General features: G+C 40.9%; 4 protein-coding genes across 9 annotated transcripts; 1 reads left to right on the top strand and 3 right to left on the bottom strand.

Moving 5' to 3' along the window:
• Positions 1–17,067: 17,067 nt before the first annotated feature.
• hspb9 (heat shock protein, alpha-crystallin-related, 9) lies at positions 17,068–18,831 on the bottom strand. Its single transcript, XM_049561264.1, has 2 exons — positions 18,409–18,831; positions 17,068–17,747 (listed from the first exon to the last, which is right to left on the bottom strand). The coding sequence occupies exons 1-2, from the start codon at positions 18,627–18,629 to the stop codon at positions 17,285–17,287; spliced, it is 684 nt and encodes a 227-aa protein (XP_049417221.1). The 5' UTR covers positions 18,630–18,831; the 3' UTR covers positions 17,068–17,284.
• A 6,349-nt stretch (positions 18,832–25,180) lies between these two features.
• On the bottom strand, positions 25,181–108,562 carry LOC125879397 (scavenger receptor cysteine-rich type 1 protein M130-like). Of its 4 annotated transcripts, XM_049561251.1 has the most exons (14): positions 108,483–108,562; positions 107,467–107,502; positions 107,055–107,369; positions 106,340–106,648; positions 105,147–105,455; positions 101,162–101,464; positions 98,702–98,995; positions 90,608–90,901; positions 88,955–89,248; positions 32,194–32,487; positions 30,436–30,729; positions 27,811–28,134; positions 26,721–26,855; positions 25,181–26,553 (listed from the first exon to the last, which is right to left on the bottom strand). In XM_049561251.1, the coding sequence occupies exons 1-14, from the start codon at positions 108,523–108,525 to the stop codon at positions 26,162–26,164; spliced, it is 3,636 nt and encodes a 1,211-aa protein (XP_049417208.1). In that variant the 5' UTR covers positions 108,526–108,562; the 3' UTR covers positions 25,181–26,161. The 4 variants fall into 4 exon arrangements, with proteins under 4 accessions (XP_049417208.1, XP_049417209.1, XP_049417211.1 ...); XM_049561252.1 differs by lacking the exon at positions 106,340–106,648; XM_049561254.1 differs by lacking the exon at positions 105,147–105,455.
• Positions 63,392–64,913, top strand: LOC125879402 (uncharacterized). The gene is made up of 2 exons (XM_049561263.1): positions 63,392–63,572; positions 63,894–64,913. The coding sequence occupies exons 1-2, from the start codon at positions 63,494–63,496 to the stop codon at positions 64,700–64,702; spliced, it is 888 nt and encodes a 295-aa protein (XP_049417220.1). The 5' UTR covers positions 63,392–63,493; the 3' UTR covers positions 64,703–64,913.
• A 1,199-nt stretch (positions 108,563–109,761) lies between the features above and the next one.
• Positions 109,762–116,969, bottom strand: LOC125879401 (sterile alpha motif domain-containing protein 3-like). Of its 3 annotated transcripts, XM_049561259.1 has the most exons (7): positions 116,851–116,969; positions 116,662–116,733; positions 116,302–116,367; positions 112,319–113,320; positions 111,791–111,943; positions 111,033–111,125; positions 109,762–110,684 (listed from the first exon to the last, which is right to left on the bottom strand). In XM_049561259.1, exons 4-7 carry the CDS (start codon positions 113,318–113,320, stop codon positions 110,361–110,363), a joined length of 1,572 nt encoding a protein of 523 aa, XP_049417216.1. In that variant the 5' UTR covers positions 116,302–116,367; positions 116,662–116,733; positions 116,851–116,969; the 3' UTR covers positions 109,762–110,360. The 3 variants fall into 3 exon arrangements, with proteins under 3 accessions (XP_049417216.1, XP_049417218.1, XP_049417217.1); XM_049561261.1 differs by lacking the exons at positions 116,302–116,367; positions 116,662–116,733; positions 116,851–116,969 and adding an exon at positions 116,412–116,532; XM_049561260.1 differs by lacking the exons at positions 116,302–116,367; positions 116,662–116,733; positions 116,851–116,969 and having other exon boundaries at positions 112,319–113,381.
• Positions 116,970–144,179: the final 27,210 nt, after the last annotated feature.

The raw sequence follows: 144,179 nt of genomic DNA on the forward strand, positions 1-144,179 counted from the left end.
TCTTAGGAATAGGGCTGTACCAAAATATTTGGATATTTGAATATTCGTTTCTATGGGTAGGTATTTGTTATGAAAATTTGGTATTCGATACTCGTTTTTTTATTTACTTATTATTTTTATTATTATTATTATTATTATTATTAATAATAACTTTTAAATTGCATTGTTAAAAATGTGAAAATATAGTATCGCCTACCAGCTGAGCTTGTGCGCACGGCAGGCTTAAGCGCATCCGTCTGAGGCTGTGGATCAGTGCCAAGTTCTACCACTTTATCACTATTCCCTCTGACTTGTAGCTGTTTTTTCATTATCGTTTGAATTTAATTAAGCAATATCACACGAGAGGGAGTGATGTTGTCGGTCTGCAGCCTCGTGCCTATGACCAAATCACAGCCATGACGATATCATAGTACAACATCAGGAGCTCGAGTGTGATATTGCTTTTATACAACAGTTCAACAATTAAATAAGCAAAGCTGATTAAGAAATGTTGAAAAATGAGAACAAAATAGATAATTTAAGCATTTTATTTGTCTTCCGCCAACAAAAGTAGTTCCCTCAGGACTCCGCTGTCACCGTTGCTATGTAACACAAACATGGTGCGCCAGGCACTTACTCTTTATACACATTTATCAGCACGTTTCCATTAATTGTGCAGCCAGTGAAATAAGTTTCTGGTGACTGCATGGTGGACTGTGGCTTCACAGGCACAGCCGACTCTGCCTTCTGATCTGACAGTATGTTGCTTTTCTCCAAGTCATTGAGCTCCGCTGATGAAACACTGACAAACCTGGATGTGTGCTCAGATGGATTCAGCTTCTCCTCTCCCTCATCTTCCTCTGATGACCATTCATAGTTCAATTCAAAACTTATTTTAGGAAATAAATCCATATTTTTGGCTGTTTGACAGTGGATGAATTAATTAGCCTACAACGCAACTGCTGACCTAACTGACACTAACCGTCAGTTTTGATTTGATTGTTGATTGCAATCAGCTGTGAGGCGGAGTGATACATACACATTGAAATAACCAATATCATCACGGTTTTACTGTCTCTCGACCAATCAGATTGCAGGGCCGGAACTAACTGTTGTATAATATGAATTATGGAACCGTTTTTTGTCAACGTTTCTTTCCCCCATTTTGTACAATAAATTATTGTTTAAAGTTTACGAGTTTCTTTTGGAGTGCGTGACACATGTGTGTTTTGAAAACAACCGCGGATTGTCACCTACTCAACGCATCAGTACCTTCAGATGCCGTGACAGTAATAGATTATAGATTAATAGATTATAATAATAATAATGTCAAAATATCATTTACAGACGGATTTAACAGACGATCACTGCTGCCCGACCCGCAGGTCCATTTGCGGGTCCCGCGGGTTACAGGTCGACCTGCGCATCACTACTCAGTTCAGTCTATACACTGTGTGCACAATTATTAGGCAAGTGAGTATTTTGACCATATCATCATTTTTGTGCATATTCTTCAACTCCTAGCTGTATAAACTTGAATGCTTATTGGATTTAAGCATATCAGGTGATGTGTATTTGTCTAACGAGGGAGGGTGTGACCCAAGGAGATCAACAGCCTATATCAAGGTGTGCATAATTATTAGGCAGCTTCTCTTCCTCAGGCAAAATGGGCCAAAAAAGAGATTTAACTGACTCTGAAAGGTCAAAAATTGTAAAAAGTCTTTCAGAGGGATGCAGTACTCTTGAAATTGCCAAGATATTGGGGCGTGATCACAGAACCATCAAACGTTTTGTTGCAAATAGTCAACAGTGTCGCAAGAAACGTGTTGAGAAAAAAAGACGCAAATTAACTGCAAAAGATTTGAGAAGAATCAAACATAAAGCTACCAGGAACCCATTATCCTCCAGCGCTGTGATATTCCAGAACTGCAACCTACATGGAGTGCCCAGAAGTACAAGGTGTTCAGTGCTCAGAGACATGGCCAAGGTAAGGAAGGCTGAAACCCGACCACCACTGAACAAGACACATAAGTTGAAACGTCAAGACTGGGCCAAGAAATACCTGAAGACAGATTTTTCAAAGGTTTTATGGACTGATGAGATGAGAGTGACTCTTGACGGACCAGATGGATGGGCCCGTGGCTGGATCAGTAATGGGCACAGAGCTCCACTTCGACTCAGACGCCAGCAAGGTGGAGGTGGGGTACTGGTATGGGCTGGTATTATTAAAGATGAGCTAGTTGGACCTTTTCGGGTTCAAGATGGACTCAAAATGAACTCCCAAACCTACTGCCAGTTTTTGGAAGACACTTTCTTCAAGCAGTGGTACAGGAAAAAGTCTGCATCTTTCAAGAGGACCATGATTTTTATGCAGGACAATGCTCCATCGCATGCGTCGAAGTACTCCACTGTGTGGCTCGCCAGTAAAGGCCTTAAAGATGAAAAAATAATGACATGGCCCCCTTCCTCACCTGACCTAAACCCTATTGAGAACTTGTGGGCCCTTCTTAAACGGGAGATTTACAGGGAAGGAAAACAGTACACCTCTCTGAACAGTGTCTGGGAGGCTGTGGTTGTTGCTGCACAAAAAGTTGATCGTCAACAGATCAAGAAACTGACAGACTCCATGAATGGAAGGCTTATGACCATTATTGAAAAGAAGGGTGGCTATATTGGTCACTGAATTTTTTTTTTGAAATGTCAGAAATGTATGTTTGTAGATTTTGAGTTGTTTCTTTATTATTCTCACTTTAATAGATGAAAATAAACAAGTGAGATGTGAAAATTTTCATTTTTCATTTAGTTGCATAATAATTCTGTACACTAATAGTTGTCCAATAATTGTGCACACATGGATTTTCTCCTAAGAAAGCCAAAACCTCACTTTTACTTATTTTCTTTTACTTACTTTTAAATATTCAAGTTTGAGGTTTATTAACATTTTGGATTGACCAAGAGCACTGTAGTTGCTCAATAATAAAATTAATCCTCATAAATACAGCTTGCCTAATAATTGTGCACACAGTGTAAAGGCTGTACACAACAGTAAGGCTATAGACATTATATTCTATTCAGGCTGGCAGAACCAGTGGCGCATCGGCTCTACAGCACACGGCACTGCTGATTAACCATTTTATTGCAGCATAGAGTGTCTGCCAGCAACCAATTACTCGCAGAGGCTTCCTACAACTTGTTTCAACGGTTTCAATTTAATCAGAAGACAAATTAAACAGGATGACTAGCCAATGTGAAATTCAAAAGAAAGCATAGAATAATGTACTGAAGGAGACTGTTGTGCCATCACATTTTTTTGTGGTTTGAGAGCAAAGATCTGGTCGCTGCTGTGCAAAACACAGCAATACAATTAGGTCTGAAAAAACCCCGGGGGCAGTGCTTCACAAGGAGTCTTCGAAAGGAGCCGAGCCAGGCGTAAAACTGGAGAGAGCAGGCAGCACGGCCGCAGCAAGGCCACAGTACCTCAGTACCGCAGTAAACTCTTCAAAATCGCATTCAAAGTTGTCCATTGCAGCTACTATAGTCCGGAGATATTGCTACGCTAAATAAACAGCTGAGTTTTGTTTACAGGCTACGTCTGTGCCTGTGCCTGCCCTCCGTGGATCACAGCACAGGACGTAAACACATGATAGTTCCGTGTATCAAACTTATTCTAAAATGACTAAAAAGGACTCACACATGACTAAAAAGGACTCACACATGTTTATTTTAAACGCACGTGCAGAAATGCCATCTTCAGGGTTTCTCTAATGTTTATTTATTTGTCTTTTACTGTAGGCTACTGAACTCCTATAGAATTCAATTGTATTCGCTAAGCTAAGCCGCAATGCTAACCACTGAGACCCAGCAACTGGACGTACAGACACAAAAAAGATATCAATCATGTTGTCTCAATATGAAAATGATAGAGAAGGAGCATAACTCCCAAATCGTCTGAGTATTCCTTTAATTATATATATTGGAGGAAAAGAGGAGTTTTTATGATTGGTGGCCTAAAGTTCAACAGTTAAGGACTTTTTTACAGAGAACATCCAGAGGAATTTGACATGGAAATGCTTAATTCTATTTAGGTGTAGTAGAAGATTTTGATTCGGTTGAGCAACCGAAACATACACCACAATTCCAAACAGTGCAGGGAAACTTAACACAACGTAAGAAATACAACAAAAATGAAATAAAACAAAACATAAAAACAAGGATTGCAACAGCAGAAACCATTTGATGGTTTGGACATGTTCCTGGGGCACAGGCTGTTCTTCTCAGGCAGAGCAGCAACTAAAGATAAGACAATGCATTTGTATGCTATACGCGCCAGCGATAGCTTTGACCAGAGGCATTATGTTTTCAGGTTGTCCATCCATCCATATGTACAATCCTCAAGAACACCTTAAGGGAATTTCTTCAAATTTCAAACATCTACTTGGACTTAACAATTACATTTGGTGATCAAAGGTCAAAGATGAAGGTCGCTGTGACCTGTTGTTTTTTGCCTTCTACTGTTTTTGGGACAGTAGAGGGCAAGTGGCTCTTGTTAAGCAGTTTAAAAGAACCCCAGCAGTAAAATGCAGCTTTACAGCCAGTAGAAACAGGTTTGCTTGTTTACATGTTTTTCTAGTGATGTGGCAAAAGCGTCAGTACATGTTAATGCCACATTTGCCACCTCTGATGAATTAGTTATGAGTTACCAGCATGTCATGACTCTAATGTCATTTGGATGGACATCTTGATCCAAAGTGACTCACAATAGCTGACAAAATCCCATCCATTTTTAACATGGGTTGCCCAGTGGGAATCACAAAGCTAACCTCTGCAGCGTTAGAGTGTCTTACTCTTCCCACACAGTGCTGTGCATAAAGCAACGTCTTACCAGGCCAGCACTGTGGAATTATCATTCATGAGAAATGAAATCTGTCAAAACCAAGATAAATCTTAGTTGTCTGTTTGACTGACTGATCAGGAAACAGAATTAGTCTGTAATAAGTTGTTTTGCATTGAGCATGCCATAAGGTCTTTCTACCAGGTTTGGTACACTGAGCTCATGTTTATTTAAGTCATCAATCACATTTTAGCAGTTTATAGCAGGGCAAGACACACTGATGTGAGAATTAAGAGTGATGGCCTGCTTTTCTTATTGTGATACCTGGAGAGAGGAAGAGATCACAAAATTAAGCCTGGAGGATGAATTGTTCACCACTGCATACACCAATGCTGTTGTGACTCAGTGCATTAGTCAGGTGGAACGCTGCTATAGGCATTGTTGCGGCATTAAAACGTAACACCTCAGAGCTACGCAAGTTATTGTGCCATGCCTCTTTCTCTGTGTGCTTGCACTTTGCTCTGTTTGATATAATTGTATTCTGATACTGATATTCTGTAGCTCCTCTTAAAAAGAAGTTAAAAAAGCAAAGAAAATTCGCTCCTTGGTATAACTCTCAAACCCGTAAGTTAAAACAAATATCGTGAAGGTTTGAAAGGAATTGGCGATTAACCAAACTGGAAGAATCTTGTTTAATCTGGACAGACAGTCTCAAAACTTATAAGAGGGGCCTCCGCAATGCCAGAGCAAACTATTACTCATCATTAATAGAAGACAATAAGAACAACCCCAGGTTTCTTTTCAGCACTGTAGCCAGGCTGACTGAGAGTCAAAGCTCTATTGAGCCTTGTATTCCTTTAGCCCTTAGCAGTAATGATTTTATGAGCTTTTTTAATGACAAAATTCTAACTATTAGAGGCAAAATTCATGACCTCCTGTCCTCAGATAGTACCTATCTAACCTCAAACACAGCTGTAAAATCTAATATATATTTAGATTGCTTCTCCCCAATTTCTCTTCAAGAATTGACTGTAGTGATTTCTTCATCCAAATCATCAACGTGTCTCTTAGACCCCATCCCAACTAGGCTACTTAAGGAGGTCTTTCCTTTAGTTAACACTCATATATTAGATATGATCAATATATCCTTATTAACAGGCTATGTACCACAATCTTTTAAGGTAGCTGTAATTAAACCTCTACTAAAAAAGCCCACCCTGGATCCAGAGGTGTTAGCCAACTATAGACCAATATCTAATCTTCCCTTTATGTCAAAGATCCTTGAGAAAGTAGTCGCAGACCAGCTGTGTGATTTTCTCCAGGATAATAATTTATTTGAGGAATTTCAGTCAGGATTTAGAGTGCATCATAGCACTGAGACAGCACTAGTTAAAATTACAAATGGCCTTCTGATTGCTTCGGACAAAGGACTTGTCTCTGTACTTGTTTTATTAGATCTTAGTGCGGCGTTTGACACTATTGACCATCAAATTCTGCTGCAGAGACTGGATCACTTAATTGGCTTAAAAGGTTCTGCACTGAGCTGGTTTAAATCTTATTTATCTGATCGTTTTCAGTTTGTTCACGTTCATAATGAATCGTCCTTACGTACCAAAGTTTGTTTTGGAGTTCCGGTTCTGTGCTCGGACCAATCCTATTTACTCTATATATGCTTCCTTTAGGTAACATCATTAGAAATCACTCTATAAATTTCCATTGTTATGCGGATGATACTCAGTTGTATTTATCGATGAAGCCAGAAGAAAGTAATCAATTAACTAAACTCCATAATTGCCTTAAGGACATAAAAACTTGGATGAGCACCAATTTCCTGATGTTAAATTCAGACAAAACTGAAGTTATTGTTCTTGGCCCCAAACAACTCAGAGACTCTTTATCTGATGACATAGTTTCTCTAGATGGCATTGCTCTGGCCTCTAGCACTACCGTAAGAAACCTCGGAGTAATATTTGATCAAGATTTGTCTTTTAATTCTCATTTAAAACAAACCTCACGGACTGCATTTTTTCATCTGCGTAATATTGCGAAAATTAGGCCTATCCTGACCCAAAAAGATGCAGAAAAATTGGTCCACGCTTTTGCTACCTCTAGGCTGGATTACTGTAACTCTCTGTTATCAGGTAGCTCTAGTAAGTCCTTAAAAACTCTCCAGCTAATTCAGAATGCAGCAGCACGTGTACTAACAGGAACTAAGAAACGAGATCATATTTCTCCTGTTTTAGCTTCTCTGCACTGGCTCCCTGTAAAATCCAGAATTGAATTTAAAATCCTACTGTTAACTTATAAAGCTCTAAATGGTCAAGCTCCGTCATATCTCAGAGAGCTCATAGTGCCTTATTATCCCACCAGAACACTGCGCTCTGAGAACGCAGGGTTACTCATGGTCCCTAAAGTCTCCAAAAGTAGATCAGGAGCCAGAGCCTTTAGCTATCAGGCTCCTCTCCTGTGGAATCATCTTCCTGTTACGGTCCGGGAGGCAGACACCGTCTCCACATTTAAGACTAGACTTAAGACTTTCCTCTTTGATAGAGCTTATAGTTAGGGCTGGCTCAGGCTTGCCCTGTACCATGGCTGCCGTGGTCCTGCCAGATGCCTCCTGCTGCTGTTGCTGCCATCATTAGTCATTAGTCATACTTCTACTGTTATTATACACGACTATTGTCACACATGTATACTGCCAGATATTAATACATACTTTCAACATATTGTACCGCAGTAACCAGAACTATAACTATAATATTATTACTTTCAATAATGTTGTTGTAAGCTACTGTCATTACCTGCATCTCTCTCTCTCTCTCTCTCTCTCTCTCTCTGTCTCATTGTGTCATACGGATTACTGTTAATTTGTTATGCTGATCTGTTCTGTACGACATCTATTGCACGTCTGTCCTTCCTGGAAGAGGGATCCCTCCTCAGTTGCTCTTCCTGAGGTTTCTACCGTTTTTTTTTCCCCGCTAAAGGGTTTATTTTGGGGAGTTTTTCCTTATCCGCTGCGAGGGTCATAAGGACAGAGGGATGTCGTATGCTGTAAAGCCCTGTGAGGCAAATTGTGATTTGTGATATTGGGCTGTATAAATAAAATTGATTGATTGATTGATTGATTGATTGATACAAAGTAAGCAGAAATACTTAGCCACACTTTGGAAATGGAACACTAAGTATTTTCAGAGTAGACTGTTTGCTATCCTCATCCCCATTAGCTACTATGCTGCTCAAGCTTTTCATTCTGGCACAGCACAGAACATATTAAATTTATAGTGATAGTGGCAGATTTACCACCTCAAATTCCTAGTTTATCTTTGTTTTAACAATGGGTCCTCAATGTCATGGTGAAGCAAATGAAAGGAGGCTCTTAACACTTCGTTTCCACTTACATATGTGACTGGTGTCTGAAGATCCGTAAATATATGGATGATGCCTCTAGTGTCCAACACAAGGAACTGCATTTCTTTATGGATGGATAGAAACCACCTGTAGCCATGGGGGGGACGCAAATTTTGTCCTTTTTTCACCATCCAGGAGTTTGGAATATGTGCTTGAAGCATTACTGGGACAGAAACAGGACCTGCCAGGTACGTAGCATGTTTTGTGAAATATTTCATTAAAAAGACGAATCATAACGACAATCTGACTGTATGTAACGTATAACCCAGGGTTGCCAACTCTCGTGCATCTGGTGTGACTGTCACTCTTTCACCATCAATGTCACTCTCTCACACCCGTTTAAGAAATCTCACTTGAACTTAGTTTCAGTTTCAGCAAAGCTGCCCGATTAGGTAAGCTTTCGCTGGTATTCAGTTTATGTTATGTTTTTTCTATTGACAGCATTCTGTGACCTAAGACAACAGAGCTATGGATTGAATAACGCTAGAGTATCGCTATAAGTTCACTCATTGCTTTCTACAACCATCTAGTGGACAAACATGGGAACAGCATATAATTTTACATTAATTGGTTAATGCTGAGTTATGGCATGACCTCATTATATAGAATTGCATACAATGCATACACTGGGTTGTTTTCAATCTCCAGGTAATTACCTGCTCATGTATGGTTACATGCCATGATCATTCCTGTAGGGCTGTAGTCAACCAAAGTCACACATAATCTTCAACTAATCGATTAGAAGCAGGATGCGGGTGAGAAAAAACTCTGCTGTCTCCTGTGTGTATGGGGAAAGGGGAGGGACAGAGGGAACAGGCAAGACAAACTATCCTACGTTTAAATAACATATCAAAAATATTTGCTTGACAACTTATTATGGAGCTGGGAACAAGCCCAAATAAGCAACTACACTTTAGAAACAAGCCCAAAAAAAAATACGCGACCCGCGACTACCAATATTTGTAAGCGACTTTACAGAAAAACAAGCCCAAAGTCGCTTATAATAAGCGGACTTGGCAACACTGGTTTCAGCTCACAGAAACAGACAGGAGGTCTGTGTCACCGTGACGCTGAGCGTGAGGGTGGGCGAGTTCAACTTTATTTCAATGATGGGGTGTTTTGAAAACACCCCCATTTTCACAGGTAACTCAGCCTGTCCCCCGCTGCAGGAAATAATGGATTAATCCTGGAAAGCTACTGTAGCACCTTTCTCCTTATGAAAGTAACACAGTGATTATTCAACCAATGAGAATTTGGTCGGACGAGAGCATATCGACCAAATAATTGACTAGTCGACCAGGAGACTACAGCCCTACATTCCTGGCCTTAAATTACATTCTTTAGCAGAAGCAATAAATGGCAGTTTACGTTGGTTTTCTTACTTAAATTTATCAATAGGCCTAAGGCCTACATTCTTCTCCTGGGGCTCACAAGCTATGTTTCCATCCAAAAGTGATCTGAATCATTGGGAAATGCGCATTAAAAGAAATCAGAAATCATGTGTGTTTCCATTAAATGTACGGACTTTGGTGAAAACTACACACTCGCGTGGGTTTTCTGCAGAACCGGAAACAAGAAAGTCTCGCATTCTTCTTCTTCTACGTTTTCTGGCAGTTGGCAACCAGCTTGTAAATACATTATCGCCTTCCCGACCCGGAGTGCGGATATCACCATGGAGAGAGGTGCGCTACGTCAGACTTAATTCAAACATAACTGTTTCCATCCCCCGTTTTGCGAATCATCATTTTTTCGAAACAACCAAAACCTGGCTAAAGCGAGCGTATTTTAGTTTGTGCCAATCAGGGGATTTTAATTCGAATTTTGGAGTTTCCATCATAATTTTCTGATGCGATACTTCAAATGTGCATCTAAACAGACTGATGGAAACATGGCTACTGATGCTTAACATTTACCATGTTTTATGACAGAGTCTCAAAAGGCCATGTAAAATATGATAAATCAACAGGGTTCCCAGGGGTCCTTGAAATTTGTCCTTGAATTTTTGTGAATTTGAAAAAAATCATTTCAAGGCCCTGCAAATATGCATAAATGTACACAGGTCATTGAAAGTCCTTGAATTTATCTATTTCTGTGGGTGCTGCTTGTATAGCGACCGGCAGGAGGGTGAAAGTGAGCGTGCTTACTGTTGTGAGTTCTAAGTCTTTTTTTCGTCTGTATTGTTCGTGTAAATGCCCCGATCTTAGTGGCATATGTTGTGTCACTAGTTGGCTGTCTGCCTTGGGCCACTGACTGAGAGAGAGTTGGAAATGGAGCTGTTCCTGGCACTTATCTGGTGGACCTCAGTCGCTATTTCACTAGGCGTCAATGATTTCTGTCATCGTCTGCACCCTCATCCCCCCACCAGACTACATTACACTAAGGACTCTCACTGGTTATGAAGGTCTTTGAAAAGATTATTAAAAGAGAGCTGGTGGACGCTGTCGAGGACATCTTAGAACCCCTACAATTTGCATATAGGAGTAAAAAAGGGGTGGATGATGCGGTTTTAACCCTTCTTAACTTTGTTTTTAAACACCTTGAAGGCCCGGCCACCCATGCACATTTACTGTTCTTAGATTTTACTTCTGCTTTTAATACAATTCAGCCCCATATTTTAGCCTCCAAATTATTAGCAAATTTTAATTTGTGCCCCAGTATTGTTGGATGGATTTTAGATTTCTTAACAGACAGATCACAACGTGTTAGAGTGAACAGTGCTCTGTCTGATGTCCTTCTCTCCTCCACTGGTTCTCTGCAGGGCTGTGTCCTCTCACCTATTTTATATATCCTGTACACTGACGACTGTAGAAGCTCACATCCAGATAGACATGCACTTAAGTTTGCTGATGACACAGTCATAGTGAGTCTGTTACAGGGGGAGGACACAGCTCCTGGACCAGTGGTGGATGATTTTATTCATTGGTGTGATGATTCTTTTTTAAACTTAAATATGACAAAGACCAAGGACATGTGCATAGATTTCAGAAGGAACACGAACCCACCACTCTTAACAGTAATTAAGGGGGAGACTGTGGAGCGAGTCACAACCTTTAAGTACCTTGGTGTGGTCATTGACAATAAGCTGTCCTTTAATAAAAACATGGACATTGTTTACAAAAAATCACAACAGTGACTGCACTTCCTCCGGATGCTGAACCGGTTTGGAGTGTGCAGCAAATTGATGTCAATGTTTTATTATTCAATAGTTGAATCTGTCCTGGCCTTTGCCATCATCTCCTGGTTTGGCAGCCTCTCACTAGGAGATAAAAAGAGGCTGGAACACATTGTTAAAGTTGCCAGCAAAATCATTGGTGTCGCATTACCTGATCTGCCTACAATATTTAGCAGGAGGGTAAAATCTAAGGCTCAGGACATCATACAGTGTCCTGATCATCCTCTCCATTGAACTCCTACCCTCTGGCAAGAGATTCAGATTGCCAAAGGCTAAATCAAACAGATTGAAAAATTCCTTCATAACACAAGCCATTATCCAACTTAATTTAAATTTTAAAAAATGAACAGTTATGATGCACTCCACACTCTACTCTCAGTTGCCCTCCAGGGTATTTGTGTACTTAGCCTTCAGTGTCGTGTCAAAACTTGTGTGAATGTGCTTTCTATGTTTTTTTATGTGTTTGTTTTTTACCTACCTGCAAAGCAAATTTCCCTTTGGGGACAATAAAGTTGAAAGTTGAAGTTGAAAGTTGAAGTTGAAGTTGATTTCTGTATGAAATTGCATGAAAATAGGATTTTGACATATTACTGGATTTTTTAAGTAGATGATCAATACTACCATCAGACTGATGAAACTGACCTTGATCTGCGCCGTAAAACAAATATTGAGCGTCTATGGACGTATATGGGGCTTAGGCCTATAGATATGAATATGTAAATGTGCACTCATTTATTCTGTTTACCACATGTGCATGTGAACTCTTTTAAGGTAAAAAAACAAACAAACAAAAAAACGTGCCGCCGTGTCATGTTCATGACCACGCACGCACAAGCAGATATTACGTCATAAGGTAAAATCTCACTCCAGCCCCTTGACCACAGTTGGCAACCCTGATAACCATATTTTAGCAGAAAAGTGTTACTCAGATTCACAGTGTGTTCAAACTAGATATACATTCAAAGCTAGCACACTGCCATACAGTCTCTCCAAAACCCACCGCAAAAGTTCAGTTTGTTCAATGTGCTCAAGGCAAATTCTGAATCGAAATATTATGGAGGGGAAGAGTTTTGCAGGCACATCGGATATCACAGAGATTCCAATACGTATGAATGGACGCCCAGCTGACCCATCTCCGTACACATACGTAAATGAAAACAAGGTGTTATTCATAGACAATCACTGCAGTTTTCGTCAGCTGAAATGATGCCAGGGGATCTCATCAGTAATGAGGTAAAAAAAGGTTTTTAATATGCACATAATGGCTACATACACAAGTATTAGAGAAGTGCAGTCAGTAGAGTGCAGATCTAGTAGTAAGTAAAAGCACAAATGTTAAAAGAAAATGAGCGAATCAACAAAATCTGCAAGTCTAGAAAATTAGGCAGGCAAAACGCTCTGCACTCCTGGAGAGGTATGACACCGTGAGGTGGATGGAACAAAACCCGTCGCAGCTGCACCTGGTGGAATTTTCTCTCCTGGTATCATAACATATTGGGTATGTAATTGATGTGCTGATTCTCTGGTTAAAAGTAAGTCCAAACTTTTCTATGGATGCCAGATTTTGAGCCATGACAAAGGCCAAAATGTAGCTTGCAACAGACAGTAAGGTGTGTTGTTTTAAGCCGAGCCAATTAACAGAAAACTGCTTATAAAGAGTGAGGAGTCATCAGTCAGTGACGGTATATAACAGTCAATACAACAGGTTTTTCAACAAAAGTGAATCACCACAACTACAAGAGGTCATTGAACATCCAGTCCAACTAAACTCATAGATCAGTTTGTATGATAATCTGTGAAATTCACACACAGCAATTCATATGATATCCCACATATTAGTATGAAGTTACATGCTTGACGTAACGTTGGGTACTTACGGAGGTTAGTTTTAAATAAGTAAAGTTACGTAAAGTTAAGTAAAGTTAGAGAATCCATCCATTTTCTAAATAAGCTTTTATTCTGAAACATTTGTCAAAACTTGTCCTGTCAAAACAGGACAAGAATAACCCGATGACATCACACACGCCGTGAAAGATGACTGGGGATAAGTGGTGAGTACCAGTGTGTAGCGTGTACCAGGCATAATGCAAGTCCTGAGTCTGAAATATGTCTGTCAGCAAGTCCTACTCCATCTATTTAGACTCCACCGTAGACAACAGCAGCATCTCTCCGACCACGTAGCGAGCCACAAGCACCGTGGCACCCAACTTGCCTCTTCACAAGACTGCTTGGGACTGCTTTCTTGTTTACCCCTGTCAGCACATTCATCATGTGATCACAGCCTTCCAAAATGCGAGGGTTATGCCAGAATTACTAGCTCTTGATCACGTGAGATATGTGCAAAGAGACATTACTTTTCATAGAAAAAATGTACAAACGGTTTATGAGAACAGCCTGAAATGTGCACACATAATATTAGGCTTATTAGTCCAGTAGTTTGTGAGATTAGCTTCAGACAGATAATTCTCTCCAGGTTCATGGCTGGAGGAGAGAGATAAAATAAATTTCTCTCAAAAACAAGTAGCCCTGACCTGTTAGCATTACAGGTAATGTACAAATAGTCCGCTCCTTTAATTCTGTCATGGTACAGCTCTGTGGTGACACTGTTGATAACTGTAGTGATTTAATTTTCCAGCCTAACATCACTACTGACAATAATCTTTTGTCAATTTGCCAACAGCAAGATCTCAAACTCTATAGCATTCTTCCTTCCTCCCTCAAATTATACATCAATTTTGGGGCATGGCTTATGCTATCCCTTGAACATTACACCTACTCATGATTGGGTGGCATTTATTAAGCTGTCATTAGGAATTTACAACATTTTCATCAGTCAAGAGAGTTTAACATTCATAGCAACTATTCTCAAAAAATAAAAAGATTTCAGATAGGAATACTAACGCAAAGCCAAATGACTTTGTCCTACTATTGCTGCCCACTATAGATGTCACTTAGATGATAATGATAGTAATAAAATGAGCAAATCTTGTGATATCTTCCATCATTTGTAGTGAAAACTGCACAGCTTACAAGCCTCTTTTTTTCCTACACATTTGACACATTTTGCTGCTTACAGCACTGTAAGCACAGGGTTTTTCATTTGGTGGGAATTAAACCAAAGGAACACTCAGACTGGAGTACACATGGGCTCAAATCTGGTTATTGAGATGAGAGTTCTTTATGTTTAGATTAAAGTGGCTGCCAGTGCAAACAGCGTCCTCCTCTGAGGAACTCTGTCTCCAGGAGAAACAAAGTTTACCCCCTCGCAGGGCTCAAAAATCCATCATCATTATGACCTCATAACTGTCGCCATGGAAAATACGCAGTCGTTTCCTCCAAAGTGTGTGTGTATTTGTGCTAAAGGGTGTGTGGAACCTGAATCATCACGGGGATAGCGAGGGATTGTCATCTGCAAGTCTCACCCGCTTTTCTCCACACCTGCACACACGCACACACACACAAACATACACACATAGCCTACACATTTTCATATGTAGTCATTTGCCAGCAAAGGACAGTGACTCTGAGGACGTCACTGCACATTTGGTCCTTACGACTGTAGCGATGCAAGAACTTACGCACATGCAAACACTCATACACATAACACAGATACATGCACAGTCAAAATCACAAACACCTACACTTGACAAACCCCTGTAGAGCCTGTGAAGACATTTCAGTCTGGGTGGACAATTAACAAAATATCTGAGGTCAGACAGAGACAGTGAGAGGAATACAGACAGATTATTAAAACTAAAGAAAGAAGGGGTTTAAAAATTCTGAATCAAATCAAAATATTTAGGGTGCTTTCAAACCTGTAGCTCTGTTCATTTGGGCCGGAGTGGAGGGAAAAAGATGATGCATTGTTGCATTTATTGCTGCATTTTACTTCTGGTTTGGTTCCTGTTCACTCTGACCTTTAAATGGAACATAGTGGGGGGAAACATGAAGTTCTTCTGACTGACAGACTGGTGATTTGGTGTTTGCATTCTGCATCATCAGGACCCATGTGGGGAAAATAAATTCTGCTGCCTAACAGACATTTATGTAGCACGTTAATGTTTATATTTATGTTCTTTGGTGTAACAAAGAACATAAATATAGAGAAAAAAGGTGATTGTAAGCATTATTAGTAAGCTACTATTAGACTGTAAACCTACCTACCGACCTAATGGACAGGCAAAGTACATGGAGTCTGATACAATGATGGCAGCTCAGTCAGGACCAGTTTAGTCAAAGAAAACCTTATTTCCATTTGTAGTATTATATTGGTGGTATAGCTGTGTTCTGGGGCCTCTTTGCTTTTCTTAGGCCTACGTGGAAAGCCTAAGGTCGAGAGAGCACACCTCTCTGCCAGAGCAAGCATCCACGACAAACAGATATGACACTGATAAGTCAGTCACAACATGCCCTCCTCCACCCCATTCACCTCCGGTCACCTTATCCAGAGCACAGTACGAGTTCATCAAAAGCCCACTGTTTTCTCTCAGAACAAGTCTCTCCTGATTGAAATGATTGAAATGAAATAATGAGGCTTTTAGATAACTGTAGCAGTGAAAATTAACACTTACAAACATAATGTTGACTTTTACCTTCCCTTATCCATGCCGTCCATGAGTGAGAATCACGTCCTCCTTTATAATCAGATAAAAAATACATTTATTTTGGGGTGTCGGTGGCTTAGTGGTAGAGCAGGTGCCCCATGTACAAGGCTGTTGCCGCAGCGGCCCGGGTTCGAGTGACGTGGGATCCTAAAATGGTATAGTGGGTGGTACTGGACATTCGGGGCAGGGCTGGGCGTTTAGCCCCACTTTCCTGTGGGCCACAGCCAGGACCCTCTCTGTACAGCCAGCAACATCAGTGTGTGCACCCATTCTCCCTGAGGTCACAGCAGTGGCTATGGCTAAAGCTGATGCTTAGTTGGCCTTCCTGGTCCAGTGACTAGTATTTTTTGATATGTAGTGTAAAATGTCCTGGGCCTTATATTAGCATTAGGTTATGGAGTTGTGATAAACATTGAATTTCTGTAGATGGCACTGTTTCCTTGTCTGTCGAGTCATGTTGGCCATCAGTGCTTGTGATTACTTCCATCTTCCCAAGTTTTGTCATTACTGCAACAGCAAGAGGCAGTGACAAAAAATACAATAAATAATAAGACATAAAAAACCCAATATATTCTACCATACAAAATCACAAAAATAACAAACATATATTCTAACTTAGGAAAAGTGGTACCTTGAAATGCAGATAGCTTTGTTTTTATATACCCAGGTTTTAAGATATCTGCCTCTGAGATTTCTGCAATGCAATGGAGGTCATTGGAATTCATGTTGCTCTGAGCAAAAAATGTTTTCGTGAATATTTGAATGAAAGGCAGGTTGTTTTTCAAAAATCAGTGTTGCTGTTACAGTGGATAATTCCCAGAGAATACTGTTATCAGTTTTCAACAGGACTATTTCTTATTGAAGCAAAATGTCTCTCCTAAAACTGTTAACAACATGTTCTGTAAACTGTCCACTGTCTTGAAAGAAATGCTGCTGTTCAAAAACAAAAAACTAAACTTCACCTACACATGGGATGTCTTATTTTTGTATAAATTGTTTGCTGGCACCATCTGGTGGTCACAAAAGTCCATAATAGTAATGATCTATAATAGAAACCCTGAAATAATAGAAGATTTTTTTTTTTTGAAAATGTGGCACTTTATTTTATTTCAACAGTTTATACAAATTGCAAATAATTATAAAATAAATATTCTCTTCATTTTGTAATGGTAAACTTTACTCATTAAAGACAGTCAAGTGGAAGTTTGTATGTGTGTGGGCATAAAAACATTTTAAACATATGTTTTCATTCAGCGTGTGTGTTTGTGTGGAGTGTGAGTCTGCTGCGCATTAGTCTTTGTGTTCCTCTTCTGTCTTGTCCTTTGTAATGGGAAATTCCAGCGATGTCTTGAACCGAATGGGCACCTCTTGCTCCTCACTGGCTGGCTGCTTGGCGACAGGGGCGTGGATACGCAGCTGTCCATCATCCATCAGGGAACAGGAGAGACCAGACAGATCCAGGTGAGCTGGCAGGTCAATCTTCTGACAGAATCCCATCTGAGACGAGGCCGAGGAGCAGAAGGCGGCGCGGGAGGAGGAGGAGGCGCACGACTGGCTTTCTTCTGCTCCGGCCTGCTTCATGGCCACCACTGCCAGGCTCCGCCCCTCCAGTTTGACTGTGATGTCATTGGGAGCGTAACCCCGAGCATCTAGGGTTACCAGGAGGTCACCGTTGTTTTCTGAGACCTGCTGAGCCGCCTTGTGCAGCTCTGTGCTAGTAGTCTCTCTCTGCTGCTCTTTACCATCACTCACCCTGAAAGAGAATCAGAATCTGGATCAGAATCAAGTGGCAACCTCCGGAGTTAAAAGAATTGTCAAAAGCGGCAGCTCCTCAAATGGCCACTTGAGACTGGCTATTATTTTACACAGTCTATGATCAGAATCAGTTCTGTGACTCCACAGAGGGGCATTGTCTAACCTTTGTTTTTTAACTTAGTTGAATCAGACTGGTTCCTCTCCCCCCCCTTGTATGATAAGTTTAAGCAGATCTAAGCACAGCAATTGTACTCACATGTGGAGCAAAACGACCATACCAAGACCTTAAACAGTAGTGAGTAGTCTGGGTCTGCTCACAAATGTATTATAGCTGAAGAATGAATTGAGGTCAGATCTGGACCAGCAGCAAAGTACATTGCCTTCTTTGGGCAGACCTTCAGGACATTCTTTCTGAGTTTACTTTTTTGCTTCCCCCACAGATACATTCACCCTTCCAACAACTAAAGAGCTGAGTGTCTGTTCTCACAAGCCTTGTAGTGTTACAGTTTGACTTGCTCGAAGACACAGAACCATGGGGAAAACTTTACAATTTATCCACTGATTCTGACCATTGCAATTCAACTATAGGTTTGAAAATGCTGCTACAACAAAGCCAATCAGATGTAACCACCACTGAGTTACACATTTACTGTACATACCTTGCGAAAGTGGAGGGTATGAGGGGCAGCTGGCTAAGTTGGAGCAGTTGAGGCCCAATGTGGAGCTCCCTCAGAAGACTGTCAGCCAGTTTAGCTCTCTGGTTGAAGAAATCTTGCTGCAGTGAAGAGAGAGCCTCGTGACGCAGCGGCCACAGCAGCCGCGCCTGGCTGAAGAAAGGGTCATCGCCGAACAGGCTGGCCAAGGCGTGGTGGGACATCATGTCAGTGTCGGAGGACAGTTCTTGACAAAAATTGACTTTGTTTATAAGACACCTGCGAGTGCTGCGTATTGTAGCCTCTTCGTTTCTTGGTAGAAGATTTTCTCTCTCAGACTTGATTTCTTGAGGCTCTGGTGAAGAGTAAGAACTGACAGCTTCCAGAGGTTAATCTACTTGTGAGTCTTTTGGAGTTTGGAACATTACACGGGACTTCTCTCCTTTATATACTTCAGCTGCTCTGCCCCGTCACTCCCACTGGGCTATTTACACTCCATGAGATCACTGCTGTTTGTTAGCGTGTGTCTGCAAGGTCAGGAATGCCCTGCAACTCATCAAAAGGCTAAAGACAGCTCATGGTCATATCCTGTTTGTGTTTTTGTGCATGTGGCCATGTTCATACTGCAATACTAAATCTGAGTTTAACTTATGATGCAGATACAGATTTCTCAAGCATGTGAAAAATAAACATTAGCTCATTACCTTCATGTAGCAATATGAGAATATGTTGGATGATGGTAAAAAGAAGAGATGGTGTGTAAAATGACTTTAAAAAATGTTAAATTATAATCTCACACAGAATCTTTGTTAAAAGTGACCATTTAATGTCAAGTTTTGACTTGATTAAAGAAAAAAGAAAAGGACAAATACATCCTAATGAACATCAGATCTTGAATAACACTGAATAGTGGCCAACAAAGTTAGGCCAATCATTTTAATCATAATACATATACATATATATACATATATGTGTGTGTGTGTGTGTGTGTGTGTGTGTGTGTGTGTGTGTGTGTGTGTGTGTGTATAGCACATGTATTGGCTGAAATGGATTGTAATATTCATACTTTTTCATTAGTATATAATTACCTCAAACAAAGAATCCTTGTGTTTTTGCTACCAGAATGGACAAATCAAAAACTGGCTCTAGACAGGGCCATTCATGTTTTTGTGTCAGCCACCATTGTTCTCCTACATATTTGGTAGTTGTATCAATCTGCAGCCTCATCATCTAAATCCTATATATATGCATGAATATTGAATGTATGATCAAATTATGAATGAAAAAATGTGCTGCAATTTTGACTCACACCTTCCATCAAAAGGTACAGACTAAACTGTGTTAAATTTGGGGGAAATGCACTCATTGTCTTTCATGCTGAGAGTTAGATAGAAAGATTGATACCACTTTCATGTCTGTAAGCTACATATGTAGCTACAACTAGCAGACGGTTAGCTTAGCTTAGCAAAAAGACTGGAAATGGGGAAACAGCAAGCCTAGCTATGTTCACAGTTAATAAGATATGCATTATGCTATATCTTATTTGTTAAATCTGTACAAAAACTTATGTGTTAAAACCAAAGACTGCATATTAAGATAGACAATGTGTCTCCACTGTATAAAAATAAAGCCAAAATATCCAGGATACTGCCATTATTTAGGGCCAGAATCTGAGCAGTAGCAGTCTCTATTGTATTGACCTATACTACAGCCAGCCACCAGAGGCAGGCCCCCAGGAAGTGTGCCGAGTTAAAGCTAGTTTTTGTAGCGGTCAGATAGTGTAATTACAACTCCATAGTCCCTCATTTGATGCTATTGGGCCCAAAAAGACTTTCTCTCATTGACTCACAATGGGAAAGAGATGTCTGTAAATCAGTGAATACATTTTTAGCTCTACAACCCCCATAAAATGACTCATTTCACAATTAAGATTTAAGCCATGCAATCTGATAACATTTGAAAAGTCTAGCAGAGCTGCAAGATTAAATTATTTTATGCTCATTCAAGTTAGCAAAGAGCTAAACCAGAAGTTGCAAGCTTGGCAGGCAAAAGTCGCTACTGCGCTTGCTTTATGGGCTCAATGATACAGAAGCAGTTTCGATCATCCGGGTAATCCCACAGAAATAGAACTTTTTAGGCTTTGTGTGCCACAGCACAACATTAATAGGAATAACAGGGTCTCCCTGCCAATGCTGTATCCAATCTCTTGATACATCAATAACCAGGGGGTAATCAAGCAATTGGCTTTGTTTTTGGGGAAATGTAATGTCGTCCATATTGGTCCATATATGGTCTATGGTTAAAATACCATGTGATTTCAAGTAATTTAATCATTATTCAGCTTTCAAGAGTCTCAATGTTCCTGGCAACCTCACAGTGATGACAAGACTTCAGGAAGTGACTGCACCTTGCCTAGAAGTAGTTGGCACATAACCCTGTAAAATGTCATCTCATCTCTGTATGTCCTTGCCTAAGTTTCTGTGAATTCGTGCCCACTCACATCTTTTCATTGACTATATGAATCAGACTTCAGCAGCTGTTCAGACCTGAGCGTGTCGACCAGCAGTGTGAACAAAACCTCCTTGTCTGAGGTTACAGGGCTTCATCACTGCTTCTTCCAGGGATGAGCTCAGAGCGTTAACATTTACCAGAGTCTGTCTACACATGTGTGTGTGTGTGTGTGTTTGTGTGTGAAGCAGGCATGCTGACATTACAAGGAGCCTGTGTCATATCTATTTGTGGCTGTCTTTTGGCGTTATACTGTAAAACTGCCTTCGTATTATTGGCTCAAACAGTGAACCCACTCGCATGTGATTGGCTGAAAACAGCTGCTACACTGTGGCATTTCTCACTACTGCTTCTCACTGTGTGCTGGGACAAAATAGTCAAAACAATATCTATTACTCTGATATGTTTTTGTAATCCTCTCCAACAGTATTAGTGTTGATGAATTAATGTAATTTTGTACAATCTCAAAACATTTAACACCACTGTTGCTGAGCGTGTTATATTTTGTTGACAGGGTCACAAATGTGTTGATTTAGCTGGGGTCATTTTTAGGCTCTTTAGTTGTATTTGATTACTGGCATTGGATAGATTAAGACATCATGAGACTGGAAAAGAAGAGAGATAGTAATATTTTAGTCATCTAGAGGGCTACAACAAAAATAGATAAGTGTGTCACTGAACCAGGGGATGCCAGGGACAGAAATAGAAAGGGAGATTCAAGATAGCTGCCGATTCCTCAGCTCTAAATTACTGAGTTATTATTGCACCACCAGGCCCAGTCCAGGCATTATTTATGGTTGTATGAGACCACCCATCTTAAAACTCGCCATGGTCATATCTGAGTTATACATGCATGTGCAAAAAGAAGACAAGAATACTTACAAAAAAAAAAAACAACTAAGAAATTTATTTGAATAAAATATACATATATTATAAGATACATTCAACATAAAATACTTGAATTTACATTTTACCTTTGAAACATTAATACTTTTTTTTTTTCAAAGGTATGTATACAAATGAAGCAAATAAAACTGAGGAGTAGTTTCACATATAAAGTGGAATGATGCCTATTTTCAAAATTCAAATGTTATTCCTATGGTCAAAGAAAGTCCAAAAATATAAGTTAACATGAACAATGCTCTCTCAAATCCAAAAACTAGAATGCTGAAACTCAAATTTGTAATGTTACAGTGTATAAAGTCTGAAGCTTCTCCATGGACAATGAATATGATAAAGATGTTCGAGATGACACTGGGAGCACCCAGGGGAATGTTCTTTTCTGTTTTACACTAAAATAGAATAAAACTCACTAGGGTATAAAAAAGAAAACAAACATCTTGTGGGTCCAAAAAATCAGGCTCCCATTCATTGTCTATGGGCAGCTCCAGACTATATACCCTATGACATCATGAGTGTGAGACTTCCTTCTCTGGTTGCTGGCTTTAAGAGAGAGTAGCTCATGTTCACAAATACTGATTGAACTTTCCCAGGGAATAACACATTGAAATTCTTAATTTGGGTTCCCCTTTAAAGGGAAATTTCGGTTTATTTCAACCTGTCTCCTATCGTCCTAAATTTGTTTCAAGTGATTAGTGACATAGAAATAATAGTTAGCATGTTAGCCGTTAGCCAAGATACAGCCGTAGCGTCAGACCTGTTAAAACGTAAGTGAACGGGCATACTTCAAGTGCAAAGTTAGTCCACTAAACAAGCTTTTTTTCCACAAAGACCGCCTCATATCATTAGGATTAATGTCAGAGAACATAGACAACGACATGTAAATGTGTTATCTTACTTTAACAGTGTGCTGCCATGTTTGTTTATCCCTCTAGCTCTGCTTTCCAAAGCGCAGCCGAAATATATCTCGCCAGCTCTAGATAAAGCCCAGCTGGACATCATGGATACTTACTCCAGGTGGAGGTGTCTCGTCCTCGGTTACATCCAGACCTTGAAAATAAGGCTGCAACCGGTCCCATTCCTTGCAACAGAGGCATTCCTCTTCTGTGGGCACTGGAGCACAGCATTCACAGGTACACCACCAATCTCCAGAGCTACGCAGCCTTGCAGCAGCCATTCCTCCTCTCTCGTCCTCTACCTGTTGTGCCTCTCTCTCTCCTCCTCCTCCTCCGTTCAGGCTACTGTCCGGTTCCGCCTTCCAGCTGTTGCTGCTTGTTCAGGCACGCTATGAGATCGCTGCTTGTTCTTGCAATATTTCGGCCGCGTTTTGGAAAGCAGAGCTACATTGTAAACAAACATGGCACCACACCGGTAAGGTAAGACAACACGTTTACATGTCGTTTTCTATATGTTCTCTGACATTTATCCTAATGATATGAGGCGGTCTTTGTGGAAAAAAAGCTTGTTTAGTGGACTAACTTTACACTTGAAGGGATGCCCGTTCACTTACGTTTTAACAGGTCTGACGCTACGGCTATATCTAGGCTAACGGCTAACATGCTAACTATTATTTCTATGTCACTAGTGACTTGAAACAAATTTAGGACGATAGGAGACAGGTTGAAATAAACTGAAATTTCCCTTTAAGAAACACACTTATCATCTTTCTTGCTGAAAGTTGGATAGGAAGACAACCTCAGAACCCATCTACTATCATCTGATGGTGATAAAACCTCTGGGGTTGAGGGCCAATATTTCAGGCTGACCAGGCATAGTCATATCCAGGCCAAGACTTCCTCTTCCATGCACTGGTCACTGGTCAAAACTGATATAAAGTTAAACTGTCAGATGACAGCCGATGGGTTCCAAGATTGCATTTTGACATGTGTTTCGCCTCTCCTCGTGGACTGTTTAATTGACATTCAAATGCGATTGGTTAGTACTAATCAGACTATAAACAGACTACAAAGAAAAAACAGAAACTAATTCGATACCAGGATCTTGTCTCATTGCCTACAGATTCTGCATACATATGCACAATCTGTTCATAGGGACTGATGAAAAGATAGATACCACTCTATCTTGAGTGGTATTAATTTTTTCATCTAACTCTCAATAAGAAAGTGGAAAGTTTATTCCTATTGCTTTGTTAACATAAGAAGCTAAATGAAGTTGTAGATTAGCCAGTAAGATAAAATAACATAAAGAGAATGATGTGATCAACCAGGGTGACCAGGACTTAATTGAAATACATTAAAACGCGGTTTCAAAGAACCATGATGAACTTGGGTGGTTCAATGAAAAACACAGCTTTACTTCTTCAAAAACATTCATTCATCATTCATTCATTTTCCATATTGTTTATCCTGTTGGGGGGTAGCAGGGGGGCTGGAGCCTATCCCAGCTGACACTGGGCAACAGGCGGGGTACACCCTGGACAAGTCGCCAGACTATCGCAGGGCTGACACGTATAGAGGCAGACAACCATTCACACTATCTACACCAGTTTAAAGTGACCAGTTAACCTAACTTGCATGTGGACTGTGGGAGGAAGCCGGAGTACCCTGATAGAGTCCACACGGGGAGAACATGCAAACTCAGTACAGAGGGGCTGCCCCACAGGAGTTAATATATTATGTGTATGATAAAACATCTAAATTATTTTTTTGCATACTTTTTAAAAACTTTATACACATTGCTGGATTAACACGTTAGGGGGGCACAGGTCTACTATTTACTGCCAGGCACCTGTTGACTACATATAATGAAGCTTCATCATATGTCCAGTAGGGATGCAACAGTCCTTGATAAAATATTGAACAGTTCGATCCGCCCTGCACGGATCAATACGCCCTTATGGACTGTGGGTTTTCGGTTTTGCAGTTAATTTTGCATTGATGCTTTACAGGCCACTGTGTGTGTGCCTATCCACAGGCCAAGTCTATGGATGTATAAAGAGAACGGCCGAGTCAGCCTGCTGCACAAAAGCCCTCCCGGCAACTTAATGTCCAATCACTGTTGTGGCTCCGCCCACTCACTCCCTCACACTGTTGTGAAAAAACAAACAAAGAGAGCCATGGCAAGCGCAAGCGGAGGAGTTGAGAGACAGAAGTTTGAAGATGCATTGGCTTCATACAAATCTCTGGTGTGGGATTTCACTGACTGCAAATGTTGCTTGAAACATGCACCCCTACCATTATATTAGGGGTGCTACTGCCACCCTACCATTATATTAGGGGTGCTACTGCCACCCTACCATTATATTAGGGGTGCTACTGCCACCCTACCATTATATTAGGTGTGCTACTGCCACCCTACCATTATATTAGGGGTGCTACTGCCACCCTACCATTATATTAGGTGTGCTACTGCCACCCTACCATTATATTAGGGGGACGCCCCACCCTGTACCTTGTCCTTTTATTAAACAAACTAAATAGCGATTTTGTGTATCCATATAAGTAATCCCAAACTTCAGTTCTTAAGTCAAAACAGCAAGTAAGGTGGACCCTGTGAACTGACATCACCAGCACTGGAAAATAGAACATGCTCAGTGCCGCTCCGCCCTAACAGTTCCTCTGATGGTGACATATTGTACATATGATTCTTAGATTCTAGGAGAGAATGATGTTGCTCATGATATAAGGTGGCTTGTGGGTGTAACCGCTGGGTTAGGCTAATGTTTGCTATGTTAGCTGCAACATCATAATGTGAATTTAATGCCATAAGCCTCACACACTGTTGTTGTGGACTGACTACTTGATGGAAACAGTTATAGAGTACATATTTGGTATTTTGTGTGGATTGTCAGCTGCTGCGACCTGACATTAAACATAACATTAGTTAAGTTCAGGCTGCTCTTCATTTTCAAGTTAGCTGCTGTTGTCCAACTCCATGGAAACAGGTCGTACCACTATGTTTGGTCTAGTTGGCTTAAAAAACATTACTGTCTGTGGTTCTTTGTGTCTCATCAAAACTCTCTAACTCCATTTTATCAACACTTAACTAGTCTGAAGTACAGTGTTGTACCCAGCACTCCTCGTAAACTACCATTCTGGTGATGTCACAAACTAGCTTGTTGAAAGATGGCTGCACCCTGATAATGAGAAATGATATGCAATCTACCTTTTTTTTTTTTTTTTTTTGTTAGCAAATCTAGATGCAAGTTTGATTACAGTGCTATATCTTGTCTAAGGTAAAAATCCAATGAACCTCAGACCTAGTTTTCAGTGTTTCATCTCCACTTTAAGATTTCAACATTCCATTTATTTGGTGAAATTGATCGCAGAGGGTCAAAAAATTAGTCCTTTTTCCATGGCAACCATTGTGACACTGATGACCACTGGACACCTCAAAAGTTTTGATAAATATCCTCTTCTTCTCCATAGCTGGACACAGTTTGTTCATCAAAGGGCTGGTTTACATTTTCATAGATGTTTTCATCATCACTGGTTTCTTCTTCATCTTCTTCGTCCTCTTCTTCTTCCTCTCCCGTGCTCTCCTCGACACTGAAACAGTCCTCCTTGGCTTTTATGAAATTTTCATGGGGGCATGCTTCCTCATAATTGTGATCGTCATCACTCTCTGGATCCTCATAATCATTAATCTCCTGTTCCTCCACTCTCGCCGCTCCATCTTTGAGTTTCCTCTTGGTTTCCATTGGATCAGCATTCTCATAGTCATCCTCCTCACCCTCATCCTCATCCTCATCACTTCCGTAAACGTTCCTGACTCTGAGAGGCACTGAAACACAAGCATCAGGACAAAAATGTGTCATGAGCATCAGAATAAAGTCTTTGTAAGCATTCAAACACAAATGTTGTGATGAAAGTGTATCAAGAAAAAAGGAAAACAATCAGAAACAATTAGTCTTTTCATGTAATGCACTGTGTGTCCTGGTGAACACAGACTTTGAGTTTGGACGAGAGTTCCAGGCCGCTTGGTTTGTTGTCTTCTCTTGTAGACCAGACAGACCACTATCAAGACCAGCAGGACCAACAGCAGACCCCCAGCAGCTACTGAGGAGACCAGTGGCAACAAAGGCACTGGGAAAGAAAAAAAAAGTTTATCCTGAAAACTGTGTCCATTTTTATCATAGGATTAACAATCTGTTCTATATACATTTAAACATCTCAAAGTAACAAGCCTTACGGCCTATTTCCACCAGATGCGTGTTGGTTGCGTCTCCGCTCCGGCACGGCAGCGGAGCCGATAACAAATGAAGGGATTCTGTCCACAGAACTACTGTCAGACAGCTTTTATTTTGACACTGACACAGGAAGTGTTGAGTTCAAAATAAATGTTAATATTCTTTTATGTCTGTGACTGACATGAACATTGAAACAGTGTTGAATGGTGGTACAATGTCAATATGATTATCAAAATTCCATTTTCACTGCCTCTTTTTGCTGAAAACAGCACATTAACAGTCTACCTCATTGCAAGTGACGGTGAAATGTCCAGGCTGATGTCACCTTTGTCAAAATACCCACTAGAGATCTCATCCCCCCTGATTCCTGTTCAATTTAAGGATGAGCTCTCTTAAACTCAGGAGTGATGCACTGGATATTTTAAAGTTTGCCTTCCACTCATCATTGACAAATATTCCACTCTGGAAAGTGTTCCTGGGCTGAGGTATCTTTCACTTTACCAGCAGCTGGAAAGCAACACACAAGAGCTCCAAAGTGGCAGCCTTTATTAACTGACAACAGGCCTTTTGAGTTGGGAAAAGGGGGGGCTGGCATCCCACATATTTATGAAATGACCAAAATGTGTCAACCCTTGGTACCTGCCAACCCTCTCCATCTCTCCTGAGGTGGAGTCTGGACCAAGGTGCTGTTGGTTTTGCTACTCTCAGCTTTACTGGGAGTCCCATTGTCTGTTAGTTAGCGGCTGTGCTGCTGATGCAGCCATATACAGTAAGTGCAGTAGTAGTCTATGTATCATTCAGCTATTGTTCATTAAACACAACGTTTAGTTTAAATTCTACATTCTACTTACTTTTAATGATGACACTAATGGGTGCTTTCTGTGTAGAACTGAATTTCCTTGAGGACAGTGTGACTTCATACACACAGCTGTAGTTTCCCTGGTGTTCATACTCAGCTACAGGAAAGGTAAAGGAGGCTGAGTGGTTGACTGCTGGCTTGGTGTCAGTGATGTTGGAGTTAGAGGAGATGAGAGACAATACTCCTCCAGGATAAAAGGAGGAAGTGGTGCAGGTGAAGATGAAGCTGTAACCCCTGGTGACCTCTGCTCCTTTAGGACTCCAGACCAGCCCTCTGTTAGGAGATGTCAGGGAGATGTTGGGCTGCTGCAGTGGCACTGAGGACAAAAGAGACAACAGTGTCAAGACAATATTAAATTTGTGCTCTTATGAATCAGTAAAGATTGCATAAAAAAATTATATCCAGAAAAAAAGTGAAAATTAGTGTTTATTAACCCTTTATTAAACAAAGATGTTTTTTTACTCTTATTACATATTACTTACGGTGAATATTACAGTGTAAATGCACCCTGTAGAATATTCTTGTAACAAACAAATGGTATGTTAACATTCAGTGATTCTCTCCAAAGCTCACTGTGTGTCTCCTTTGAGTCTGACAAACTTCAGTTGAGTGCATTTCCTCTATTAACAAAGCTCATTTTTGAAATATTTCCAATGCCAGAAATATATTTCTGGTTGAGTATTGAAATCCTGAACTAACTTTATTTGCATAGATACAGTCACATTTAAAGATATACTGGGCCCTGCATGCAACAACAATTCTAAAATTGTTGGTTTCGGGCATGGGCGTTGTTAGACCTGGGCATTCCCGGCTATAGCCCTGGATCTTTTGGGCTCTGCCCCGGATCTTTTAAGCCTCCGTTTTTTTGTGTTTTTTTTTTTTCCTAATAAAGCACTTCATTTCCAACTTAAAGTCCACAGCATGGGAGCACAACAGACAGCAGCACACACAGCACAGCAGCACACAACACTCTCACTGTCACACTAGCTTACATGGCATAGTCAGAATGATAACTTGTTACAATTTTTAAGTGCAACGTCAGCAGGCTACTCTGTATTACAATTGTATTTATTGTGCATACCGAGTCGCTGCGTTTTACTTTGTCTTGTACACATACAACTGTCCGTTTCGTTTTTTTCATGTATTTCCCACTGCAAACTGACTCACACACACACACCATCTAAATGTGAAGCAGATTTTCTCTTCTGTGCTTTGGAGGCTCGTATCTCCGCAACGGATTGGTCAATTTGAGTGACTGACACTTAGTTCGATTTGTTAGAGCCAATAGAATGACGCTATACTGACCAAAACGAGATTGACAGCACTGTAAGCCAATCAGAGTCAGCAGAACGCCGTTGTGGGGGAGGTGCCGGCTGCTGAATGCGGTCATTGTTATGCTCCCCCCCGGGTGCATGTCAGCCTACCGGGACATACCCTGTTTTACCAGCACAATAAACTTTTCACAGCCAAACAACAAAGGTAAGAGAAATTTTACAACTATCGTACGGCAAAACGATCTCTGTTGTTCTTCTTCTTTGGCCTCTATCTCTCTGATGCTTTGGTGTAGCGTGCTTTGGCGGATATGTGTGGAAACAGCGGAGTCTCTGCTTTCATTTGAGGTGTATGCTGTGTGTTTTGCATAACGTGGTGTCGAGTTAGAGCCCGAAATATACCAAGTGGGTCGGCATATTGGTGCTGTATGGAGTTTGATTTGTTGTTATTCATTTAGTTGTTGTTTGAACTGTGTTTGAGCATTTAAAAAGGGTTTATACAGCCTTATAGCCCAGTATCTACTGTTGAATTTGATGTGCAACATCACTGTATTCTTCGTGATTAGCGCATTGTTTCACACTGTGTTTGCAAAGTCGTTCTCAAAGTCCCCAATTGGGGGACTTTCGGGTTTAACTTTAACCAACAGTTAGGGCAACCCAATAATAGAAGACGAGTGTTCATTCTTTGTCAAAATTCTTTGTCAAAATGCGTTAAAATCACATGTTTAACAGGGAATTATTCAAAATTTACAAAAATTTTTTATTCAAAAATAATCCCCATGTGCAAAACCCCAGGTTTCTTAATGTTCTGAAACAGGCCTCCAGTAAGTGAGCCGGGCTTTGAAGCCAGGTTTCGTTGTGGCCAAACTGTGATACTGCAATATCTGGTGTCTGTCACGTGATGCCCCGTGGTCCAAAAAGACTTTTTCTCATTGGCTTACAAGGTGAAAGAGATGTCTGTGAATCAGTGGCCAAATTTATTTGAGCATCACAACCCCTGCAAAATGATTCCTTTCACTATCAGGATTTAATCCATTTGATCCCATTACATTTTGGAAGCCTAGAAGAGCAGCATGATTAAATCAATTTTATCTCCATTCAAGTTAGCGGAGCACTAAGCTTGAAGTTTTGCCGTTCAGCCATCGAAGTAAGACGCACTTGGGGCCTGCTCTACTGGCCGCACAGTGCAGAAATAGTGTCCATCATCCCTGGATTATCAGGTGATTTAATTAAATAGTTTTGCTATGTTAAAATACAACATTTACTTTTGATTGAATAATCTTGGTATTGCTATTCTGCCTTCTTAGTTGTGTTGTGTTATTTTATTCATTCACTAATTTCCTTACCAGCAACAGAGAGTCTGACAGAGTCGCTTGAGGGGGAGCTGAAGTCTCGACTTGAAACCGTCGTCTGATACTGACACTGGTACGATCCTTCATTGTCAAAGTCCACTTGGACGATGTTAAAAGTAGCCGAGTTGGTACTTGATGTTTGAGTCTTCCTGAATGAGCCTGAGGTCTGCTGCAGAATGAATGTCCCACCTAAATGCTGAGTTGAGATTGAACAAGTGATGCTGACATCCTGCCCCCAAGTAACCTCACCAACAGGATTCATAGAGACGCTGGGTTTTGGGAGAATCACTGAAAAAAATAACACAATGATAAATAGATTGAATATGAACTGTTTTCTTTAGTTTGCTGAATTTCCTTTTAAGTCAAAGTAATACATATTTTTGGGGGGTTTCCTACGAAGTGGACAACAGCCTGGTCACTAGAAGAAAATGTTGGCATTGAGCATTTCTGGAAACCACAAATAAATTACATTTGCATGTTTTACACGTATCATATTAACGTTTCTTCAGAGATATAATATATGAGCTGACTTAATCATCCAGATATGGAGAGGATAGTGGATGGTTTGTCACATGAGCAAGACACCTTCAGGGCTGATGAGTGAAGTCAATGCAGAAGTGCCAACAACTGCAGTGCATCATCTGGCCACTTGGCTGACAAACACAGCAAATCCCCATAGACTCCCATGTTAAAATGCCCAACTATACAGCTCAAATAAACGTGTTTCCAGCCTGGTGCAAAAACCGGTTTCGGTCCCTATGGCTTATTTCGTCGTTAATGACAACTGTAGGGGGGGTGAATATTTTTTTTTATAATGATCCCATTTAAATGTTATTACTTATTAAGGCATAAAGTTCTGCATAATTAAGCCGTGGCCATTTTGACTGACAGGCTGTCAGCCAGGCCTCACCGTAGGCCACTCAACTTGACCTCTTTGCTGTGCTTGACACGCTGGATCCAGCTGGACGTGGCCTTTCTGAGATTTTTTTTGTACACATATCAGACAACAGATATGACAAGCCTGAATGTGTTTTATCAATATGACGCTCAGTCTAACAGAGGACCTATCATGCTTTTCATATTTTATGTCTTAAAGGCCTCTAGAGAGTTACAATGAAGGATGTTCATATTAAACGTGGCCAAAGTTTCAAATAATGAGGTGAACATATGTAGAAATAATCCCCATGTGCAAAACCCCAGGTTTCTTAATGTTCTGAAACAGGCCTCCAGTAAGTGAGCCGGGCTTTGAAGCCAGGTTTCGTTGTGGCCAAACTGTGATACTGCAATATCTGGTGTCTGTCACGTGATGCCCCGTGGTCCAAAAAGACTTTTTCTCATTGGCTTACAAGGTGAAAGAGATGTCTGTGAATCAGTGGCCAAATTTATTTGAGCATCACAACCCCTGCAAAATGATTCCTTTCACTATCAGGATTTAATCCATTTGATCCCATTACATTTCGGAAGCCTAGAAGAGCAGCATGATTAAATCAATTTTATCTCCATTCAAGTTAGCGGAGCACTAAGCTTGAAGTTTTGCCGTTCAGCCATCGAAGTAAGACGCACTTGGGGCCTGCTCTACTGGCCGCACAGTGCGGAAATAGTGTCCATCATCCCTGGATTATCAGGGTGATTTAATTAAATAGTCTTGCTATGTTAAAATACAACATTTACTTTTGTTTGAATAATCTTGGTATTGCTATTCTGCCTTCTTAGTTGTGTTGTGTTATTTTATTCATTCACTAATTTCCTTACCAGCAACAGAGAGTCTGACAGAGTCGCTTGAGGGGGAGCTGAAGTCTCGACTTGGTCCCTTTGTCTGATACTGACACTGGTACGATCCTTCATTGTCAAAGTCCACTTGGACGATGTTAAAAGTAGCCGAGTTGGTACTTGATGTTTGAGTCTTCCTGAATGAGCCTGAGGTCTGCTGCAGAATGAATGTCCCACCTAAATGCTGAGTTGAGATTGAACAAGTGATGCTGACATCCTGACCCCAAGTAACCTCACCAACAGGATTCACAGAGACGCTGGGTTTTGGGAGAATCACTGAAAAAAATAACACAGTGTCAGAATGATAAATAGATTGAATATGAACTGTTTTCTTTAGTTTGCTAAATTTCCTTTTAAGCCAAAGTAATACATGTTTTTGGGGGGTTTCCTATGAAGTGGACAACAGCCTGGTCACTAGAAGAAAATGTTGGCATTGAACATTTCTGGAAACCACAAATAAATTACATTTGCATGTTTTACACGTATCATATTAACGTTTCTTCAGAGATATAATATATGAGCTGACTTAATCATCCAGATATGGAGAGGATAGTGGATGGTTTGTCACATGAGCAAGACACCTTCAGGGCTGATGAGTGAAGCCAATGCAGAAGTGCCAACAACTGCAGTGCATCATCTGGCCACTTGGCTGACAAACACAGCAAATCCCCATAGACTCCCATGTTAAAATGCCCAACTATACAGCTCAAATAAACATGTTTCCAGCCTGGTGCAAAAACCGGTTTCGGTCCCTATGGCTTATTTCGTCATTAATGACAACTGTACGAGGGCTGAATATTTTTTTATAATGATCCCGTTTAAATGTTATTAAGGCATAAAGTTCTGCATAATTAAGCCGTGGCCATTTTGACTGACAGGTTGTCACCCAGGCCTCACCGTAGGCCACTCAACTTGACCTCTTTGCTGTGTTTGACATGTCGGATCCAGCTGGCCGCAGCCTGTCGGAGATTTTTTTGTACACATATCAGACAAGTGATATGACGTGCTGTGCAGATAATTGTACCAACAGACAGATCAAGACACCAGTGCTCCAGTTTTTCAGTAAGTAACATTTTATTATCGTTTTATTTATGTGTTTGTGATAATTAGCATGTATCAGTGTTTTTTTGGCTCACTATCTAGCTGCTAACTGGCATGCACCAAAGTCAAAGCGCAATACAGTGTAATAAGTGTTGGAATTTATGTTGATAATACATTTGAACAAAGTGCATCTGTGTGAGGTTGGAAGATAATGCTCCACCACGTTAACGTTAGTTAGCTAAATCTATGCTATGTAAGCAATACACTTGCCATCAGGGCAATGTAACGTTCAGGTAACATTAATGCTAGTCTTGGGTAGGTAACAGTCATGCTATGTTAAAATGTTGCAGACTGTGTGTAGTTACGTGAGTGAATTAGTGTTTTTCAGTGTCAGAAAAAATTCACCACAAGCACAAACTGTTATATCTGTTGTTTTATCCTTCATTGTCAAACGTCAAGGCAGGCAACATTTGTTCTATCATTTATGTTGTTGATTAAAGCAAATATAGAAATAGTGTCATAATTAATTACAAATTCTAACAAAGCCATCAATACTATATATGTTGACTGTTGTTTAAATTTAGACCAGATATGTACCATAATAACCATCAGCAAACTATTGATCTTCATCAATACCTTTATTAAACATTTCAACAATGTTATTATCCATCAACAACACCAAGAAGATATATAAAACAATGCGATTAAATGGATGCATTAAATAATGTGACAGTACAGCTGTGGATTAAGGAAAAGGTGAACTTAACTGTTACAAGTCTGCAAAATGAAAAGAGGTAGTTGAATTTCCAGTGCAACATACTGCAAGTTTAATAACAAGGATGAATGACAGTAGAAATAGTTGACATTGGAAACAACAATATAAAAATAATACTTTACAGGGCTTGGTGCAGCAGTCTGTTCACTCAGGAAAGTCCAAATCCTGGTATGGGTAAAGTAATGAAAGCTCCCTTTACAATTAAAGTAAGGATAATGTCAGTCAGAACAGTCAGTGGAGAAGCCACAGTCCCAACTTAATAGAGGTAAGGTGCAAAATGTCCAGGACCCATTATTCATCATAAGTCGCCATGTGTGAGACAGTTTATATGTAGCAGGCTCACAGTTTGGTGGAAGACCCTGTTCTGATGCCTTTTCATGTTGACAGATTCTTGGTTTACTTTTGTCACTATGAACAGGGGCGGATCTAGAAAAATATTTATGGGGTGGCAAGAGGGGGGCAGGAATTTTTGAGGGGTGGCAACATATGGCAGACGTATTTATGGTGCATTCCAGGCAACCCGTAACTCGTGTTTTCACAACCTGTAACCCGTGAAAGTGCACTGGAACGGCAGCCAAACCCGTAACTTCCCACCCGTGAACTCGTACCAAATCGATGTACTCCCAGTTCCGACCTCTGACGTCACATAACCCACAAACAAATGTGGCAGTCCCTGTGGATGCGGTGATGTTGCGTCTGATACACGGGGAGAAATAGACTTTAGGACAATATAAAATAAATTCGCACGTTGCAATCATAATATGTTCACATAATATGTTCAACGTTAAACAGGAAGTAACTGGCAGTTTGCCGTAACTTTCCTGGAACGCTACAAAGTCGTAACTCGTGACTTGAAGTCGTGACTTACGAGTTCAGAAGCCTGCCTGGAACGCACCATTAATCACAGTTATCACAGTTTGATGAGAAATAGTATGTTCACACTACATAAGGGCACGGGCTGCCATTTACAAACTCATACAGACAAACTTAATCTCATGCAATCAATGTCTTGCGTTTGAGGTTTCATGTGATACAGTTCATATTAGGAATAAGTGTTGAAGGAGGTTCAACAAACTCTGAGTCTAACCCTGAACTCTGAGTTGATTTACCTGAGATGGGAAACTCTGAGTTAGCGGTTCCAGAACAGCTGATCTGAGTTAGTCAACTCTGAGTATGTTCACTCACAAATAAAAGACAGCGCCTCCATTTTAATCCAGTGGATGTAGAGATATTAATGCATGTGTAGCAGACGGTGCACGTTTATCTTTAAAAGAAGAGCCTGAGTCAGAGCGAGGAAAGTGTAAATAAGTTAACCATAAAGTGTTATTCAGTGTTGTCCGTTTATTCATCATTTATCAGACTTACATTTCCTTAATGAAGATAAAGTGGTGGAATCTGACTGTGTATCAGGCTGTAGATACATTACATTATATTAATAATATATAATAATATATTTGTTCAGATTGAATCTGATGGGGAAAAACACAGGAGGCAGAAGATTTAAAACATATAGGCTATAGATCAAAGACATAAAGACATGACTGTAAACTCACAGTCTGACCCAGTAATAATATGTTTGGTGATTTGCACTTGAAAAGACGTTGAGGTTAAAATACAGTAGATTTTAAAATGTTGCACATCTATTTGTATCTTGACTCAACAGCATTCAGTGATTTTATTTCAGCTACAAATGTAGTAAATTTAAAGACACTGAAATGCTGCACCATTGCTCACTCAGAAATATGAACATGTAATCCCCAATATTAGGCTATAGGAATTATGTTCCATCAGTGCGACCAATGACATCAGCGACAGAGATCATTAGTCATTGATACTACGTGTCTAAAGCTTCATACCGATTTTTAAAATTTAAATAATTAGGCCTACACATTATGTGCAATAAACATTTGGGAGCGGCTCTAACAGACTGACAGTCTGATCCTTGTGCACAGTGTTATAAAAAATAATGAATATAAAAAGGACAGAGGTTTGATTCTGAGCTGAGGGTGAATTCTCGCTGTGTAATATTTGAATGTAAAGACAAAAACTGATGTCCAAAGAAGTGATTGATGTGCATAAATTCAGTAACTTCAGACAGTCCTGAGTAACAAACTAATATCCAGCAGGATTTAGACTGTGACAGACGGTAAATCTCCGCTAATTAATGCGCTTTGACACGGACTGAATGAATGAGGAAATGAAACAGCGTGTAAGAGGGAGGAGACAGAGAAAAACCTAACCTGTTCACAGACTCAGTTGCCATGGTGATTGACTCAGAGTTTGATTTACCTCTCTTTCTGGAACTGAAGACCCAGAGTTTCCCTCATTTCAGGGTTAACATACTCAGAGTTTTCACTAAACCCGCTTTCTGGAATAGGCTGCGCCTCTGGCTGCACTCAGTTTCCCAAACAAAGCAGTCTCTTGCCGCTCTGGCGTTATCTCGTGCTGCATTCACTGCAGTCGGACATTGGAGATTCGCGCTCGTAAAAAGGCAAATTGGCCATAACTTTTCTTTGAATTCATTGCTGCCAACTGGGGTGGCAGCAGGGGTGGCATGGCTTTCTTTTAGGGTGGCAGTTGCCACCCTATGCCACCCCGGTAGATCCGCCCATGACTATGAAAGAGACAATAAGGCAACCTGACAGTGTTTGAATGTGAATTTGTCCCAGTAACATCCTCTCTCTATGAAGTGACGTTCTTGGAACAGCACACTGATATAATAATTCAAAACAATAAACTATATCAACTCTGAGCTAACTGTTGGACATGAACATTTCACTCTTGCTGAAGTTGGGCTTTAATGGATTCAGCTGAACTGTATAATTTACCGTTGTGGTGAAATAAACTGCATCTTTCACAGATAGCCCAGGGCCTAATTTCAGAAAGCAGGCTCAGCAAACTCTGAGCCTAATCTCGATCTCAGAGTTGATTGAGGCTGAGAGGCCGTTTACACGTTGCCGGCTGTTTTCATAAACGAACATTTCACCGTCTCCATTTTCAAAAAGATCTTCGTTTACACTTACCCGTGTATATATACACAAGAGCACGCCAAACCTGTAGGTGGCAGTGTAACGAGAAGCTCAAGCCTTCCATGTATCCATTGTCACCATAGCAACATAGGTCGCACTTTTGACACAGGCACAAGTTACGGCGCATACTGTGACGTCGGCTGCCTATAACTCCGTTTATCTCCGTTTATCTCAGTTTACATGCAAACGCACAACCGGAGTTTCCCAAAATCTCCACTCTGGCCGGAGTTTTTAGAAAGACTCGTTTTCAGAGGAGAAATCTCCGTTTGCGTGTAAACGAAGGGCACAAACGAAGGAAGATGTCTCCGTTTATCAAAATCACCGTGTACGTGTAAACGGCCTCTCAGCTGTTTTTGGTTCCAGAACAGCTGATCAGAATGAACTCAATCGACTCTTGAGTATGTTCAGCCTGAGGGAAGCATGTTCACGGATAGCACCAAAAGTTGTCATCAATGGATTGCAGATGACATGATTGGCAGAAAGCAGAGTTAAACGCTGAGCCACTTATTTCATCCCAACTGAATCGCAGATTTTAATGACCGGGTATGTGTCTTCTAAAAAAAAAAAAAAAAAAAATCTATTACATCAGCTGCAGCTAAATAGCATGAGGTGGCATGGGAACAGATTGCAAAGCATATTAATAGGTAATGTGAAGTGATATTATGTAATGTGATGCCTTAATGTTTGTCTAATATACAGAAAATATATTAACATTTTAACATGTTAATGATGTTCATATATTTTGATATAATGTGCTATATCCTCTTATTCAGCTGTAATTTGATGGGGCCCAAACGCACTTGGCAGCAACTCAATATAAAACACAAAAATATTGTACTGCTAAGAAACTTTGCTTATACTGACTTCATTCTTGCAATATTAGGCTGAGGTTAACTGAATTGTTGAATTACTGTGAAATGACTTCCTTTTCATGTAATCTCCTTTATTCTCAGATGGAGCTATGATGGGGATGTGAGTCCCATAAATGCAGCCAGTTACCATTTCCATAGTAAGTGATGTGTCATATTCTGGACTACTGAGAAAAATAAAAGAAACAACTCTCTTGTTAGATGAGCTCCACACAGTTATCTGAAAATACACTATTGGGCATGTATGCAATTAGTTAATGTCACTAGGATGACTTTAATACTTACCTCTAAAATTTACCTTGAATTCATTCATTCATTCATTCATCTTCTAACCGCTTCATCCTCTTGAGGGTCGCGGGGGGGCTGGAGCCTATCCCAGCTGACAACGGGCGAGAGGCAGGGTACACCCTGGACAGGTCGCCAGACTATCGCAGGGCTGACACATAGAGACAAACAACCATTCACACCTACGGACAATTTAGAGTCACCAATTAACCTAGTCCCCAATCTGCATGTCTTTGGACTGTGGGAGGAAGCCGGAGTGCCCGGAGAGAACCCACGCTGACACGGGGAGAACATGCAAACTCCACACAGAAGGGCTCCCACGCCCGGGATCGAACCGGCAACCCTCTTGCTGTGAGGCGAGAGTGCTAACCACCACACCACCACGCCGCACTTACCTTGAATTACGGAAGCTAAATTTGTTAGCGGCGATTTAGCACGGCAAAGCTGGGTGCAGTGTTCAGTCAGATTGCTGATATAGGTGAGCGTGTGTGTCCTCTGGCTCCCCCTCGCTTCTCCACAGCTCCACCCTCTCATCCAAAAAGTTGCATGTCTGGTTGTAGAAATCGAAGATGGTGACGGCCAAAATGCCAACCTCGAGGCCTCCAATGGGTGACATCACGGATGCTATGTCCATTATTTTTACAGTCTCTGGACTGTGCCCCCAAAATTGGTTGTTTTAAGCCAAAACAGGAACTTTGATAACCAAAATGAGGTGTTTTTTTTTTTTTAGCCTAAACCACACGTTAACCACAGTGTTGATGAAACGTAATGTAATGTTTCACAATATCCGCTACATAATAAGGTAGAAATGTATCGTAGTTGTGGTTTCAGAAATGTATGGTGCCAACATTTGTTCTGGCAGTTGAATTAATGAGAGGAGTGACACCACTCATTGGTAGAGTAGAATCACTCTACTCATTTAAAGGACAACTTCGGTATTTTTCAACCTGGGCCGTATTTCCCAATGTGTATGTGTGCATATGATTAATAGGTACAACTTGTTTTAAAATTGGTTCAGTATTGAGGGAGGCGGATGCAACCGGGAGCCGCGAAACAAGTTAAAACGGTAACGGGGGCAAATGCGTCCCGTATAAGTTTGAGCATTAAAAGTGCTTTTTATCGCCACTGACTGGTTCAGATCGCCAGTGCTATCTCTGTGAATAGCATACTAAGCGTTTCGAACATTGTTTATATAACATTACCTCCACTGTGTCTGTAGCTCTCTCTACTCGTGGGACAGCTGTTTTCTTGAGGAAGAGGTGTTTCGGGATTGGATGTCTTCTCTTCTTCGGCTGGCAGTAGTCATCTTGGGAGAAGTGAGCACTGCAGACCCGATGGTCTGCAAGGCGCAGTGTCTGGACAGGAGTGTTAGCATCCATTTGTAGCACAACTAGCCACAACTTCAGCATCTCGCCGTCCGACAAAGGCAGCCTGTGAAACCTGTACGGGGTGTTGCGCGACATCCTGTTCTTGCAATTCGGATAAGCACAAACACGAACCATTGTTTTCAATCGATGCAGTAAAACTCTCAGCTGTACTCCGGGACAACCAGCGCCACTCTGAGCGGCGCTCAGTATGGTTCCTTTGTTTTCTTCCGGCAACAAGCAAAGCACTCGCGAGATGACGTCACAGCCGGGAGGAGGTGAAGGATCAGGGAAATGCTTAGTATGCTATTTACAGAGATAGCACTGGCGATCTGAACCGGTCAGTGGCGAAAAAAGCACTTTTAATGCGCAAACTTATACAGGACGCATTTGCCCTAGTTACCATTTTAGCTCATTTCACGGCTGCCGGCTGCATCCACCTCCCCAAATACTGAACCAATTTTAGAACGAGTTGTACCTATGAATCATACGCACACATACACATGGGGAAATAGGGCCCAGGTTGAAAAATACTGAAGTTATCCTTTAACTCTCAACAAGAAAGTGAATAAGTTTATTTCCCAAGGTGTTGAAGTACTTCTTTCAAAAAGTGAATGAAATATCAAGTTCAGGGAATAGATTAATTTCCTTACCAGTAACAGAAAGTGTGATGGAGTCACTTAAGGGGGAGCTGAAGTCTTGACTTGAAACCGTCGTCCGATACTGACACTGGTACGATCCTTCGTCATTAAAGTTGACTTTAGGTATGTTAAACATAGCAGAGTTGGAACTCGAACTTTGGGTCTTTCTGAATGAACCTGAAGTCTTTGTCAAAGTGAATGTTGCACTCAAAAGCTGTTGAGTTTGAGTTGAGACCAAACAAGTGATGGCGACATTCTGACCCCAGGTAACCTCCCCAGCAGGATTCATTGAGATTCTGGGCTTTGGGAGGATTGCTGAAAAATAGCACAATGATATAACATTAAATGTTTTACAGCTTTGATCATGGCTGTATTTGTTTTTTTTTTTTCAATAAGCATGTGGTGTGTAAAGATGTGAACATTAACAATATCCTGTCTCTGTTACACTATAAACATTTGATCAGACAAACAGGTTCTATGACTGTAGCAGTCTTTCATTTTTAGAGAGTGGCAATGTTTGCAAGTGTCAAGCTGATTTACTGTAAGGAGGAAGTCAACAGTGTGTCAAAGTAGAAAACATATGTGTATTAAAAGAAGACTCTTTGGCTGCTGTATTTTTCATTAGCAGTGAAGAATGTGAACAACAAATATACAAGAGAAAAGTACCAAAACACACACACACACACACACACACACACACACACATAGCATTTGAGGACAGTCAGTATGTTTACATGACATTAGAGAAAATCAATTTATTGTGTTAGTTGGACTTAAAAATCATTATAAATCAAATTTCTTAAAGTCAGACTAACACATCCAGACAATGTCAGATCCAAACTAGACTCAAGGCGCTCTAAGCATGCTCTGCAGTTTCCTACCCAGGCTTTGACCCAGAAGTCCAACAGCATTAAATTTATAACAGAAGAAGAGCCCAGTAATCACATGGTGAAATCTTCAGCCAGAGCCGTGAATTTTTGGATGGACAAACTGTACAGAGCTGTTAAGTTTTCCACCATGTGCACACTGCTGTTGCAAGTGGCTGTTCACTGTGTTTACCCTCATTAAATCACCTGAAAACAACACCAGGCTGCTTCAGTATAACCATACAGACCTCTTCACACATCAAACTGGTCTGTTATATCTGGAAATTCGGCTTTTGTATAACAGAGTCATCTGGTTACTAAGCCAGCCTAGCCTCTTATGTTTTGTTCTTTGAACACATTGCAGTGCAATACTGTTGTTTATTACACGACTCTATTAAATGCTGTATTCTGATTGGTCAGTAGCGGCATTCTGCGGTCTGATATTACTGTGTAATGACCGCTGCTAGTAGCAACGGTCATTACACACAGTTGCTATGTAGCCCAGCGTTGCTAGGGATGCTGCCCTGCAACACTGCAGCTGTCATACAACTTCCGAGGGACAACTTCTGATTTTAATGGATGCCGCTGAAGAAAAAGAATACCTACGGACTTTCTCTGCCAAAAACAAAAGAAGACGGATTTGAATACACACTCGGCAGTCATGCTTAATGACATTTTACGCGAGTTTTATGCCTCGGCTCAGTCCACTAAGCCTGGGTGAGTACAAAACTTTCACCAAAAGTTGTCGAATCCGGTCGGTTTTAATGCACTTCGCAGAGGCAGACAACATTATTTATTTAACTGATAATTAGCCGTGTAATAAGTGGGATAATGTATAATGAGGAATGAGTAGACGCTGCGCGTCGGGGTTCTATTCCCCTGTCGGGAGTTATTTTCCCAGTATTCACCGGCTCATTATACATTATCCCTTACGTAACATTTATTAGTAAACTATTACTATGACCATGTACAAGGTGAGATATGTTAGAAATATTGGTAAAATGGCGTTGGTTTGCTGAGCTGTTGTCACATTTACCTGTAATTAGCACAGCTGTGTCAGAGCTATGAGACCAGTGATGTGACTGGCTGAGAGAGTTATTAGAAATTAACTACACCCACTGATCTAGGCTAAATTCCCCTTTGCCCAACCCTTCTGAATATTGCGCTGCTACATGAACCAAAATAAAATGTGTGCATGGACAAGCCCACACAGTCCGTGCGCTTATTATTTAAATCAACTGATGGTGCGAGAAAGTAAGCTGAGGGCGCAATGCATGCTTTTGCACCTCCGTCGAACCACGCCCGCGCAAAAGGGGGAACTTAGAGAGAGAAAACTGAAACAGGGGCGTAACTTTATTTGGTGATCATGTAATGTGATTCAGTGTTAATCCATCGTTTTATTAATGGAGTGTATAAAACTGCATGAACACTACAGAAAGTGACAACCACAGTTTAAACTGTGACAGTTGTCTCATGTCTCCCTTATACTGTATGTGCTTTGGTATTGTCTGTATATGCCTCTTGACTAGGGGTGTAACGGTACACAAAAATCACAGTTCGTTTTTTTTTTCGGTACAGTAATGAAAAAAATAGACAACTATTAAATATCTTTTACTTATTGGTAACCTTATTAAAACATACCACCACAGCAGTTAACTCTTTTTACACAATTTTTGAATGAAACAAATATATATAAAATCCTGCTGTTTTTTTAACACATTTTTTGAATGAAAAATATAAATATAAATTTCTGCTTAAACAGTTTTACTGAATTAAAATAAAAAGTATAGTGCAGCTGGTCAGCTTTAAAGCCTGCTCAGATTCAGTTTTACTAGGAACTTACTTAGCTCTCCCACTTTGTTAAAGTGCAGTAAACAAAACATGCTTTTCTCTAAAGTGCAGCTTAAACAATTTTACTCAACTCCAATAGCGTTGGTTATTTCTTTAGCACGATGGTCAAGGAACCGCTCTTTCTTTTTAAACAACGACGATATTGTAGTTTGCACCAGATTGCTTTTTCTAGTCGTGCCGGTTAACGTTCAAACTTGGGTGGTGTCGCTTTAGATGCGTTAGCATGTTAGACGTGTTTCCAAGTACATACCCGACCGCTGTTCTGCAGTGTCGGCACACTGCTTTTGTCTTGCCCACTTGTTTATTTCCATCTTCGTATTTTACCCTGAAACCAAAGTGCTCCCAAATGGAGGACTTAAGGTTTGCGGGTGGGTCTTCAGGTTCGTCAGGCTCACTTGCCATGTTGTCAAAATGCGAGAATGCGCTGCACAAAGTGAAAGCGGAGATTTATGGTCGGACTCGGTCCATCACTCAATTATGTCCATCGGGAAAGTAGATATTTTAAATGGGTTGGCTCGCAAAAACGGAATTAAAATAAAACAAAACAAAATAAAATAAAATAATATCCTGCGCCCAATAATTCGGTACAGGGTCGTGCCAAAAAGGAAGTTGCTTACCGAACGGTTCGACAGAAATACATGTACCGTTACGGCTCTACTCTCCACTAAAGTTTGTGTTTACACTTTTGTATGTGGTGTGTGTTTTGACAATGCATGGCTGTCAGTCCACTACTGTGGACTGAACTATTGGATGGATTGCCATGGAATTTGGTACATTCATTCTCAGGAAACTCCCCTGACTTCTCCTCCAGTTTCACCCTGAGGTTTGCATTTTAGGTCTTAATAAAATTTATTGACAACTATTGGATGGATTGCCATAAGAAATGTGCAGACATTCATGGTACTTTGGAGCTAGCCAGACTAGCTGACGTAAAATCATAACAAGTTTTCTCACCTGAACACACCACACCAGCGTCCTCACTGTGTCCACAGTTATGTTTCCCAAATCCATTGTGCTGACACTCAGTTATAGACCTTTCACTTCCTGAACAGCCCACATCATCAAGCCAGATCTGTCCGGTTCCTGCACCAAAGTGAGCTGAGTGAGGGGCATTCAGTGCCGTACCACAGCCCAGCTCTCTGCAAACCACCATAGCATCTTCTAAGTCCCAACCATCATCACAGACTGTTCCCCAGACATTGTTGTAATTGATTTCAATTCTTCCAGAGCACAAGGTAGACCCAGACAATCTGATTGGCACACCTAGGCACAGAATACAGATGTCAAATCATTGCTGTGGGGTAGCTGTCATTTAGTCATGACACAAACCACTTCTGTAAGACACATTTGGAAAAAGTTATTGTTAATTTATGTACTTTTCAACACTTACACAGACACAGAGATATAACACTTATCAAAGGTGATCAAACACTGGATAAACTTCTTCACTTACATTACAGTTTAAGTTACAGTGTATTTTGCAACATTTCACACTTGTTACTCTAAAAGCGTGCTGCTGTGTGTGGTGACCAGGGGCCGTATTCACAAAGCTTCCTCATCTAAGAGTCGCTCCTAGTGATGAAATTCTAAGAAAATTTTTAGAATTGTGACGTTTTCTTAGAATTTCCCCTTATAGTTAAGACTAGGTCCTTGTAAAGATAAAAGTTATTTACAAACCATCTTAGACCTTGAAAGAGCTCCTAAAGTGAAAAACTATTGGGAACAGAGAGGAGGACTTTTAAGAGTTTCTTAATCAAAGGAGAAAATGGTGCAAACACAAAGAGGTCAGAGAAATACTGACACTGAATGACAATGTAAAACATATACGAAGGGCCATAGATTAGATTGTGCAGGGATAATATTTGTGGTCAATCTAATTAGGGGTATGCACGCCTATCCCACCTAACAATATCATTAATACTAAGATACCTGAAAAACTGTAAAAATGCAACAGTGCAGCAGTGATGATCTGTCTAATCCTTCTGTCAGCAGTGATCACACTAACACTGACAACACTTTCACAGTCAGCAGTTCATCTCATTTCCTCTGGGTGTCCACACCTTGCAGGCTCAAAAAAGGCCGTGTCTCTGACAACCAATCACATCTGTTAAAAGAATGCATCACACCTAGCAACAGGGTCAACCACACCTCCTCACTCAGTGTGGTAAAGGTTTCTGTCCCTTCCTTGCTCAGAGTTGCTCTGAGAACTTTCACAAATCATTCCTAAGCTTGGAATCCTTACTAAAAAATTGAGGCTAAGTTGGGAGCTCTCTCAGAGTATTCTCAGAATGTTTGTGAATACGGCCCCTGATCTTTTCCAGTGCTGCATCTGAGCAGCTCATGACAAGCCACAAAGACTAAAGGACAGAGCTGTTCAAATATACAGAAAAGGATACATTTTATTGAAAACACTATCCAAAGGTTTTCTCACCTGAACACACCACACCAGCATCCTCACCATGTCCACAGTTGTGTGTCCCAAATCCATTGTGTTGACACTCAGTTATAGACCTTTCACTTCCTGAACAGCCCACATCATCAAGCCAGATTTTACCAGTTCCTTCACCAAAGTGAGCCGACTGAAAGGCACTCAGTGCCAAACCACAGTGCATCTGTCTGCACACCACGCCAGCATCAGTTAAGTCCCAATCGTCATCACAGACTGTTCCCCAGATGTTGTTGTAATAGATTTCAACTCTCCCAGCACAGCGAGTAGACCCAGACCCAGCCAGTCTGATTTGACCATCTATCATAAACATTACATACAATATTTGAATATTTTACACAGACTAAAAATTGAAAACTAAAAGGTATTTATGCATCACACAGGAGAATGGACTGACCTGCAGCAGGTGGAGTAGAGGTCAAACATAGAGAGACTATAGGAGAGAACAGAAAAGAATGATATGACTTATAACATTCAGTTAGCTGACAAGTGCATAAATATTATTATTATTATTATTATTATTATTAATTTGAGGGCGTTTTTTTTTTCATGTTGTAAAATGAGGGAACGAGTCCACCAGTGTAGGCTAATGTGTGTGAGAGGAGGAAAGTCCGAGAGTGTGTGATCAGTTAACTGAGAGGATCATGTCATACACTCATCAGTGGGCTCGTTCCAGATTAACTGCGCCGTTGCGCAGAGGCGGTGTCAAGCGCGGTCAAGTCAGTGGCTGAATCCAGATGTCCACCCTCCCCTCCGGACCTGCAGACTGAGCCCTCGCAAACTTCAGCTGTACGTTGTGTGACTTATTTACTGTCATCACATAGAGTAGAGACTTTCAAGGAGCTGACAGACAGCTCGAGATCGTTTTACTTGTTGCCGTGGAAACGTTAAACGATCGCTGCTGTCATATTCATATGTGATATACATCACTTTATAACAGGCTACAGCCTTTGTAAATAAGAACAGGACTATTACTCAATAAGTTGGGCATTACATACATTAGAAGACCACCTGTTTTTCGGCCAAATTTTTTGTCTATTTCCCTGCACAGGCTGCAATAATAAAATATATTTTCACTCCCTCTACAGCCTAAACTTCTACACATCTCTGTATCATGATGTAGTTGAATATTATTTCTGGAATACACAATTCAAGTAATATTCTAATAGACCTAACTATCAATAACCATTCATAACAGTTAGTATCAGTTTGCTGCTGCAGAGCAGACCTGTCGTCTCAACTACACAGGCTAAATAAACTGTGTCTGACTACAAGGTTAATATTTTCAGGGGGAAAAAAAACAAGACAGCAGCTTTCATTAAAGATCAGTCAGATATAGTCAGGGCTTCACATCTGTACAGATGTTATTTTAAGAATGCTCACATCCCACTGACCATCAGTCTTTGTGTTGTGAGATACTTCAATAACTAAAACAGTCCAATGTTAGTATACAGTCGACTACATATAGTTTATGATACAGTTAAAATGGCCAAAAATGTGAATAATTGCCTTGCAGGATGATTTAAGGTATGCCATAAATTTTCTACTTGTTTTCCTAAAATTTTCAGTTAGGGGCTACAATGCTCCTATCAAAAGAAGTTAGTCTGGAGCCCTGTACATACGGATTTTTGATGACAGTAATATGTGTATAATCCACATATTTGGGAAAGCTGCGATCATATGACCAATGTGCTGAAGGGAGGAAAGAATAAAGAAGGACATGGTCCTATATGGTCAGAGGCTGGGATGGTGGATGGGGCACAAAACACAGGACTATACCCAGGAAATGGGTGTTTGGAACCACATAAACATGGACTTATTTCATATATTAATAATTATGAAAGAGGTGCCCCCTTTTTTGTTTTGCTTGAGCACCTGCCACAAAAATGTCTGTGCACAGGACTGCTTTTCTTCGTCATTGAAACTGAACATGTGTGTCTTGTCTTAGAGATGTTTTGTAATCGATAGAAACAGACCACAAAGTTCTTTACCACAGATTCAACATCACAATAAAAAAAATAATAATTCAAAGTAAGGGCTGAGGATATCCACTGATGTTGCTGGAGGAATTATTTATGCTGTACTGTTATTTTTCTTATAATAAAAAAAGGAACTGTTCACACTCTGCTGGAGACAAGGCAGTTACATTTGTTTGTGGGAGATTAACGAGTATGTTGATGTTGTTGAATAAAGTGTGAGGGTTATGCTAGTTAGCAAATAAGGAGAAAGATCTTTACACTGAAAAATTAGTGTTAAACAAGTCATTTCTGTGCTATACAATAAAATATATATAAAATATAAAATAATATAACATATAAAATAATTTACAAAAATACATAAACAAACAAATACAAAAGCTGCTTTCCTAATAAAATGTTGAAATGTTTATCTTACCCAGGATAAAATAGTGAAGCTTTCTCTGTTGTATATTCCCCATCGCTGACACACAGGCTGCTGTGTATCATTTATCAGTGACAGAACAGACGACACAAAACCAAAAACTGCGTTGCACAGAAAAACTTGCCACCCTTGTCCTTCCTGGAAGACTTCCTCCTTCTAATTCTGGTACTTTTTTTCAGCTGAAGCTACAGAGGAAGCCAGTAAGCAGCACCAAACCACAACATGTATCATAAAGTCTGTCTAATACACTTTTTTATTAATCAACAGAGAGTTCAACAGCTCTGTCAGCTGTATGTCTTCCACATAGGTTTGCATATTTGTGCATAAAGGGAGTACAGAACATGCATGCACTGCATTTTTGAGCTCTTAACTTAGTTATGTACGATGTCATGCAATTATTTGTAGAATAAAATATTTAAGTTTAAGTTTATTTACTTTATTAATCCCCCTGAGGGAAAATTCAATGTTTTCACTCTTGCTTGTCAATTACACACAGGTCTGAAAGACACACACATGCACAAACAGGACCTATACATGCACAAAGTGGAGAGATCTCAGAGTGAGGGAGCTGCCCTTTGGTCAGGTACCCCGAGCGGTTGGGGGGTTCGGTGCCTTGCTCAAGGGCACCTCGGCAATGCCCAGGAGGTGAACTGGCACCTCTCCAGCCACCAGTCCACGCTCCATATTTTGGTCCGGATGGGGACTCGAACAGGCAACCCTCCGGTTCCCAACCCAAGTCCCTATGGACTAAGCTACTGCTGCAATAATACATTTTTGGCAAGTGAGAAGCAAAAATTCCACATAGACACAGCCATCACCATATTCCTAGTTTATAAAGGTTATTTATGTATTTATTGTCAACAACTAACAGTTTGTAAACCCCTCCCCTGTAATGACTATTGTCCAGTCATAGCCAGGCAACTGTAACTAGACACAACAGGACTATCAAGCTTTAACTGTATTTATTTATTTGATATTGACTTAAATGGCATTCTGTAGTTTTATGACACAAATTCAGGAAATACTGCTGGTCTACAAGCATCTGACATGTTCCACCAGCACGGTCATGTTGGTCTGCTATCACCTAACACCAGCTTTATCAACCTGGCTGCTCCCCTCTCAACAGGCTGCACAAAACTGGTCTACCAGCTGATCAGCAGCTTGAGCAAACTGGCCCACCATGTAAATCCAGCTAGAACCAGCAGCCAACACAGTCAATGGTCACCAGCCAGAAATAAGAAGCCTGCCTATGTCTACCTGTCTGAAATCAGCGAACCATTCCTTCAAAATGACCAATAATTTCAAATGTAAATCTGCCTCCATGACTGCTGTTAATGTATGTAATAATATATATGTAAGAATGGAAAGCTGGACAGGCTTAGTGACGGTAATTAAGAGGGTCAAGGCTTAGCTAATGTATCATTTCTTACATCACTGTTCTCATGAATATACTGTATTCTCCTCTTAGATTATACTGAAATATGTTTTGTTTCCTGACTATCTGAGCAGCAAGAATCTGAAATGCTGAACATGTATTAGTAAATAAAAACACAGTTGTGTCACAGTTTTAAGAAAATCTCTACAAACTGCACACAGAAGTTAACATTTTCTCCCCCTTTTCAAAACAAACAGACCTGGTAATGTAGGGCCAGATCTACTAAAGGTTTGCGTGTATAAAAACGTGTGCAAACTCACTGCACACGCAAAAAAAATGTACAAACTGATTTACTAACAGTGCGCACTAAAGGTTGCGTCTTTCAAAGGTGCAAAATAGCACGTCTGCATCCAGTTAGTACGTTTGCTGCAATGAATATGCAATATGGGGCGTTTACACGCAACTGTGTGTGTGCTGGGAGGAGAAAATGTAAATATATTAATTTAGCCTCGTAGGGTACCTGGCTAATTTCTTTTAAAATCATGAAGTAACGTTTTCTCTCTTTCTTCTTCTTAATGAACCAACGGTGTAACTTTGAGTTGAATATTGGGGGGGCCTGTGAAGCAGGTCTGAGGACATGCCCCGCATGAGAAAATGTGTGTGTACATATATATATATATATATATATATATATATATATATATATATATATATATATATATATATATATATATATATATATATATACATGTGAAACGCGTTGTTCTAACTTAATAAACCTTCTGTCAATCCCATGCTCTAGTGTGCACTGGAAGTTTTTTGAATACATACATATATACATATACATATATATATATATATATATATATATATATACAGTACAGGCCAAAAGTTTGGACACACCTTCTCATTCAATGCGTTTTCTTTATTTTCATGACTATTTACATTGTAGATTCTCACTGAAGGCATCAAAACTAATCAATAACTAACCAATCAGCTAACTAAAGAAAAACGAGTGGCCATCATTACTTTAAGAAATGAAGGTCAGTCAGTCCGGAAAATTGCAAAAACTTTAAATGTGTCCCCAAGTGGAGTCGCAAAAACCATCAAGCGCTACAACGAAACTGGCACACATGAGGACCGACCCAGGAAAGGAAGACCAAGAGTCACCTCTGCTTCTGAGGATAAGTTCATCCGAGTCAGCAGCCTCAGAAATCGCAAGTTAACAGCAGCTCAGATCAGAGACCAGATGAATGCCACACAGAGTTCTAGCAGCAGACCCATCTCTAGAACAACTGTTAAGAGGAGACTGCGCGAATCAGGCCTTCATGGTCAAATAGCTGCTAGGAAACCACTGCTAAGGAGAGGCAAGAAGCAGAAGAGATTTGTTTGGGCCAAGAAACACAAGGAATGGACATTAGACCAGTGGAAATCTGTGCTTTGGTCTGATGAGTCCAAATTTGAGATCTTTGGTTCCAACCGCCGTGTCTTTGTGAGACGCAGAAAAGGTGAACGGATGGATTCCACATGCCTGGTTCCCACTGTGAAGCATGGAGGAGGAGGTGTGATGGTGTGGGGGTGTTTTGCTGGTGACACTGTTGGGGATTTATTCAAAATTGAAGGCACACTGAACCAGCACGGCTACCACAGCATCCTGCAGCGACATGCCATCCCATCCGGTTTGCGTTTAGTTGGATGATCATTTATTTTTCAACAGGACAATGACCCCAAACACACCTCCAGGCTGTGTAAGGGCTATTTGACCAAGAAGGAGAGTGATGGAGTGCTGCGGCAGATGACCTGGCCTCCACAGTCACCGGACCTGAACCCAACCCAGATGGTTTGGGGTGAGCTGGACCGCAGAGTGAAGGCAAAGGGGCCAACAAGTGCTAAACACCTCTGGGAACTCCTTCAAGACTGTTGGAAAACCATTTCAGGTGACTACCTCTTGAAGCTCATGGAGAGAATGCCAAGAGTGTGCAAAGCAGTAATCAGAGGAAAGGGTGGCTATTTTGAAGAAACTAGAATATAAAACATGTTTTCAGTTATTTCACCTTTTTTTGTTAAGTACATAACTCCACATGTGTTCATTCATAGTTTTGATGCCTTCAGTGAGAATCTACAATGTAAATAGTCATGAAAATAAAGAAAACGCATTGAATGAGAAGGTGTGTCCAAACTTTTGGCCTGTACTGTATATATATATATATATATATATATATATATATATATATATATATATGGCGAAAAAGACGAACGATAGCAAACAAAGACAAACTATAGAGAAAACACGGCAAAAACTGCTCCAGAACTACTCCAAAACTGTCAGAAACAACACTAATACAATTATTTATGACACTAAGATGAAGATGTTATTTACAAAAAAAACCACCGCAAAAACATTGCTACGGCACTCACAGGCTGTACTCGCTTTGATCCGCTGACGCTCTCCTACTTGGCTGACTTCCGCCCTCTCCCCCACAGGCACTCCTACCACTACCATAATGTACCGTATATCACATTGTCGTGTTTATAATACTTAACATTCATTATCAATAATGATGATATGATATGGGGGGGTGGCTAGTTTGGATTATTGGGTTGGTTACAACCTACTGGTTACTACACTGTGCGATGCTCCAGAAACGCATCCAGTAGGCAGGGGTACACGCCGTCGGTCGCTCCAGATCCACGCCGCTGCTGATGCTGATTATTTACTAAAGAAAACATACTTATTATGTTATATTCCATTTCTGACAGTACATCCCCCTATCCTACACACGGGACCTTTAACTTCAAAACAGCTCACAGGTTTTATGGGAAATGTCAATTTAGTTGGATTTAAATGATGAATAAAGATTAAATATTGCTTACATGCTCTTGTTGCATTAATGTAAGGAGAGGTTTCTACCTGCCTGCCAGGTCCTATTCTGCTCTACAAGAACAGCAGCTCATCTGCTAGCTTGTTTTACTCACCAAAAAAACAATCTAGGTGTGAGTTTCACCATCCTGGTCACTGAAGGTGGTGACACAGAGAAGCTTCCAGGCTCAGGTGGGTTGATATAGGCGCAGAGAGGCAGTGATGCAGTGTGTTGGTGGGGGATTGAGGAGGGAGGAGGAGGAGACGATTGGTTGGCGGTTGGCAACACTGGACTGTGACTGGACAGGAGATGGCAGAGAGAAGTGACGGAACGGGAAGTGAGTCTGAAGGAATGGAAGTAGCTGGCGGGAGTTTTGGAGAGTGGAGTCTAGTCCGGAAAAATAAACGTAAAAAGAATCAAACTGATAGATCGGATGACAGTGATAATGACAGGAGAAGAGCTCTAGGGGAGAGAAGAAGGGAGGATTACAAGGTAATCGTTAAACTTGTACAGGAGGGCGCTTCTTTCAGTGATTGGAATCCAATACAGCTCACTAAAGTTATCGCAAAGGAAATTGGCGAGGTAAGGAGTGCGAAAATATTGAGAAATGGTTCGTTATTGATTGTGTGCAAGGATGGTGGACAGCAAGGAAAAGCCATCCGGATGAACAAAATTCAGGGCAAGAAAGTTCAGTGTTCCCTTGCTGGCGATAAGAAGTTGGTCAGGGGTGTAATCTCTGGAATCCCAGTAAATGTATCAGAGGATGGTATTAAAGAAAATGTGGAAAACGCAAACGTAAGTGAGGTCAAACGCTTGAAAGCTAACAGAAATGGAATGAAATGCGACAGTCTCTCGGTGCTCATCACGTTTGATGAAGAAAGAATGCCCGAAAAAATCTTTATTGGATTTATGAGTTATGATGTAAGACCATACGTCCCCCCTCCACTGAGGTGCTTCAAATGTCAGAGATTTGGACATGTGGCGGCTGTGTGCAAGGGAAAGCAAAGATGTGGTAGATGTGGTGGTGAACATGAGTACGGTAAATGTGCCGAAGGAGCAAAGCTTAAATGCTGCAACTGTGGAGAGGAGCACAGCTCAGCTTACCGCGGATGCGAGGTCAGTAAGAGAGCAGCGGAGGTGCAGCGGATTAAAATCACACAGGGAATCAGCTATGCTGAGGCAGTAAAACAGGTTTCAGGGGACACCCAAGAGATCAAACAGAACAGCTTAAACACCAAAAACGCTTGTTAACCGTTCACTACAGACAAAAAGCAGAATGAAAGGATCAAAATAATTTTAAGATCAGCTGAGAAATATCTGGATGTGAGGGATCTCCAATGGGAAACTGTTAGAGATATTCTTAATGTAGACACCCAATCCTCCCAGTCATGGGCTGGATCCCCCTAATGCTGCTACTTCTTCAATGGAATGCAAGAAGCTTAATTGCAAATGGTCAGGAGTTTAAAAAGTATATTGACAGTCTAGAAGAAAAAACAAATGTAATATGTGTGCAAGAGACATGGTTAAAACCACAGCTAGATTTTATTATTAAAGGATACACTGCAGTTAGAAGAGACAGGACTGCTGGTAAAGGTGGAGGTGTTGTGACTTTTTTGCAGAATGGAATGAACTATAAGGTTATAAGTATAGGTACAAGTAATGAATCAATTAATACAAAGGTGTGGACTGAAAGAGGTATGGTAGATATTATAAATTATTACAACCCATGTGGTAATTTGAACGTAGATATACTAAAAGATATAAGTGGATCAGTGCAGGATAATGTCATATTATGTGGGGATTTTAATTCTCATAATCCATTATGGGGCAGTAATAAAAATGATGGTAATGGATTAGTTATAGAAGAATTTATAAATGATCATGGTCTAGTGTGTCTTAATAATGGGGAAGGAACCAGGTATAATTGCACACAAAATATTGAAACAGCACTTGACTTGACATTTGTATCCAGTGCAATTGCCGGAATAAGTACATGGAGGGTTATCAAACAAACTACAATAGGAAGTGACCATTATCCTGTAATGACCAAAGTTGGCTCATTGATTAAATATAGTAGAAGAAAGAAGATCCCAAAATGGAAATTAGGAAATGCTGATTGGGATGCATTCAAAAGAATCAGTTCTGAAAGATTAAGGAAACTTTGTGAAGAGAATGAAACAGATGTTAACATATTGAATAGCAAGATAGTAAATGAAATAATTCAGGCTGCAGAGGAGACAATTCCCAAAAGCACGGGATCTACAAGAAATAAGAGTGTACCTTGGTGGAGTGACGATTGCAGCAAAGTCATAAAAGCCAGAAACAAGGCATTTAGAAAGCTTAAAAAACTTCACACACAAGAAAGTTTGGTACAATATAAAAGGGCCCAGGCGATGGTAAGGAAGGTAATAAAAACACAAAAACGCACATTTTGGAGGCAGTACTGCAGCACCATTGGGAACCAAGTGCAATTGACAGAGGTTTGGGGCATGATTAGGAAAATGGGGGGTGTAGGAGGATACAGTGAACTTCCAGTATTGAGCAATGGGGAAATAGTGGCTGTGTCCAATTCAGAAAAAGCTGAACTTCTTGTGAAAACACTGAGGAAAGTCCACAGCTCAGACAATCTTTCATTGGAGGCCAGACAGGTTAGGAATAAAATCTTATTAGAGAACCCGGGAATCTTACAGAAAAGGATGATAACAGATGAAGCGTTAGATTTACCTTTCAACCTATTTGAACTCAGGAAAGCAATAAGTAGTGCACGGAAAACCACACCTGGGAAAGATGGAGTCTGTTATTCAATGTTACTGCACATGGATGACAGCACACTAAATATAGTCTTGAAATTATTTAACAAAGTTTGGGAAAATGGCCAACTTCCTTTAGATTGGAAACAGGCAATAATAGTACCAATTTTAAAGCCAGGTAAGGACCCATCAGACCCATCAAGTTACAGACCCATTGCATTAACTTCACACTTATGTAAAATAATGGAAAGAATGATGATAGACAGACTGACATATTATTTAGAACAAAATTCTATTTTATCTCCATTTCAGAGGGTTTTGCAGAGGTAGGGGTACAATGGACTCAATTTTATGCCTAGAATCAGATATCAGGAAGGCACAAACAAACAATGAGGTAGTGGTAGCAGTCTTTTTCGATGTTGAAAAAGCATACGATATGCTCTGGAAGGAAGGACTTCTTATCAAACTAAAATCTTTGGGAATTGGTGGCAAAAGCTATAATTGGATTATGAATTTCTTGTTTGGTAGATCAATTCAGGTAAGGGTAGGTACAGAGTATTCTAGTGTATACACAGTTGAAAACGGAACCCCTCAAGGCAGCGCCTGTAGCCCGCTCTTATTCAATATTATGATCAATGACATCTTTGATCAAGTTGAGTGGAAAAGTGGAAAAATGGGCAAATGAGTGGGGATTCAAACTTTCAGTGTCAAAGACACAAGTAGTTTGCTTCTCAAAGCGTCGAAGAGTACCTGTCTCTTTAAAACTCTATGGACAACCTTTAGAGCAAGTAAAAGTAGTTCGATTTCTTGGATTGTGGTTTGATGAAAGACTTACATGGAGTGTTCATCTAGAAAAAATACAAAATAAATATAAAAAGGTGATTAATATGCTTCATTGTCTGGCAGGACAAGAATGGGGAGCAAGCAGGGCAGCCTTACAAAACATATACTGGGCGCTCATGAGATCTGTTCTGGATCATGGCTGTATAGCTTAAATGTCAGCAGCAGAGACAAATTTAAGGAAGCTTGATATCTTACAGGCTCAAGCCCTTAGAGTATGTAGTGGAGCTTTTAAAACATCGCCAGTCTCAGCTATGCAGGTGGAAATGGGAGAAATGCCTCTAAGAATAAGACGAATAAAGTTAATGCTGACATACTGGGCTAACCTTCAGGGACAGCTTGATTCCCACCCAACCAAAAATGTTTTGATAGAGTGCTGGGAACACAGCAAATCAAACTTTGTAAGTTTTGGATGAGTTGGTGATGCAAAGGCTAGAACCGCAGGATTGAGTCACTTAGAGTACAGTCCTTCTGTCCCAGTCTCTTCCATTCCTCCTTGGTTATTCCCTTTACCGAGTGTAGAATTGGCTATACAAAAGGAATTAAAGAATAAATTAATAAAACGTCCAGTGTGGAGCATAGTCCAACAATATTTAGATCAGCGCTATTCAAACTCAGTATTCATTTTCACAGATGGTTCCAAAGATCCCACTACAGGAAGTACAGGTGCAGCAGTATTTATTCCAGACCATAAAACATATATAAAGAAACGGTTATCAGATCATGTATCAGTCTACACCACAGAACTCATTGGAATATTAATAGCCCTGCAATGGATTTTGGACAACAAAACACCAAACACAGTTATAGCATCTGACAGCATCTCAGCACTGACAAGCATAGGGTCTAGAAGGTCAGTCAGAAGAGACATCATTAATGAAATATTTCATATCATGTACAGAATGGAAACACAGAACATTACAACACACTTCATAAGGGTTCCTGCACATGTTGGGGTCGAGGGTAATGAACAGGTAGACATTCTTGCCAAACAAGCTCTTAGAATAAAACAAACAGATTTCCATGTTCCATTATGTAAAACAGAAGCCAAAACAGTCATCAATATATATGCACAGTCAGTATGGCAAGAACACTGGGATAATGCAGATACTGGAAGGCATTTACACAACATACAAAAACAGGTCAGTGACAGGAGGACAGTCAGAATGAGACGTAGAGAGGAAAACATCATCACTCGTATGAGAATAGGTCATACAGGGCTCAATCACACACTCCACAGAATAAGCGAACACCCAACAGGGAAATGCTCACACTGTAACTTATTAGAGAAAGTTGAACATGTACTCCTCAAGTGTACAAAATATACTTGCATGAGAAAGGACTTATTTCAGCATTTAACAAGGTCAAAGCATAAACATTTCTCAATGCAAGGTCTATTAGGGAAGGCAGCTGGGAAAATATACAATGCCATTATCAAATTTCTGAATGACACTGAATTAGTTAGAAGAATTTCGTTTTTTTTTTTTTTCCTGCTCTAATCTCCTGTTCCACACTCCAGTCCAGTAGGTGGCGGTAATGCACCTTAAGCTGGTTTGCCAACCGCCATTAAACATCAAAGAAGAAGAAGAAGTGATGCAGTGTGGTTTAGACAACCTGCGACATCCAGGACAGGAAGCTCGTATCGGAGGCGCTGTGATTTTTAAACTTTTAACTAATTTCGTCCACGTATTACCCATATCCCGTCGGTACACGTTTGAATCATTGCTTTTTGATCCATACCCTGTAACTGGATGAAGGATCTTAGCCATCGGACGAAGATTGTAGTGCTAACACGGAAGCACGAGCACATAGGCCCGGGCCTTTTAAAACCTGTTTCGTGCAGTTTTATGACTTAGGCTATTTATATACAGAACTCAGTCTTAATGTTTGTGTGCATAGATTGCACAAGTCAGTACTCACAGATATGGGAGGACATCCAGAGGCTGAAAGAGTTTCGGAAAAAGAACAGGATGATCGAGGAATACATAGCCGTGGCTGCTGCCCAGTCAAAACAGATCTCCTTTCTCCGGTCATCCGGTCTTGCTGTGACGGCGGCCCGCTGACCCACCTCCTCGGTGTCAGTGATGGCCTCGGCTTTTGCAACCACCCTTCCCTGGCTGCCCTCGCTGTGTGCTGATGCTGCGTCGGATCGTCCAGTGGGTGCAGCAGCTGAGACTGGTGGGCTCCCCTCCGAAGGACTGCTGGATGTAGGAACACCGGGCATTTTCAACACTGCTGCTGCCGCGGACCAAGACATCACAACGCCGCCGTCAGCTGGGCCAGAGGTCGGCTCAGGAAATGGGCCCATGGTCCCGGTGTACAGCTCCACTCCAAAGCTGTCTGAGCTGCCCTGGACAACAGTGGCGTCCCGTGGTCGAAAGGGAGATCCGGATGGGAGGCAAGTCCCACCTGTGGCTCTCTCCAACCGCTTCGCCATCCTGATGGAGGAGGCTCTGGCGCATCCTGGCGATGCACCTGCTGTTCCGGCTCTCGCGGCCCGTCATGCTGCCGTTCCGTCTCCTCCACCGGCTGCCAGCAACACCGCTCCTCCTGCTGCTGCTGCTGCTGCTGCGTCTCCCTCACCTGTGTGTGGCCGGTGGCACCGCTCCATCTGCCGCTGTTGCGCCTCTCTCACCTGCCTCCTCTCCGCCTGTTGCTGTCGTTGCGACACCTGTTGTGGATGCTGACCGCGTGGCTACCCGGTCCGCTGGATCCACCGTGGGACGGCAAAACAAACAGCCGGGGAAGTCCTCCTCCCACCGCCGCAGGTTGCTGATTGAGGCAGTGAACAGATGCTCCAGCGGCCTGCGGTCCAGTGGCGTACAGCCCCCGGTGTCGGACCGCTCCACATCACCACAGCACCCGCCTGTCCAGCCTGCTTATCCTCAACGGGTGAATTCGCCCCGCTCTGCGACTGCTGAGAGGGCGCCGTCTCCTTCTGGTAGCACAAAGCCTTCATCTCCCTGTCCACTCTTTCCTCCCACCACACTGATAATTGGTGATTCAATAATTAGGAGTGTTCGGTTTTTTAATGCTACCACTCTCTGTTTTCCGGGTGCCACTGTCCCCGGCATCCTAAAAAAACTCCAGAATATTCTGCCATCACTCCCGACCTCCATAAAACGGCTCAACATCCATGTGGGCATTAATGACACTGCTCGCCAACAGTCTGAAGTGACCAAGGTCGATTTTATCCACCTTCTAAACTTTTTAAAACAATCTGGCAAATCCGTCTTCATCTCCGGCCCCACTGCACCGCTCTCTCGCAGCGACGTCCTTTTCAGTAGAGTCCTCTCCCTTCATTACTGGCTTCTGTCCGCCTGCAGGGCCCATGATGTGACTTTTATTAACAATTTTAATCTTTTCTGGAATCGAAGGCCTCTGCTCAGCCACGACAGAATCCACCCAAATAAACTGGGCCATCAAATGCTGACTGTCAACATTCAACACGCTGTGCGTTTCGCCACATGGAACTGACTGTTTACATTTGACGTCACACAATCACTGACTTCCCCCTCCTCCTCTTTGATTTCATCAGAGCAAACGGTTTCTATCGCTAGCGCCCCCTACTGTCCTATTGGCAGCTCCTCCATCACCCCAGGTCATCACCTCTGCTATTGTAGACTTGGATGTGGTTAATTACTCTCAGGTCTGCAACACCTTGACCTCTGTTACACTTAATAAGTTTAACCATTCTGCATCATTCAAGAAGGCTGTCTCTACAGAGGAAAATATTAATGACCAACAAACTCAGTCGATTAGTTGTTCTACCAATTTTAATGTTTTGAGCAATTCTTTACATGTCACTTCAGTTGGTAAATATACAAATGCAAATATTACAGTCATAAACAAGCCAAGGGCTCCCCTGTTTCGAAGTAATTTTAGACCAAATGGTTCTGTTTTGAATAACCTTGTAAAGATCAGTACTCAGCCTCCTGTGAATTCACATCATGTCACTTTGAACATGGCCTTAATCAATGCTAGGTCACTGGCAAACAAGACCTTTGTGTTAAAGGAATTTTTCTCCTCCCGTCAGCTAGATATGATGTTTATTACAGAAAGCTGGGGTGTCCGTGTCCCTCTCCGAGTTTCTTCCTCCTGACTGTAATGTTTTCAGTTCCCCTCGGATTACAGGCAAGGGGGGGGGGGGTATGGAGCAGCGTGTGTGTACAAGTCCAGCTTCTACTGTAGACAAATTCCATCTGCCACCTACTCCAGTTTTGAGTTGCAGCTGACTGAATTGAACTCTTCTCCTCCCATGTTATTTGCAGTGGTTTATCGTCCACCTAAATATAGTACACACTTTCTGCAGGACTTTGAAAACTTCCTATCTAGTATTTTGGTGACCTATGACAAATGATTCAACACATGAAAAGGGGCACACACTCGATCTGGTGTTATCCCATGGCCTGCCCGTTAGTATAAATGAGATTTGTGACAGTGCCTGTATTTCTGATCATCTGCCTGTTCTTTTCTCTGCTAGTGTCCCCTGCTCTGGTGTTAGTGCTCGTCCTCCTACACGTCAGTTCCGTGTTGTTAATTCAGATACCTCACTTCAATTTTGCACAGTCTTTGATGCATCTGTGAATACAACGATTAATGAGTTTTGTGTTTTTAGTCCTGAGGATCTTGTAGCTTTCTTTGAATCTAAGTGCACTAGCATTTTGGATGCTATTGCTCCCTTTCAGAGCAAATGCTCCAAGGCTCCCTCTGAACCATGGATCAATGACTCTATCTGTGCTCTCAGGCGCTCCTGTAGGCGTGCTGAGAGAAAATGGAAGATAGACAAGCTACAGGTGTCATTTGATATTTTGCAAGACTGCTTACTAGAGTATCAGAATGCGGTGAAAGCTGCTAAAGCCAACTACTTGTCTCCAATAACATCAATAGGCCCAAGGTTTTATTTAATGTTCTAGATTCTCTTGTTAACCCTGGCAATACTGACCCAATTATACCCACACCTACTCGTTGCAATGACTTCTTAAACTTTTTTGTGGAAAAAATTTCTACTTTGCGGTCAACTTCACCGGTTGCTGCTCTTGACCTCCCCCCAGCCCCCTCCGACCCACAAATTGTCCAGCAGACAGCATCCCCTCCAGCCTTTTCAAGAAGGTTTTTAACTCCACTGGTTCTTTTGTCTTAATATTGGTCCATGCTTGTTTTGTTTCAGGGTGTTTTCCAGCTCCGCTGAAGCGAGCTATAGTGCAGCCGCTTCTCAAAAAACCCAATCTTGACCCCTCTGTCCTCTCCAATTTTCGGCCTATTTCTAAATTGTCATTTCTATCAAAAGTGCTGGAGAAGGTAATGGCTAATCAGCTACTAGCTTATCTTGAGAAAAATGACATTTTTGAGAAGTTTCAGTCTGGCTTCAGGCCCCGCCATGGCACTGAAACAGCCCTTCTAAGGGTTTTTAATGATATCATTTTAACTGTAGATTCAGGATATGCTGCTGTCTTGGTGACCTTAGATCTGACTGCAGCACTTGATACTGTTGATCACAGGACCCTGTTGTCGCGTCTACATCAGTATGTGGGGATCAGGGGGTTGGCCCTCATGCTGCTTCAGTCCTATTTGACTGACAGGACTTTCTCTGTAATGTTGGGTAAATTCTCCTCTAGCATGGCTCCTCTAACTTGTGGGGTGCCTCAGGGGTCTATTTTGGGACCGTTGTTGTTTACTTTGTATATGCTTCTTCTTGGGTCCATTTTTCGTAAGCATAATATATCATTTCATTGTTATGAAGACGATGTACAGATCTATCTCCCTCTAAGAATGAACTGTGAGCACTCGCTGAATCCCTTATTAGCCTGTCTGACTGACATAAAGCTTTGGATGAGCAAAAGCCACTTTAATTTGAATGATACGAAAACTGAGGTTATTGTCTTTGGATATGCAGAATGTTCTACTCACTCTTTTCATAATTTGAACACCCTCACCACAAATATCAGCGGGTCGATCAGAAGCCTTGGTGTGACTCTGGACACTGATCTAAATCTTAAATCTTCCAAGGATTTGGAGAGGGTCATTCATGCTTTCATATCATCAAGACTTGATTACTGTAATTCTCTTTATGTTGGTTTAGATCAGTGCTCCCTTCGTCGCCTGCAGCTAGTCCAAAATGCAGCGGCTCACCTCCTGACTGGCACCAAGAAGTGGGACCATATTACACCTGTTCTGATGTCCTTACACTGGCTTTCTGTTCATTTTAGAATACATTTCAAAATTCTGTTGTTTGTTTTTAAAATCTTACATGGATTGGCCCCTCAGTATCTGGCGGAGCTGTTAAAAACTCACAATCCAGTCAGAGCCCTTAGGTCTTCAGGTGATCTGCTGCTTGAAGTGCCCAGATCAAGGCTTAAAACTAAAGGCGACCGAGCATTTTCAGTGGCTGCTCCCAAGCTCTGGAATAGCTTGCCATTGCATGTTAGACATGCAGAATCTCTGGGAAGATTTAAATCATCGTTAAAAACTCACCTTTTCTCATTAGCTTTTGAACCCGTTGTGAGCCAGGCTTGACTCTGTACAATATACATATGCTCTGTCTCAGGTTTTTTTTTTTTTTATGTGTAATAGACCTACACACTAATCGGAAATAGACGGCGGGTAACGTGACTTCCAGTCACTAGTAAATGAAGATGAATACCGGCAGAGTCTACTCGACAAACTTAGAAGTTCTACCTAAGTTTTCTTTTTCAGATGTCATAAAAAGCGTGGAGGCACATTCAAGCACAAAAGGCAACAAGTTTAACAAGGGTTACAAATTTTTCTACGAGGAATTTGTCCACAGTTATCAAGGTAAGTAGAGAGATATCGTTTGAACTGTTAGCTACAATGACAAATCATTAGCGCATCTACTGTAAGACATAGTTTATGTAAAGTATAAAGTATAAGAGGATATAGTCGACCATACTAAAGCATCATCCTCTGTTTTGAGTGAAGCAATATGGTATCAGATTGTTGTGTTGATGGTTGTCAAAGTGAACGTCTTCTACGTAGCGACAATATTAGCCGAATGCTAATGTAGCTAACATTTTTCCCTTACGTGTGTGTTTGTGTGTGATCATAGTATCAAATGTACTAGATGGGCAGGTTTTTGTGAGGGCTAGATGCTTCAAATCCATGAAGAAGAACAAGGAGCCTCACAAACTAGAGGTTTGGCCATAGAGAGTGCCAGTTGCCAGTTGGCATAAGCTCCAGGTTCTTATTGCTTCCTACTGTTCTTGCTGCCGTTGCAGTACTTCTGTGCACTTGCTGCAGTTGCAGCTCTTTCTATGGAGTTCTTACACAGCTAGAAGTGTGGAAAAGTTCACACACACTCTTGTTTGTTTGTGTGGCCTTGCTAGCCCCCAGGAGTGCTGCATTTTATGTTATTTGATTAGAGGGGGACAAAATATATTTTCCAGCAAAAGTCACAGCCTTGACTTAGCTCTTTTTCTCTCTTTATATAATTATTACTATTATATTATTATAATTTTTAATTATAATAATATTTTTATAATTATTATTCCACTGACAGTGGAAGTTTGATGGCTTATTCCTGCAGCCGTGTAGCTGGTAAAGGCTTCTGCAACCACGTAGTAGCCCTCCTTTACCAGACTGCACACTATTCGCAGCTCAGTTTGCCGACTGTCCCGCCACCCCTGGCCTGCACAAGTGATTTACAACGCTGGCATAGACCGAGAACACAGGTGGGTGTAAGTTAAGTGAAATCAAGAGTAGAATATTTTCATTTAGAGCGTTATTTTCACGATCATGTTGTGTATTTACTTTGTTTTCACATTATTTAAGGACAGGTGTTTAAGTACTGATCCACACACACACAGTCATAGCACATCCTGCAAAAGTGATCACATTTTATTCTAAATTTTAAGGGAATCCATCCTGAACCTATGAATGATGTGGTGGTGCAAAAACCAGCGACGGTGGGCAAGAGTGGTCTTAGCTCCACATTGTACCAGGCATATTCAGGTGATAATTTATATATATATTTTTATTTATTTCATTTTAATGTTGCTTTGAAACTATGATGCTGATTTCAATGGTTATGACTTACTATTTGTCAGCCCCCTAATGAAATGTTATATGGCAGTATTTCAGTGCCACAAAACTTTCATAGAACAATTATTATGTTAGAAATAGCTTCTATTACAAAGCCATTAAACAGGAGCAGAAAGAGAGTTGTTATTAGAGTACATATAAGTTTAAAGCAGCAGTTGATTAGACAGGCTGCAAATTTCAGTACTTGCCAACAGTAGCACTTGCCTAACTCTCCCTTTTTTTCTTCTTTAGGACCATTTCCTGACCCTGACATGATGGCATCTGGAGCCAAGCTACGCCACTTGGCTCCTGAATTCCCAGGTCTTCCTTTTATGCAACATACTTTTTCCAAGTTGCACTTTGTTCCAGCATTGCATCAGCTCATGCACCTCCAGTCACTCCAAGTGTCACCACAAATGGCCAGTGAAATTGAGAAGGGAACCAGGCAGCAGTCAAAATGTCCTGCATGGGCACAGTTACGTCAACCATGGTTAACTGCCAGTCGCTTTCAAGAGGCCTGCTCTTCCTGGGAGGGAAGTGTGGACCCAGAGTCTGCAGCCAAGGCCCTCGCTGTCCAAATGATAAGAGGCTCCAAAAAGCAAACTGCTGCAATGAAGCGGGGTCTCCTAATGGAGTCAGAGGTCCTGGCAAGTTATGCTGAAGTAATGCGAGTTAATGTGCTCCCTGCTGGATTTGTCATTCACCCAGAAGCACCACATCTCAGGGCAAGTCCAGATGGTAGGGTGTATGATCCTTCAGAGTCACCACCATTTGGACTTGTTGAAGTGAAGAGCACCACTAAACACGATGCTTCGCAGGTTGCTCACCTTAAGAGGGAAAATGGCTCTGTCAGCGTGAGGCGTTCACACCGTTACTACTGGCAGGTTCAGGGACAGTTAGCAGTAACCAGCCTAGAGTGGTGTGACTTTGTCACAGACACACAGATAAGTTTGTCTGTTGAAAGAATTTGGCGAGATGATTCATTCATAATCAAAATGAAGGACAAATTAGACCTTTTCTACTACAACACATACATGAATGTTTACTTGGAATCACACTGAACTGTTTAGGACTCTCAATAGATGTCTGATGTAATTTACTGTGAATAATTTTAATTAATCTTTTGTTTTTACTCATTTTATATTTTACATATTAACTAATTAATTAGTTGATTTTCATTTTTGCACAGTATAAAATCAAAATGTTTATGTTTATCGAATCAGTTCATGTTCATCTACCTGTCTACAGCATAACACCTTGCTCATGGCACACAAGGCCCAAAATGATGATGCTCCCACTTACCTACTGACTGTGAAATGTGGTGAATTGATTCAATAAATCAGTTGTTTAATCAGTTGTTGTTGGTTCATTTCGAGGAAAGTAAAGGATTCAAAGTAAGTTGACCATTATAATTTATTATGAGGTAACATTACTGACATGCATAACAGTACTGATCTGGACACCAATTAATTTATTGACAAAGCATCTTATCGGAAGGTAAAATTTCACACATTCTGATGAAATAATTACAGGTTACTTTGTGTTAGATTTCATTTCTGTTACGCTGAACCACAACATTTATATATAAAAATATACAACATGTACATCTTTGAAAAAAAAATGCTCAAAACTACTTAGTCAGTATGTTCACATTCAAATTTATCATTTGCTGTTGATCCTGTCAGCAACCTATTCACCAATTAATTTATTGACAAATCATCTCATCTGAAGGTTTATTTTCACACATTCTGATTAAATAATTACAGGTAAATACATTTATATTACATTAAGTGTTACTTTCTGTTGGATTATTGCTAATATCTGTTACACCGAACCACAACATTTATATATAAAAATATACAACATGTACATCTTTGAAAAAATGCTCATAACTATATTCAAATGTATAATTTTTGTTGGTTGCTGGGGCTGTTGATCCTCTCAGCAACTTATTCTTCATAGGACAAAGGTCCTTGAAAATTAACCATAACACAACAGTTGTTCCAGATCTGGTTGACAGTGCCCATCAGAGTGAGTGGTGCAGGTGAGTCCCAGATGTGGTTGGACTTAACTCTGCCTATTACCCTCTCAACTACTATCCTGAGACGGGCGATGGCTTGTGTTTTCTCGGTTTCCTCTCTTGTAAATTGAGCTGAATGCTTGAAGGGTGGAATGATGAGTTTTGCTCCAACATTAGAAAGTAGATCTTCAATGAGAAAGCCTTTGTCACTTCGTTACCTGGCTCAAGTAAGGGAAGGATTCCACTGATCTTTGTTATCTCCTTGTCAGAGATGCTTCCAGTGTACAGGGGCGAGACAAATGTTACCAAACCACTGGGAGCGACTCCGATCAGTCCCTTCAAGGTCATCCTGTTTTTGTAGTGGGAGAACATTTCTGATTGCAATGTTAGTGAAGAGGCAGTCGCCACAGCAATTTCAGTGCAGTCCAGTATCACATGGACATTGGAACAGTGCATCTTAAATTTTGCTGGCATGACAGACTTCACCTTGTCAATGCTCACCCAGAGAGGAAGTGACCCCAACATCAGGAAGAGATAGTTGGCCCAGGTGATGGTGACTCGACTCACGGTGGCTACACTGACCTCAAACATGTCAGCAATGAGCTGCTCTTTCATCCCAACCACTACTCGCATAGAGTACATTAGAAACTCATCGATTAATGGCATCCTACGAGAGGGGCTGGGTGTGATGTCTGACTGACCTATCCTCTTTGCCTTGCTCCAGTAGGCCAATCGAGAAGCAGATGGTCCAATGGACTCCCAGAAGATCTTAAACACATGTTCAGATGGAAATTTTGTGTAAAATCGTATCTGGTCGTCGGATGCACAATATCGGCTGAAGAGGGCAGGGGATGGTAAGGCTACCTCCTTCAGCTTGGCTTCCAAGTCCTGGATATAACCCACTGCCTCATCACGAACACCTATAGTGATTGAAAAGAAAGACAGAAACTAATTCAGCCCTTCATTCCTACAGTGAGATAATACCTAAGTATTCAGTAGCTGTAATGTCATCTAATATTCTGATGATTGTTATTAAATATGAACTTTTAGCTCTCATCATCTTTTATCACAGGTATTGTGTTGTCTGGTTTTGTACTATGTGTCTTGTATATGGGCCTTAGTCTGTAATCAAGTTTAACACAACACAACACCACACAACATCACACAGCACAGCATAACACATTCTGGCATACTCGAGGTAGAATCTTTCACCTGGTGGGGGCGGCGTTGCATAGTCGTGGTCGAGTTTCGCCACCTTCGTCGCTATTTCGTTGTTCTGGGCCTTCAAAGACAGCATAGACAGCCGCTTGTTGGTTCTCTCATAAACAGACTCTCTTTTCGGATGAGATGTAAAGTTGTTCCAAGGGAAAAGACTGGGAACAGCCCCGGCTAACACTGCAGCCCAAGATGTAATCCTCAGACGTGAAGTGTCTGCTACAGACATATACGTGCTCCCCTTCTTAATGACGAAATTCGGCCCTTCCTCCTGCCGGATCGCCTGACTCCATTTCCTTCATCGCTGTCAACCGGGACAGAATGAAAAGAAAGATACGGCTGTTTTTGGGCAGAGCAAGAACAGCCCGATACACTGCAGAAACTTTTGTTTCTTGCTTCCTTTCTAGAAGAAAGCGGAAGTAGCTTTACACGTCGTCTACGTATTTCCGGTCAAAAAATGTGGAAGTGTGTAAAAGGTCTATTGATGTTGTTTCTTACTGTTTGTCTGTTTTTATATTTGTTTCTGTTTTTTTGTATTTTGTATCTGTTTTTATATTTTGGTATTTATCATTCTATTTATGTGTTATTGTAATTTTCACAGTGTTCTTGTAAAGCACTTTGGTGACTTCTGTCTTTTTGAATGTGCTATAGAAATAAATGTGACCTTGACCTTGACCTTGACCTTGTGGTTTGCTACTCAATTACAAATCCACAGCCTACATATAATTGTGAGTTTTCTTTATGATAATAATAATAATAATAACAATAATAATACATTTTATTTATAGAGCGCTTTTCAAAAACTCAAAGACACTTTACAGGCAGACAAAAAAAGTGCAGGAAAATACAATCAAGAGTGCTAAACAGCAGACGAAAAGAGAAAAAAGAATACAGACAAGAGTACAAAGTTATAGACAAATAAAAGTGCTGAAATTACAAAGTTAGGTGCAGTATAAATGAAATATTAAATAACAGTAAGAGTGCAAGGGAAGAGCAAGGATAAAATAGGTGGGATCAAATTTAAAATTTGCTTAACTATGCTATCAGTACGTTTACATGGACAGTTTAATTCCACTTTTAATCAGAATGAACGGCCATTCCGATTAAAAGTGGTCATGTAAACGGTCATTCCGATTGAAAAAATGGTCATTCCGATTGAAAATTAAATCCGATTAAAGGGGGTGGTTTATTCCGTTTGTCATTCCGAATGAAAGAATTTTGTGTGTATGTATACACTCATTCCTCTTTAAGTTCATTCCGGTCTTTCTGCGCATGCTCGTTTCCTTGCCCTTCTGGTGCGATGACGTATGTAGCGCGCATAGCAACGGGCTGCATAGCAACGGGCTGAGCTAGAGCAGTCGGACTCGTTACACTCACCGGTTTCCATTCGCCACAGCATGGTCTTCTGCCTCCCTTCTCCTGCTCAACAGATGAAGCATTAGCAGAACAAGGTTGTTGTCGTACTGCTGCTTCAAGAATATAAGCAAAACACGCCCGAAAAAGGCACTAAGAACGGCGTCGTCAAGCATCTTGTTATCCGGAGCGAGGACTACAGTGTTTTCTTCCGGTAAACGTAAACACATAACATCCGCCCCGCCCCCTATCCAATCAGAAACCTTCCCTGCCCCAAACCTTGCGCAGACCTGAATAAAGGCGATTAAACTGATCTCCCGTGTAAACCCTCATTCGGAATGAATATTTCCCATGTAAACTACCTGGAAAGACTTTAATTCCGAATGATTTCATTCAGATTCATTTCATTCCGAATGAGAAGCCATCATGTAACCGTAGCCAGAAAGTTAAGAGGCTTTCATTTCACAGCCCAGCCTGTGTGTTTTACACACTGACATTTTGTTGAAACCACGGCTGCATTTGGCCTTCTCTCTTACAGCTGTAAACAGGCTGAAACTAACACTGGTTCCTTTTTATTAAACAACACAAACCTCAGCTCTTCAGAGACTGGGCCAGGAGGAGTGTCACTTCCTCAAAATCTCTTACATACGCTGCTGTGGTCTGTAAATGTTAACTTACCCGTGTGACAGAAACTCTGTGAAAACGATGAGGTTTCACAGTGCCCTGCTGGCTCCAGCAATTAAGGAAACAAGTCCACACAAAACCAAAAATGAAAGTAAAGTATTTTGTCACTATTTTTGTTTGTCTCACCCAACCCTAGGTCATATGTGCACTGCAGGTGTAGCAAGTAAAAAGAAACATTCTGCAGCACATCAGCTCTGCCAACAGTCCACATCCATTACATCTATAATGTAGCCAAAATATAAGATTAGTTGACCAGCTAGCTCACAATGATGTTATGTTGCGTAGTTCTAATTTGTATCGATGCATAACAACATTTTGTTTACCATCATGTCTCTTTTCGTCTTTACATTTTCTCCCCGTGTTCTGTCTGTCTCTCCCTCCATGTATGCCAGCTAACTGGAATTATTGTATTTTTAAATAGAGTTTAAATCTCATTTGTTAGAATAACGCTGGGAAAGACGGACAAGAAAGATACTGTTGTGTCAGTGTGATTTAGGGCTGTGAGTCCCAAAGTTTCCATACTGACGCCCTACTCCATTTAAAATTTGAATGATCAGGTCATAATGCGTCTTGATGGTTGTTCACACTTGAGTTTAGCACTGTCCACCCAAGATGCATGTTAATAGCAGGTATAAACAGGCTCAGTGGCAGAGCTGAGGGCAGACAACTAAACTAGAAACTGCACTTCACATAGCTGTTCCTTCCTGGCAGATGTCCTCCTGTGGTGGATTATTTACTCGACTGAAACTTCAGAGTTTCTCAGCTCAGTAGTTTCAAACCATAGAGTGCAAAAGAGTGGAACCTGCAGCACAAAAGCAACACATCTATGGAGTATTCTGACTTTTATAATTGTTTTTGATCAAAAGCAAATGCAAAAGCGTTGTCTCCACAATGCCTATAAAAATATTCAACCCCCTTGGTAGTTTTCATGTTTTATTGTTTTACAGTGTTGAATAAAAGTAGAATTTGTGACTCTGATCAACCAAAGAGGCTTGAGAGTCAAAGTGAAAACAGATTTTTTTCTAACATGTGTAGTCAAGGTGTTTCACTGATTGTAAAAGAATAAATAAATAAATAATAGATATACTCGTGTCTAGCAAGTCTAAACTCTAGTGTGTCAGAATTGTGATCAAACGTACAACTTAAAGACAAAAGAACACCCCGAGCAACTCTGTGAAGAAGGTGATAGAAAAGTACCAAGATCTATGACAAGCTTCTGTGCATACAGCTAATGTTCCCTCATACCGAAAAAATAAAATAGGTCAAATTCCACTGCCTTCCAAAATGGCATCATTATGGTTCTAACAGTTGCAGTTTCACTCCAAAACTACATGATAAGCTTTAGGCAACAAATCTGTGCTGTTAGGTTGAGAAGAAACATCATGGTTTGGCATCAAATATGTACTCTTGTCACACATGTAACCTAAAGTATGATATGACACATCACATACATCACTAATTTAGTATGCTACACATATAAGCTTGCTAGGCTAAGTTTTTATTAAAAGAAGCCAACATTGACTTTGGGACCTGAATATCCGTCTCCTCGGTTAAAGTCCTGTGTTTGTTTGACCCATTTTGTCACAGTGTGCACTTCCAACATGCTATACATGCCATTCTCTCAGTAAATTTCCACTCAACACACCTACCTCCCAGCCTATCACCTGTCCACACATCTCCTTCTCCTGCCGGTCCACAACACCCACATCATCAAGCCAACTCCACCCCTTTGCCTCATTAGGGTGATATCAGCTAAATTGGGCCACTTTTTGGTGAATCACTTGGGAAACTAAGAAAAAACAATGTATGACATTTGATTGTGTTCCTATGATTAATGACTGTTTTTAATATTTTTGTGTTGAATTTATGTAATAAAATATAATTGTTAAGACCCTACAGCTGTTGAAACATTAGCTGTCCCCCATTTTTGAGATGCGCAGTGTTTAGGTAAAATGGGCCACCTGATCAGCTAAAATGGGTCACTCAAATTGCAAAGTGAAACAGTCATTTTTCATAATATAATTAAATTATCTTTAATATCAACACACATAACACAATAGAACATTACATTTAAATACATTAAACATCCTTTCTTTTTCCTCTCTCTTCCTTTCTCCTCCTCTCCTTTCCTCTCTCTTCCTTTCTCCTCATCTTATCTCCTTTCCTCTCTCTTCCTTTCTCCTCCTCTCTGTTCCTCTCTGTTCCTTCTTGTTTGCCATACTGTAATTATAGTTTCATGTTACTTTACTTAACCATCTGCACTATCACTTCTAGGCTACAGTACATGCCTCTTTCACCTTTCCCTTTCTCGTGTGTGTGTGTGTGTGTGTGTGTGTGTGTGTGTGTGTGTGTGTTTGTGTGACACTGAGCGCTAGCTAGTAAGAGCTAGCTCACGATGTGCCCTGGACCAGAGCTAACACACACATACATAATTACAAAGGAAAATGTCCTGCCACGATTAATACTCCGGCTTCACAGACTCTTGTTGCTAGATTGTTCTTTGCTATTTCAATGCAAGACTTTCCAGCATGTGTTCCCAGACTGTTTCCTTGTTGTTGACCTTGCCTTGGTCTGACTTTCCTGCTTTGCCTGCTCCCTGGTAAACCACTCAGCCTTCTGTCCTAAACCATTGAGCTCTGCTTCCACATTCCTGATTTCTCTTCGTCTGTTCCATGTGGCCATGCGGAGGGACTGCCAGTCAGCTCTGTGTTTTGAGTTCACCTGTTCTGCTGCCTGTGATTTCCAGTGCTGTGGATTACCTTGCCATGTGGCTGCACACTCAGCCTTTGTGTGTGAGCCGCAGAATCCACTCATCACCACTGGTTCCTCAATTCCACGCCGGTTCTGACCTATCTACAGCCGACTCCTCACAGGAGTGTTGGCTTTCTTCGTGTGTTCACCTGGATCAGACCCTCTGCTCATGTGACATCACCTCCTGTCTCCTCCCTCATGGTACTGTTGCACACTTTTGAATTGTTTGCTCTTTGTGTGTATTCAGTGGATGCCAGTGACTCACCAGCATTCTGCTCCAGAGTACCACATTAAAAGTGCTGGACTAAACCTGTGTCTTGGAAGGTCCTGAACCAAGAAACTCACTTTAACTGTGGTGTACCTACTTGCTCATTGTGTGATTGACAAGCAGTATATTAAAATTTAATATAAACTGCCTGTCCTTGGGGCATCGGTGGCTTAGTGGTAGAGCAGGCGCCCCATGTACAAGGCTGTTGCTGCAGCGGCCTGGGTTCGAATTCAGCCTGTGGCCCTTTGCTGCATGTCATCCCCCTCTCTCTCTCTCCCTTTCACACTTACCTGTCCTGTCAATTAAAGGCAAAATGGCCAAAAAAATATCTTTAAAATTAAATAAATAAACTGCCTGTCCTCGGTACTGCCATTGGGTCCAAACCACACCCATTACACATCTAACTCTATAGTGGCTTCTTTGATAGGCTATTTGTACAACATTACGTGGACTTTGTCGCTTTTTATGCTATGTCACATCAAGTCTCTGCTTGTGTAATAATTATAATGGCCACTAGAGGGTACCGCCGTACAATGAATGTAAGTGTGGGTCATAGAGAGCAGCTTGCACAGTCAACCTATGTGGGGTTTTTTTTTCCAGTAAAGCGACTGCATACAACAGCTGCTTCACTAACTGGTGCGTTACCAGTTCAATCAGGAGACTTATTCTAGAGTGAACAGTTACTTTTTACGAAATGCACAATATGATTGGTAAAAAGTTCTTTGCCGATTAGACCCCATCGTCGACATGAATATTAAGGGGGGGAAGAGATGCCATGGTTAGTTTAAGAATTTTCCCACAGATGGAGTCGTGACACTGGTGGTGGAGGTGAAGACAGGGATTGTTGAAGGATGAGGATGATGGGATGAGGAGCAGGCAGTGATGAGCTGAAGACTGGGGGTGGATGGGGTGGAGGCGGGTCTCATCTGTTCATCCTACAAAGACAACTGACAGCAACAAAGATGAGAACAGCTTTAAAGCCTGACAGCAAAATATGATTTGCTTAGGGAGACCATAGCAAAATCTGGTTGGATTAATTTAGTATGAGGCCCACAGTCAGCTGATGGAGTAGAAGCTGGAGTGGAGCAGAGAGAAATGTGAATGAAATGAGAGTGTAAAGAGAGTCTTCCTAACTTCCATTTACAGCTTGATGGGAGAGTGGTAAAGAAATGTACATGCCATCTGAGCTGCAGTTTGCCTGAAGGCACGTGGGAGACACTGAAGTCAGATGAAAGAAGCGAACAGACCAGACTTTTGACAATTGGACAAAATGCCATGATTATACTGCACATCATCATCACACTATAGGCATGGTGGTGGCAGCATCACTCGGAGTTAATCATATGCTGGTAAAAGCAGACACTGACTAAAAGCTCTATGTGATTATGTCAAACACTGGCAAAAATGTTAAAGGGGAATTTAAAGGAAAAATTGGAGCTGATCAATGTTCACGTGTTGAAATATCTCTTACCACAGTATAAGGATCACAGTTGTACAATAAAATAGCTTTAAGACTACAGTGATTATATTTGTGCAGAAAAAGTAGATAGCAACTGTGTAACCTCTCACTTGGTGGCTGTCAGAATGAGCTAGTTAACCAGATACCTGCAGAGCATTACTGACACAGCATAGGTGTCATTAATGCTCAGACAGGTGAATCTGGATCTCTGGCAGGGCCTTTTGCTGTGCTCCACCTGTGTTTTAAAATATGTCTGATGCCTGTCAGCCTGAGCCCTCTTGTGGCACGTAAGCTGACAAATGACACTAGATCATTTAAATGCCTGAAGTTTATTCCTGTGTCTTATACACAGTAGTGTATGAATATTTTTTGTTTATTGCATTGTCTGTACAGTATTTTTTTTCTGTTGGTTATTCTGTATAAACATATTTTGCATGTCTGTCTGTCCAGGTACTGTAGTTTTTCCACCTGAATCTTGGGTTTAAGGACAGATTGTAAAGCCCCTTCAGGCAAATTTCAAATTTGTCATATTGTGCTATATAAAAAAACCTGACTTGACAAGACTAGTAGAAACAGTTTGACTGATGGTGAAGTACTAAAGTACTACATGTTTTCATCCTTTATCTCCTGAATTGATAAGTTCTTTACTGTAATCCTGTGAAAATAATTTGTTTAAAAACAATACTGATAAATATCATAATCACTGGTTGCCTTTGTGGATCAGCATCAAATATACAAAGAGTTTCATGATGACTGCATCACAACCTTCACAGGAGAGTTCATATTGACAGGCGCACTGTGAGCGCTGTTCATCAAAGCACTGAAGAGGCTGCAGCGATTCAGACCTGATCCTCACTGTTTTTGACACAGACTAACTTTTTAAAAGCCACAGGGCCACTTCAGTCTGTGGCTACAGCTCAATACTGGACCAGTTAAAAAAATGTTGTTCACATCAGTCTCTGACCAGTTTACATAGGGAACTAGGGTCCAGGTCAAAAAAACAAAGTTATCCTAAACAGTGTCACAAAGGTGTTGATTCAGCTGTGGTCATTTCTAGGCTTTGTGCTTTTATTTTATTGGATTACATCATGTGTCCATGTCAATTTGGAAACACACATTTGAGCTCAAAATGGATACATTAAGACATCACCAGACTGGAAGTAAAAAAGGATAGTAATCTTATAGTCATCAGGAGGTCGATTGCATAAATAAATAATTGGCTGCCAATTGCTCCGCTCTAAAATACTGGGTTATTATTACACCATTAAGTCCTGTCTGGTTCTGTCTGGCACCCATCTTAAAATTTCCAATGGTCATATCTGAGTCTGTGTGCATGTGCAAAAAGATAAGCAAGAACATTTTAAAATAGGAATTTTATTTTAATAAAATACATGTATATATGACACAGTGTGTGTGAAAAGACAGATAAATATTTGCCCCCCCAATTTAAATTTTGAACTGAGGGAAAGCTACGATCTGAAAACACAAGAAAACTACTGTGTCACTTGCCTGTATTATTTTTATTACAAGGTATTTTGAGTGAATGTGCTTTGCATGGTTGTTGTTATTCCTGTAAAACTCAGCTTCGTCAGTAGAGGGCACTCTAAGCTTTTCACTTGACTTGGTACCAGTGGAACAGACGGAGTGGTCAGTAGCCTACTTGATGAGTTGCAGTGTGTAAGCTACCAAGAGAGTTCTAAATCTGAACTGTGTGTCTACATTTCCTGCAGGTAAGTTGACTATAATGAACACCCAGGTAAAAGATAACAGTATGTTTTAGCAGAAGCTTAGTTTTTAACTGTGAGACTGAGAGACATTGACTTTGACCGTGGTTAAGAGAGTGTGTGCATGTTGCCGCTTGTGTGTGTGTAATAAAAGATGGCGGGTGCCGCTGGAAATAGCTTCGGTAGCTAAGTGCATCACTAATAATGGTCTGTGTGAGTTAAAGTGAGTGAAATGTGTGTTTAGAGATGCATATGGTTGAGACACAAGAGTGCGAGTAAACTGTGTGAAGTAGGACGAGTAGAGTGAATGTGTTAGGAGCGTAGATTAGCTGTGTTATGTCGAGCAGGCTAAGCTAATGGATATGGCTTCGACATGGTCATGCTAACTCCCGCTAATTTGTTAATGCCACAGCCTGACTTCATTCCTCTCCATCAGTAAGGTTAAAGGAGCATTTCGCTCCTTATTCTATATCCTTATTTTTTGCATTATTTGTACATACTTTATACACATTGCTGGATTAACACGTTAGGGGGGCACAGGTCTACAATTTACTGTCAGGCACCTGTTGACTACATATAATGAAGCTTCATCATATGTCCAGTAGGGATGCAACGGTCCTCGATAAAATATTGAACAGTTCGGTCCACCCTGCACGGATCAATACGCCCTTATAGACTGCGGGTTTTCGGTTTTGCAGTTAATTTTGCATTGATGCTTTACAGGCCACTGTGTGTGTGCCTATCCACAGGCCGAGTCTATGGATGTATAAAGAGAACGGCCGAGTCAGCCTGCTGCACAAAAGCCCTCCCGGCAACTTAATGTCCAATCACTGTTGTGGCTCCGCCCACTCACTCCCTCACACTGTTGTGAAAAAACAAACAAAGAGAGCCATGGCAAGCGCAAGCGGAGGAGTTGAGAAACAGAAGTTTGAAGATGCATTGGCTTCTTACAAATCTCTGGTGTGGGATTTCACTGACTGCAAATGTTGCTTGAAACATGTCTAGTGTTTCCCCTACCATTATATTAGGGGTGCTACTGCCACCCTACCATTATATTAGGTGTGCTACTGCCACCCTACCATTATATTAGGGGTGCTACTGCCACCCTACCATTATATTAGGGGTGCTACTGCCACCCTACCATTATATTAGGGGGACGCCCCACCCTGTACCTTGTCCTTTTATTAAACAAACTAAATAGCGATTTTGTGTATCCATATAAGTAATCCCAAACTTCAGTTCTTAAGTCAAAACAGCAAGTAAGGTGGACCCTGTGAACTGACATCACCAGCACTGGAAAATAGAACATGCTCAGTGCCGCTCCGCCCCAACAGTTCCTCTGATGGTGACATATTGTACATATGATTCTTAGATTCTAGGAGAGAATGTTGCTCATGATATAAGGTGGCTTGTGGGTGTAACCGCTGGGTTAGGCTAATGTTTGCTATGTTAGCTGCAACATCATAATGTGAATTTAATGCCATAAGCCTCACATACCGTTGTTGTGGACTGACTACTTGATGGAAACAGTTATAGAGCACATATTTGGTATTTTGTGTGGATTGTCAGCTGCCTCATCAAAACTCTCTAACTCCATTTTATCAACACTTAACTAGTCTGAAGTACAGTGTTGTACCCAGCGCTCCTCGTAAACTACCATTCTGGTGATGTCACAAACTAGCTTGTTGAAAGATGGCTGCACCCTACTGGTGAAAAATGAAATTCCATCTACTTTTTTAGCAAATCTACATGCATATCAAGTTTGATTACAGTGCTATATCTTGCCTAAGGAAAAAAATCCAATGAACCTCAGACGTAGTTTTCAGTGTTTCATCTCCACTTTAAGATTTCAACATTCCATTTATTTGGTAAAATTGATTGCAACGGGTCAAAAAATTAGTCCTTTGTCCATGGCAACCATTGTGACACTGATGACCACTGGACACCTCAAAAGTTTTGATAAATATCCTCAACTTCTCCATAGATGTCCACAGCTGGTTCAGCAAAGGGCTGGTTTACATTTGCATAGATGTTTCCATCATTGCCGGTTTCTTCTTCATGTTCTTCGTCCTCTTCTTCTTCTCCTTCCTCTTCTTCCCTGCTCTCCTTGACACTGAAACAGTCCTCCTTGGCTTTTATGAAATTTGCATAATTGTGATCATCATCACTCTCTTCCTCCACTCCTGCTCCCTCTTTGAGTTTCCTCTTGGTGTCCATTGGATCAACATTCTGACATTCACCCTCTTCATCCTCATCCTCATCACTTCCATAAACGTTCCTGACTGTGAGAGCCACTGAAACACAATCATTAGAACAAAAATGTGTCATGAGCATCAGAATAAATTCTTTGCAAGCATTCAAACACAAATGTTGTGATGAAAGTGTATCAAGAAAAAAGGAAAACAATCAGAAACAATTAGTCTTTTCATGTAATGCACTGTGTGTCCTGGTGAACACAGACTTTGAGTTTGGACGAGAGTTCCAGGCCGCTTGGTTTGTTGTCTTCTCTTGTAGACCAGACAGACCACTATCAAGACCAGCAGGACCAACAGCAGACCCCCAGCAGCTACTGAGGAGACCAGTGGTAACAAAGGCACTGGGAAAGAAAAAAAAAGTTTATCCTGAAAACTGTGTCCATTTTTATCATAGGATTAACAATCTGTTCTATATACACACTAGATTAAACATCTCAAAGTAACAAGCCTTACGGCCTATTTCCACCAGATGCGTGTTGGTTGCGTCTCCGCTCCGGCACGGCAGCAGAGCCAATAACAAATGAAGGGATTCTGTCCACAGAACTACTGTCAGACAGCTTTTATTTTGACACTGACACAGGAAGTGTTGAGTTCAAAATAAATGTTAATATTCTTTTATGTCTGTGACTGACATGAACATTGAAACAGTGTTGAATGGTGGTACAATGTCAATATGATTATCAAAATTCCATTTTCACTGCCTCTTTTTGCTGAAAACAGCACATTAACAGTCTACCTCATTGCAAGTGACGGTGAAATGTCCAGGCTGATGTCACCTTTGTCAAAATACCCACTAGAGATCTCATCCCCCCTGATTCCTGTTCAATTTAAGGATGAGCTCTCTTAAACTCAGGAGTGATGCACTGGATATTTTAAAGTTTGCCTTCCACTCATCATTGACAAATATCCCACTCTGGAAAGTGGTCCACCATCTGTTCATTCATCTGGGCCTGATTTGAAACTGTCGTTAACCGTTCCATCTTCAGCTCCCCAAATATGGTCAGAGAGCACTGGGTGGGAGATTTGTCCACCCCAGGGCTGAGGTATCTTTCACTTTACCAGCAGCTGGAAAGCAACACACAAGAGCTCCAAAGTGGCAGCCTTTATTAACTGACAACAGGCCTTTTGAGTTGGGAAAAGGGGGGGCTGGCATCCCACATATTTACACACTGACCAAAATGTGTTAACCCTTGGTACCTGCCAATCCTCTCCATCCCTCCTGAGCAGGGCTGGATTGGCCATAGGGCATACCGGGCAATGCTTGGTGGGCATATTTTGTGCCGGCACAATCGTAATTTACTTAATATAATTATGTACATATTTTTTAATGGCTGTGCCGGCCTTTTAAGCACGGAAAACTACCCATTGGTTATTTTTCTACATTGACATTGGGCCCCATTGAAATCTCTCAGCCCTTCCTCACGACCGGCCCCCTCCCCACTCATTTTCTGAGTTCTCCTGAGTTCCAGTAGCTGGCTGTGTGCCTTGTGCATAGTGGTGGAGTGTGTAGCCTACTAAAGTACACTGATGGATAAACCACCAGAGCCCAAGGGAGGTGCTGAGAAGCTATGGGAGAAAAGGAGCAAGAGTCTGCAGGCAGATGCAGCCAAATGCGTGAAAATATCTGCCATGTTTGCTGTAAGATCTGGTGCAGCAGGGCCGTCCACACCCAGTGCAGTACATCCCGTCGCACCAAACATAAATGTGGACCTGCAAGAGAGTAGTTCAGGAGAAGAGGTGGCTGCTGGAGGTGATGATTCAGAGGAGGAGGAGGAGGAGGGACAGAAAGATATGGCCCAGGCACAGATTGAGGAGAACAGGGTAGCCACTGCCGGCCCGGTAAGGAGTAACATCAGCAGAATGAACGAGAGACTCTTTCATGTCGGGAGGGAGATTGTTTGTATGCGTCCGTGTATGGGTGTCCACCTGTCCCACTTTTCATGCATTTGAGCGTTTGCCTGCATCCTCACGTAGGGTACTACTGAGATTTATTTTAATTTTGGTAACAGCGTAATGTGTGCTTATGGCATTTCACCAATCATATTGGGCCGCCATGGCCAAAAATGTCAGGGCCATTTTTTTGTCCCAGTCCAGCCCTGCTACTGAGGTGGAGTCTGGACCAAGGTGCTGTCGGTTTTGCTACTCTCAGCTTTACTGGGAATCCCATTGTCTGTTAATTAGCGGCTGTGCCGCTGATGCAGCCATATACACTAAGTACAGTAGTAGTCTATGTGTAATTCAGCTATTGTTCATTAAACTAGAGCTGTAGTCAACCAAAGAAAATCTTGGTCTACTAAAGTCGTACATATCAAATATCACATTTTCAACTCATGGATAAGTCGTTGGGGGGGGGGGGGGGGGGGATCTGCATGTTATTTTTACTTCTGCAGTGGTGTGTCTGTGTCACTCTGCAGTTACACCTCCAAAACACTAGCCAGCGGTGGAGGACTCTGTTAAGTGCTGTAAAGTTTAGTTGATTCAAAACACACATTAAATATGGCTTAATAGAGACAGTTTCAAACACAAATACACAAATTGGCTTCACTATAAATCGCAGAACCGACAAACAAACACTTGTCTTTATTGGGACACATTTCCCCCACCAATACTACATGCTAACATTATTAGCACAAGCCTATGGAATTTTACATTGTATAAATTAGCCTGGCATCTCGCGATCTTTTCCTCTTCTCATATAAAACCAGGGACAACAGCAACATTTAACAAAGGTAACAGCACTCAATTTGGCTTCATTACAACTCACAAGATTCACCGACAAAACAACTGTCTTATACTAAACACGTTTTCCAAGCAAATACAACATTATCAGCACAAGCCTATGGCATTTTACATTGTATAAATTAGCTTAGCGACGAGTGGAGATTTCCTCTGTTCATATGAAGCCAGTATAAATCCCTAAAGGATAAATCACACACAAGACTTAAAATGCTATTTTAGTGGAGGCTTTACTGTCTTAACAATGTATTATTTCTTATCTGTGAAATACAAGTAAAGACAAGCTTCATTTCCACTGAGGGAAATGGTTTCAGTATACTTTCTGTCAACAACGGGGGTGTTTTGAAAACACCCCCATTTTCACAGGTAACTTAGGCCCCGTTTATAGGTCAACGATTTCAACTGAAAACAGTAAACTTTTGTTGCGTTTTGGCCGATCATTTACACAACAACGGTGTTTTGGGTGCCTGAAAACGCAACATTTTGAAAATGGGTTCCAGAGTGCAATTTTTTGGAAATGGCATGTAAACTTGCAATATGCAGTTCCTCTGAAAATGCAGACTTTTCACACATGCGCATTACGGTTCCAGTCACTAAGCATGCCGACCGTCACAACAACAATGCCGAGCTCTGTTTGTGCTGCTCACCCTGTTGATTTGAAGTATAGTGTAGATCTGTTACTGTCGCAACTCCACCTCATCGTCCATCCAGACAAAGTTATCAGTGCATGCTTTCGCCATTGTGTCTTTTTTGTTTTGGTTTGTAATCACTGTGTTGTAGAGGAAGGCGCTTCAGCGCAGGCGCATGGCGTCATGCCGTAGTGTTGCTTTGCAAATTTACACTGCCACCCATTGGCCTGGCGTGCATACTACAGCGCATACTTGTCAAGTTTTGGATTTGAAAATAAGGGAAATTTTCCGGCGCCCGCCGCGAGCTGTCCCACCACCCCAACCAAGCTCCAGTATCCCTTACATTTTAAGACAGGTGTACAGGAAATCTAAAATAACCACTTGTCAACAACTTACTAACTACAATCAGGTGATCAGAATCTGATAGGCCTACCGTTGTTGACACTGAAATGCTGTCAACATTCCTACGTTATAATACAGCCTAATAGAAATCACTTTTCTATAATACATCAATGATATTTCAATGGAATAAATTACTGACTGACTTATTCATACTTCAAAAACAGCATCAATAAGTGATTAACATAGGGGGGGATCAAAATAAAATAAAAAAATAAAATAAAAATCAACCAGCCACCCTCCTCCCCTGGCAAGTAAAGAACAGTCCCTTCATAAGTTAAGAACAGTCCCTAAAGTGCGGTGAGGTCTGTGGGCTGTTACCTGCCACAAAGAGAGAAATGTGAACAGCTCGTTTCTCCTCTGACACACCACATACCTGTGTGCCGCCACGGCTCCATTGTCCAGGTACTACTGGGCAGTCATGACACCAAGAAGAGGAAATTACTAGACCTGGAGTCGGACTACTCTGTTGCCGGTAAGCCGTTATCTTGCGCCGCAGAGCACTATGAGCCTCCGCCGTATTCCTGTCTGTGTCTTTTCTGCTGCTGGTTGAAACGTGATAATAGGGGCGCCCCAGCGCCCACTCCACTAACTTGACATGGAAATGAGCGATAGTCTAGAAAACTGGCGAGTTTTTTTTTTTTTTTTTTTTTTGGAGGGCGCTCGTGTGCCCTCACATAGATTGCGTCCTGGGCGGTCGCCCACATTGCCCATAGCAAAAACCATCCCATTTTTCTTCTGTTGAAAGTAACACAGCGATTATTTGACCAATGAGAATTTGGTCAGACAAAAGCATATCGACCAAATAATCGACTAGTCGACCAGGAGACTACAGCACTACATTAAACACAACGTTTAGTTTAAATTCTACATTCTACTTACTTTTAATGATGACACTAATGGGTGCTTTCTGTGTAGAACTGAATTTCCTTGAGGACAGTGTGACTTCATACACACAGCTGTAGTTTCCCTGGTGTTCATACTCAGCTACAGGAAAGGTAAAGGAGGCTGAGTGGTTGACTGCTGGCTTGGTGTCGGTGATGTTGGAGTTAGAGGAGATGAGAGACAATACTCCTCCAGGATAAAAGGAGGAAGTGGTGCAGGTGAAGATGAAGCTGTAACCCCTGGTGACCTCTGCTCCTTTAGGACTCCAGACCAGCCCTCTGTTAGGAGATGTCAGGGAGATGTTGGGCTGCTGCAGTGGCACTGAGGACAAAAGAGACAACAGTGTCAAGACAATATTAAATTTGTGCTCTTATTAATCAGTAAAGACTGCATAAAAAAATCTATCAAGAAAAAAAGTTAAAGTAAATGTTAATTAATGTAAGATGTTTGTTTTGTTTCTTATTATATATTACTTATGGTGTATATTACAGTGTAAATGCACCCTGTAGAATATTCTTGTAAAAAACAAATGGTATGTTAAAGGGATAGTTAGACATTTTGGCAAATTCGCCCATTGCCGTAATCCCTATAGCCATATGAGTAGGTACATTACCTTTAATTGTCAGTGCGTGCTGTTCTGAGACCAGTGGGACAGAGCTGCCTGCTGAAATGGAGGTGAACGGTACAGCCCTTCTCTCCCTTAAAACTAATCAAATACACCATCAAATGACTCGAAAACGCTCTAGTGGAAAAAACATGGCTTGCGCATTCCCCACACTATGAAATCATAATGTATAATTAAGTAACATTACGACACATGAAGCAAATACTCGGAACTACTTTCTTGAGTAAACCACTGGGTGGAGTGACACAGTGCGCACCTGAGACAGTGCCGTTGTTGTTGCTTGCAGCCTTGCATTGCAGTATCGTCAGCTGGACGTGCCAGAAAGTTTGAGAAAAGTTTACAGAGTGTTGTTGTAAATCATGGTTTACACTTGTATTGTAAAAGGTTGCGGTAACAAGCCGAAGACATGGAGCAAAGTGAAGTTTCAGGATGACAGGATGAAACAATGGCTATTTGTGCTGGACATCGACCCCAACACACCTGTGGAAACGGTCCGGAAAATGTTTGTTTGCTCCAACCATTTTTTACCGGAGGACTACGCTGTAAGGATGGAGCGCAGAAGCTCAGGAATGGTTCAAACACTTTTCTTGAAAGATACTGCCATACCATCTGTCGGCATCACAAAACGAGCAGACGTGGTAAGTGATCGTTGTGTATTTTGCTCAGCAATCTCTCTGCTGTAACGTTACCTCCATATTGAGTAACATTAGCCTACAACCCAAGCATGGTAAATAAGGCCAAAATACAAATGTTGTTGTGGTTATGTTATGGATAAGTGCTTGCCCAGAGCATATAGTGAAGTGACTGGCTTTACTTTTCATTGTTGGGAATAAACAGACTGCTAGGGAACATTTTATGTTGTTGTTCCCTCAGGAGTTGTGGTGAGTTATGAGTGTGGAGTTAGCATGTTCTCCCCGTGTTCCAGTAGCCATGTTTCCATCAGCCTGTTTAGATGCGCATCTAGAAGTATTGCATCGGAAAATTATGATGGAAACTCCAAAATTTGATTTAAAATTACCTGATTCGCACAAACTGAAAATACGCTTGCTTTAGTCGGGTTTTGGTTGATTCGAAAAATGTTGATTCGCAAAACGGGGGATGGAAACAGTTATGTTCGAATTAAGTCTGACGTAGCGTGCCTCTCTCCATGGTGATATCCATACTCCGGGTCGGCAAGGCGGTAATGTATTTACAAGCTGGTTGCCAACTGCCAGAAAACGTAGAAGAAGAAGAAGAATGCGAGACTTGTTTTGTTTCCGGTTCTGCAGAAAACTCACGCGAGTTCGTAGTTTTCACCAAAGTCCGTACATTTAATGGAAACACACAGGATTCGTATTTCTTTTACGTCAGCACGTCAGCAAATGTAAGCAAGGTAACATTCAACCATTCACACACTGGTGTCTTCAAAACAACTCTGTCTCGTAGTATTACATTATTATTTCATAGCGTGGTGAATGTGTAAGCTACAAGTTGTCCACAAGAGTGTTTTGGAGTCATTTGATGGTGTATTTGATTAGTTTGGAGGGAGAGAGGGGGCTGTACTGTTCACCTCCATTTTGTGCGCCGAGCAGCAGGCAGCTCTGCCCCACCGATCTCAGAACAACAGGCTCTGATAATTAAAGGTAATGTACCTACTCATATGACAATAGGGATTATGGCAATATGTGAATTTGCCAGAATGTCGAAACTATCCCTTTAATGTTCAGTGATTCTCTCCAAAGCTCACAGTGTGTCTCCTTTGAGTCTGAAAAAAATCCCGAACTAACTTTTTTGCATAGATACAGTCACATTTAAAGATACACTGGGCTCTGCATGCAACAACAATTCTAAAATTGTTGGTTTGGGGAGCACAATCTGTGTGGGCGTGTCCATGCACACCTGCTATTTTGGTTCATTTCTCTTAATCAGCTTTGTCACTCATAGTGATGGATGACTGGAATCAAATCCACAGGATGTGAAAACAATGCAGCATAAATCTGTAGCCAGAGGCAAATGGATTTAAACTGTTTATCAGTACAACAACAATAGATATTAATAATAACAAAAAAGCGTTGAACCCTTTATGTGTTTTATCAATATGACGCTCATTCTTAAAGAGGACCTCTTATATCAGTGCAGGCAACATTTGTTCTATCATTTATGTTGTTGATTAAATCAAATATAGAAATAGTGTTACAATTAATTACAGATTCTAACAAAGCCATCAATGTCTTTCTGCATTATTACAATATTAAACATGTTGGCTACAGTCTAACAGAGGACCTGTCATGCTTTTCATATTTTATGTCTTAAATGCCTCTAGAGAGTTACAATGAAGGATGTTCATATTAAACGTGGCCAAAGTTTCAAATAATGAGGTGAACATATGTAGAAATAATCCCCATGTGCAAAACCCCAGGTTTCTTAATGTTCTGAAACAGGCCTCCAGTAAGTGAGCCGGGCTTTGAAGCCAGGTTTCGTTGTGGCCAAACTGTGATACTGCAATATCTGGTGTCTGTCACGTGATGCCCTGTGGTCCAAAAAGACTTTTTCTCATTGACTTACTGTGAAAGAGATGTCTGTGAATCAGTGGCCAAATTTATTTGAGCATCACAACCCCTGCAAAATGATTCCTTTCACTATCAGGATTTAATCCATTTGATCCCATTACATTTCGGAAGCCTAGAAGAGCAGCATGATTAAATCAATTTTATCCCCATTCAAGTTAGCGGAGCACTAAGCTTGAAGTTTTGTCGTTCAGCCATCGAAGTAAGACGCACTCGGGGCCTGCTCTACTGGCCGCACAGTGAGGTAATAGTGTCCATCATCCCTGGATTATCGGGGTGATTTTATTTGGGTAGCTGAACCATTTTGGCTTCAGGCGTCATCAAACAATTTTCAAACCAGATTAAATAGTCTTGCTATGTTAAAATACAACATTTACTTTTGTTTGAATAATCTTGGTATTGCTATTCTGCCTTCTTAGTTGTGTTGTGTTATTTTATTCATTCACTAATTTCCTTACCAGCAACAGAGAGTCTGACAGGGTCGCTTGAGGGGGAGCTGAAGTCTCGACTTGAAACCGTGTCTGATACTGACACTGGTACGATCCTTCATTGTCAAAGTCCACTTGGGACGATGTTAAAAGTAAGCCGAGTTGGTACTTGATGTTTGAGTCTTCCTGAATGAGCCTGAGGTCTGCTGCAGAATGAATGTCCCACCTAAATGCTGAGTTGAGATTGAACAAGTGATGCTGACATCCTGACCCCAAGTAACCTCACCAACAGGATTCATAGAGACGCTGGGTTTTGGGAGAATCACTGAAAAAAATAACACAATGTCAGAATGATAAATAGATTGAATATGAACTGTTTTCTCTAGTTTGCTAAATTTCCTTTTAAGTCAAAGTAATACATGTTTTTTTTTTTGGCTATCTAGCTGCTAACCGGCATGCACCAAAGTCAAAGCGTAATACAGAAGTGTTAGAATTTATGTTGATAATACTTTGAACAAAGTGCATCTGTGTGAGGTTGGAAGATAATGCTCCACCACGTTAACGTTAGTTAGCTAAATCTATGCTATGTAAGCAATACACTTGCCATCAGGGCAATGTAACCTTAAGGTAACATTAATGCTAGTCTTGGGTAGGTAACAGTCATGCTATGTTAAAATGTTGCAGACTGTGTGTAGTTACGTGAGTGAATTAGTGTTTTTCAGTGTCAGAAAAAATTCACCACAAGCACAAACTGTTATATCTGTTGTTTTATCCTTCATTGTCAAACGTCAAGGCAGGCAACATTTGTTCTATCATTTATGTTGTTGATTAAATCAAATATAGAAATAGTGTTATAATTAATTACAGATTCTAACAAAGCCATCAATGTGTTTCTGCATTATTACAATATTAAACATGTTGGCTACAGTCTAACAGAGGACCTATCATGCTTCTCATATTTTATGTCTTAAAGGCCTCTAGAGAGTTACAATGAAGGATGTTCATATTAAACGTGGCCAAAGTTTCAAATAATGAGGTGAACATATGTAGAAATAATCCCCATGTGCAAAACCCCAGGTTTCTTAATGTTCTGAAACAGGCCTCCAGTAAGTGAGCCGGGCTTTGAAGCCAGGTTTCGTTGTGGCCAAACTGTGAAACTGCAATATCTGGTGTCTGTCACGTGATGCCCTGTGGTCCAAAAAGACTTTTTCTCATTGACTTACTGTGAAAGAGATGTCTCTGAATAAGTGGACAAATTTATTTGAGCATCACAACCCCTGCAAAATGATTCCTTTCACTATCAGAATTTAATCCATTTGATCCCATTACATTTCGGAAGCCTAGAAGAGCAGCATGATTAAATCAATTTTATCCCCATTCAAGTTAGCGGAGCACTAAGCTTGAAGTTTTGCCGTTCAGCCATCGAAGTAAGACGCACTCGGGGCCTGCTCTACTGGCCGCACAGTGCAGAAATAGTGTCCATCATCCCTGGATTATCGGGGTGATTTTATTTGGGTAGCTGAACCATTTTGGCTTCAGGCGTCATCAAACAATTTTCAAACCAGATTAAATAGTCTTGCTATGTTAAAATACAACATTTACTTTTGTTTGAATAATCTTGGTATTGCTATTCTGCCTTCTTTGTTGTGTTGTGTTATTTTATTCATTCACTAATTTCCTTACCAGCAACAGAGAGTCTGACAGAGTCGCTTGAGGGGGAGCTGAAGTCTCGACTTGAAACCGTCGTCTGATACTGACACTGGTACGATCCTTCATTGTCAAAGTCCACTTGGACGATGTTAAAAGTAGCCGAGTTGGTACTTGATGTTTGAGTCTTCCTGAATGAGCCTGAGGTCTGCTGCAGAATGAATGTCCCACCTAAATGCTGAGTTGAGATTGAACAAGTGATGCTGACATCCTGACCCCAAGTAACCTCACCAACAGGATTCATAGAGACGCTGGGTTTTGGGAGAATCACTGAAAAAAATAACACAATGTCAGAATGATAAATAGATTGAATATGAGCTGTTTTCTTTAGTTTGCTAAATTTCCTTTTAAGTCAAAGTAATACATGTTTTTTTTTTGGCTATCTAGCTGCTAACCGGCATGCACCAAAGTCAAAGCGTAATACAGAAGTGTTAGAATTTATGTTGATAATACTTTGAACAAAGTGCATCTGTGTGAGGTTGGAAGATAATGCTCCACCACGTTATTGTTAGTTAGCTAAATCTATGCTATGTAAGCAATACACTTGCCATCAGGGCAATGTAACCTTAAGGTAACATTAATGCTAGTCTTGGGTAGGTAACAGTCATGCTATGTTAAAATGTTGCAGACTGTGTGTAGTTACGTGAGTGAATTAGTGTTTTTCAGTGTCAGAAAAAATTCACCACAAGCACAAACTGTTATATCTGTTGTTTTATCCTTCATTGTCAAACGTCAAGGCAGGCAACATTTGTTCTATCATTTATGTTGTTGATTAAATCAAATATAGAAATAGTGTTATAATTAATTACAGATTCTAACAAAGCCATCAATGTCTTTCTGCATTATTACAATATTAAACATGTTGGCTACAGTCTAACAGAGGACCTATCATGCTTTTCATATTTTATGTCTTAAAGGCCTCTAGAGAGTTACAATGAAGGATGTTCATATTAAACGTGGCCAAAGTTTCAAATAATGAGGTGAACATATGTAGAAATAATCCCCATGTGCAAAACCCCAGGTTTCTTAATGTTCTGAAACAGGCCTCCAGTAAGTGAGCCGGGCTTTGAAGCCAGATTTCGTTGTGGCCACACTGTGAAACTGCAATATCTGGTGTCTGTCACGTGATGTCCTGTGGTCCAAAAAGACTTTTTCTCATTGACTTACAAGGTGAAAGAGATGTCTGTGAATCAGTGGCCAAATTTAGTTGAGCATCACAACCCCTGCAAAATGATTCCTTTCACTATCAGGATTTAATCCATTTGATCCCATTACATTTCGGAAGCCTAGAAGAGCAGCATGATTAAATCAATTTTATCCCCATTCAAGTTAGCGGAGCACTAAGCTTGAAGTTTTGCCATTCAGCCATCGAAGTAAGACGCACTCGGGGCCTGCTCTACTGGCCGCACAGTGCAGAAATAGTGTCCATCATCCCTGGATTATCGGGGTGATTTTATTTGGGTAGTTGAACCATTTTGGCTTCAGGCGTCATCAAACAATTTTCAAACCAGATTAAATAGTCTTGCTATGTTAAAATACAACATTTACTTTTGTTTGAATAATCTTGGTATTGCTATTCTGCCTTCTTAGTTGTGTTGTGTTATTTTATTCATTCACTAATTTCCTTACCAGCAACAGAGAGTCTGACAGAGTCGCTTGAGGGGGAGCTGAAGTCTCGACTTGAAACTGTCGTCTGATACTGACACTGGTACAATCCTTCATTGTCAAAGTCCACTTGGACGATGTTAAAAGTAGCCGAGTTGGTACTTGATGTTTGAGTCTTCCTGAATGAGCCTGAGGTCTGCTGCAGAATGAATGTCCCACCTAAATGCTGAGTTGAGATTGAACAAGTGATGCTGACATCCTGACCCCAAGTAACCTCACCAACAGGATTCATAGAGACGCTGGGTTTTGGGAGAATCACTGAAAAAAATAATACAATGTCAGAATGATAAATAGATTGAATATGAACTGTTTTCTCTAGTTTGCTAAATTTCCTTTTAAGTCAAAGTAATACATGTTTTTTTTTTTGGCTATCTAGCTGCTAACCGGCATGCACTGAAGTCAAAGCATAATACAGAAGTGTTAGAATTTATGTTGATAATACTTTGAACAAAGTGCATCTGTGTGAGGTTGGAAGATAATGCTCCACCACGTTAATGTTAGTTAGCTAAATCTATGCTATGTAAGCAATACACTTGCCATCAGGGCAATGTAACGTTAAGGTAACATTAATGCTAGTCTTGGGTAGGTAACAGTCATGCTATGTTAAAATGTTGCAGACTGTGTGTAGTTACGTGAGTGAATTAGTGTTTTTCAGTGTCAGAAAAAATTCACCACAAGCACAAACTATTCTATCTGTTGTTTTATCCTTCATTGTCAAACGTCAAGGCAGGCAACATTTGTTCTATCATTTATGTTGTTGATTAAATCAAATATAGAAATAGTGTTATAATTAATTACAGATTCTAACAAAGCCATCAATGTCTTTCTGCATTATTACAATATTAAACATGTTGGCTACAGTCTAACAGAGGACCTATCATGCTTTTCATATTTTATGTCTTAAAGGCCTCTAGAGAGTTACAATGAAGGATGTTCATATTAAACGTGGCCAAAGTTTCAAATAATGAGGTGAACATATGTAGAAATAATCCCCATGTGCAAAACCCCAGGTTTCTTAATGTTCTGAAACAGGCCTCCAGTAAGTGAGCCGGGCTTTGAAGCCAGGTTTCGTTGTGGCCAAACTGTGAAACTGCAATATCTGGTGTCTGTCACGTGATGCCCTGTGGTCCAAAAAGACTTTTTGTCATTGACTTACAAGGTGAAAGAGATGTCTGTGAATCAGTGGACAAATTTATTTGAGCATCACAACCCCTGCAAAATGATTCCTTTCACTATCAGGATTTAACCCATTTGATCCCATTACATTTCGGAAGCCTAGAAGAGCAGCATGATTAAATCAATTTTATCCCCATTCAAGTTAGCGGAGCACTAAGCTTGAAGTTTTGCCGTTCAGCCATCGAAGTAAGACGCACTCGGGGCCTGCTCTACTGGCCGCACAGTGCAGAAATAGTGTCCATCATCCCTGGATTATCAGGTGATTTTATTTGGGCAGTTGAACCATTTTGGCTTCAGACGCCATCGAAAAATTTTCGAACCAGATTAAATAGTCTTGCTATGTTAAAATACAACATTTACTTTTGATTGAATAATCTTGGTATTGCTATTCTGCCTTCTTAGTTGTGTTGTGTTATTTTATTCATTCACTAATTTCCTTACCAGCAACAGAGAGTCTGACAGAGTCGCTTGAGGGGGAGCTGAAGTCTCGACTTGAAACCGTCGCCTGATACTGACACTGGTACGATCCTTCATTGTCAAAGTCCACTTGGACGATGTTAAAAGTAGCCGAGTTGGTACTTGATGTTTGAGTCTTCCTGAATGAGCCTGAGGTCTGCTGCAGAATGAATGTCCCACCTAAATGCTGAGTTGAGATTGAACAAGTGATGCTGACATCCTGACCCCAAGTAACCTCACCAACAGGATTCATAGAGACGCTGGGTTTTGGGAGAATCACTGAAAAAATAACACAGTGTCAGAATGATAAATAGATTGAATATGAGCTGTTTTCTTTAGTTTGCTAAATTTCCTTTTAAGCCAAAGTAATACATATTTTTGGGGGGTTTCCTACGAAGTGGACAACAGCCTGGTCACTAGAAGAAAATGTTGGCATTGAACATTTCTGGAAACCACAAATAAATTACATTTGCATGTTTTACACGTATCATATTAACGTTTCTTCAGAGATATAATATATGAGCTGACTTAATCATCCAGATATGGAGAGGATAGTGGATGGTTTGTCACATGAGCAAGACACCTTCAGGGCTGATGAGTGAAGTCAATGCAGAAGTGCCAACAACTGCAGTGCATCATCTGGCCACTTGGCTGACAAACACAGCAAATCCCCATAGACTCCCATGTTAAAATGCCCAACTATACAGCTCAAATAAACATGTTTCCAGCCTGGTGCAAAAACCGGTTTTGGTCTCTATGGCTTATTTCGTCATCAATGACAACTGTATGGGGGGTGAATATTTTTTTATAATGATCCCGTTTAAATGTTATTAAGGCATAAAGTTCTGCATAATTAAGCCGTGGCCATTTTGACTGACAGGTTGTCACCCAGGCCTCACCGTAGGCCACACAACTTGACCTCTCTGCCGTGTTTTACATGTCGGATCCAGCTGGCCGCAGCCTGTCGGAGATTTTTTTGTACAAATATCAGACAAGTGATATGACGATAATTGTACCGACAGACGGATCAAGACACCAGTGCTTCAGTTTTTCAGTAAATGACATTTTATTATCATTTTATTTATATGTTAGTTAGGGGTGACCCCGAATAGTCGATGATTCAGTGATTAGATTCGGATAAGTCTGATTGGCCTGCCAGTCTCACCGTCGAATCATCGCAAAATGTGGTTATGAAACGAGACCGTACCATTCTGACTATATGGGGTGCTCACTGCTGCTGAACATCTTGATTTGACATAGAATGTATTTGTTTCTAGTAATTCCTGATATATAGCCTATTTTGATACAACAATCAGCCTAATTTCTGTTAATAAAAAACTGACAATGACACGTGCATTTAATCAGTAGGCATAATCATTACTAAGCATGAATAAATCACCCAGTTGCTCAATCCAAATAAGCTGAGGTCAGTGAGTGCGCTGCAGGACCTTCAGAGCAGCATCGAGGCCTACAGTGATTTAAAATTAAAGTTAAAGGGCCAGTGTGTAAAATGGGTTGAAAACAGTGACATCAGTGGTCAAATTCTAGATTGCAGGGCTCACTCGCTCACCCCTCCCGTCGGGTAAATGACGCTGGCCTCGTAGGGACAAAAAGCCTTGCGCACAAGTTTTTCAGGAGTAGGTCTGTCTAGCGACGAGGTGAATGTTTATTTAGAAATCTAAACCATGTTATGATATTGTAATGAATCCCTCACGAGCAGGAGACCAGAGGTGCGTTTGGGGAAAAGGCCAGTTTATTTGAGCACTCCAAAAACTCCGGTAACACTCCAGGGGGTAAAAGACTCCATCCCAAACTCTGACTCTTCTAGCATAACACACACACACTTCATACACACATACTCGTTTACCATACTTAGTGGGGACCCCCCTCCCCTCTCTGCTCCACCAATCTCCAGCCCGCACACTGACTGACAGCGTAGCCTGTAAACAGAGCTCAGCTGTTTATTTAGCCTAGCAATATCTCCGGACTATAGTAGCTGCAATGGACGACTTTGAACACGATTTTGAAGAGTTTCTTGTAGAGGACACAGATCCAGAGCCACACCTGTTTGAGCCAGAGCATACAGATGAGGAACTCCATGTGTTTGATGCTGAGCGGGCGAGAAGAGAGGCTGAATGCACAGAATGGGATTCGGTGCTACTGCTACCATCGTTGGGGAGATATATCATCAGGAGGAAAAGCGCCGCAGAGAGTGCATCATAAGGAGTGAAGTTGCGTCTTCTTTTCCTCGCAGATGACGGTTCGGGTTCATTCTCTCCTGTTGCGTGGTAAGTGTGGTCCATTCGCAAACTTTATAACTAAAAAAAATTTTCACTACTCTCTATCGACAAACTACTAACACTCTCTGCTGTTTCCTCCTCCTTCTTCCTTCCTTCTGCTGTCTTCGTTGGTTCATTTATACACGCGAAACGCGTTCTCTGGCTGGCTGGATTGTCCGCTGGGTCTGCCGTACATACGTGGTGGCGCAAGATGGCGACCTCTCTAAAGCAAGGCACTTGCTATATTATATATATATGTATATATATAAAAGCATAATTATAAGGCTACGAAAACCAAACGAATTTTATTTTATAGCAATTATACACTTATATAAACATATTAATGGGTAGAATATTCAGATTAAGATTCAGATTGACAATAAACCATGCCAAATATTACACACTGGCCCTTTAAAGTTCCACTGATTGTCACACACCTGAGTGTGTGAAATTTGTTCTCCGCATTTGACCCATCCCCTGAGGGAGCGGTGAGCAGCAGCGGTGCAGCGCTCGGGAATCGTGGTGATGATTTACGGTGGCGGAGCGTATAAACAAACACTTCAGAGGAGGTATGTGCTGACAAATCAAACTTTTTTGAAGGTTTATTCATTTACCTGAAGTGTCTTGAAAGGAATTTCACCGCTGATTGTTTTCTTGATAGACTCTGATTATTTATTTGGCTACTTTTTGTCCGACGTGGCCAAACAATTGAGAGCGGTGACGCACAGTCCATGTGGATGAACTTGTATGAACCTGAGTTGATTTATGATATAACTTTAATTCAGAAAGAAGGAAAACTGTTTCTAAACCTTTTGATGATGTTTTTGGATGTTTATTTGCAAATGAAATGGCAAGTTCTGACGAGTCAGAAACGACTGTAGTGGGTCTGCACTCATCTAGAGCATCATACCTTGATGATGTGAACGGAATAAAGGTAAAGATAAAATTATAACCCTTTTACATTTATTATTATTATCTTATTATGCCAACTGAAGAATTAAATTTGTTTATTTGGGTGTTTTAGCTCTTTTCTCTGGAGCAGAAACTGACACAAATGAGCTCATTAATCAGTGAGGGGGAAAACAACATGATTCGACAATTAGTCGGCTAAAAGACAAATCTGTCAAATCAGATTCGACTATGAAAATTCTTAGCCGGGGACGCCCCTATGTTAGTGCTAATTAGCATGTATCAGTATTTTTTTTTTGGCTCACAATCTAGCTGCTAACTGGCATGCACTGAAGTCAAAGCGTAATACAGAAGTGTTGGAATTTAGCGTGATAATACATTTGAACAAAGTGCATCTGTGTGAGGTTGGAAGATAATGTTCCACCACGTTAACGTTAGTTAGCTAAATCTATGCTATGTAAGCAATACACTTGCCATCAGGGCAATGTAACGTTCAGGTAACATTAATGCTAGTCTTGGGTAGGTAACAGTCATGCTATGTTAAAATGTTGCAGACTGTGTGTAGTTACGTGAGTGAATTAGTGTTTTTCAGTGTCTTTCATTGTCAAATGTCAAGGCAGGCAACATTTGTTCTATCATTTATGTTGTTGATTAAAGCAAATATAGAAATAGTGTTATAATTAATTACAGATTCTAACAAAGCCATCAATGTCTTTCTGCATTATTACAATATTAAACATGTCGGCTACAGTCTAACAGAGGACCTATCATGCTTTTCATATTTTATGTCTTAAAGGCCTCTAGAGAGTTACAATGAAGGATGTTCATATTAAACGTGGCCAAAGTTTCAAATAATGAGGTGAACATATGTAGAAATAATCCCCATGTGCAAAACCCCAGGTTTCTTAATGTTCTGAAACAGGCCTCCAGTAAGTGAGCCGGGCTTTGAAGCCAGGTTTCGTTGTGGCCAAACTGTGATACTGCAATATCTGGTGTCTGTCACGTGATGTCCTGTGGTCCAAAAAGACTTTTTGTCATTGGCTTACAAGGTGAAAGAGATGTCTGTGAATCAGTGGACAAATTTATTTGAGCATCACAACCCCTGCAAAATGATTCCTTTCACGATCAGGATTTAATCCATTTGATCCCATTACATTTCGGAAGCCTAGAAGAGCAGCATGAATAAATCAATTTTATCCCCATTCAAGTTAGCGGAGCACTAAGCTTGAAGTTTTGCCGTTCAGCCATCGAAGTAAGACGCACTCGGGGCCTGCTCTACTGGCCGCACAGTGCGGAAATAGTGTCCATCATCCCTGGATTATCAGGTGATTTTATTTGGGCAGTTGAACCATTTTGGCTTCAGGCGCCATCGAACAATTTTCGAACCAGATTAAATAGTCTTGTTATGTTAAAATACAACATTTACTTTTGTTTGAATAATCTTGGTATTGCTATTCTGCCTTCTTAGTTGTGTTGTGTTATTTTATTCATTCACTAATTTCCTTACCAGCAACAGAGAGTCTGACAGAGTCGCTTGAGGGGGAGCTGAAGTCTCGACTTGAAACCGTCGTCTGATACTGACACTGGTACGATCCTTCATTGTCAAAGTCCACTTGGACGATGTTAAAAGTAGCCGAGTTGGTACTTGATGTTTGAGTCTTCCTGAATGAGCCTGAGGTCTGCTGCAGAATGAATGTCCCACCTAAATGCTGAGTTGAGATTGAACAAGTGATGTTGACATCCTGACCCCAAGTAACCTCACCAACAGGATTCATAGAGACGCTGGGTTTTGGGAGAATCACTGAAAAAAAATAACACAATGTCAGAATGATAAATAGATTGAATATGAGCTGTTTTCTTTAGTTTGCTAAATTTCCTTTTAAGTCAAAGTAATACATGTTTCTGGGGGGTTTCTAAGAAGTAGACAACAGCCTGGTCACTAGAAGAAAATGTTGGCATTGAACATTTCTGGAAACCACAAATAAATTACATTTGCATGTTTTACACGTATCATATTAACGTTTCTTCAGAGATATAATATATGAGCTGACTTAATCATCCAGATATGGAGAGGATAGTGGATGGTTTGTCACATGAGCAAGACACCTTCAGGGCTGATGAGTGAAGCCAATGCAAAAGTGCCAACAACTGCAGTGCATCATCTGGCCACTTGGCTGACAAACACAGCAAATCCCCATAGACTCCCATGTTAAACTGCCCAACTATACAGCTGAAATAAACACGTTTCCAGCCTGGTGCAAAAACCGGTTTCGGTCCCTATGGCTTATTTCATCATGACAACTGTACGAGGGCTGAATATTTTTTATAATGATCCCGTTTAAATGTTATTAAGGCTTAAAGCTCCAGTAGGCAACATTGTTTTGGTATAATTGAGTAAAAATTTTATAATATCCTCTAAGCATAATGTAAATCAAGTGGTCTGAGACAAACAATAGGTTTCTGCCAGTGCTTAATTTGTAAAATTAGAAGTAGGGGAACACTTTGGGCCTCTGAGACAGCAGTGTTCCCCCACTCCCAAAAGTGGGGGAACACTTTTTTAAGCGGCACCCAAGCCACCACACTGTGTGACTCTGAATGGAATGGTTGTGACATCTAGTGTTGTCACAGTACCAAAATTGGGACCTACGGTACAATACCAGTGAAAGTATCATGGTTCTGAGTAGTATCACGATACCACAGCGAAAATGAGGCAGATGTGCCTTTTTTCATTTATAAAAAGATACATCACTTTTCTATAATACATGAATGATATTTCAATGGAATAAATTACTGACTGACTTATTCATACTTCAAAAACAGCATCAATAAGTGATTAACATAGGGGGGATCAAAATAAAATAAATAAATAAAATAAAAATCAACCAGCCACCCTCCTCCTCTGACAAGTAAAGAACAGTCCCTAAAGTGCGGTGAGGTTTGTGGGCCATTACCTGCCACAAAGAGAGAAATGTGAACGGCTCATTTCTCCTCTGACACGCCACATACCTGTGTGCCGCCACAGGTCGGCTGTTCAGGTACTTTTGGGCAGTCATGACGCCAACGAAAGAGGAAATTACTGGATCTGGAGTCGGACTTCTCTGTCGCTGGTAAGCCGTTATGTTGTGGCGCGGAGCACTATGGACGCCGTATTTGAATGCCGTATCCTGTCTGTGACCCCCGTTCAACCCACAACTGGCAGGATTCGCCTTTCGTTGCTGCTGCTGGTTGAAATCTGTACTCGCACAGCGTGCTGAATGATTTATTTTGCCAGCTCAAATCTATTTTTAGTCGCAAATGCAAGTAAAATGCTTGCACGTAGAGCTCTGTGGAAAACAAATCACTACCGACAAGTAAAAAGAAATAAACAATAACTTTCACTGCTCAAAGATACTCACTGGTCTGGAAAACAAACCACTACAGCAGCATATTGAGTGCCAGGTGGCCAGCACACGCTGTTATTGACCAGCGCACGCTGGGATGGCGCATGGACACTCACCCTCTTACGATTGGACTTTGAACTATCATATACTGTGGAGTTTTAGTACCGCGTTCTACTGTTACCAGTATACCCTGCAACACTAGTGACATCAGCCAATACTGTATGTAGTTTTTAGATGTGAAAAGTTCTAGACCCATGCAAATTAGTTCCAGAAAGCACCAGGGCCTTTTCTGAAAAGATCCTGGTATGTGTTCCAGTACGTTCCGGCTCAAATTCAGGACTGGTTTCTGCAACTCACCATGGCTCTGTGTTCAGCCTCTGAAGAATCAGTATCGTGCCGATGTGCATCAGCCAATCAAAGGTCAGCTCAGACCACTGTGTTCCTATTGGCTGTTCTACTGCATATGCGCGTCCCCATGCCACTGGCAGAAGGGGAGAGCAAGCGGCAATGGTGAACAGTGCACCAGGTAAAATAGCTATTCCAGCATTGGCTACAACTGCCTACACGGCTAAACCCACAAAAGGAAGACAGAACCCGGTTCCCTGGAGCCTTGAAGGGAGGGGAAAGGGAGAGGTGAGGTGGGGCCAGGCCCGGCCGGAGGGCGCGAGGGTCGGCCGTGGGAGCGGAGCTGAGGGCTCTCTGTGGAGAGCGAGAGCCGAGCCTCGGGATATATGTGCGGGGCCGCGAGGGAGGGATGGGGAGGGCTGCTGAGCAGTGAGGGAGAGCCGAGGCTCCCAAAGAGGGAGAAATAGAACCAAGTAGGATAAAATACTCGCGTGTTCGTCTGGTAGGAGGGGCTCAGGGCGGAGACGAATGTAACCTAACTCAGATGAGACTCAAAAATCAACCGTTTTCAGGCTTTCTACCTACTGCAGCTTTAAAGTTTGGCATAATTAAGCCGTGGCCACTTTGACTGACATGCTGTTAGCCAGGCCTCACCGTAGGCCACTCAACTTGACCTCTTTGCTGTGTTTGACATGTCAGATCCAGCTGGCCGCAGCCTGTCAGAGATTTTTTTGTACACATATCAGACAAGTGATATGACGTGCTGTGCAGATAATTGTACCAACAGACAGATCAAGACACCAGTCCTCCAGTTTTTCAGTAAGTGACTTTTTTTTATCATTTTATTTATATGTTAGTGCTAATTAGCATGTATCAGTGTTTTTTGGCTCATTATTTAGCTGCCAACTGGCATGCACCAAAGTCAAAGTACAATACAGAAGTGTTGGATTTTAGGGTGATAATACATATGAACAAAGTGCATCTGTGTGAGGTTGGAAGATAATGCTCCACCACGTAAACGTTAGTTAGCTAAACCTATGCTATGTAAGCAATACACTTGCCATCAGGGCAATGTAACGTTAAGGTAACATTAGTGCAAGACTTGGACAGGTAACAGTCATGCTATGTTGTGTTGTGTTATTTTATTCATTCACTAATTTCCTTACCAGCAACAGAGAGTCTGACAGAGTCGCTTGAGGGGGAGCTGAAGTCTCGACTTGGTCCCTTTGTCTGATACTGACACTGGTACGATCCTTCATTGTCAAAGTCCACTTGGACGATGTTAAAAGTAGCCGAGTTGGTACTTGATGTTTGAGTCTTCCTGAATGAGCCTGAGGTCTGCTGCAGAATGAATGTCCCACCTAAATGCTGAGTTGAGATTGAACAAGTGATGCTGACATCCTGACCCCAAGTAACCTCACCAACAGGATTCATAGAGACGCTGGGTTTTGGGAGAATCACTGAAAAAATAACACAGTGTCAGAATGATAAATAGATTGAATATGAACTGTTTTCTCTAGTTTGCTGAATTTCCTTTTAAGCCAAAGTAATACATATTTTTGGGGGGTTTCCTACGAAGTGGACAACAGCCTGGTCACTAGAAGAAAATGTTGGCATTGAACATTTCTGGAAACCACAAATAAATTACATTTGCATGTTTTACACGTATCATATTAACGTTTCTTCAGAGATATAATATATGAGCTGACTTAATCATCCAGATATGGAGAGGATAGTGGATGGTTTGTCACATGAGCAAGACACCTTCAGGGCTGATGAGTGAAGCCAATGCAGAAGTGCCAACAACTGCAGTGCATCATCTGGCCACTTGGCTGACAAACACAGCAAATCCCCATAGACTCCCATGTTAAAATGCCCAACTATACAGCTCAAATAAACATGTTTCCAGCCTGGTGCAAAAACCGGTTTCGGTCCCTATGGCTTATTTCGTCATGACAACTGTATGGGGGCTGAATATTTTTTATAATGATCCCGTTTAAATGTTATTAAGGCTTAAAGTTCTGCATAATTAAGCCGTGGCCACTTTGACTGACAGGTTGTCAGCCAGGCCTCACCGTAGGCCACTCAACTTGACCTCTCTGCCGTGTTTGACATGTCGGATCCAGCTGGCCGCAGCCTGTCGGAGATTTTTTTGTACACATATCAGACAAGTGATATGACGTGCTGTGCAGATAATTGTACCAACAGACAGATCAAGACACCAGTGCTCCAGTTTTTCAGTAAGTGACAATTTATTATAATTTTATCTATATTTTAGTGCTAATTTGCGTTTTTTTGGCTCACTATCTAGCTGTTAACTGGCATGCACTAAAGTCAAAGTACAATACAGTTTTTACCAAGCCATTGTTGCCTTTTCTACCAGGACAGTGCAACTAAGAGCAGTTACTTTCTTCTGAGTCATTGTTGTGTTTTCTGGTGGGATAGTGCAACAAAAAACGGTTGTCATTGAGTCCTTATTACTTTTTTGGCCAGGATAGTGAAATGTAAAGCAGTTGCTTTTTACTGTGACATCACTGCATTTCTAAGCAGAACTGTGTCAAGCGGCAACCTTCAGGGCTTATGAGTGAAGTCAATGCGGAAGTGCCAAAAATTGCAGTGAATCATCCAGCCACTTAGGGCTGGCTGACAAACAGAGCAAATCCCCATAGACTCCCATGTTAAAATGCCCAACTTTAAAACTAAACCCTTGTACTGTATTCGTTTGTACCTCACACCCCCGGTATTTGCGGGTCATACTGACCCAATTCTGTTTGACCGATATAAAGCATGTAGCATAAAATTATCACCCAATTCTGTGTTTCACGTTGTTAGTCAACTTCACTCCAACTTATTGAAACAAATTTTATACTTTTTTTTTTTTTAATTTAGGATGTCATAGACCTCATTTGCGTAAAAGTATACCTAATTTTTGAGTACAAATAATTTGTAATTATGAATTCTGAGTTTGAATATAAATTGATACATTTTTACAGAGTGGTATATGTCAGAGTTTAGTCAAATACATTTTTTGAAACCATTTCAAATTTTTGAATGGCAGCAAATACTAACACCCCTGGTATTTGCGGGTCATATTGACCCGGTTTTGTTTGACTGGTTATAAAGCATAAAGAATAAAGTATCACACATTTCTGTTTCACATTTTTAGCCAACTTCAATTCAGCTCATTACCACAAATACTAAACACCTAATTGATGGTCAATAGACTTCATTTACATGAAATTATACCTTGTTTTTGAATAAATAAACAGAAATCATTAATTATTTTGGATTATCAAAGACTGCTATATGTCGAATATTAGCCAGGATATTTTCAGGTCAGAACTGACTGATGCAATTTTATTCACAAATAACAAACAGAGCAGAGCTTCAGTTTCAAATTCAACAAAATGTATTTACAATGACCAACAGTTATTGCCAAAAATCATCAAACTCCAACTCTTTCAACTGACAACAGAACAAAAACAGCTGCTGCAGAAGCTGAAGCACCCTTGGAGGAGTATAATCACTCTACTCATCTAACTGAAGTGAATAAATGTATTTCCCAAGATGTTGAACTACTACTTTGAATGAAATATCAAGTTCAGGGAATAGATTAATTTCCTTACCAGTAACAGAGAGTCTGATGGAGTCACTTAAGGGGGAGCTGAAGTCTTGACTCGAAACCGTCGTCCGATACTGACACTGGTACGATCCTTCGTCATTAAAGTTGACTTTAGGTATGTTAAACATAGCAGAGTTGGAACTCGAACTTTGGGTCTTTCTGAATGAACCTGAAGTCTTTGTCAAAGTGAATGTTGCACTCAAAAGCTGTTGAGTTTGAGTTGAGACCAAACAAGTGATGGCGACATTCTGACCCCAGGTAACCTCCCCAGCAGGATTCATTGAGATTCTGGGCTTTGGGAGGATTGCTGAAAAATAGCACAATGATATAACATTAAATATATTATAGCTTAGATCATGGCTGTATTTGTTTTTTTTTTTTCAATAAGCATGTGGTGTGTAAAGATGTGAACGTTAACAATATCCTATCTCTGTTGCACTATAAACATTTGATCAGACAAACAGGTTCTATGACTGTAGCAGTCTTTCATTTTTAGAGAGTGGCAATGTTTGCAAGTGTCAAGCTGATTTACTGTAAGGAGGAAGTGTTTATGTTCTACTACTTTGGAATGACACAGCTTGACTCTGCTTAGCAATGCTGACTTGAGGATGTAAAAACTTGTAAAATTACTCTTCTGAATTTACTTCATCTCACACTGAAGTGAACAGTGTGTCAAAGTAGAAAACATATATACTAAAAAAATGACCATTTGGCTCTTGTGTTTTTCATTAGCATTGAAGAAATGCAAGAAAAAACACACACACACACACACACACACACACACACACACACACACACACACACACAGAAAAATCTACATCCAGAGCCATGCATTTTTGGATGGACAAACTGTACAGAGCTGTAAAGTCGTCCACCATGGTACCATTTGCAGCTAGCTAACCGTAGCTGATTGTTTTGTCTGTGACAAAATAGATCAACCAGAAAAAGGTCAAATACTAACAGGCTGAAAGGGGGCAACAAGCGGAGTTGGACATATTTCGGTCATCAAACCAATTCCCCTCCAGACAGACAGCAGTCCAATTACATGGCCTTGTTGAGCTGTAACTGTAGCTCAACTTGTGCATGTAAATGTACTGAATGATTTAAAACCAGAAATACAGTGATGCAATAACAAAACAAAAAGGGAAAGCATGAATTAAAAAATGTTAAGAACCACATCATATCACACAGAAAGCTTAAGCATAGGTTGAACACTGCCTGGCTTAGGGACCAGGCATCTATTAAGGATGGGAAAAAACTACATTGGCTAAGTAGAGTGCCCCAAGACTGAGTTCTAAAACCTGGAAATGAGTTAGCATTTTAGTGCTCCTGGTTACCTCATCTAAAAGTCAATGGATATTCTGAATGGCTTTTGGTTAGATGTCTGAAATAAAGTCTGTGGTTAAAACAAGGTTAAAAGACTTTTACATTTTGTTCTACAACATAAAATACATCAGCAAACACCCAATTCATGAATTTTGATGCTTTATGTATGTTACAAAAGGTGGTTAATGACAAGTAGCTAAATGACCACTGCATAACGACATCGTTGAGGTAGGGATGTTAAGTCATACGACCACAGTGAAGTTCGTTTGTATCCTAACGTAAGCTTTTTACTTCCTGCGACTGCATTTAGGCTTCAAAAATCATAAAAGTGCTGTTTATTTCTATCATAAATGTTTGTTCACCACAGAGCTTATTTTCTGCTATAATCCAAAATCCAAAGGATTTTGACAATGGAACCAGGGCGACACCAACTTTCGTATTGGCCTAAAGATAAACATCAAAAACGTGATGCAACTAAATTTTTACATATCCCACATATTTTGAATAGCAGCAATCACATGACCAGTGTGCTGACAGCAGCAAACAAGGAAGCAGTCCCAAGCACTTGTAAGGCGGCAGGTTGGGTTGGTGGATAGGTCACAAAAAACTGACTTTTGACCGGAACTTTTCCCTGGAGTCGTATATTGGGATCCATGTTAACTTTGAATCATTTTACTGTACACCTACCATGTTTCTTTTCCTAAACCTAACCACAGTAACTTTTATTGCCTAAACATAACCTCCATAACTTTCCATTAATTATATTACTGTATGTTAAGGACGTCATTCATAGGGCACAAATTCGTAGGATATCATACAAACTGTTCAATGAGAATAAGTTGTTTTGTTATATGCCCCTTACATGTTACTTCTGGCTTAACTTCCTGCCCTTATGTGTTTTCCCGCCTGTTTTTCACCACACCTGTGTTCTTTGAGCTTATCAACTCTGTCTAATCACTCATGCTCTCCTTTGTGTATTAATAGTCCAATATACATATATAATATGAACTTCCCGGGTATGAAGGATATGATGTGGAGTTTTGTCTCATTTAAGTCCAGAGATCAACTGTCTTTGTGCTGTCTCATCCCAATGCGTCAAATATCACCACTTTGTCAGTGGCCTTTTATGTCTTGATATGACACGCTAGGTAGCCTGCTGCATCTGTTTGTCATGTTTAGTGATGGTGGAAGGTGCCTTTTTGTGTTGGTGTCTGATGCTGAAATCACTGACAAAGTGGTGGTATATGATGAGTTTGGAATGAGAGGGGGTTGGTAATTTACATGATGATGTAAATAAAATGTTGTTTTCATATTAAAGAGAAAACAGGACAACAAAATGAATTGGGATGCATCTGAAATGAATGGGGATGCACTAGTAGCTGCAGAACAGGCAGGCCACAGCAATGAAAAATACAGTGCAATATAATATATAAATTATTTATTTTAATTAAACACTCTCTGATGACACACCAATGCTGAAAATGATGTTAAATGTGGTTTAAGCTAATGGTTAGTGTTGATAAATCCTCTGCCTCTGAGAAGTGCTGCGCTGTTGCAAGTGGCTGTTCACTGTGTTTACCTTCATTAAATCACCTGAAAACAACACCAGGCTGCTTCAGTATAACCATACAGACCTCTTCACACATCAAACTGGTCTGTTATATCTGGAAATTCAGCTTTTGTATAACAGAGTCATCTAGTTACTAAGCCAGCCTAGCCTCTTATGTTTTGTTCTTTGAACACATTGCAGTGCAATACTGTTGTGTAACATTTATTAATAAACTATTACTATGACCATGTACAAGGTGAGATATGTTAGAAATATTGGTAAAATGGCGTTGGTTTGCTGAGCTGTTGTCACATTTACCTGTAATTAGCACAGCTGTGTCAGAGCTATGAGACCAGTGATGTGACTGGCTGAGAGAGTTATTAGAAATTAACTACACCCACTGATCTAGGCTAAATTCCCCTTTGCACAACCCTTCTGAATATTGCGCTGCTACATGAACCAAAATAAAATGTGTGCATGGACAAGCCCACACAGTCGGTGCGCTTATTATTTAAATCAACTGATGGTGCGAGAAAGTAAGCTGAGGGCGCAATGCATGCTTTTGCACCTCCGTCGAACCACGCCCGCGCAAAAGGGGGAACTTAGAGAGAGAAAACTGAAACAGGGGCGTAACTTTATTTGGTGATCATGTAATGTGATTCAGTGTTAATCCATCGTTTTATTAATGGACTGTATAAAACTGCATGAACACTACAGAAAGTGACAACCACAGTTTAAACTGTGACAGTTGTCTCATGTCTCCCTTATACTGTATGTGCTTTGGTATTGTCTGTATATGCCTCTCCACTAAAGTTTGTGTTTTCACTTTTGTATGTGGTGTGTGTTTTGACAATGCATGGCTGTCAGTCCACTACTGTGGTCCAGGCTGAGAGAGCTCAACGACTATTGGATGGATTGCCATGGAATTTGGTACATTCATTCTCAGGAAACTCCCCTGACTTCTCCTCCAGTTTCACCCTGAGGTTTGCATTTTAGGTCTTAATAAAATTTATTGACAACTATTGGATGGATTGCCATAAGAAATGTGCAGACATTCATGGTACTTTGGAGCTAGCCAGACTAGCTGACGTAAAATCATAACAAGTTTTCTCACCTGAACACACCACACCAGCATCCTCACTGTGTCCACAGTTGTGTGTCCCAAATCCATTGTGCTGACACTCAGTTATAGACCTTTCACTTCCTGAACAGCCCACATCATCAAGCCAGATCTGTCCGGTTCCTGCACCAAAGTGAGCTGAGTGAGGGGCATTCAGTGCCGTACCACAGCCCAGCTCTCTGCAAACCACCATAGCATCTTCTAAGTCCCAACCATCATCACAGACTGTTCCCCAGACATTGTTGTAATTGATTTCAACTCTTCCAGAGCACAAGGTAGACCCAGACAATCTGATTGGCACACCTAGGCACAGAATACAGATGTCAAATCATTGCTGTGGAGGGGTAGCTGTCATTTAGTCATGACACAAACCACTTCTGTAAGACACATTTGGAAAAAGTTATTGTTAATTTAGGTACTTTTCAACACTTACACAGAAAGGGAGATATAACACTTCTCATAGGTGATCAAACACTGGATAAACTTCTTCACTTACATTAGAGTTTAAGTTACAGTGTATTTTGCAACATTTCCCACTTGTTACTCTGTTCTTCAGTTCTAAAAGCGTGCTGCAGTGTGTGGTGACCAGGTCTTTTCCAGTGCTGCATCTGAGCAGCTCATGACAAGCCACAAAGACTAAAGGACAGAGCTGTTCAAATATACCAGGGGTAGGCAACCTATGGCTCCGGAGCCACATGTGGCTCTTTAGCCCCTGTCCAGTGGCTCCTTGAGCCTTTGAGAAAAGAATTCTATGGAAATTCATTTTATGAATCCAAATGTTGCTGAACCTCGATAGCAGTGGCTGGTTAGCTATGGATGCCAAATCCAAAAAAGTAAATTGAATAAAATAGAGAATGTAGTAGTGTGTGGACAGATTTGTTTGTTCTCACTGCCAGCTCTGCAAAATTTAAGTACCAAATAATCATAAATAGTGCCCTGCACAGTGTCCACCTTGTGGTAAAACATATTAACAAATGCTTATTTAGACCATAAGTATACGCTAATTTAGACTTAATAGGCTATTTACCTTGATTATAAGGCTCAAACATGTTTTGCAGCTCCACACAGATTTTTTTTAAATTAGGTTGGTCAAAAATGGCTCTTTTAATGGCAAAGGTTGCAGACCCCTGAAATATACAGAAAAGGATACATTTTATTGAAAACACTTTATCCAAAGGTTTTCTCACCTGAACACACCACACCAGCATCCTCACTGTGTCCACAGTTGTGTGTCCCAAATCCATTGTGCTGACACTCAGTTATAGACCTTTCACTTCCTGAACAGCCCACATCATCAAGCCAGATCTGTCCGGTTCCTGCACCAAAGTGAGCTGAGTGAGGGGCATTCAGTGCCGTACCACAACCCAGCTCTCTGCAAACCACCACAGCATCTTCTAAGTCCCAACCATCATCACAGACTGTTCCCCAGACATTGTTGTAATTGATTTCAACTCTTCCAGAGCACATGGTAGACCCAGACAATCTGATTGGCACACCTAGGCACAGAATACAGATGTCAAATCATTGCTGTGGGGTAGCTGTCATTTAGTCATGACACAAACCACTTCTGTAAGACACATTTGGAAAAAGTTATTGTTAATTTAGGTACTTTTCAACACTTACACAGAAAGGGAGATATAACACTTCTCATAGGTGATCAAACACTGGATAAACTTCTTCACTTACATTAGAGTTTAAGTTACAGTGTATTTTGCAACATTTCCCACTTGTTACTCTGTTCTTCAGTTCTAAAAGCGTGCTGCAGTGTGTGGTGACCAGGTCTTTTCCAGTGCTGCATCTGAGCAGCTCATGACAAGCCACAAAGACTAAAGTACAGAGCTGTTCAAATATACAGAAAAGGATACATTTTATTGAAAACACTTTATCCAAAGGTTTTCTCACCTGAACACACCACACCAGCATCCTCACCATGTCCACAGTTGTGTGTCCCAAATCCCCTGTGTTGACACTGAGTTAGAGACCTTTCACTTCCTGAACAGCCCACATCATCAAGCCAGATTTTACCAGTTCCTTCACCAAAGTGAGCCAACTGAGAGGCACTCAGTGCCAAACCACAGTGCATCTGTCTGCACACCACGCCAGCATCAGTTAAGTCCCAATCGTCATCACAGACTGTTCCCCAGATGTTGTTGTAATAGATTTCAACTCTCCCAGCACAGCGAGTAGACCCAGACCCAGCCAGTCTGATTTGACCATCTATCATAAACATTACATACAATATTTGAATATTTTACACAGACTAAAAATTGAAAACTAAAAGGTTTTTATGCATCACACAGGAGAATGGACTGACCTGCAGCATGTGGAGTAGAGGTCAAACATAGAGAGACTATAGGAGAGAACAGAATAGAATAATATGACTTATAACATTCAGTTAGCTGACAAGTGCATAAATAGTAATAATGATAATAATAATAACAATAACAGTTTTATGAAAACGGCATTTTTCAGACACAAAGTCCGACCCCCCACCTATGACATACAAAAGTAAGAAAATGAAAGTGCATATATCAAACAGCACTGAGCCTTTACAGATGGAGGTGTAAGTGCACTGTTCTTATGAAATGTAATGCACCAAAATACATCCGCATACCACCTGCAAATTTTTAATGACAGTAATTTCTGTCATTAACAAAGGACGTGGTCCTGTTAGGTCAGGGATGGATGGTGGGATGGTGGATGGGGCACAAAACACAGGACTTTACCCAGGAAATGGGTGTTTGGAACCATGTAAACATGGACTTATTTTATATATTAATAACTATGAAAGAGGTGCCCACTTCTTTGTTTGTCACAAAAAATGTCTGTGCACAGGACTGCTTTTCTACGTCATTAAAACTGAACATGTGTGTCTTGTCTTAGAGATGTTTTGTAATTGATAGAAACAGGCCATAAGTTACCCCAAAGTTCTTTGCCACAGATTCAACAACAAAAAAATTTAATAATTCAAAGTAAGGGCTGAGGATATCCACTGATGTTGCTGGAGGAATTATTTATGCTGTACTGTTATTTTTCTTATAATAAAAAAAGGAACTGTTCACGCTCTGCTGGAGACAAGGCAGTTACATTTATTTGTGGGAGATTAACGAGTATGTTGATGTTGTTGAATAAAGTGTGAGGGTTATGCTAGTTAGCAAATAAGGAGAAAGATCTTTACACTGAAAAATGAGTGTTAAACAAGTCATTTCTGTGCTATACAATAAAATATATATAAATATATAAAAGATTTACAAAATAATATACAAAAATACATACACAAACAAATACAAAAGCAGCTTTCCTAATAAAATATTGAAATGTTTACCTTACCCAGGATAAAATAGCGAAGCTTTCTCTGTTGTATATTCCCCATCGCTGACACACAGGCTGCTGTGTATCATTTATCAGTGACAGAACAGACGACACAAAACTGAACTAAAAACCACGTTGCACAGAAAAACTTAACACCCTTGTCCTTCCTGGAAGATGTCCTCTTTCTTTGTCAGTACTTTTTTTTTTTTCGGCTGAAACTACAGGGTAAACCAGTAAAAATGCTGCAGCACCAAACCACAACATGTATCATAAAGTCTGCCTAATACATTTTTTTTTATTAATCAACAGAGAGTTCAACAGCTCTGTCAGCTGTATGTCTTCCACATAGGTTTGCATATTTGTGCATAAAGGGAGTACAGAACATGCATGCACTGCATTTTTGAGCTCTTAGTTATGTACGATGTCATGCAATTATTTGTAGAATAAAATATTTCTTTAAAGATGCAATAATACATTTTTGGCAAGTAAGAAGCAAAAATTCCACATATGCACAGCCATCACCATATTCCTAGTTTATAAAGGTTATTTATGTATTTATTGTCAACAACTAACAGTTTGTAAACCCCTCCCCTGTAATGACTATTGTCCAGTCATAGCTAGGCAACTGTAACTAGACACAACACAATGTAAACCCGGATAAGTAGACTCTACTTAAAAAAATCAAGGCAACTCGTTGCCTTAAATTTTTTAAGTAATGAAGCATTAGTTGAGTAAGTGAAGTAGACTACGTTCAATGTACTTTAAGCTCCTAATGGAATGGAATAGAACATTTAAGTTGAATATACTAATAATCGAGTTACAGTAACTGAAGATACTTAGCTTAAACAATCGTTCCCCACCCATTTATTTAACTCAGCTTGTTTAGTAAGCATTACTCCATTACTAATTCAACTAAATTGTATATTCTAACTGACCAAACTTAACTCTTTCAATTCCTGAAACTCAAAATGTCTTTAAATCAATAGAGCTGTGTAAAATACATAAACTGCAACATTACGTTGATCCAATTTTTTTTTATTGAACATATCTTTTTTAACAAACAAAAGAAACTTTTTTAGTTCCTGAAACTCTAAATATGTCTTTCAATCAATACAGCCATGTAAAATACATACATACTGCAACATTACATTGATCCAATTTTTTTTAATTGAACATATCTTTTTTCAAAAACAAAAGTAATAAACAAAGCCATGGCCTAATAGGCTGTAGATTCCTCAGTGATGGCATGAAAAGATCTTTCTCACAAACTCGTACAATACAAAGCTCTCTTCCTCTTTATCTCCAATTATTAGAATATTGTACCGCGCCTCTTCAAATTTGGCTGTCAAACTGGAAAGATAAAACTCAGCCCTGTTGAAAACTGGCATCTTTACATTTACAAATAACACGTGTCCATGCAAAAGAAAAGTGTGTGAGAATGAAAGAAGAGAGAAGGGGAGGCTGAAAAAAATAACAGCAGATACCTGTATGGAGACCCCATACTCTTCTTTCCACCTCTTTTCCTCCCCTGCTCTCTCTACCCCACTTTAAAAACACATTCTGAACTCATCAACAAAAAAAGTTTCTCTGGATAAAATATAAAACGTGTGAGACAGAGTAAGAGTGAAAAATAAAACTGACAGTAGATACCCATCTAGAGTCCACACTCTGCCCTCCTCCTAACCCCTTAAAAAAAATAAAAATCTGTCCTTCTCTCTTTACCCTCTCTCTCTTTACTTCCATACATTCCCTTCAAAGTTGTAATCAGCAAATGTTGAAGGCCAAAATTATTACTTTCTTTTTTCCTTTTCTGCCAATTTATAAAAAAAAGACAAAGCAAAACAAAAAGAAACCCTCACATTTGACTTGGGACTTGGGAAGAGGAGATTCTGGATCTTACATTGCAAGCTGATTCTTGAGTGTTTGAAGTTTAGGTCTCAGATCTGTCTTACCTAAGTTCAGAAGTACCTGCTGAAAAAAATCAAAAGTGGTCTTCATGTACTTAGGGTAGTTGAGATGAAGTGCATAGGTAAGTCCGAAGACAATGTACATGGCTTGGGGCAGGCTCGCAACATCCATCACAATGTTTCCCTCCAAGATGATTCCCACTGAGGATGCATTGTGGTGAAGGGACTGCTTGTGTGGAGTGATGTTTTCCTGTTCACGGCAGAGGATCCCCACTGGCACATCATTGTACGAACCTCCCTCATCATCAACATCCTGAAAGAAGGAACAGGGCATGATCACATTAACATGACAACATAGTGCTACTAACAGCTTCAATAAGTACATACACAGCCCACATGTCTGCCCTGTCCAGTGTCCACCCACTGCCCAGTGCAGCAACCGCTACAGAAAATCACTCAGGACAGGTGTAAGGAGTTTGCCTCCTCCAGAGAAGTTTTTTTTTTTAAACAACAAAAACAATAAAAAAAGAAACTATTAACACATGCACACCTTAAAATACTGTAATATGTATGGTAGAGAGAGGGGAGGGGAAGTAAAGAACGGGGGAGCAAGGGAGGGGGGAAGGAGGAGAGGAGGAGGAGAAAAATCAAAGTTGCTTACAAAGCTGGCCTTGAAGAAGGTGGATGGATCATCGCCAAGAATGACAGGAAGCCCCCTGAGGACGAGGCATCTGACTTCTGTCACATCTGAAGCCTGGTGGATTGAGGGAGCAGAGAGGACATCACACACTTAAAAATAGGGTCCACATGTTACCCTGAACATGATGTGCACACACATAATTCAATAATACACAGCACAGCCATTTACGTACTGGACCCCACCTGTTAACTCACACACAGTGTTCTCAACATTATGCATACAGGTGGTTATTTGCATACCTCATTTACAGATCAACTAGCAAAACCTGGCAAACTAATGTAATGGGCGGTAAGTAATTTCTCTGAGGACTGAGGAGTTAGTTTCGCCAATTCAACTCCATTACACATTACACACCATTTCACACAGGCTACTCAAAGTCAAGGAAAAGAAAGCGTCTACAAACAGGATAGCTCACATTACCAGTACATTTATTTACACTACATCTGCGTTCTTTCAAGCTCTGTTTTCTAAGATGTGAATATAGATTTTTTTTTTTTTTAAAGATTATTTTTTTGGGGCCTTTTGCCTTTATTGACAGGACAGCTGAAGATATGACAGGAAAGGGGGCAGAGAGAGAGGGGATGACATGCAGCAAATGGGCCGCAGGGATTCGAACCAGCAGCCGCTGCAGAGGACTAACAGCCTCAGTACATGGGGCACTCGCTCTACTGACTGAGCTATAGGGGCACCCCGTGAATATAGATTTAAAATCAACTAACCTTTGTTTGTCGCATCAGGTCAGCCAGCACCTGCCCTGTGAGCCCCCTCTTTGCCTTGAAGATTTCCATGAGCCTGGGACTGTGACGGTCAAGGGCCTCGTAGAACTCCTGTCTCAGACTCTTACCAACCACCCTGCTGAACTCCAGACACACCTGAAACATGTAAAAATAAAACATGTTAATGTCCATATTTGTTGGCTAAAGCAACAATCAACAGTCTGCACAGAAATGACAATCCTCCAGGATGTTGTTTTTTACTTTTTTTTGTTTTGTTTGTCTCTTTGCTTGCGTTTTGTTTAGCTATGTTTTTGTTTTTGTTATGATTGCTTACAGTCTGGAGATTACATGTGATTCTGTGTGCATGTGTATAATTGAAAATTGAATTAAAAAAAAAGAAAAAAGAAATGACAACAATAATAATTCGAGGCCACGAGTTAATTTTTTTTTAAAATCCAATGTCACCACAGTGGTTCCACAGAATAGAGAGAATATAATAATATAGAATATGAAACAAATCTATAGACCTACCTGTTGTTCAGTCAAGAGAGCCGGCCAACGTTGACATATCTGGTTGATGGCAGGCTGGTCCTTCACAACTTCACTCCTTCGAAGAGCAAATGTCAGATCCATTTTCTGCTTGATGAGGGCTCCATTTGGGCTTTTCTTTTTCATTTCGTCCACCAAGAGCTGTCGAGCATCTTCAAGGCTGGAGTCATCCTGTCCATCTGGATAATCTGGTAAGTAATTAACTTCTCCTCTCCTTGGCTTCTTGATGCTCTTGTTAGGTGGGTCTCCACAAAGAGAGTGCTTTCCATGTTTACCGCCGTTCACGGTGACATCACGGTGACCCAGCTGACGCATTTTTGTTTGGTAATTGCCCATCTTGAATTTCAAGCTGTTTTTCCAACCGCTCCAGCCGGATACTGATCCCTGTTCTTTGAGACATGGGTGTGCTCGCACCAGTGCTGAGGCAACAGCTTCAAATTCTGCATTTGTTGGATATGCTTTCAAGGCATATATGGTCTCGGCCAGCCTCTCAAGGATGTCGTGTTTGAGCTCCTTTGATGGAATGAGGTGTGTTCCATCCCTGAGATGGAGCAGGTTTGCTTGACGCAGCCTATATTCCACATCCACAGAGAATTTTGGTATATACATATCAAATACCTCTGGCCACTGGCGTTGTCTTTCCTGAGAGGAGTCGGAGAGGATGTCCGTGTCTACCTCGCTTGGTGTATCGGTCAGTTCTTCACTTGATGTTAACCCTGGTTTGGGCACCTCCGCTAGAGAAAGCACTGGAATGATTTTAAGGGTGGGTCGCTCAGGCAGCTCTGAAATCTCTGTTAGGTTGCACAATTCGTTGTCAAAGTTGGGATCTTTAAACTGTAAGCTGAAGTTATAGTTTATTTGAAGAACATCTTTAAGGGAGTCAATCAAAAGGTCAACTGTATCAGGCTTTGTCATCAGTTCCACCTTCCTTATGTCTGCTTCAGTGAAGATGACTCTCATAAGCAGTCTCTGTTGCACCGCCATCTGGGGAGAAAGAGAGAGAGATTGTTCAGCACAGAATATAGCGTTTGAGAGTCACCATTAGTTTCCCACTTATTCTGTATGCTGAAAGGGGGAAAACATCGTTAAGCTCTGACAGCAGGACCACACACAGGGGCGGGGTTACATTAGAGTAGCAAACTTCATATGATCTAAGGTGTTCATGGTACCATGCACTCATTACTCTGCACACAAACATGATTTCTGTATGAACTGCAACAATGTGTGTGATCTGCCTAAACTCAGGGAGACCTGAGCAGGATCCAGCAGAGACTACCATATCTGCCTTGTATGTAACTCCATCTAGACAGACAGATGATGCTACAAGAACTGCTGCTGGCTTGTGGATTTTCTGACCGAGTACCCTCTGGATGTTCTCAGGGAAAGCGGTGACAGAGACCATAGTGACCTTCTCCATCTCGACTGAAGGTTTGAAAAATGAACTCGAGTCCAAATGATAGCTGACTGCTTTTTGGTGTTTCACAGCAAGTGTAAGGGCTACATTCCTGTAGTTCTGAGCGTCACGGATAACCTTTTTGAAAAATTTGTGCTTTCCCTCAAAGCGCATAGTTCACACATCACACAGTGGACCAAAGGCTTTAATAAGTTGAGGGTAATGTTCAATATAATGGTGTTTTGGTCTTAATCTAAACTGCGGGAATGCTGACTGCAGTAGTTCTCTGTGTTCAGCTAACTTGCACTCCAGGAAGTAGAGTGTCTCTTCAGTAAACCTGGGGGCAACTACTAACTCCACAATGTCTTTCACAAGCATGAGAACTTCCCATGCCTTTTCCCCAGGAAGAATGTACTGACCAACAAGAAATGGTAGGAGCCTAATTAGGCACCAGTTCTCATGCGCATTTCCCCCGATTGTGCCTTTTGTGGAGAAGCCTTTTGCAATAGGCTGTGGCTGATCAGTTTTGTCAGTAAAGATGTATGTAAATGACCTGATTGCCTGATTCAGTGTTTCTAGATTAAAATATCCCTTGGAAATCAGATCTGAAAGGCACAAAGACAACTCTACTGGGACTATGCCCTCCAGAAGGTCGTGCATGAGGTCGGGGGGTAACCTTTAACAACATGAAAGTGTCCCAGTTTCGCAGTCAAAGGGCACTCTTTTTTCACACCATATGTTCTACCCAGTTCTGGATCTTCCATCACTTCCTGCACTTGTCTGTCATGCGTGTCTTTGTCTCTGAGCTCAAAGGCACCAGAGCGCACCTCTTGTTCTTGAATGTCACTTCTACTTGCCATGCAGACTCTGCAGAACTTATCAACAGAGAAGCTCTCGTAGAATCCTGCTAGTGCATGAGCACCTAGGTTGTCAGCAGCTATGTACAAAACAGTTCCTTTCACACTTGCACCTAAGGACTCTATGTAAACACCATCTTTTTCTAGTGACATCAGATCATGTATAAGTGGTTCCAGCACTTTAGCATGACCACATTCTTTTACAGTGGTTGTGTTGCATATTAGAGCAAGCTGGATAGAGTTGAGTGTTGCTCTATATTTTGCTGGCATATTGGCAATTACCCAGTACACCGCGCACATCTTATGCTTCTTCTTGGATGTTCCTAACGGATTGGCGATCTCAAAGTCATCGATGTACAGCCCAATGGCAATTGTGAACTCATCACTAGTAAGAAGGCCATTTTCTCTGAAGTATATACCATCTACATGAGTTCTGTATTCATTTGGAACATGTATTTCTTCAGACATTGCTTTATCTAACACATCTGTCTTGCTCAGCAACTTCTGCAGCATTTGCTGTATGGGAACATATACAACCAATTTCTTATCTCTATCAACTACATACTCTACAGGCATTACCAGCGGAAATTCTTTAGACACATACGATGCTCTCCTTTTCGTGGTTGCTAAGGAACCATCTTTGCCACAAAATGTTGTCATTATGTTGGTCTCTGAAACAGCACTGCTCACCTGTTTCACAATGGACTCATCTATCTCAGAATCATACTCCTGAAGAATCATCTTCACCTTATGCTGCAGAAGTGGCTCACAAATAATGTATATCACAAAGCTGTTTGATAACTTCCTGTACAGATCGCTCAGGTATGTGGAGGATAGTCTGCATCTTTAAAAAAAGGGCAGCCAAGTTGTGCTCTAACTGCTTTTCTAAATCATGAAGATCTATGTCACAAACTTTTTCACTAACATCATCTATCTCCCCCATGTCTTCAAATGGCATTTGCTCATCTGCAACATCACTGTCTTTGTTTTCATCACTCACGTCAACATTAACTATTTCTTTCTTGAACATCTTCCAGTCGTCTTCTCTATGTGCTTTACTTTTATGTGCATTGAAAGTTGAATACACACTGCTCTCAAATCTACAGCCTGCATAAGGACACTGAACCTTCTGGTTAACTTTCAAGTGTCTGCTTCGGAGGTGAGTGAAAAATTCAGTTTCAGAGCAGGGCTCGGTGAATTCACACAACTGACAGCAGAATCTGACCGCTTCATTTTCTCCTGGTTGTTCCTCATGAGTTTTAGAGTGAACACGGGACATGTGTGCTTTAAGGCTGTTTAAGGACTTGAATGTGCACAAACAGTCCTGGTGCAAACACGGAAATGGTACTGTCCTTGTGTAACTTCCATGTTTTAACCGGTAGTGTTTAAATAACTGGGCCCTTTTCTCACTAACAAAACCACAATATTTACACTTCCACTCCATCTTCAGCTAGCTAAAGTTAGATGAACCAAGGAAAAATGACAGTTAGCTAACAGGATAAAGCTTCTGAAAAGAACTATTTGAAATTGGTTTTCTAAATGAACACAATAGCCACACAGGCATGAACTAAATAACAAAACATTGAAGAGGCATGACAGCCAAGAGTGGGACTAATAGCCAACTAACAAAAAATAAATCAAACTAAATCAAGAAATTAAAGCTAATTAGCTCAAATCAGCTAAATAATCATGTGAGCGAGTGTGCACCAACGTACCAGGTTGTTTGTAACGTTAAGTTAGATCTGTGAGCTGCTTCACCGTCCCCGCTCAACTTCAGCTGTCTGGAAGCAACAGAGAAAGAAGTGTCATAGTCAAGCGGACATACCAGCTCGGTGTCAAGTTCAAAGCACGGCAAAGTGAAGACTTCCAGCTGAGTGTACGCGGAGTCCGGTCATAAAACTTGAGCTTTGCGCAGTGGATGTCCGCTTCGAGTCCGCTCGTTTTTTTCAACCAAAAGCGGACGGTCGCCAGACACGTCGGACCAAAGCGCAATTGTTATGACCGGGCAGACACCACGTACTCACACTGTGTCACACAATATAGACTCCCATAGCAATTCAGCTGCGCCAACTTACCGGAACGTTCGCTGGTCCGTGGTGGAGCTAACTGGTTCTGGTGTCTGGCTCAGCTCAGCTTGCATTAGCTGTCTGGGAGCAACATACAAGTTACCTGGTTAGCTACCTTGCTAATAACAAACTAAGCTAACGCTAGCAGTCGGGACTGCAACGGCATGCAACCAGTAACGTTACCAGGTTCAAACTTACCGTTTTGTGGCTGAACTCAGGTCATTCACCAGTGGCTTCAAACATGGGTCCAACAACTTGCGTGGTAGAACTTCACTTGTCGAAAATTTCAATACAGTTGAATTCTGTGTCTTTGTTCTGTCCCGTGTCTTTTCTGTCTCAAAAAGTTCAGAGCTCACCAATGCCCCCACTCTGTCCAAACTGGTATAAACTAGATTTTTGGCGGGTGGTGACGTCAACACGTTGCTATCATGCAAAATTTGATGATTGATGATACTGAGTTGTCTGAGCTCAATCACATGATTACAATAAAATAGGCTATTAAAAAGTACAGTTTACTCAGACTTCATAATTAATGTAAAGAAAAGACACATGTTTAAGTAATACAAATTCAGTTTGTTTGAGTAGAAACTATTGATTGGACTTAAAAGCACAATTACTATAAGAATGGACTTGAAAAAGTTCACCTTAATCAGAATTAACAAGTAATGTCAATAAATTAGACACATTTAAGTAATATGAACTCAATCTCTTTGAGTTGAATCAAAATCTGGGTTTACAGTGCAGGACTATCAAGCTTTAACTGTATTTATTTATTTGATATTGACTTAAATGGCATTCTGTAGTTTTATGACACAAATTCAGGAAATACTGCTGGTCTACAAGCATCTGACATGTTCCACCAGCACAGTCATGTTGGTCTGCTATCACCTAACACCAGCTTTATCAACCTGGCTGCTCCCCTCTCAACAGGCTGCACAAAACTGGTCTACCAGCTGATCAGCAGCTTGAGCAAACTGGCCCACCATGTAAATCCAGCTAGAACCAGCAGCCAACACAGTCAATGGTCACCAGCCAGAAATAAGAAGCTTGCCTATGTCTACCTGTCTGAAATCAGCGAACCATTCCTTCAAAATGACCAATAATTTCAAATGTAAATCTGCCTCCATGACTGCTGTTAATGTATGTAATAATATATATGTAAGAATGGAAAGCTGGACAGGCTTAGTGACGGTAATTAAGAGGATCAAGGCTTAGCTAATGTATCATTTCTTACATCACTGTTCTTTGAATTATGTGTTGGTCTCCTTCTGGCTCTTTCATGAATACACTTTATTCTCACTCAATTGTCAACATATATTCACACGGGTTGTTTGTTACAAACGTCAGACATGGAGGACAGACAGACAGATACAGACATAAATAGAAAAGGAACCCAGAAAAGGTGTGTTCAGGTCTTCATTTAGAGAATTGCTTTAGGGTATATATTGCATTTGATTATTATTATTATTGTTGTTGATATTATGATTATCATTGTATTATTATTATTATTATCATCACTATCATTATAATTATATTATTATTATCATTATCATCACGCTTATTATTAATCAGCTGTCTCTACCCTTTGTGAACAGCAGCCCGTCAGTCTGCAGGATCTTACAGGATCCATCACATGCTGTTATTTGTTTGAGTGGCTCCCCTGAGGACGCAGACTTTGTTGTAGGCTGCAGGACAGAGTTCCCGTGGCTGTCCAGCTCCTAAACTCCCATCATCCCCTGATCAGTATGCCCCCTTCCCCTCCCTCCCCTCCCCATCATGAAGATAAACAGCACTGCAGCACTTTTTAGAGAACTTTTTAACTAACCTTTGCATGTACCTTTGATTTACTGATTAACTGATTGATTGATTCCAAAAATTCAAACAAAATAGGTTCCAGAGAGTTACATAGCAGAACTTATAACAGAATATTTAAGATAAGTGCAAGAACATAAAGAAACCCCTAGAAAAATATTTACAAGACCTGTCTTTCATTAATCATGCCTATAGGAGCTAAAGCCCCTGAAAGAGAACTGTTTTGCACAGTCTCTTTCTTGTGCTGCTACACTGGTAGCCTACCTGAGTGAAGTCATTTTTGCAATGTGGTGCAGGCTAATTCTGAGAAACACAGACACTACTAACCTCAGTAAGTTTGAATGGTGGTTGTTAATACCAAATTGTGTTTCTTCGATATGTTCTCTGGGCAAAAACACATCCTCTGTGCCAATCTCTTCCCACACAACATGTGTCACCAGTGACACCTTGAGAGCTTGCCGTGATTGGAGCTGGCGAATCACCCGCTCTGCTACTTTCACCACCTTCACTGTGCCATCCTGTGCTGCCACGATGCCTCGCCCACTTGGTGAGACACCACATCGGACCATCAGACGCCAGAAGATGCCCTGGAGCTCCAGCAGTTCCAGTCCCCTTAAAGGAAAAAAAAACACACACACACACACACACACACACACACACACACACATACACATGCACAGTAATTTAAAAGATCTTTTCTGATTGTTTTTTTAAAGACTGTAAAATGTGAACCCTACCTGATGCTCTGATTGAATTAAAGAGAAGCTCCAAGTGATCTTGGCTAAACCGGTAGGTGCAGACATACCGATGGACTTGGAGCAGCTCAGGTATCATCAGCATCAAGGTGTCAATGTGGATGACAAACCCGATGACAGACAGGTACCTTCAAGAGAAAATGTTTTATTTCCCTGATCATGTTAAAACAAGACACCTCAAGGAAGCACCGAGGAAATTTGTTCACTGAAAGCGGTAAATTGATTTTGCCACCATATCCCGCAGAAGTGAAACAGTAAAGGGTGACAGGGATGGCCACAGTCATAGATCTTTTGCTTCTGTGGCATCCCTTGTGGATAAACTGTCCTGCCAATTTAATGGAAACAATATTACTGTGTGCCTCTTACAGGGTTGCAAACCTTATTTTCTTCTAGGATGCTGAACCAACTACAGGAACAATATTATAACACAGAACGGGGAAAGCTTGACTGCGCATCAGGGTTCCATTCCCCTGTCAGGAGTTATTTTTCAACTGTAACCAGCTCACTAGACATTATTTCTTACTTAATTGGGCCAGTGGTGTTCATTATTGGGCTGTATGCCTTCAGAATCAGAATTAGAATCTTTATTATTCACAGCTCACACAAATACAGACAGGAAAATGTAAAGCATCACATGCAGTCATACTTATGTAAATAGAAACCCCACAACAATAAAATATAATAAAAAGCAAATAAGCCTAGAACAACAATCAGCATTTACCTGTAACATGTTGCGTGCAAGCTTCAGCATGTGGCAGGCATCCATCATGACAAACACTCTCTCACCAGTCACTGGATGTGCAAAAGGTTCACGAGGGTTTCCCTTGAGTTCTCAGCCGAGTTGGTTGCACATGCTGATGTTAGATGCATGTCCATCCATTGTCATGCACACCACTCTCAGACCATGAGCATGAAGTTCTTCCAATGCATGAACAACTAAGACCTACAGTGTTTCTGGTGAGAGAGCACTGGTCAGATAGTAAGCAATTGGAGCTTTCCAATGCTTGTAAGCCAACCACCATAAACATGAGAGCCTCAGAGGCAACATCTGTCTCATTAAATCCATCCCCCATAGCCACAAACCCTGACATTGTTTGAGTTTGGGGATTGTATTGCACATTTTTTTTATGGCCATGGCCTCCAGCATCAGTGTAACCCATTCATATTTAGTCTGGTCTTCCTCGCATCTTCTTCCCAGCATGTCCAGCATCATCTTATTTAGGCCAGACTTAGCATTGACCGAAGTCAGCCACCTTTGTAAAAATGACAAGTAGTAATTTAACCAATTTAACCCTTATGGAAAAAACTACTAAACTAACTACTAAGCGCCTGCTTAGGGCCCCGTGACCACTAGGGGGGCCCTAACTTCAAAAAATAAAAAATAATAATTTATTATTTTTTTCCATGCGTGAGTGATGATGATTCATATATTATCAAATGTACGTTCTTGTACAAAAAGACAATATTATGTTAACAGAGTGTAGTTTCCTACTGCCTCTCTGCTCCAGACTAAATGTCAGAGTAACGTGTGCATCCAGCCGTGCACTGCGTACTGCGCATCCATGGAGCTAGGAGCAGATGGCTAATAATGTCGCAACAAAGGACATACCCTTCAGGGGCAGAAAAAAGAAAAAGAGGAAGAGGAGAAAAGACAACAAGATAAAGGTATGTTTGCATGTCCTGGTAATGTAACGTTTGGTGTCACGGAGATTTTGAAAAGTTTCCCCAAATAAGGAAAGTCCCTAATTATTGTTGATATTTTGTTCCAACTACGTTAGCCTATAATAGCAAATTAGCTAGCTAACGTTAGTTCAAAGCCAGAGAAACTTCTCTTTTAAGTGGAAGGTTAGATAGCTTACTATTCAAGCTAACGTTTTTGTGTTTGTGTATGAATAAGTTGATTCTCGGTGTATGTATGCTGGGTCGCTTTTTGGCATCAAAACAACGTTTGATAGCAAATGTTTAATAACAACTAACATTAATTACAGATGACGTTTGCTAGTGATATGTTTTTGCATTAATGACTTAACTTTGTTAACTCATAATTTGAGATATGTTGTTTGCTGCAAAGCATATAATTTATGTGAGGAAATAAACATATTCCTTTTACATCAACTCCCTATTATGCTCATGAGTTATATGAAGCTTCCCCAGGAGCACTGTTAAAGTATTTTGGTGGAGACACTGATTCAGCCCAGGGGCAGTCACCTCCTCAGGCTCAGCTAAGGCTAATGAAACAGGTGAGGGAAAAACTGTCACCATATATTTCATTTCTAGTCAAATTATCTCATTAAGATATACTAATATAACAAGACGTAATCATATGACAAGGGACATGTTTTTCATCTTAGATCCATCTCCATCCTCTGTGCCCACTGTCCCCTCTGTGTCTGCTGCATCCTCAGCTCTACCTGGTAAGTTAACAACAAAACAGCCTTTGTAATTGCTCAGTGTACTTCAGGACATTCTGAGATGAATCATTTTGTCCAAAAATATTAATTTAATTTCCCTATATTTTACTGCTTATTTATTTAGAAAACAAGCAGCAAAATTTTCAAGTGTGATATGCCATCTGGGCGGCACGGTGGTGTGGTGGTTAGCACTGTCGCCTCACAGCAAGAGGGTTGCCGGTTCGATCCCGGGTGTGGGAGCCCTTCTGTGTGGAGTTTGCATGTTCTCCCCGTGTCAGTGTGGGTTCTCTCCGGGCACTCCGGCTTCCTCCCACAGTCCAAAGACATGCAGATTGGGGACTAGGTTAATTGATAACTCTAAATTGTCCATAGGTGTGAATGTGAGTGTGAGTGGTTGTTTGTCTCTATGTGTCAGCCCTGCGATAGTCTGGCGACCTGTCCAGGGTGTACCCTGCCCCTCGCCCGATGTCAGCTGGGATAGGCTCCAGCCCCCCCGCAACCCTCAAGAGGATGAAGCGGTTAGAAGATGAATGAATGAATGAATCTGACATGGCTAGCTTTTGTTGTTGTTGTTGTTTTTCATCTTATGTCCATATCCTCTGACCCATCCTCTGTGCCCACTGTCCCCGTTGTGTCTGCTACAACCTCAGCTCTACCTGGTAAGTTAACAACAAAACAGCCTTTGTAATTTTATTTTATTTATAAACCATTTTTGTTACCTTGTTTCAGGTGCCACTGTTCATTTACATCATTATTTAAGTATTTGTTTGATATTTTTTAATTATATTTAATACTGTCTGTTTTTGTACATTTGCTGTTGCAGTTTATTTAAAACAAAAAAAAAAAAAATAATATAGCAGATTGTGTTTACAGTAAATGACTGGTTTATTTTGTTACTTTTAGTTGGCCTAGATGACATTTGGTATCCCACTTAGTACTATAGCACTTTGAATATTAAGTGTAAATCAACCCCAGGCTGCTCTTGTAGCTGAATTTGCTACCATTTCAGATTAAAAACCATAGATGGGTAAAACATGCTGCTCTTTGAGGTTTTGTGTATTGATTCTCTGTATGACCAGTAGGGGGAGTTGCTGACTTTGCCAAATATTAATTGAAAGATTTTTCTGCAAGTTTGCAAATCTGTTGTCTGCTTCCATGGCCTTAATCACTGTGGATTACAATCTAACTACAACAAAAAGTTCTCACCTCTAGTTTTACAAGTGATGACCAAGTAGAACATGAAATAACTTACAGTAGGTGTGTGAATGATCAATAATCAGTATTATTGGCAGTAATAGAGGGCCCCAAAATCAAATTTTGCTTAGGGCCCCATGGAGGCTTGGGCCGGCCCTGCCTCTAACCGACATAATCTTACTCATGTCGGTGATTTCAGCACTTTCCCCGTGCCGTCCCCTTGAAAAATTAAAAAAAAAAAAACTAAGCCTTGTAAGTTGTGTGACTCCGCCCTCTCTATCTAGCATGCATTCAGACTGACGCTGCCTACATGGAGGAGACTGACACAAACACCGAGCCAACAAATTAACTCGAGCAGCTTGTACCCAAACACTGGGTCGCTGCCTTGGTTAAAGCGTGTGTGCGTGCATGGGGGTGTCCAGATGTAGCGTGTTTTGCGCGCACAAAGCCATTACTTTCAATGTAGATTCGCGTCATGCGCGCTCACAACCCAAAGCAACACCGTAGCGGCGCGCATTCGGTACGACGCGCTTGTTTTTTCGTGTGGCGCACAGCTCCCCGGTTCGTCGCCTCCGAGATGTAGAATGTGTATTAGCTATAGAAGAGAAACACACATTTCAGGACCACTGACTTGTATCATCAGAACAGACATGTTCTATGATTTTCAGCCTCCTTTCATATTTAATAGAGGAGGGACAAACAAGAGGAAGACTGACAGGCACCCTTCAACTAGTGCTTCCACAAATCAACTGTTGCTGTCACAGGCTTTTACAAATGCCACACAATGTGGAAATGATTCAAGAATAATAGTCGCCCCCCCCCCCCCCCCCCCCCCAAAAAAAAAAAAAAATTGTTCATTAATTGTAATCGAGGTGAAAGCTTCAATTAATCGTGATACTGATTTTAAGTAATATCGCCCAGCCCTAACTGAAATATTGAGTGACTCAGCAAATCAGCAACATGTAGGCTGCAATTTATTTAGCACTTATTTCCCTTGGACCCCCCTGCAGTACACTTAGTCAGTGTGTATCAATTTCTGTATGTTTTAATACTTGCATAAAATTACAAAATGTACTTATATTGCACCACTAAAATTACTGAAAAAAGCACATTCACATTACAAATCAGTGTATCTCCAATGCTATTTGGCATTTTGGAGACAGGCTCATTTGTCTCACATTACTGTGTGCGCACACTTTTTCACTGGTATATTTCTGATCCAGACGAAACAAAGGGTTTTTACCGGGAGCCAAATTATCCGCAGAGGATTCCCCCTTTCAAAACAAACAGACCTGGGGCCTCATTTATAAAACAGTGCTTAGGAGTCATACTAAAAGTTGACGTGCGCCCAAAAGCTGAAAATGGCATGTGCCAAAAAATAATCTGATTTATAAAACCGTGCGCACGCACACTTGAACGCAATGTTCTCTTTATAAATCACAGACCACCTGGAGTTGTGCGCACCCAGATCCGCCTCATATTCCGCTCTCTACACGCCCTAGTTCAACCATAAATGGTCATGCAAATCACCTCATGAATGCGATCTGCATATAAATAAGTCGGCATGCGAGTGTTCTCTCGTTGTGAGTCATGGTGACGGGTGAGAAACGAACCAAAAAACGGTATTTCTCCGAGACTGAGCTAGAGACCCTTTAACGGGAGGTGGAGGACTGAAGAAAGATTTTATTTGGTGGCCACAGCAGCGGGATCACTAATAAAAGAAAGCGAAAAAAAGTGGCAACATATCAACGCTGCTGATGCTGTCAGCTGTGTATGTGGGACTGTCTGATCTAATGGTAGACCAAATATTACTCCTTTACCAACATGTAGTTAATGTGTCGCTTTTAAATTTGAGGATGTTTGACATTGATGTGCGACATAAAGAATCACATTTATTAACCCTGTAAAACCCACTGTTGCAAATTTACAACATCACTTTTAACAATTCTAAAAAAAGGCCTGCAAATGTTTGTTTTTTTCTCAAGACCACATTTACATAGTTAATGGGTCCTATTGTTTGTCCTCACAATGCTATTGGATAGAAGAAGTGTTTATAGGTCTGGTCATCTGGCCATGAACTCACTCTACCTGCAAACTTCCCGTTGAGCTCATCTCCTTTTTTTGCATCACTGGATTTGTCAGGATTAAAGTAAGTAAAATTCCTTAAATATTTTTTTTGTGTTTATTACAATGTCTAGAACATGTACATATTTAGTTATTTTGGAAAACATTCATCAAATTTGATTTATAGCTTGTTATGTCTATGTTGTAATTTAACAAAGTTGGGTCGGTGTGGTAGTCAAAATAGCCTGTGCTTCCTTACACATTACATAAGGTCACTGCACTTCTCACATGGTCACTAAATGAAAAAAAATGTAGTAGAAATTTAAAGTATTAGATGATTCATTGTAATGAAGCTCTAAATGTGCTTTTCCGTTAAATTTTTACTTAGTTTAGCTTAGACCATAATTAAACACATGAATAAATTGTATGGGGTGTTTGAAACTCCAACATCTATAGCAGTATTTGAAACTCCCTGTATCTTTGTAGTTTTTTGTTTGTTTTTTAACTTCTAAATGATCCTGAGCTATTTTTCTCAGTGTTGCCCAAGCAGCAGTTCATAGCATTAAGAGATAGAAAAACAGGTTCTGAATGTTCTGGATTTGTTGGGGGGATGCCTGTTGCATTGTTCAGGGACAGGAGCGAATGGTCTTGAATGTGAACCTGTAAGTGCTCTGGGGGGGTGCATGTGTTCCTTTAGTGATTCAGTAACATCTAAAGAACTGCTTTGCCCATCGCTTCACCAAAGTGTAACATCAGCTGGTTAAAACTAACTGATGAACAGAGGCTAATACAAAAGTGGTAAAGTGAGCTCAGCAGTGTGACATCATGTGGTATATATTATATATTTAAACAAGAGTTTAAACTGGAGAAGGATCTGTGGCATGAAAACAAAAAAGGCTATTTGTAACTTTAGAGTAAATAACACCAGAAGTCCTGAAGTCAGTGAAGAAACCAGAGGATCTGTAACCTCTGTGATGGTGATGACAATGATGATGATGGTGTGGGACATGAGTTTCATATTCAGTTTGAATGTCAGAATGAAGCTTAATGACTTCCAGAGAAAGGTATTAGCCAAAGTATTATTTGAACCGTCCATCTAAAGTCATCTGTTAACTGGGTGTTTTGTCTAAAGAACGTTCTTCCTCTGTTTGAGTAACATTGGCTGTATTTTGGCCACGCCGTGTGCCATCCTTCTGTTATTGTATGTAATGTGATATGGTCTTGAAAATTAAAATAAGAAACTGAATGTATTTGCCATCATCCAAAGGTTTTTATCATCTTAATTGGGATCAATAGACCAACAGTATCTCTTTAGCCCATGAATTTAACGATCCAATGCCTGTTGCATTGTTCAGGGACAGATGCGAATGGTCTTGAATGTGAACCTGTAAGTGCTCTGGGGGGATGCATGTGTTCCTTTTAGTATGATAAGCAGAGAGCATAATAGGCCAGCCAGACAGTGTTGTTTGAATGTAGTAAACCACATTGAAAGTGACGGAGGAAAAAGTTTTGTAAATATTTTTTTTTCCAATATTTTTATATATAAATGCGTATTCATGAAACTATGATTGTTGTGTGATTATTACTCATGATATATACTGTTATGGGGCTAAGTAAGCAATCAACCCTGCAAATGAATACTTAAATGTTCTGTATATCTGTTCAGACAAAGTGAGTACAAACACTTAAGTTCTGCTCCCCCAACGTTGCAAATTTACAACATTTCCCTAAAAACTTACTAAAATGTAAAAAATTTGAAAACTCTTTGATTTCTACATCAGAGGCCTCCTAAAACAATATCTGAGAGGTCAAAAAAAAAATTGCTCGTTTTTTTCTATAACTGGGTCTTACAGGGTTAAAGGTGGAGGCAGAAAGGAGTATGTGCCAGTGCCATCTTGTGCAATTACGCTCGAGGGTCACCACCGTATTTATGTTTATGGCAATTAGTCCGATCAGACTCCCGGCCTGAATTACAGCATGAACCAGTGGTGTCCCTGTCCCAAAATACAACTTGCTATTTGAAATACAATTCAAAGATCATGCCGGTTTTGTCATGAACAGCACATGTCTAAGTAGGGCTGATGAAATGAGTGTAACGGTTGTGCTTAATGGCTGTATTGCGAGACATGATAAATGCACTGGAAATATTTAGTTAAATAAATAAATATATTCCATGCAGTCGCGCCATCCTCTCCCCCTCCTGCGCTCACAGAGTGGACAATGAGACGTTAGAGGCAGTGCAGATTAAATACGTATTTAGAAAGAATTTCAATTCAGGATTTGAGTTGGATTTTACAACGTTTTTATGAAACAATTATCACTGACTCCAAGCGCAAAATAAGGCTGCTGGATTTAATTTCAATGATAATGTGGATCTAAGGTGGATATAGCGTGACATTAAATTTGTGTGAGACATCAATAAAACTGACTCCACTTCTCCACCTCGCCATCTACGTCGCCACTTCCCAGTGTCTCCAAAATGTGCGTACGCATGACTCAGAGTTTGCTTACAGGTGTGCACATTCTCCCACCAAGTTTATCATTATAAATCACAACCTTTGCGTGGTAATTGGCTTACGCCACTTTCAAGCCCCGTTTTGTGCGTAAGCAAGCTTTATAAATGAGGCCCCTGGTAATTTAGACACAAATCCCATCGTCGTTTGGCATGTCCCAGACAGCAGGCTCACTCATCACATGCTAATGTGCACCCACATTTTTCTCTGATAACTTAAGATCCAGACACTCATGGCATTTTAACTGGGGGCCAAATTATCTGCAGATGTCTCTTCCTCTCCAAAACAAATGGTGATTTGGTGATTTGATTTAAACCAGCAAAAACACTGAATAAAACAGTATCATGTCACAAATCAGTGTTTTTTCAACGCTGCTCATGGCAGATGCAGTGGCTGACGCAAATACGAATGGGCTTTTTTTTAGAGCCACTGTTAGGTTTGCCCATTTGATGCTACTGTAAATGCAATGCTGTGAACATGGTGAGCTCCATAAACAAGGACCCGCTCCCTTTGTAGATATAAACAGCTCATTCTAAGATGGTGAACACGTGATTCTGATTTTCAGGTGACGATATACTGGAGAACACATACTCATTATACACTGCTCAAAAAAATTAAGGGAACACTTAATGGTCACAGTCTAACACCAAGTCAGTTAAACTTCAGGAATATCAATCTGTGTTTTAGGAAGCACAAGTGATCAGTTTCAGCTGCTTTGGTGCAAATGAACAGGTGCTATGGAGAGGCAAAAGCAAGACAACCCACAAAAAGGAATGGTTTTAAATGTAGTTGCTGATTCTTTTCTAGTTTTGTGTTCTGCTCGTGCCCGTGTCTCTACTGGTAGCATGAGAGGGTACCTGCAGCCCATTTAGGTTGCGCAGGTCGTCCAGCTCCTCCAGGATGGCACATCCATATGTGTGGATAAGGTTCGCTGTGTGTCCCAGCACAGTCTCAAGAGCATGGAGAAGACACCAGGAGACCTGCCGTTAAACAAGAGGAGCTGGACAGGGCCATAGAAGAGCATCAACCCAGGAGCAGGACCAGTGTCTGCTCCTTTGTGTGAGGACAAACAGGAGGAGCACTGCCAGAGCCCTCCAAAATGACCTCCTGCAGTCTACTGGTGTGCATGTTTCTGACCAAACTGCCAGAAACAGACTCATGACATGAGTGGCATGACATGAGGGCCTGAACACCAGAATTGGCAGGTCCACCACTGGTGCCCCATTGTCTTCACAGATGAGAGCAAGTTCACGCTGAGCACATGTGGCAGGTGTGAAAGAGTCTGGAGATGCCGTCATGAACGTTATGCTGCCTGTATCATCATTTAGCATGACTGGTTTGGCGAGGCGTCCATGTCATAGCCAACGGTACACTGACTGCTGTTGGGTACCAAGATGAAATCCTCAGGGTGATTGTTAGAACTTGCACTGGTGCAGTGGGCTCTGGGTTCCTCCCGGTGCAGGACAATGCCCGGCCTCATGTGGCCAGAGTGTGAAGACAGTGTGAAGAAGTTCCTGAATGACAAAGCGTTAATGCCTTTGATCTCTCATTCCCGACCTAAATCCAAGAGATCACATAAAGGACATTATGTATCAGTGCATGTGATGCTGTCAGGAACCGCTACAGACTGTCCAGGAGCTCAGTGATTGCCCTGATCCAGGTCTGGAATCCGTCGATCCACCAGGAGCATGCCCAGATGTTGTCGGAAGTGCATGCAGGCACACGGGGGCCATACACACTAGAGTCTCATTACAACAAGTGTTCCCTTAATTTTTTTTCGATCAGCGTATTTATTTATAAAATACAATCTAACTGACCATTTAAAGGCTCAGAGGCCATTTTAGATGCTTTTATTTTCCCACACCATGATAACTGCAACAGCCTTTTTACATGGACACTGTGTGTATGAACTAATACAGTCTTCAGTTAACAAGTACACAGTGCCTTTTCCACTCACCCCATGACAGACAAGAACTATGTACTAAAAGTGGAAGTAAAAAAATTCACATATTTAAACTAGACTTAAGACTTTTGTAGACAGTAACTCATAAGAATTTAATGACTTAAACTTCTAAACATTTTGGTCAAAGGACTCTCATTCTGATTTAAAACCAAATTAAAATGAGCAAAACCTTTTGTACAAAACACAGCTACCAGACTGCAGCACCAAGAGCCGTGAGCACATCTCACACATGTTTTAGACTCACAATGACTCCCAGTATGTTTTGGAATTTGCTTTAATGGGATTGCTTCTTGCCATATTTATGAGCTCTTAATAACATATCAAGAAATACAGCTAAGTCAGTGTCATTCTCTTCTAATTCATGTCTTAAAACATACATTAACAGAGATCATATCCTGATTTTACTTGAGTGATGATCCAGATTTGGAAATCCCATGTTTTTCTAAGCAGGATCAATTAATCCATGTTACTTCTGTGGCAGTTTTTCAATTTGCATTGGATGACACTGATCCAGATACCACTTACTGCTATAGAGGGCGCTAAAGAGAGCAAAATGGAGATCTTTGAATTTTGTTTGTTCAATATTAACATCTTTTTGGGGATTATTACATGTGGACTAATCCTTAATCCACCCATTATTGGGATCAGGATAACCCAGATTTTTTTTTTCATTGAATGTGACCCAATCCCACTTAAAACTTTTGAACAATAGATATTGAAGGTTAATTCAGATCAAAATCAAGACTGGGTCAAATAATCTAATCTTATTTCACAATTTTTCTTTTTCTTTTGAGCAACCCATTTTCAAGATTTGATCCAAACTGATAGCCAAAATCCAATCAGATTATTTCTGAACAACTGGGGCCTGTTTTTGATCTGATCTGGATTAAATGTTTTGAAATACTGGGCCCTAGATTTTGAAAAGTTCCAAAAAATAATATTGCAGGTACCTGTAATGCTGCGTATACACACTATGTGGACTCTACTTGGCCTTTTGATCGAGTGATGTGGCTCACTTCTCGCTGGTCTGCAGATCTGTTGTAGTATCCATTAGCAGCCACTAGAGGCCACCACAGAACAGGTTTTTAATGAAAGAGCAAATCCACCAATCCTCCAATAACAGGATGTTTTTTAGGTTCAGTACATGAAACACCTTTGTTCATTGTAGTTATTTTGGTGATATATTAGCACAGTGCCGGGTGTTTTGTAGAGATCAGCTTCAAGTAAATCAATCTGTACAATGTGTTTGTATTATGTCGTGTATTTCTTGGAATTCTTGTTATCTTTATTTCTTGTCTGTTCCAAATAAGCAGGAAATGTTAAAAACATGTATTTTCTTGCAAGAATCTATCTGAATAGGAAATAAAAATGTGAAAGCTTCCCTGAAATTAACGGAATTGAGGCTTTCATAAAGAGATAGTGCACAGTCACATGTGCACACAGAGCGATACTGACAGCTCAGTGAGCCTCATAGCGTGAGAAGGCTGAGGAAGTGACTGGTGTGAGAACGCTGCCACCGCAGCCCTGTGGCAGCTCTGCCTGAAGCCTGCGGTAGTCTCAACTCGACCTCCCGTCCTCTCAACCCCACGTCAACCTGCTTTCAACTCCCACTGCACTTTCATCACGCTGAGGAGTATACAAATCCTTTAATTTCTCAGTTTCTACAGAAATTATGTGAAGTGTGCACAAATGACACAAAGAAAAACCTCTCTCTTTGCTAGTTTTTCCACAGAGTTCTTCATTATTATCATTATGTTTTCAACAAAGTCTCATAATTGTCACATGGTTAACAGACTTCTATGTTTGTCCAAATCAGAAAAGATTCTCAGAGAACAGGCTGCTTGCTTAGTTTGAACATTAACACAGTTATATTAGGAAACACACAAATAAGCAGCTTTTGTCAGCTGTTTCTTTATTCATAAGAACTATTCTTGGTTGTTTGGAATGGTGGCTATGCATTTTTTGTACTGTGAGATTCACTATAATTCATCCTGGAGAGCATCATGCTTGAACTGTAAATGCACTAGTGGTGTGTAAGGGAGCGTGATGCTCACTGACCGATATCTTCATCTGCTGCTGGAGCTCTAAACACACAGACATGGAGAAACACACTCATATGTTGTAGGATTTAATGAAAAAAAAAATGTTTTGGTAACATGGTACTACATTCAGAGGTACACTATGCAGGAATTGTGGGTGACTGTTTGCAAACACAACTTTCAAACCCTTCTTTCTACACTGCCTGTACTGTACCATTGGAGAAATGTTGTGTTTGTTGTAATGGAAAAGCCGATACTTTAGCAAGCTAACTAAGCTAACCACTGGCACCTCGCTTAGAAAACAGGCCAACTCTGCATTGCTCTTGATTCCCATCCTCACCCTCAGTGCTTGAAAATTAAAGTGAAAGCAAACCCAGGATTCGCTCTTGTTTTGGAAGGAGGTTTGTCGATTTGGCGTTCGTCTTGCTATGTTTGATATTTGTTTATTTATTAATTAATTTTATTTATGTATTCAGGGCTGTGCCAGCCAACAAAGTGCCAAAAACTGCAGTTCCTCTAATGGCCACTTGAGGCTGGCTTCAACAGTAAGTCAATCCCCATCCCCATGTTAAGATGCCCAATTTAACAGCAGAAATGAATAAATATAAAACAAACATGTTTACAGCGTGGTAAACAACCATCCACTTTCATTCGGGAGGCCAATGATTGCTTCCCGTAAGATCGTAAAGCCAAACCCTGTTGTTTTTTTCTGAAACACAACCATGTGCTTTTGTTGCTTAAACTAGAACCACATGCGTATGTTGGCAAAACGTAACCACGTGTTTGTTAAAAGACGTCAATTTGTGGTGCTGCACCACCGTAGTACGTTTATTTTGAAAGAGACTGTATGCAAACTGTACGATTCCCGTGAGAACTGAGGAGTAGTTTGTAAAAAAGACAATGAATGTAACATTTTGACACGGCATCCTGGAACGCCAACAACCAGCGCACCCAGGGTACCTTGCATGTCATATCTTGACATGGAAAGTTCAGGACCGAATGGCGATATGTGACAAGGTCAGAGTGAGAATGTGTTAGAAAGGTGGGTGCCGTCCATGGTCAAGTCGCTAGTACGGCGACAACGGTAGGTTAGGTAACGTAACCATGGCGTAACACCAGATTCATAGAATATAGGCAGAGCCATAGCTGTGGCTTTTTTAGTGTGTTTTCCGTCCATGAAAGTAAACTTAAGTTTTAATTGACTAAAAATGTGTTGCTGAGCATTTGGTTGTGCTAAAGTTGGATATTCATTTTTTTCCCAGTAAATATATTTTGTTTTAATGGTTTTAAGCCTGTTTTTGCTAGCAAATAATAGTTTTAGCATTATTACAGTTAACCATAGCTATAAATGCACCATGCTAACCAAGTTAGCAGCTATCAGGGTTATCTCCACCCTCTCATCCAAATTTGGTCCCTTCTGGCTCCAAATATCCAAGATGGCAATGACTGAAATACCAGACTTAAGGCTTCAAAATCGGTATCCACAAACAGATGGGTGACAGCACGGTTTGTAAATTAATTATTTTTTTTATACACTCCATGCTACTACCTTGTCGCTAATAATTCCTTGGCTGTCACTTGCTGGAGACTACACACCCAAAAAAAGTCCCAGAAACAGCAAAATTAGAAGAAAGTCTGAAAATACGGAGGGCAGAGTCTCTGCAGCTCAATACACTGCCACACACGTCAAGTGCATCATACGTGATGATTGAGAGGGATTACTTTTGTATAAGTCTATACATTGTTTTTTTTTTTGTTTGTTTTTTTCTGCCTAGTGTACCTCGAAGTGAAAAGTTTTTTCCCTCATGCTTTCTTGATCTCTCTCTCAATCTGCACACATGAACACTCACACAAGGCAGAAGGCTGCCCATAAAGGTTACTAGAGGTCATGTCCGAGCAGGGGAACTGAAAAACAGGAAGAAATTTGAGGTGTAAGGATGGCAGCATGTATGGTGTGCGTGTTCAGCTGGGTGAAGCATGAGAGCAGAAACATGCATCTTGTGCAATGCAGAGAACCCATGAGACAGAGATGGGAGGTGTGTGCATGTGTGTGTGTTTGTGAGGTGATTAAGACGCAACGATGACACTGTAGGGAAAGACAGATTCCTTCATTTAGTTTTACAGCGCTGAGGCTGTGTTCCTAGACACACAACACACACACAGCACACACACACAGAGTGCCCAACAACTGAATGTAATTCGGACCGACAGCTCGCCTTCACGCTCTGACGCACCTCGCCTCCCAAAATGGACGCAGAAGGACTGTTTTACACACACACACACACACACACACACACACACACACACACACACACACATTGATAGTGTCTAAATGGACCTTCTATCCACAGCAGCTGAAAACCCAAAACATTAAGTGGAGGAGGAGGTGGAGATGAATAGTTGAGGGGGGATTAGGAGGATGGATGATCAGGGTGAGTTTAGGTCAACAGACAGACGGATAGACAGACAGACAGGCAGAGATCAGAGAGACAAACAGGCATACCACAAAAGTTGTAAGAGACATAGGCTACTGACAAATCCTAACATGTTAGACAAATTCATAGACAGACCAGCAGGGGGACAGAGCAAAAATGTTTATACAACATATATAAAACAGTGTAAAGTCCATGCAATATAATTAGAATTATCCAATTCTTAAAACTCACTGAATCACAGATATGATACTCAGAGAGGAACTTTATCAGTTTTACTTATCAAAGTCTGTTTCTAGGTGTTGGAAGTACTACTGAATATTTGGAAAAAAGTTTTAAAAAGTCTTTTGTGGCTTCAGAGGGAGCTGTGTGAAGTCTGATAAGTGATGTCACTTTAGTCAGTGGCTACGTTTACATGCACACCAACATTCCACTATTAAGTAAAACATGACAGTAGACTGAATTTGATTTGAGTTGTGTAAACAGCATATTCCACTGTGATGCTCAGATTTGGGCCTTTTTCCAAATGTAGTATTTTCTGATTAAGACATGGGATATGGCAGTATTAGTCAGGTTTTAGGAGCATTCTTTGGACATGCATATAGCGCATTTGGAATATGCGTGACACACGGCCTCTTGACAGTTTATGGTCGGCTCTGTGCATTGTCATGGATACGTTGTACATAATCCAACTAGCCAACATTTTGCAAGGCTGACGCAGAGATGCATGCCCAAAAGAAAAGCCCACATTTCTGATCCGAAGGAGAAACACACCTACTTTTAAACATTTAAGACTTGGATATCAGCAGGTTTTCGGATATGCCCAAATATCACAACACCGACCTTTTCAAGAGGGTGGTTGAGGGAATGAAAGAAGAAGGCTATGAGCCACCACCAACAGTGAAAAACTTCCTAAAAATCCTATTTTCATTCAAGGCAGCAAAATGACAAGTGGCTTCAGCCGTTCCACTTTTCCATATTTTCACGTGATAAGTGACATAGGGCACCTTAATTGAAGCATGCACGACTGCATGTTAACGAGAATATTAGTGAAATATTCATTCAACATTCATTAGCAATGCAAACAGCTCAGTAGGAATATAGTCTTTTTTAAAATAAGGGCAAAAAAACCCAGAATATTTTCTGCATGTAAATGCCGTCAGTGTTGGTTGGGTCTGAAAAGTTTAAAAATGAAACACATCTGGGGGTGTGGAGCAAGCGGACACCTCCAGACCAAAAAATGAAGCCAACACGGAAGTGGCAAAAATTGCAGCAGTTCTATGAATGGCCATTTGAGGCTGGCTCTGGAAGCCAGTCAGTCCCCAAAGACCCCCATGTTAAAATGCCCAACTTTACAGGACAAGTTAACATATTTATAGGCTTGTACAAAAAACTGTTTTGGTCTCCATAGCTAATTTACCAATTCCCCCTGATTTGTGTTAAATATGATTTATAAAACAGCAGCTGTAGGCGTTGTTGTTTAAGTGGTTTGTTTATACAGCATATTGTATGAAAGCTACGCTCCACGTGGTTTCATTAATGATGACCATTTTAATATACAACCACCACAGCAGGCTCAGTAAATGCTTCTGTCAGATAAAAAACAGACACTCATGTAAACCAATTCAATTAAAGGTTAATGGCACAATTCTACAGACTCCAGCTGATATGGCACAGACACTTAACCAATACTTTGTTGAGTCAGTTGCGACAATAGCCCAGCGCTTCCCTGCGCAACAAAACAACATATGCACAGTCAATACTGTCACTATTAATACAAATGAGCCTCCATTAGATCCAACACCAGTATCTAAGTCAGAAGTTACAAAAGTGATCACATTTCTCAAGTCCTCACAAGCTAAGGATGTCTATGGCATGGACACATTCATGCTAAAAGAAATCAGTCCTTCAACGGTCAATCTACTAACACACATTATCAACACTTCACTGAGACACCGAAGATTTCCCAAATCATGGAAACCTGTTGTTGTCATTCCCATATTCAAAGGCGGTGTCCCTCTCCTTTCCTACAACTACAGGCCTATCAGTATCTTATCCATTGTACCTGAAAAACAGGTTGGCAAGCAAGTCACTAACCAACTCAAAAAACCCCAAAAACAAATTAAAAGCCTTGAGCAAATAGCCCCTGGTTCTTTTGTGAAATAAACGCCTGGGCTACTATTTGGAATTCAGGACTTTACTTTTCTCTGGTAATTTCATTAAAAAGGCATGGCATATAGGTCCACAGTAACTTATTATTATTATTATTATTATTATTGGGTCTTATAAGAGTGGGCTACAATGAGTACTGGGCCATCAAATCACATCATCCGCGGTGAGAGGACACAGAATTGTGCGCACTTTTACGCACGTGGGTGTAGGTGATCACGGATATTTGATGAATGAGGAAATAATCGCCCTGCGTTTAATACGCAAAATGGGGTCAAACCCCTGGCGGCTATTAGGTGCCCAGCGGCTATATGCCACTGGGCGACTATTTGGAAATATACGGTATGTGACAATAATCATATGTGTATAATAATAGTAGAAGTGTAACTAATGATAGCAGCAGCAGCAGCAGGAGGCATCTGGCAGGACCACTGCAGCTCTTGTAGGCTGAATCATCAGACTTGACAATTATCACGGGAAAACAATCTTTGTTATATCGAGATAACGAGATAATTAATTCGTTATCACGAGAAAACAATCTTTGTTATATTGAGATAGCGAAATAATAAGTCATTATCAGAAGATAACAGTGCACAAAAAAAATACATGGCCGTTCTCGTATTCCGTACTGGACAGCTATGTTGTCTATGTAATAATACGTTGGTTATGCCCAGGTATTGAATCAAATGTGTTTTAAGACATTTTTGCTTAGTTCACCTTATTGTCTATTTGTCTCATCGTGTTTCATGGACACAGTGATGTGCACAGCGCTGTTTCAGCTCATTTCTGCTCACTTTTGAGGACTCCCGGGTTTGTTTTCCTCTGCTGAATGAAACCATGGCGACACAAAATGCGGGTACCTTATTGGTGTAGTGCGATCACGTGACGGTCGTGCCACCACTCGCGTACCAAATCTCATTACGCTCAAGCGGAACTGATCATTACGCTCAGACGGAACAAGTGCTGAATTACGACCCCGATCACAGGACTCTTGCGGGGTTATGAGCTACGAACTCCCACTGATTAGCTGAACATGTATCGATCTTTTTTATGAAGTAAAGATCGTGTAGTCTCCAGATGTCGGAGCGGAAATCAGTTTCTGTGAGACTTTTTCTGATTCACCTTACGGCCTATTTCTCTCAGTGTGTTGAAACATGCACTTTATTAGGTACACCTGTTCAACTGCTCGTTAATGCAAATAACTAATCAGCCAATGCAATGGCAGCAACTCATTGCATTTAGGCATATAGACATAGTCAAGACGACCTGCTGAAGGTCAAACCGAGCATCAGAATGGGGAAGAAAGGTGGTGTTACTCCTGTTGGCAAAGAACAGGAAACTGAGGCTACAGTTCACACAGGCTCACCAAAATTGGATAATGGAAGACTGGAAAAATGTTGCTTGGTCTGATGAGTCTCCATTTCTGCTGCAACATTCAGATGATAGGGTCAGAATTTGGCATAAACAACATGGAAGCAAAGATCCATCCTGCCTTGTATCCTTTGGGATGTGGTGGAACAGGAGATTCTCATCATGGATGTGCATCTGACAAATCTGCTGCAACTGTGTGATGCTATCATGTCAGTATGGACCAAAATCTCTGAGGAATGTTTCCGGCACCTTGTTGAATCTATGCCTCCAATAATTGCTGAAGGCAATAGGGGTCCAACGCGGAACTAGCAAGTTTTTTTTTTTATTATTTCATGTGGGGTTTTTTTTCCCTTTATTGATAGCACAGCTCAAGATGGACAGACATGCAGCAAAGGGCCACAAGTTGGAATCGAACCTGTGCTGCTGTAAAGGACACAACCTAGAGGTCACCACTGGAGTGTAAGACTTTTACTTGGAGTGGAGTATATTCGCAATGTGGTACTGATACGTAGGTAAGGGATCTGAATATTTTTTCCACCAGTATTATCTATCAGATAGATTGAGATTGCAAAAGTATGATTAATAAAATGATAAAACAACACAATGAATGAAAATGTGAAACTAAGGAAATGTTGAGAAATTCTGTGATAGAAATGAATGCAGACTCTTGATGTTCCGTTCCAGATGTGGTGTTTGTGTCACTTAAAGACACCATAATTTAAAGGCCTCCAGTTTGAGCTCTTACAACCTCACAACAAATTCTAATTCTTCACAGTGTAACGGTGTTGTCATTGTCAAACACAGGCCTGTTTCAACCTGCAATGAAGAGAAAAAGTTAGATAAGTGTTTGTGGTACACAAGAGAAAAGTGGGATCCGGTGAAGTAGAGGAGAAAAGGAGCGTAGAGGGGAAAGTGATTTAGAGAGCAGTTGAGGTATGTAATAGAGACAGTGAGGTGTGATTTAGGGCCGAGAAGAAAATGGAGGAGAGGAGGCGCGTTCTTGGCAAAGATTGAGTGTCATTTAATGCGGGAGTGAGTGGAGAAATTATTGCATGGCTGCTACACTAGCTGACTATAGATGTGACACATCGCTCATACGGCTGCTATCCCAGCTGAATGGGAATTACCCCATTAACGCAAGCTGAATGCTAACTGCTACAGCACATATTGAGCTGGCAGCAAAGAGCTGAGCTGGCTAATGACTGTATGTCACTGTAATGGTGTGTCTCTATCAAGTGGCTCTGCCTCTGTGGGACGCTTAGCTCTTCATCGCTCCGCCTGGCCTCGACTCTTCTTCATCATGTTGCTGGATGACCTTCCAACTGCAGCTTAAGATGAAAAAGTCATCCCTGCGAGTCTTTCCTCACATCTCACATCCTTGGATTTTTTTTTTTCCTAAGCTATACTCACAGACTCATCTAAGTAAAGAAAGATTCTGATTACCCCTTTCACATGACTTGGAAACGATTTGCTCTAATGATCCAGGTGCTTCCCATATAGAAGGCAATTCTCCCCAGGCATTTTTCACTGGAATGGCTCGAGAGCTGTCACCGTGTAGAAACAGAGATGTGTTTATATTTTGGAATCCACATCCTTACGGTGATACACACATGAATTTTCAAACCATGCGTAGCAGAATTCAATCCATCCCTCAGTCCTGATCTTGATTGGGGTCATTTTTGCAGGGTCAGCATACCCAGGAGGAGGCTTTCACACTGGCTCTGTCTTGGATCACTACCTATGTGTGAAAAGGGATATCAGATTCAGAGACTGAAATAAAATGCCTTTGATAGCACTTGTTTGAAAAAGAATATAGGACCCCAAGTTATACGGGAACTTGTTTAGGTCATTGAGAATGACTTTCATCCACTCATCAACCCTATCACCAGACAGAATGTGCATATGATAATTCAAACAAAACATTTTTAAAGTTATTTATTTGTATAACATATGTATAGAGGAAGAAAAATGATTTGATTATCAATAAATACATAAATGTATAAATAATACAGAAATAAATAAATACATGAATAATTTAAATAAATATGGACATACATTATAAATAAATATAAAATAAAAAGTATATCTTATCTTATTGGTAATTATCTCACTTTTTGTTTTCCGTAAATATATGCATGGCAGCTGTGGGATGGTTAAGATTAGGACATCGTAAAAAGAAAAAAAAAGCAACATTAACTGTTGGTGTGTAACTTGAGGCAAACTCCAGTCTCCTGTGTAGGTCAGATGTGCTACACACTCATCGGTCATGAAGTTTCCCCCTAGTACTGATGTCAAAATTGGTGTGAAAGTTGGCTGTGAAAGGGACTATTCACTGCAGTCAGGAAGCTATGGCTTGACTTTGTTTGTAGCTGGATTAGGTACAAATATTTATGCCTTTAGATGTAGTTAGGGAAACACATTGCTACATGTAATAGTAACCGGGTGTTCATAGCCAACAATAATATTTTGCACCAGGAATATACACCTGGATGTAAACAGCCACATAAAGTATTTACTCCTAGGTGTATTCCTGAGCATCCTAGCAATGTCAAAAATAAATAAATTCTGAAATAATAAGTCTACCTAGTCTAAAAATAACAAGCCAACATTGCCTAAGACAGGAGTCAAACCCCAATCCCCTGTATGAAAGCCCTATGCTTGACCCATTCATCCACCACATCTTAGTTCATCCATGGACTGTGTTGCTATGTAACCTGACCTTCTGGCCATACATTTGTGACTTTTTTCTTTTAAAATGTAATGTAGGTAATAGAAAGCTTTGATTTTAACTGTACCGCCCATGATGATCTCATGTTCTATATACATGTTGATAAATAAAAAGTTAAAAAAAAAAAAATGTAATGTAGGGCTTCAATGTGACAAGTACTAGCCAATCACAGCATGCTGTGGCATCCATAATAACCTGTCGTGGGTGTAGGTGTAAATTGTCAAGCTGTTGTCATGCACTGTTTGTACATCTTCCAATGAAAAGTTATTTGCAAAATTTATATATATCCTACATAATCATGAGCCTTTACTTTGTGTATAACCCATGTATTTGGGAAGGCTGAAGTCATGTGACCAATGTGCTGACAGGACTAAAGAATAAAGATGGAAGCATGCAATCAGGAGGTAGGTTTGGGTGGTGGATGCACCACAAAGAACAGGACTTTGCCTCAGGACTTGGGTGTTCAAAACTATGCTAACTTTGGTATGTCATCACCATGTTTTCTTTTCCTAAACCCAACCACAGTAACTTCACTTGCCTAAATGTAACCTCTATAACTTTACATTAAGTGTGGAACTATATGTTAAATATGTAACAGCGTTCATGGGGCAGTCATTCATAGGATATCATACGAATATGATCAGTGCTTAATTTGTAAAATTAGAAGTAGGGGAACACTTTGGGCCTCTGGGAGAGCAGTGTTCCCCCACTCCCAAAAGTGGGGGAACACTTTTTTAAGCACTTTTTAATTACTTATTGACTTAGTATTGACAAGTAAAGAACAGTCCCTTCATAAGTTAAGAACAGTCCCTAAAGTGCGGTGAGGTTTGTGGGCCGTTACCTGCCACAGAGAGAGAAATGTGAACGGCTCGTTTCTTCTCTGACACGCCACATACCTGTGTGCCGCCATGCCTCGGTTGTCCAGGTACTTTTGGGCAGTCATGACGCCAACAAAAGAGGAAATTAGGCTACTGGACCTGGAGTCAGACTTCTCTATCTTCGGTAAGCCGTTATCTTGTGCTGTGGAGCCGCCGTAGGCTATTTGACCACTGTATTCCTGTCTGTGACCCCCGTTCAACCCACAACTGGCAGGATTTGCCTTTCGTTTCTGCTGCTGGTTGAAATCACACAGCGTGCTGAATGATTTATTTTGCTGGCACAAAACTATTTTTAGTCGCAAATGCGAGTAAAATGCTCGCACGTAGAGCTCTGTGGAAAACAAATCACTGCCGACAAGTAAATGAAATAAATAATAACTTTCACTGCTCAAAGATACTCACTGGTCTGGAAAACAAACCACTACAGCAGCATATTGAGTGCCAGGTGGCCAGCGCGAGCCGTTATTGACCAGCGGAGGCTGGGATGGCGCATGGACACTCACCCTCTTGCGACTGGACTTTGAACTATCATATACTGTGGAGTTTTAGTACTGCGGTCTACTGTTACCATACCCTGCAACACTAGTGACATCAGCCAATACTGTATGTAGTTTTTAGATGTGAAAAGTTCTAGACCCATGCAAATTAGTTCCAGAACGCACCAGGGCCTTTTCTGAAAAGATCCTGGTATGTGTTCCAGTACGTTCCGGCTCAAATTAAGCACTGAATATGATAAAATAAAATAGCCAAACAGCTGCCATTTGACTATTCTCACCTGGGTGCAAATAGACACTCTATTCTTTTTCTAGCATACTGCATCATTTACTTTCTACCAATATTGGATGTAAATTGTGAACTGTATAATTCCAAAGATACTGGGGTTTCAACAAATTTTAAAAGAGCACAGAGCTGCAAATGACTTCAAACTTGGTAGAGATATGACTGGATGTTCATATTGAGAAGAGTTTCGTGAATGCATCACAAAGCAAGGAGCTGTTAAAATGCTTGCAAATGCAGTGCTATGAAATGATAACTAGGAAACTACATGTTCTTGTGCATGCTTTCCTACTGTACTTCAAAGAAGTTTCAGTAGTCTGCGAGCTAATTGTCACCCCACACTGAAATGAAGTGAAACCACTGGCTGCCTGGAAGGTAGGAAATGAAACTAAAAAGATATGCTTTGGAAAATGGCCAGCAGTAATCCTAAAGTCCTGCTAATTTGTACTTAATTATTTAAAAATGCAGAAGTACTTCAACAAAGCTGTGATTACTGTGAAGACTGCTTGGTTGCAATAAAACCTCTTGTGGTATCCACGGTGTGAGTGAGTTTGATCTGGCTCTTGGCCGTACATTTTACCCACTTACATCACCTTCATCTTTATATCTAATCACAATAAAGATGGCTCCTCTGGGTATTATTGCTATATTCAGGGGGACTGGACTTCCTAGTTGTTCCCCTGAGACTATCTATCTATTCTTGATACAGAGCGTGAGTCTGAAAGCAGTAGGCTATCTGTCATTCATGCTATTAGTTCATGGTTATCATCAGCGGTGGCCAAGGCCATTAGCCCAAAGACATTAGCAGCAGCCATCAGCAAAGCCATTAACTCCTCTCCCTGCTAAAAGGCTACTGTCCCTCACAAAGACTCATTAAGGAGAGGTGGGGAGAGATGGGCATGGAGGGAGACAGAGAGATGAAGAGACGGAGGGAAAAAGACGGAAGAGGAGGGCAGAGGTGGGTGAGAAAAAGAAATACAGAAAGACTGAAGGGGAGAGAGTGCAATAAGGCAGGGAAGGGAAGACTTAGATCATTTTAATAGTTCATTGTGTCATTTCCCTCCACTCCTGATCTGCAGTGAGTGTAGGATGTATAACTGTAGTGCTTTTACATTGTCCTGGATGGGGATTGGTATGGTTGGAAACTTTTAACTGTAGGCAAGGTTTTCTTGTCTTTATGGATCTACCTTATAATTAAGTGGTTTTTTTTGTAGTGAAATATATTCAGTCTAAAAAATGAGTATATCTACAAAATGATAAGCGACCTACAACAGTCATCTCAAGGCAGCTGTTAAATTATTGCTTTAAAAAGTCCGAGTAGGGTGGGCAGGAGGGGTGGTGGATGGGTCCAACACCCACTGACTTTCACCCAGGCAGTTGGTGTTTGCTTCCTGTAAGATTGTAAAGCTAAACTCAACCAACTGCAAGTGTTGGTAAAATGTAACCATGTACATTCATTCATTCATTCATCTTCTAACCGCTTCATCCTCTTGAGGGTCGCGGGGGGGCTGGAGCCTATCCCAGCTGACATCGGGCGAGGGGTAGGGTACACCCTGGACAGGTCGCCAGACTATCGCAGGGCTGACACATAGAGACAAACAACCATTCACGCTCACATTCACACCTATGGACAATTTAGAGTCACCAATTAACCTAGTCCCCAATCTGCATGTCTTTGGACTGTGGGAGGAAGCCGGAGTGCCTGGAGAGAACCCATGCTGACACGGGGAGAACATGCAAACCGCGAACCGGCAACCCTCTTGCTGTGAGGCAACAGTGCTAACCACCACACCATCGTGCAGCCCTTAACCATGTACATTTGTTGTTAAAAAAAAAAAAAAGGACGTCAATTTGTGGTGGTGTACCGAGTGCATTTATTTTGAAAGACACTCTATGCAAACGGCACCCTTCTGTGAAAATGGAAGTTTATTTTGAAAAAAAGACAATGCATGTAACAGGCTGAAAATGACACTGCATTCCAGAACGTCAACAACCGATCAATCTATATGTGACAAGGTCAGAGTAAAAATGTGTTGTGTTGGCCAGTTACCGGCTGTTTACAGCCTGCAATGGCACCAGCAGGATTATATTTAATAGTATGCACTGAAACTGCCAGCCCACTTGTAGAGTACCTTTAACACGTAGGTTCCCACGCCTGGACATACACAGTCTACTCAGTGAGTTAGCAAGAGATCAACATTAACGTTACCGACACAACACCACCATAAATCTCTGATTTGCCAGATAAGAAAATTGAGTAGTATTCCTATATGAAGTTTGTCTCCCTACTGTTGCATCAAACTCCTGCAGAACAGCCTCCTTATCAATTCCTCCTGAGGCTCACCGTTTTGCAAAGCAGGTGGATCCTGAACATGCAGCTGGCTGCTAGCATCTGTCATTGTAACATTAATGCCAACAGCA

This window comes from Epinephelus fuscoguttatus, linkage group LG19 (genome assembly GCF_011397635.1).
Source record: "Epinephelus fuscoguttatus linkage group LG19, E.fuscoguttatus.final_Chr_v1".
Lineage (NCBI taxonomy): Eukaryota > Metazoa > Chordata > Actinopteri > Perciformes > Serranidae > Epinephelus > Epinephelus fuscoguttatus.

Excerpts from the sequence above, each read along its gene's own strand:
- LOC125879402 (XM_049561263.1), top strand. The coding sequence starts at position 63,494 with ATGAATGATGTGGTGGTGCAAAAACCAGCGACGGTGGGCAAGAGTGGT. Across the intron at positions 63,573-63,893 it reads ATTGTACCAGGCATATTCAG|GACCATTTCCTGACCCTGAC; the intron begins GTGATAATTTAT and ends TTTCTTCTTTAG.
- LOC125879401 (XM_049561259.1), bottom strand. The coding sequence starts at position 113,320 with ATGGCGGTGCAACAGAGACTGCTTATGAGAGTCATCTTCACTGAAGCA. Across the intron at positions 111,126-111,790 it reads ACCTGATGCGACAAACAAAG|GCTTCAGATGTGACAGAAGT; the intron begins GTTAGTTGATTT and ends TCAATCCACCAG. Across the intron at positions 110,685-111,032 it reads CCTTCTTCAAGGCCAGCTTT|GATGTTGATGATGAGGGAGG; the intron begins GTAAGCAACTTT and ends TCCTTCTTTCAG.
- LOC125879397 (XM_049561251.1), bottom strand. The coding sequence starts at position 108,525 with ATGGGGAATATACAACAGAGAAAGCTTCGCTATTTTATCCTGG. Across the intron at positions 28,135-30,435 it reads TGTCAGACTCTCTGTTGCTG|TGCCACTGCAGCAGCCCAAC; the intron begins GTAAGGAAATTA and ends TTTTGTCCTCAG. Across the intron at positions 26,856-27,810 it reads CATTAGTGTCATCATTAAAA|TGCCTTTGTTGCCACTGGTC; the intron begins GTAAGTAGAATG and ends TTTCTTTCCCAG.
- hspb9 (XM_049561264.1), bottom strand. The coding sequence starts at position 18,629 with ATGATGTCCCACCACGCCTTGGCCAGCCTGTTCGGCGATGACCCTTTC. Across the intron at positions 17,748-18,408 it reads ATACCCTCCACTTTCGCAAG|GGTGAGTGATGGTAAAGAGC; the intron begins GTATGTACAGTA and ends ATTCTCTTTCAG.